This window comes from Rhipicephalus microplus, chromosome 2 (genome assembly GCF_043290135.1).
Source record: "Rhipicephalus microplus isolate Deutch F79 chromosome 2, USDA_Rmic, whole genome shotgun sequence".
NCBI lineage: Eukaryota > Metazoa > Arthropoda > Arachnida > Ixodida > Ixodidae > Rhipicephalus > Rhipicephalus microplus.
Window position 1 is genome coordinate 222637358 of NC_134701.1, and position 144179 is coordinate 222781536.

The 144179-nt window shown below is 44.5% G+C and overlaps 4 protein-coding genes across 5 annotated transcripts; 2 read left to right on the forward strand and 2 right to left on the reverse strand.

Annotated features, from left to right (window-relative positions):
• The first annotated feature begins 7314 nt into the window (after positions 1-7314).
• Positions 7315-54083, forward strand: LOC119169561 (acid-sensing ion channel 1C). The gene is made up of 13 exons (XM_037420601.2): positions 7315-7762; positions 21929-22164; positions 24191-24387; positions 25297-25457; positions 29771-29880; positions 31862-32022; positions 34584-34688; positions 38650-38773; positions 41459-41537; positions 42171-42222; positions 43166-43200; positions 43340-43412; positions 53075-54083. The coding sequence occupies exons 1-13, from the start codon at positions 7671-7673 to the stop codon at positions 53501-53503; spliced, it is 1854 nt and encodes a 617-aa protein (XP_037276498.2). The 5' UTR covers positions 7315-7670; the 3' UTR covers positions 53504-54083.
• A 2555-nt stretch (positions 54084-56638) lies between these two features.
• Positions 56639-63404, reverse strand: LOC119170401 (mucosa-associated lymphoid tissue lymphoma translocation protein 1 homolog). The gene has a single exon (XM_037421547.2). It carries the CDS (start codon positions 63302-63304, stop codon positions 61619-61621), a length of 1686 nt encoding a protein of 561 aa, XP_037277444.2. The 5' UTR covers positions 63305-63404; the 3' UTR covers positions 56639-61618.
• Positions 63405-63608: 204 nt separating this feature from the next.
• On the forward strand, positions 63609-78019 carry PolA2 (DNA polymerase alpha subunit B). The gene is made up of 17 exons (XM_037421544.2): positions 63609-63809; positions 63907-64037; positions 64118-64206; positions 65069-65123; positions 65237-65346; positions 66308-66593; positions 67261-67413; positions 68718-68780; positions 68931-68973; positions 70097-70215; positions 71307-71345; positions 71916-71989; positions 73350-73446; positions 73991-74097; positions 75691-75750; positions 76767-76893; positions 77797-78019. Exons 1-17 carry the CDS (start codon positions 63686-63688, stop codon positions 77947-77949), a joined length of 1830 nt encoding a protein of 609 aa, XP_037277441.2. The 5' UTR covers positions 63609-63685; the 3' UTR covers positions 77950-78019.
• A 935-nt stretch (positions 78020-78954) lies between these two features.
• On the reverse strand, positions 78955-107921 carry LOC119170400 (hexosaminidase D). 2 transcript variants are annotated; one of them, XM_037421545.2, is made up of 13 exons: positions 107786-107921; positions 107620-107674; positions 107339-107536; positions 107048-107126; positions 106869-106954; positions 106241-106424; positions 105215-105289; positions 103913-104108; positions 102482-102570; positions 92723-92801; positions 89599-89709; positions 84018-84104; positions 78955-82723 (listed from the first exon to the last, which is right to left on the reverse strand). In XM_037421545.2, exons 1-13 carry the CDS (start codon positions 107812-107814, stop codon positions 82549-82551), a joined length of 1443 nt encoding a protein of 480 aa, XP_037277442.2. In that variant the 5' UTR covers positions 107815-107921; the 3' UTR covers positions 78955-82548. The 2 variants fall into 2 exon arrangements, with proteins under 2 accessions (XP_037277442.2, XP_037277443.2); XM_037421546.2 differs by lacking the exon at positions 89599-89709.
• Between the last annotated feature and the right edge of the window lie 36258 nt (positions 107922-144179).

Genomic DNA, 144179 nt, shown 5'->3' on the forward strand with positions numbered 1-144179 from the left:
GCAGCGGATAGGCGTAGAGCATATATAGCAGCAAATAAGCTTCCATCACAGCGTGTCGTCGTTCTAATCGATGGATAGTTACGACGCTTTCTCGGTTGAAGTGAAACATGGGCTTCGACGGGATTTGGCAGTGAGGAGTGCGAACCCGTGTTGCATCGTGGTTGGGAAAATTTTGGTGTTGTTTGGGAGGCAATAATGGCCCCTTTGCACGCTCCTGCCTTACGCCCATGTTCAGACGTCACCGCAGTTGTGCTCGTTTCAGTAGTGTTGCAATGCTTTGTTTAATTTCCCTCTCGTGCGATACGGTTTCGTGGGATCTACTGTTGATGGTTCATCACGCTCTGGTTCTGCGTCTACGGCAGGCAGTTCGAGCGATGTTCCCGATTTCGTGGACGGCGAGCCTGCTGCGACTGCACCCAGCTTGTTCGTCTGTCCCTTTTTAGAGCGGTGAAAACGCGCTGATGCTGCGGCAGTCAACGTTACTAGATTCTTCTTTCAGTTTGCAAACTGCGCCACCCCAGGTGTCACCCTTCTATGCACCACCACGAGGGGGCGCACTCGTCGTTTTTTGACTGGTCTGACGAGGCTCACGGCGGTTAGGCGCACGCCACCGACCATGCCGGCGAAGCAAAACAGCAGGGGCTTCTTCGTAGCTTGCAAGTATAGTGCAAGTGTGTTCCGTGCCAATCGCTATCATTGTGTGTCTCAACGAGATCGACGACGCTCGCTCAGTTTGTGCTCCCACTGCTGCTTTCTGCGATATCATGGTGGCCATTGACGTTGTGTCTCACTTGCTGTCAGCTCCGTTGTGCTATCGTGCCGGTTGTTAGCTGCATAGCTCTCATGCGTCGTATGATGGTTTTTCGATGTTATAAAACAAGCCTCGCTGCTTTGTCACTGGTTGCTGAAGGGGCTACGACTCAACGAAATCGGCAACCGAAAAACAGGCATTTTTTCAAGCCACCCGTTGATGAGGTGGGTCTTCAACAGTGGCAACGAGCAATACCGAGATTGGATAAGGAACTATCAAGATTTTACGCTGTGTGTGACCTCCACGTCCAGGAGGACGATATCTTGAAGGACTACGTGCACAATGTTCACGGTGAAGTAGTTTTGATACCGCGTGAGCAAAAGTGACTTCCAGTTTGTTTGTAGTAGCGTTCAATAAATTGTGCTCAATAAGACTGCCTAACTCATTGTATTTTGCATTTTACAGCCTTATAAGGGACACGCATTTATTGAATTCGTGTGCTATCTTTCCTTGAAAGAAAAAAGAAAACGTTCGTATCGTAAATTTCAGTTATCTGGAACGAACAAGTTGTTCTAGGCTTTACACTTCCAATATCTCTGGCGGCATCAGATGAATGTGGTGTGTGCCTCATCATGTAACAATAACTAAGATCATACGATTACGAGGCACGTCGTGTTGAAGAGCTGTCAAAAATTTAGCCACCTCTGGTTTCTCTAACATGCACCTGAATTCAAGTGCATTGTCCTCCAGCATTTACCCTTAAGTTCACTGCAATGGTTTTTTTTTAATATATACGTTTGAATTTTAAAGAACAAGAACGCAATATGGCTAAATTAACACGGTGCCCACAAGATTTAGGAATCGTATTCGCATCTCCACCATGTGGCATCACATTTGCCGCACAACTGGTGCTTTATTTGCCCACTCGTAATAACCTTAGTGCATTATCACGGAAAATAACTCCCGCAACGCCAAATTAATGGCAAGAACTCCGTTTAACACTGTGCATAGGATTCATTACGTCGCGGCGACCGGTCAAATGACATCGGAAGCGCCACCCAGGGAGCGGCAAACGAAAGGAGCCGCGTTTCGCCGCCTCGTCCCAGCAGAGTTTGCAAACTGAAGAAGAATCTAGTAACGTTGGCGGCAGTATAGTCTGGTCGTAATGGCCGTAGCCGAGCAACTAGTAGGCTCGGTGCTCAGTCGCGGTTCGCGCCGTCCATTGAATTCGCGGGTTAAAAGAAGACACGTTTACATATGTTGCACTGTTAACCTCGACACGAGACGCAACTATTCGAGTAGAAAAGGTCGGCTCTACGTCGCTGTGAATCCATGTGGCATTTCGGAAAAAGCGACGTGATTACGTAAGTAAACATGGCAAACTTGGACATACCGTAACTCGAAAATACTCCTGTGATAAAGTGATCACTGTACTCACAGATCTTTTTAACGTCCTAAAACCCCTATATGATAATGACAGACGCCGTAGTTGAGGGCTTCGGAACTTTCGACTATCTGGAGTTCTTAAACGTGCGCCTAAATCTAAGCACACGGGTCCAAACATTTTCGCCTCCACCGAAAATGTGGCCGCCGCGGCAGGGATTCATTTCCGTGACCTGTCGGTCGGCAGCCGAGTGCCTTAGCAACTAGACCACCGAGGCAGGTATTATTCTGCATCCTAAAACGGCACAAATAGTCATGGTGAAGCGAGTAGCGCGACCGGAGACCAGATTTCGCCGCTGCAGTGCTCCCGATTACGCTTTCAGGCTGCTGCTTATGTTGACAAACATGGCGGTTCTTGGTCCTCTCGTTCCCGGATGTGATGTACGTGCAACGCAACGTTACTAGAATCTAGTAACGTTGCGTGCAATTCATGTATACAGGGAACCAAGCTCAAGTTTGCGGACCGACGACAACGCCGCGCCTGGCTCTGGCGGCGAACTCCGGGGAATTGAGGATAGGCGCGGGCGATTGCGTGCGTTTCGCCGAAGCGGGAGCGCGTGCGACACGCGCGGAACATGTTCGCGCCGTGGCGTCAGCTTGGTGCGCTGAAATGAGACGCTCGCTGTGCAAAGTTGCCTTTCCGCGATGGAAGAAGCGGCGCCACGAAAGCGTCGGCAAGGTCTGAAGTATTGTTGTGTTGTGGGCTGCCACAGCAATGCAGATAACACCAAGAGACGCTCTCCACGTGTAAAGCTGTATCGGTTCCCCGGCACGTCATGCCGGGGAAACGAGCTCAGCCGTGTTAGCGAAAAGTAGAGCAAGCCTGACACGAGAGCCGGGAAAAAAAGAGGCGAGCACTTCAACTTGACTTGCAGTGGTTAAAGCCCAGCTTGCTGCTTCGCGGTGAAGTCAGTGGGTTCTGCTCCCGCGGTACGGAGGACATGACTCTAAAACGTCTCGGACATTTTATTGCCATGGCCGTATTAGTTTAGTTTTTATTTTTAGCACACCGCAACAGTTTGTACATGATAGAAAACAGCTGTTACTTCCAGGTACCACATCAAAACATCAATTATATGATTTTCATAAACGTCATCGCAGCACATCGATAGAGTACGCGGCTTCATGTCAACAGAATAAGACAATTAGCTTGTTCGGCAATCTTACACGGCATTGTCAAAGACCTGAGAAATGCATTTCGCAGTGACTCGGGCATCCTCGTCTTCTTTCATCTGCTCCACATCATGAACGTGACTAACGAGCTTTCCTCCTTTTGTTAGATTCACTTCCCGGAAGTGCTTGTCCAGCTCAGACATCTTTATGAAGCCGCTCTGCAGGCGGTACATTGGGAGGTGACACAAACGCACCGCGCGTGATCTGCCCCAGCACGTAAGCCAGCGGCAGTGCATTTGCGAAAAGGAAAAACGCGCGATGTACATCCCCGATTTCTACACTTCTACCAGAGATGGCGCTGCCTGTCGAGAGACGAGCGTTGCTATGGCTTCCTGTACGACTGTCGCGTTGTCGCCGCGTCTTCAATTTTGCTGTTGGCTGCTGTGAAGGACTTGGCCCTTCTCAGCAGCCAACAGCAATCAACAACAACTCAACTCGTGACCATAGGAGTCGGCCAGGTGAAAAATTGGACGATTTTTCGCATACGTCGCCGTCCAAAGGACGAAGACCCCGTGGTATATGGGCAAGGCACAACGCCACAGAGCACTTCCAATATATCACGTGGTGCCGTCTCCCTTCTGCCGCAGTCTAAACAGTGGCAATTCGTAAAATATCTTACGCGCAGGCAATGCCATCTATCTTCTAAATCAGACAAACTGTATGTTTAAAAAGACTGTGTAACGATTTAGGGTGTGTGGTGCTCTATTACGGGAGTGCAGAAAGCCGTCCCAGTCCAATCACCCTGTGTTTAGAAAAAGTGCTTAACAATTTTAATTACTTCGTACTCAGCTATGGCAGAGCAGTGAGCCGTCTATAAAACTATGCGAGGAAAAGATCTCCACGAAGTTCGCGGCTGTGCACATGTGTTTAGAAGTGGTTAACGATTTACAGTACTTGGTACTGTACTACGGGTAATGCGTCATGCGCAGACGGGAGAGCTGAAAGCCGTCCCGTCTGCGCATGTCATCTTGACAACCTGTTTAGAAAAAATTATTGTCACGAACGTCAATAACACTCAACAAAACATTTTCTTCCTAGACATACAATAACGATGATGACAAGACAGACGTCATTTACATGAACATGGATATGAGATGACGTTGAAAGAACATGTACATTCGATGGTTCACACAAACACGTCCACAAATTCTGTTTAGAAAAAAATGTTTAACGATTTTGAGTACTTCGTACTCAACTATGGGAGAGCACTGAGCCGTCCCGCTAAAAGCAAGGAGGTATGTGTGTTTGGAAAAAAGCGGCGTCCAACCGTAGAATGGAGCGTTTCCCTCAGTCTTGTGTTTAGATATCGTTGTTAACGCTTTAGAGTGCTTGATACTCTACTATGGGAGAGCAAAAAGCCGCCCCGTGGGCTTCACTTAAATAGGCTGGCTGGAAATGGCGACTTTTATTTGGTTGCAAAGGCGTTGCACCAATGTTGCAACGTTTTTCAGCATCGTGAGTGGCCCTCTAAAGGGCGCACAGAGAAAATCATATTCGGCGTAAAATTATCGCAAAGCCTGAGTTATCCCGATCTCTGAACTTCTCCGTGTCGACTTTGCATGTTGTCCTGCAAAGGGCTTTTATTTCAACTAATGCTGAAATTTGCGTTAGCTGGTTTTTACTCGAATGCGTATACATAATACAGCGGGAAAAAACAAAGACCGAGAAAGATGCATACACTGGACTAGCGGTCGTCCTGTGCGCCCCTTTCTCAGTGCTTGTTTTATTCTAACACCGGTACAACAACAGGCGTCTATTGGTGCAAAACTTCATCTCAGCCCTGCCTCCCAACCCGCTGGACAAGCCTTTAGTTCTTCTTGGTCGAGTCAGAGGATGGATGGATGGATGAAAAACTTTATTGGGATCCTGAAGGATTCCACCCCCGTTTTATAGGAGTGTACGATAATGGGCTGCTCCCACCTAGGTACGGGGAGGCATAGCCTGAGGAGGATTTGAAAAATGCCTTGGTCCAAAGGAGAGCATCCGTCGCAATGAATGTAGAAAAAATGCAATTCAAGCAATGACGTGCTTCCCACAATGATCTGCTTTTCGTCCCAGGTTTTTCGCAAGTAACAGTGCTGGAATGCTACGTCAGCATCTTCTCTTTTCTGTGTGTGATAGGGAGAGAAAGAACTTTGTTTGCCCATAACGCGGAGCATTCCAAATGGTCGGGCCAGGGCTCCACTGGCCCTAGCCATCATCTCTACCCGTTGGACCAGCCAGCGCTGATCAACAATGGCCGAGCTGGACAGCAGCGCCTCCCATTGTTCCTCTGTGTTGTTCAAGTTGTGGTGTTCTTCATTGTGATGCGTACACTCCCACGTGATGTGAAACAGAGTTGGTGTGGCCCCACACCACGGACATATATCTTTGTATGCTGTGGGGTAAAAACATGCAACCTGTGTAAGTTCGTGTATGTGTTTGTTTGGATTCTGCGTAATGCCACCGATTCCATTGCTGTGAGTTTCTTATGCGGTGCTGGATACAGTTTTCTACTGTCCCTGTAATACTGAAGAATTGTACCAAAGTTAGGGTCTAGGGGCGTTGGATCCTCTATTGCAGTGTGCAGGGAAGCTCGGTAAATTGTGAAGCCTCAAGCCGCCTCATCCGCAAACTGGTTCCCGGTGACGCCCTCGTTCCCTGGCGCCCAGATAATGGTTTTGGTGTATTCATTTGGGAAGTCCTTATGAGGTTTGGTTAGAATTTGGAAGGCCTTCATACATATTCTACCTTTTTCGTAATTTATACATGCAACCTTTGAATCTGTGATTATTGTCATTGGGGCTTTTTGCTCCTGCCCTCCTTGATTGCCAGCGCAATCGCTATCTCCTCCGCTTCTGTGAGGCAAAACTTGTGACGTTTGCTTTTCGGTCTGTGACCACGGCCACCATGTTCTTAGCATTTGTCTGATATGGTGCAGCGTCAGTAAATCTCGCCGTATTCAAATATTTTGTCTTTGTGTAAGAGGAACAAATTGGAAATAAACATAGCTTTGACCATCGATCTTCCGCCGCCATTATTGTCAGAATCCTGCGAGGTCATACCCGACTAAACGGGTGAAGCAGACTTTGAGCCACCCTCCTCGGTGTATAAGTAAGTGGCTACCATACAGTGACCCCCTCCCCCTTGTCACGTAAGAGACCCCCTTTTACGTGACTAAGGGGGGGGGGCATTTTCAGCCGGTGCCCCCCCCCCCACTGGCTGTCAAAGTGCCCCCCTCCCACTGGCCCCCTGGGCGCAAAGTCAGCCTCTTACATTGACATAATAGGGAGTAGGGGCATTGTGACAAACCTTTGCCACCCCCCCCCCCCCGCTATTGCACACGCGTATAACTATTTTCGTCACATTTGTCTAATCTATCTTCTCTTTTACTTTGGAGCTGAGTCATGCTCCTGCTAGAGAGGCGAAATATGTGAACTGTCTCTGTTTACCGAGAACCACAGTGCATGGTGATAGCGTATTGAAGTCATCAAAGGTGTCTGTTCCTGCAGCGATTATAGGATGATGGTGCAGTGTCTATAGAAAGTGTCGGAGGGGTGTATGGAGGAGGGAAAGATTAAAAATAGACGAGAATAGAAAGAAGAGCTGTCGTTCTTTAGGTGAGTGCCCACACCACCGAGTGCTAGGTCTGAACATTTTTCTCCCCATCAGAGAAGTAGGCGAGCGTCAAGTGGCCCTGGGATCCGAACCCAGCAAGTCCTGGATTGTATATGCGGACACTCTACCACTTCATCACCGCTGCGGTCAGGTTTACGCGTGTGAAACTGCCGTGTATTCTGCACGCCCATAATAAGTGACGTTGCTTTAAAATGCTTGTCGTCATCGCACGTTATAGCTATAGAAACAACTGTCGTCTCAAGGCGGAGAAATACGCAATGCGTGCCAGTCCCGCACACTGCAATGCCTACCAGTGCGGTTGCGTTTTTGATCTGGTGTGTCGTGTGTTCGGAAGACGCTATGAACTTCAAGGGAAATGAGCCGGAGAAGAAACCTCGGGCAGCAATGAAGGCGCGAAATCTATAAAGCCGCAGCAACCCCTTTGCTTCCGGCGGCCGCCTGCAGGGTCAGATCAATGAAGGCTGCGTTTCAAACCTGTATGCGCAGTAAATGTTTATACGCTCTTTTTATATTGATCGGCCGCAATCGCGCATTCGGCCACGCCTTCTGCGCGACTGCTTAGGCACGTTCCATCGAGCGGCCTTTTGCTGTGGACGTGGATTTCTCGGTCACACGCGTAGGCTGGCCAGCCGAACGACAGCAGCGGGAGGTGATGGTCTAGGTTTGAATCCTGTGCTCTCGGAGGATGATGGCTTACCCCGGCACGCAAGCGGATTGGTACTATGATGGCGCTGTGCGCCCTCGCCGGGGTATCCACGATGTCTGGGCGTCGCAGAGGTAAAGAACAGCTCACAATCCTCGTAAATTGCCGTGGAAGTCAGCCTGCTTTTCATATTTATTTCGCACTTCGGTATCATCGTTGTTTGACGTACACCTTGTGCGTTAATCATAGGCGTATGTGCGGGGAGGGGGGGGGGGCGATTTCTTAGTCACATAGAAGCAGTGGCGTTGCCATGACATCCTTCAAAGACACTCGACCACATCTGCCTGCCCGTCTCACAACTCGCATCAATCAAGGCGATACCCCCCTCCTCCCCCCCCCCAAAATCACAGCATATCCACGGAGTGCATGATGATGAGTGGGGAAAAGTGCCCGTCAGTCCGTCCGTGCTTCTGTCCGTCCGTTCGTTCTTGCTTCCGTCCGTCCGTGCATCCGTCTGTGTGTCCGTCCGCACGTCCGTCCATGCATCCGTCTGTCCGTACGTCCGTCCGTATGTTCATCCATGCGTTCGTCCGTGCGCCCGTGCATCTGTCTGTCAGTCCATCCGTGCGCCTATCCACCGTCCGTCCATCTAGTGAACACTCTAAGTACCGCCATCTCGTATCTTTTCATCATATATTCATCATATAGAAGTACCCCCATGCAGACGACATTCCAAGGACTAAATGAGAGGTGGCACGACCGGAATAGAGGAGTGGCACGCGCGCCTCTCATATGGGCTGCACTTCGTGTCTAGTTCCCTCACCGCCGCTAGTTCACGGCTCTGCGGCCCAACACTCGCTGAACCTTGCTAAAACCAAGGAGGTTACGCCCAGCGAGTTTAACGTGGCATCCTTTTCTAGTCAGATAGTGCTCAAAGTGCGTCCTTCTGTTACTAATTTTTTTTTAGTAAGCATCAAATTCAAGGCAAGCTTTATTGGAGATTAGGTCACCGATACTCGTCTCGGTTGGTTATTTCATCAGAAACAACTACATACATACATCGCGGACGCACGTCTATAGAGTGGACCCGCGGGTTAAGGAGTTTCGTCCCTAAAAAAAAAAAAAATTCTGCCTACGTCCATTCTTAAAGAGGTGCAGGGGAGCGTGAAATCTGCCCTATACTTTGACTTAGTAACAGTGGCGCTGCGATGAACCTTGCCCCCTCTGAAGAGGAACATTGCGCACACCTATAGGTGTTAATCAATTTGAGCAAGTTGGTAAGGTGAAATCAGGACAATGGGCGTTACGGTTCGAGGACAAGGTCGCTTATGCGTGCGTTGTTTTCAAATGCGGAGCATTTTACAGACGGTTTCAAGATTTCAAGCGTTATGCCTTCCACCCCCCCCCCCCAAAAAAAAAAAACTTCCGGTCACCATTTACCAGCTCGTAACGATGAAACTGAAAGGACATTTTCACGTTCTTCAAAGGTAATGAAAGCCTTTTATTAGTTTCTCGGATAAAGAGAACGTGCGCAATGTTCAATGCAATCTCTTGTAGTTTTTTTATGTAGCTCAGAAAAACATTTATTTGAATGTATTTTTCTAAATGAGGAAAGGAAAGCGTAGATAATCAGTGGGCTATTTTCTAACGCACTTCTTGCCCACCATTGCTGATAAGGCACATAGGTGGACGAAACCGGATGTAATAAAGGTTGCTATCCGGCGTCGACGGTGTCGTCCACACGCCCACTGCACACTCTCGCTATGGTGGCTAGAAGGGCCGTACTCTCGCGTCTCGTGCCAACTGTCGTTCGCCCCCGCTCTCTTGCCTCGCGAAGCCGACGCAGGCAGCGTCTGCAAGTAAAAACCGACTGCTCGCTCTGCACAACCGTTCACTGACTGGCCACCCCGTATAACTGAACCGTGCGTTTGGTATTCAGTAAAGGGCGTGTTTACGCTTCCCTTGACGCTTTGCTTGACTCGAGTAGATGCCAAGGAAGCAACGGTACCTTCAACCAGTATAGTGGGCACCAATCCAACATCAGCGTCCCACAACTCGTTGAAGGCAATGCTTCTCCTTCGTTCAATAAGTAAGAATAAGAAAGAAGAAATGACAATTAAACATTCGCAAACATTCACGCGATACCCCCGCCGCTCTGCGACGCCTTTAGTCTAGTTCCGCCCCACGGGAAGATGCGGGCAGTTTTTTTTTCTACAGTATGATTCTATACAGTTTGGCAATTCATTCGCACGCATCTCGATTTTACCAGTAAACTGAAACTGGAAGTTCGTCGGTGGTCTCTGCTAACAGCTGTCGTCAAGCTCCATTATAGCTGCGTGCATATTCACAGACACCCAGTGAAGACCAATGGGATTGCCGCTTTCGCTCAGCTACTACAACGGTTTAGTTGTGCAACGCCTATCACTTGTCTGCAGAGTGAACAGGTGAAGGACAGTGTGGTCGGGCACTTCTCCTGCGTGCACAGAGATCTTTACATGCAGCCCTCACTCATAGTTCTGAGTGAAGACGTGTGCGAGGTGCGGCAGCAGGCTTACCTGTGATTGAAGGTTATGCGGTGAAGTCAGCTTTCTACAAGGCCGACTAAGCCTTGCGTACGTGCCGAGAAGCACCGGTTGTAACATTGCAATTACGCAGTTGCAAAAACATATCCACTTTGTTATACATACATCGATAAGCGTAAAAAACTTCCACTTGTTTTCGATAATGATACGCATCGTTGCATATGATGGCTGAACAACAAAACACTCGTTGGCCCTGGAACTTTTGCAATAGTAACAATAATAAGAACGACCAAATGAACGATTGATTGATATGTGGGGTTTAACGTCCCAAAACCACCATATGATTATGAGAGACGCCGTAGTGGAGGGCTCCGGAAATTTCGACCACCTGGGGTTCTTTAACGTGCGCCCAAATCTGAGCACACGGGCCTACAACATTTCCGCCTCCATCGGAAATGCAGCCGCCGCAGCCGGTATACGAACCCGCGACCTGCGGGTCAGCAGACGAGTACCTTAGCCACTAGACCACCGCGGCGGGGCACGACCAAATGAACGAAACAAACTAGAAGCTTTTCAATGTATAGCACTTACGGACTGAAATTCAACTACTTCCACTTATTTTTTTCTATAGCGACTTCAATGAGCAGCTGCGTGTGGTAACCATGCCATGTTTCGGCAAATCTGGTACTGAAGAGAATGCTTGTTTTATAGAATGCACAAGTTTCCTAACAAATATTACGTCTATATGGCAGGAACTGTTGACGCGTTCTCGCGTCTACAATTTTCTCGCGTTCTCTCCGTGAGTGCTGTACATTTGAGCGACTAATTCGTTGACAATGACCACGCACGCTTCCTTTTCTGTATTTATGTAACCGGACCGTCATACGTTCAACCAACGCCTCACGCAACCGTGCCTGAATGTCTGGTAACCTTCCCGATTACATTGGAAACTTTCGATAAGATTACGCGCACAACGTGAACATTAGAATTTATTATGAAACTTATGCGGTCACCAACGATAACGCTGGAATTTTTGATACAACGTGCACAATTGCCGAAGCTCGTTACGGCTTATCAGAACTTTCCTTGCTTGTCGGTTTTCGCATCACTTTACTGGTCCTACTTGTGTCCAGCTTCGTCTGCTGGACACAAGTAGGACCAGTAAATTTAATTAGGTATTTCATTTTTGCCAGAATCATTCGAACTTTCCATCACGCACGCACGCACACACACATGCACATACATACATACATACATACATACATACATACATACATACATACATACATACATACATACATACATACATACATACATACATACATACATACATACATACATACATACATACATACATACATACATACATACATACATACATACATACAATAAAAAAGTTCAGCAGATCCCAGGTACCTAGGAATCGACCTTGTGCGAAACATGTGGAGGGAAGGAGACTGTTGTACTTTTTTTATTGAGTGACAGAGCATGAAATGACGCTAAATATAAGCACGCATGTTGCACGTACAGACACATGTTGAAGAGTGGCAGATGTTTGTACAACCAGTTCTTTGCAATTGAGAAACAATGCCAACTGGAACATGCGTATTAGGAACACCAGAAGTTGATACGAAGCGCTGGTGGTCGCGAGGATGCTGGCCCTCGACACTGCTACATAAATTAACTTCAGCGCATGGCAACAAACCACAATTGACGTTAACCTGACGTGACGGCTGTATCAAATCAGTACATATGTAATGTTGACAAAATTGGGAAGGCAGCTCTGCAACCACTATTGACGTTTCATGAAGATTACCGTCTGTCCGAAAAGTAGTTCCGAAACCTGGCGTAGCTCTGTAGTAAAATACTTCATTGCCACGTAGAATTCTTGGGTTCAATTCCAGCTGGGACCCTGACATTTATTCTTTGCATACGTCGGGTTGACCCTACTGATGTCGGGTATTTCTTAAGGCTCGCGCGTCAGAATTGTCCATGTGTGTTCTCGTCGTTCCTGGCATACTGTCACCTGTGGCACATACCCGCATACCAGTGGCACATGCCCGCCCATAGGTATGTGCCCCTGTCTGGCGGAAAGTGTTTGACGACGTACGCGACGACATTGTGGCATTATTCATGTCTTGACCAGCGCGTGATATTCGGCAAGCCATCTTACCCTCCCATGCTAATTTTGGTTCACGCCAAGTTAAGGGGGTGGCCACGAGAGCACCCAAACCTAAGCGGATAGATAGATAGATAGATAGATAGATAGATAGATAGATAGATAGATAGATAGATAGATAGATAGATAGATAGATAGATAGATAGATAGATAGATAGATAGATAGATAGATAGATAGATAGATAGATAGATAGATAGATAGATAGATAGATAGATAGATAGATAGATAGATAGATAGATAGATAGATAGATAGATAGGCTCAAAGTCACCGAATGTCGCTAAGAAATGCTTCGCATTTAAAACGAAAATTTTGTCTTGATAAAGGTCAGGCCCTGACCGAAACGTTGACGTAATGAAGTTTCCTTGAAGTGCCACCCCTCATACTATATATATACATATACAAATACAAGATGTTTTTCAGCCATACAGACATTTCCTTTCTATATATATATATATATTATAATGAGGCGTTTTAGAGTGGCACTCTTTTATAAAACAGGAGAGCGGTCACGACACGTCAAGCGGTAATGGCGGAACTAGCCTGAGTCCCCAGTTAACCAAACGTCGTCTTCTTCACCGACTGAGTCATACCCCCTGCCTTTCTGAGTAGCCTCATCTTCTTCACTCCATTTTCCTCCCCTCCGGAAAAGAGCCATCCTGGCGACTCATGGGCAGGAGACAATAGAGGGATCGTAATACGGTTTTAGGCGGTCTATGTGGACGGTCTCACGTCCACGGCGTCGTTGATCATGGGGCTGCTCCAGCGGCTCCACGATGTAATTGACGGGTGAAGTTTGTTTAACCACACGGTAAGGTCCGTCATACTTGTACATCAGTTTCGTTGAGAGACCAGGGCTGGTTGAAGGGATGCGAAGCCAGACAAGGTCATCTGATGCATAAGAAGCCGGAGGCGTCGGGCTATCGCGGTGGTGTTTCTGGCGTTGCTGTTCAGTACTTGTGAAGGAACGGGCAAGCTGACGACACTCTTCCGCGTATTTAGCAGCCTGTGACATCGTCGTCGACTCAGCAACATCTGGGTGGTAAGGAAGGATGGTGTCTAGCGTGCAAGAGGGCTCGCGACCATAAAGGAGGAAATATGGAGAGAAACCAGTGGTTGTCTGGACAGCAGTATTATGCGCGTAGGTTACAAAAGGGAGAATACTGTCCCAATTGGTGTGATCGGTTGCGACGTACATTGACAGCATATCTCCTAATGTACGGTTGAATCGTTCTGTAATGCCATTAGTTTGAGGATGATACGCGGTGGTGGTGCGATGAATGACTTGGCATTCTTTGAGAAGCGATTCAACAGCGTCCGACAAAAACACACGGCCTCGGTCACTCAAGAGTTCACGCGGTGCACCGTGACGTAAAATGATCTGATGCAGTATGAAACGACCGACGTCACTGGCTGACGCAGAAGAGAGTGGTGAAGTTTCTGCGTAGCGTGTAAGGTGATCGATAGCGACGATTACCCAGCGATTTCCAGCCGGTGTAATCGGAAGAGGTCCATACAGATCAATACCAACACGGTCAAACGGTCGAGCAGGACAAGGTAAGGGTTGTAGTGGAGCTGGAGAACTTGGAGTGGGATTCTTCCGGCGTTGACAAGCGAGACAGGAACGCACGTAGCGACGAACGAAGCGATACATTCCACGCCAGTAGTAGCGGTGGGACAGGCGGGTGTAGGTTTTTAACACTCCCGCATGGGCGCATTGTGGGTCGGCGTGAAAGGAGGCGCATATGTCTGAGCGGAGACGTCTGGGAATGACTAGGAGCCATTGGCGTCCTTCGGAGAGATAATTCCGTCTGTATAGCAAACCATCTCTGATAACGAAGTGTTGTATTTGACGGCGCATACCTCTAGGTATATTTTGCGAGGGAGTTCGACTCAACAAGTTAATAAGTGAAGCGATCCAAGGATCTTTTCGTTGCTCCTGTAGCATGTCGCTGACACTAAGTGCAGACACGCCGGGGGCAGGCGAAGACGGTGACTTGTCACTACATCGTAGAGGTGATCGGGACAAAGCGTCTGCGTCGGAATGTTTTCGGCCAGATCGGTAAACGACGTGGATGTCGTACTCTTGTAGCCGAAGCGCCCAACGGGCGAGCCGGCTGGTGGGATCTTTTAACGATGAGAGCCAACATAATGCATGATGATCAGTAACGACGCTGAATGGGCGCCCGTAAAGATAGGGTCGAAACTTGCCTATGGCCCATATGATGGCTAGACACTCTTTTTCGGTGACTGAATAGTTGGCTTCTGCTTTTGTGAGTGCACGGCTGGCGTAAGAGACGACGTACTCATCAAATCCAGGTTTACGCTGGGCGAGCACAGCACCGAGGCCAACTCCGCTAGCATCCGTGTGTATTTCCGTCGGGGCAAGAGGATCAAAATGTCGCAGTATAGGAGGTGACGTAAGAAGGTGGCGGAGTGTGGCAAACGCATCATCACAAGCTGACGACCAACTGGGAAGGTCGTTGTTGCCGGCAAGAAGGTCAGTCAAGGGCGATATGATGGAGGCGAAGTTGCGAATAAAACGTCGAAAATAAGAACATAAACCGAGGAAGCTGCGAAGTTCTTTTAAGGTCTTCGGCTTAGGAAATTCGGCAACGGCACGGAGTTTCGTCGGATCCGGAAGAATGCCATCTCTAGATACAACATGGCCCAAAATTAGGAGTTTTCGAGCGCCGAAGCAGCACTTCTTCAAGTTGAGCTGTAGACCGGCGGCGGCGAGGCAAGTAAGCACTGTCTCGAGTCGCTGAAGATGCGTTGAAAAGTCGCTTGAAAATATCACGACATCGTCTAAATAACACAGACATGTCTGCCATTTTAGGCCACGGAGGATGTTGTCGATCATGCGCTCGAAAGTGGCAGGCGCATTGCAGAGCCCGAATGGCATGACGTTAAATTCGTATAAGCCATCAGGTGTAACAAAAGCCGTCTTGGGGCGATCAGCCTCAGCCATGGGAACCTGCCAATAACCTGAACGCAGATCTAGTGACGAGAAGAACTCCGCGCCTTGTAAGCAGTCAAGGGCATCGTCTATGCGAGGTAGCGGGTAAACATCTTTGCGCGTGATCTTATTCAACCGGCGGTAGTCGACGCAGAATCTTATTGAGCCATCCTTTTTCTTGACTAGAACAACTGGGGAGGCCCACGGGCTGTTAGAGGGCTCAATAACACCTCGCTTCAACATGTCAACTTGTTCCGCGATTATGCGACGCTCAGATGCGGATACCCGATACGGACGCTGACGTAAAGGAGCGTGAAGGCCAGTGTCGATTTCGTGAGATACTGTGGAAGCACGGCCCAAAGTCAATTGCTGGTGGTCGAAGCTGGCGCGGAAGCGCTCGAGGAGGGCGATGATGTCGGTGCGCTGCTGAGCCGTAAGGTTGGTGTCGATGCAGCGCGAAATTGCGTCGGTGAATGATGGGGAAGAGGATGACGTGCAACAATCAACAGCGTCAATAGGTAGCGTAGTCGGGGGGTCAGGAACTACACGTGCAGTCGAGGGATCAATGTCATCTGCAAAGCCCAGGCACTCTCCGCACAGTAACTTGGAAGGCGAGGGAAACGGATTTGAAACATAAATTGCACTTGATCCGTCGAGAACATTCAGAACGGCGAAAGGAATCAGGAAGCACTTGCGGCGAACAGCGGTTTCAGAAGGCGTAAAAAGAACAGTTGAGCTACTAGAGACGTCACAAGAAAGCGGAACTAGGGCGGACGAGAACGGGGGTATTGAAGTGTCGGCGGCAACGAAAACTTTTGCAGGTGAAAGGGACGAGTCGAGTGAAGCAGCGTCGCATAACGGCGCGAATTCCACTTCGGCGCGAGCACAGTCGATGACGGCATGATGAGTGCAGAGAAAGTCCCAGCCCAATATAATGTCATGGGAACACTGCGGGAGCACTACAAACTCGACGACATAAATATTGTCAGCAATAACGACACGTGCTGTGCATGCAGCAAAAGGGCGAATTCGTTGCTCGCTCGCAGTGCTCAAAACAAAGTTGCGAAGAGGCATTGTGACTTTTTTTAGTCGACGGCAAAGTTTTTCAGTCATTACACACACTGCGGCGCCAGTATCAACCAATGCAAAAACAGGTATACCTTCAACGGAGACAGCAACGACGTTGGACGGCGAAAAACAAGGTCTTGTGGAGTTCGAAAGATCCGCAGTTCTTGCCCCCGGAACTGCGGCTCCTAGTTTTCCTCAGGGACAGGGCGAGGTCGACGTAGCATAGGGGAAAGGGAACGGCGTCGGGGTGAAGGCGACCGGTGTCTATTGAAGTTCCGGCGAGGTGAAAATGTGTCCATGGTGGCAGTGTCGTCATATACAGCAGGCCCCGATCGTGCTGGGAAATCGTAATTGTTGGGCCTGACGTCACCACGCAGGAAAAACTCGCGCCGTCGACAAAATCGTGCCACGTGACCCGCAATTCCACAGGCGAAGCATATGGGGCGGTTGTCTTGAGTGCGCCAAGGGTTCTGAGAGCGTGGAGGTGGTTGTCGGGAGAAAGGACGGGCAGTCTGGTACATAGGCTCCGTCGGTACGACAAAGGGGTGCGTGGACGTAGGCGTTCGCGACAAAGAAACGTGGCCGTTCGTGACAGGCGGACGTCGGGTTCCGTTCAGTGCTTCGGCATAGGTCAATGGAGCAGCCACCGGTGGTGCGTGAGCTGTTGGTAGCGCCTCGGACACTTGCTCCTGGACTACTCGCTGTATTGATGGCGCTAAAGTAGATTGGGCACCTTCGGAGGTATAAGGCACGAGGGACAACTGGCGTGCGACCTCCTCTCGTACAAATTGCTTGATCTCGAGAAGCAAAGTGGTGTGGTCTACAGCAGTGCCAGCCGACGTTAAAGCGGAGATTGTTGCACATGGCGTGGTGGCTCGACGAGTGGTGTCACGCTGTTTCCAGAGCTCATCATAGCTCTGACAAAGTTGGACCACTTCCGCTACCGTTTGCGGGCTTTTGGCGACAAGCATCTGAAATGCGTCGTCGGTCACGCCTTTCAAGATGTGTTTGATTTTCTCGGCTTCTGTCATGGCAGAGTTGACACGCCGGCAAAGGTCGACCACATCTTCGATATAGCTGGTGTAATTCTCACCATTCTGCTGAGCCCTAGTACGCAAGCGCTGTTCGGCCCGTAGTTTGCGAAGCGCTGGACGGCCAAACAAGTCCGCAAACGCCGTTCGGAAGGCCGACCAGGTGGGGAGGTCTCTCTCGTGATTACGGTACCACAGACTGGCGACGTCGGTCAAATAAAATTGGACGACAGTAAGCTTGTGCGCATCGTCCCACTTGTTGTGCTTGCTCACCCGGTCGTATTCATCGAGCCAGTCTTCCACGTCTTTGTCATCGGTTCCACTGAAGGTAGGCGGATCGCGTTGCCGAAAGGAGCCGAGACAGACAGGAGCTGCAGTAGTTGGAGCCGAGGCGGCCGCCTGCTGATCTTCATCCGTGGACATCGTAGCAACTGGAGGCAACGTACGGTTTCGCAGTTCCAGGATTAGGCGTTACCCAGCACCTCCACCAATTATAATGAGGCGTTTTAGAGTGGCACTCTTTTATAAAACAGGAGAGCGGTCACGACACGTCAAGCGGTAATGGCGGAACTAGCCTGAGTCCCCAGTTAACCAAACGTCGTCTTCTTCACCGACTGAGTCATACCCCCTGCCTTTCTGAGTAGCCTCATCTTCTTCACTACAATATATATATATATATATATATATATATATATATATATATATATATATATATATATATATATATATATATATATATATATATATATATATATATATATATATATATATATAACTCTACGAGATTGAAGTAATTAGAAGATTATACGAATAGGACTAGGATGGATCACATTCGGGAAGCATTCTTAAATCACGCATGGTAATCTGCCACAAAACATCAAAAGGAAGGTTGCACCTTGTCGGTACGTACCTACGGAGCAGAATCCGGGAGGCTTACAAAGAGGGTTCAGCTTAACTTGAGGACGACACCGCGAGCAATGAAAAGGAAAATGATAGGTATGACCTTAAGAGACAAGAAGAGAGCAGAGTCGGTCAGGGAACAAACCTGGTTTAAGGATATCATAGTTGAAATCAAGAAGAAAAGGACATGGGTCAGGCACGTAGGCAGAATAAGGAGGGTAAGTGACTGGATTCCCAGAAAAGGCAAACGCACGAAGGGGAGACAGAAAGTTTGGTGGGTCGGTGAGATTAAGAAATCCGCGGGTATAACGTGGCAGCAGAAAGCACAAGACCGGACTGATTGGCCAATCATGGAAGAGGCCTTTGCCCTGCAGTGGGCGTAGTCAGGCTGCTGCTGCTGCTGCTGCTGCTGCTGCTGCTGCTGCTGCTGCTGCTGATGATGATGATGATGGTGGTGGTGGTGGTGCAAACGTGCGTACGTGCGCGCGCGCGCGCGCGCGTGTGTGTGTGTGTGTGTGTGTGTGTGTGTGTGTGTGTGTGTGTGTGTGTGTTGCACATGGCTGTGTAGAGAACATATTGAGCTCGTACAGAGATGAGGAAGCCGTGGAATAACTTACAAGAAGCAAACGAAGTCATTGTGATAAAGTTATGGAAACGCACATGGATTCCTCTGTAGCATCACTTATTCACTTGCGGGTCTTTGCTTCCTCCAGCAGCTTCACCTTATAGCTTCTAATATTGCTTCAATGAAGGAAAGTTCACCCACTGTCGGCTGTAAATCACACTAAGAACCATAATAGAAGTGCTTGGTAACCGTAAGAAAAAAGAAAAGAAAGAAGTTGTTTGACCGAGTCGTGGATGAAAAATTATGTTTCAGAACCAAAACACAATTTTTCATCGTGCCACTGGTAGTATGTTATTTTTTTTACTTTTTCCTATTGTATGACCAGTTTTATTCATTATACTTTATTGTTTTTGGCCAGGTGAGCTTCCCTAGGAAAACTTAGCACTGAAGTGAAACATCTGGGTTCTTGCACTAAACCCCTTTTTATTTTTGTGAACAAATGTTTCGTCACTTCATAAAGTCACAGTGTGACTCTCCTTTCAATGCGCTGCATGTTTTTGTTATTATTTATGCACCTTCTGTATCGAAGTTCGTAGGCGACTCGTCGAATGCTGGATTCTGTAGGGATAGGAATAGTCGATCGAGGCTTGTCATTTGTCAAGTAGCAGAGGATCGGGGGTCTGATGTTTAGCTGGCAATCGATTATGATGATGCTTCCATTCAGAAATACAGACAAGTTTATTCGCTTCCCTGTAGGTGTTCTAGCAAGATGAAAACAGCTGGGCAGGATTATGTAAGTTTGTCAGGCGTCTTTCGCTGGCATTGCGCACACAAATTCAATTTGAGTCTTGTCAGCATATGTGGACACGTTCTCTAAATTTGCCTATATACGTATTCGTTATGGTGTAAACGGTTTTTCTTCACTTTATGTATTCTTTACTGCGGTGCGACTGTTCACGAATTTTAGCGATAGCAGTGGCACGTACAAAATTCTTAATCTCAGCTTTTATTACTGAATCAAGGAATTTCTCTGTTTCGACTGTGTACAGATATTTTTTCTCATTATGATATTTATCTGGACTTTCTAACATGTCTTATCAGTTTCAAAACTGATCTCGATTACTGTAATCTATTTCAACGAAGCAAGGCGGTTCTCGCGGAATCATAAATGCTGATTGTACTCGAGGATATTTTTAATTGTTTTTGTTATCGTGGCCAGACGCAAGAGGACGTACATGTAAGACATTTAAACTATTTGTTCACCCCTTGCTTGTGTGGACGAGGCGCACATTACACGAACAATGACCTGCCGTATAGATGGTTTCAATGTTGAAAGCGTTGTACCCCCCCAAAAAACTTCTGGTCACCTCATTTACCAGCTCCTCACGTCAAAACTTGAAGCCCGTTTTACAGTTCTTTTCAAGAGTAAGGAAATTCTCTCTTTCGTTTTCATATAAAAGGAACGTGCGTAGCTACAATAGAAACTTTCATAATTTTTATGTAGCTCAAAAGAACATTTATTTAAGTATATTTTGCAAAAAAAGGAAGAAAGCTGTTGGAAATAAGCGGGATATTTTTAAAGACTTTTATTGTCCACCGATATTGTTCAGGCTCATTGGTGTGCAAAGCTCAAATTCATCAAGTCCCAAGGCCACTCCTACGGCACGGCTTTAAGCTCTCCCATAGTAGAGTACCCTGTACTCTAAATCGTTACCCCCTTTTTCTAATCCCCCCCCCCCCCCCCGAGCCTGTGCTTGTAAACATTGAAAGGGCTCAGTGGATAAGGTTCTGTTTTCAAGTAATGTGTCGGTTTTATTCCCGGCCATAGCGGCTGTGTGTAATTTGGAGTTGGCGAACTGCAGAAACACCCGCGTCCTTGTATTTAGGTGCATGTTGCATAACCTTGCGAAAGGCTATCTAAATTACTCCAGAGCCTTCCACTATATGGCGTTTCTCAATATCATACCGCACGCAATTTTGAAGCGCTAAGTCCGGAAATTTACTTTGATATAGATTTTTTTTTGAGGCATAACATCTTGTGTTTATATGTGGATTCGATGCGTTCTGTGAGCCCAGTGTTGCGTGTGAGGTGAAGCAGCGTCTTGTACCTTGTGTTGCCATGTATTCAGTGGTCATAGCTGGTCTTGTCACTGTATAGCGAAGGCTAGATTGCAGTAGCAAACAGGAGTGTTCAGATTGCAACTTTGTGCATGTACTTTCATCACTGAAACAAAACAGTGTGAACACGTATCACACTGTGGTACCGCGACTAATGTCTCGTTAGTTTCCATGAAATGCTTCGCATTTCGAAACACACACACACACACACACACACTCACACACACACACACACACACACACACACACACACACACACACACACACACACACGCACGCACGCACGCACACACACGCGCACACACACACACACACACACACACACACACACACACACACACACACACACACACACACACACACACACACACACACACACACACACACACACACACACACACATGGAGTCCTTGGACTTTTTTGAGAGCCCTGGCTTGCCATGGGCAAGAGTCTTCTAAAGGAGTCACGTCAACTTTCTTCGGCGGTCATATACTCTCTTCTAAGGGTCGTCACAAGAGAGTTAACGTGCCTTTTTAAACATTCATATAGACTATTTTCAATAGCATATCGGGTGCCGCCATCTTGGACTGTGTCAGTGTATTCTTGTTTTTGTATATCGTGACGTTTAATGTAATGAAATACTGTATTCATCAACCCTACTGTTTTCATGCGCATGCGTCTACTGCAACACTGTTAATTCAGTTGTTGCAGATGCAAAACACAAAGTTTAACAGCCCGATATGGCGGCACTCAAACCTGTCCGTAAAATAGTCTACTCCGAAAGAAATCACTCATACTATTCTTTTGTTAGCGTGTACTATTACGACAATTACTACTGCTACTACAAATAATAATAATAATAATAATAATAATAATAATAATAATAATAATAATAATAATAATAATAATAATAATAATAATAATAACGGTTATGATAATGGCGAATTAAACGACAGCAGCCAGGTCCAAGCGGCGGCCCTGGAACGCCGACGGCGCCTCTTGCTGCGGTTCCGGCTGGCCGCGCGCCTGTGTCGTCTCAAGGCTCAAGAGAAGAAGCCCCTGGAGAAGCTGAAGGAGCTGTTTGCCGAGTCCACCACGGGGATCGACCGGCTGGTGGTCATCGAGAACCGATGTCGCTTCTGGATATTCTGCACCGTGTACGTCGTCTTCTTCGTCGTCACCGTCATCAGCATCGGTGAGCCGCCTGCTCAATTCACCGGCACGCGTGCGGTTACCGAGCGCACGTGCCTCGAACTAAGGGCAGCTGCGTTCTCATTGGTCGCTTGCGCACGATGTGAGCGAGCGAGTGTAATAACTATGGGACGCCCGTCGAGAACGCGAACTGGTCGCGCAACCCGCTAGTCCCACGTGTGTATTGGCAGGTCTAGTCCACCGTCCCGGACTCGTTCGCTGGATTTCGTGCTGACCGGTTGTGCCCTCGCGATCTCCGACAACAGAGCAGCTCTGGCCGACTGGCTCGGTCTATGCCATCTCCCGACGCTGACAAGAGCTCTCGCCGAGTGGTGCCCCGTCCTCGGACCCCTGCGACCGTGTCCATCTTTCCTATCTTCTCCTCACTTCCATATGTGGCTGTCCCTACGCCATGCTCTATCCTTTCTCATCTCTCTATCTCTATACCTTTCAATCCTTCTTTTCCTTACCCCCATTCCTCGAGAGCTACTGTTGATGTGTCGCACTATGATGCAGACATCTGCAGTTACGGGGCTCACTTTTGTCTTCGTTTCACTTAAGAATCACATCTCTCTTGTCCACCGTCCCGGTCGCAGGCACGCCGTACAGCTCAGATTTACTTGTGCAGAGCGAGTTTATAACTTCCAAAGTGCACATATATACTAAAATTGGAACGGTACAGAAACGATTAGCATGACCCCCTATGCCAATGCCAAAATGAATGCCCCCCCCCCATCTTTTTTTTTCTTTTCCCTCTCTTCCAACTTTCTCATCTTTCTTGTCCCCTTCCCTAATCTCCCAGTGTAGGGTAGATGACCGGATGTCTTTCTGGTTAACCTCCCTGCCTTCTCCCTTTTGTTGCTTCCTCCTCCAAATGCGAAGAAATGTCTGGTGAACACGCGTCACATTGCGATTTGTCTTTCATACAATGTGGACAACACCCGTGGCTTGGCTTGTGTATTCCATTGGACAATGCTGCATGGTCAAAAACTAAGCTGAACTAGTTGAACTAGTTATTACTGGCTCTATGCAATGTGGTTTCATGGGCATCTGTTAGGACGGGACACACCCAGGACTAGAGAAGGCGACGCCGAAGCGTAATATGCGCCGATAAAACGATGTCACTGCAGAATCTGCTCTCCGAAGCTCAGCAGCGCGAAGTTAAGTACTACCCTTCTGAATAACTGTATGAGACTGTCGAGGCAAAATACGGAGCTAAACCATATAAAATCTGCTTTCGTGAAACGACTGTCAGACGTTTGTGAAGAACTTAAGTAACGAGTACGTTTTATAACGACAAGAAAAAGTACTAAATAGAAATACTAAGAAGCGAAAAATATGGCGCTAATCAATCATAGACCAATTAGCTCACGACATATTTCTTTCATAAGTCTTCTTCAGTATTCATTTCCCTGTCATGCTCTCGTGTATGGTCTAAAATGCAGCGAACTTGCTCAGCAGCAAATTCTATAACAGAGGCTCAGGCAGGTCACTGCACTGTAATTGGCTAGTTCCTTTTCGAGAATACTCTACTCAAGCTATCAATTTATGATCTTCGTTTGCCCAGTTGCTTCATTCAGCCTTCGAAGCAGATGTGCTGCAAAACATCCGTAAATTAGCATTGGCATGTTTACCTACGGGAAACAATTCGTTTTATGACGTTTTGCTAAACGTCAGAAATAACCATCGCGCCTGCACTGTCAGAAAAAAACAAGTGGAGAGGGAGTACTTAGCCTTTTTGGCCGCGTATATATCTCACACGTGTACCACTCTTTATAAAGAGGCATGTTTGTTCTATTTTGGAGAGACCATGAATGCATGACTCTTCAAAAGAGAGTTCACGTATCTATTCAAAGAGAGTTGTATATGTGAGATTCATAGAAAAAGGGCAAGAAAGAGCCTAAGGACTCTTTTTTTTTTCATTGTTTTTGAGTGTAAATGCTGAGAATTTCTTGTCGCTGTAAGCACGTTCCGGCTAAGGTGACTGCAAAAAATGTCTAATTCTCAACTGGCCGTGTGTTGTATTACAGGAAAAACGCTTCAGAACCATTTCGAATACCGCGACATCGTATCAATATCAATGACCGAAGGCAACAGCCTTCAACTGCCCGCTGTCACGTTCTGCAACCTGAACCCTCTCAGGAAATCTGCTGTATGCTCGCCGAACACGCTGGACGTGATCAACGGTACCATAAGGAACATCCTCTGTGACCAAAGTGATCCCATGGTAAATGTGAATATATATATATAGTTTCTCAAACAAGGCACTGTTCGAAGCACTGATTCGATTACCTCGACATCCATTCTGTTTTTTTGGTTTTTTTTTCATAGACGCGTATAAAAAATGGCTGGCCTGCTTCACTTGCTTCTAATATGTATTTCAACTTCCCAACTCATGCGGTCTATTCAATCGGAATTTTTTTATGAAATTGACGGCTCTTTAGCTCACGTGATAACGCGCATTTAAAGACGCCCTGCAGCACTTTAACGAGGAATGATTGAACGGCTTCATTAAAGAAGTTTATTAGGAGCGAAGCTCCTTAGGCCCGACGCTGTCAAAGCTCCCTGCGTCGGGCAAGCGCGCCGAGCAAAACTAGCAGCGGGAGCGCTGGCAGGGCGGCATGTGGCGCATGGCACAAAAGGCGAGAAGAAAAACAAGCGCTAAACTGCTTGTTTTCTCGCCTTCCGCTTTCCTGTCTACTGTGTGCATGCTGAAATGTTTCCAAGAATGTCCTCAAACTAACTTACCCAACTTTCCATATTATCTCATTATCCATCAAGCTATATATACTTTACACTATGCGTAAGAGAAAGAAATGTATAACTGTCCTCATTTCTCAAATGTAAAGCGTCTAGAGCAAACTGTCTTTATTTATAGTCAATTCTAAGATGAAGAAAACGAGTTGTTGCGTTCCACGCACTAGTCGCAGCTTACCTTTCTGGTCACGCGAAACGACGGAATGAAAAGCTTGAACAGCTCCGTTGTTAAAAAAATAATTGCAAGAGTGTGAGTGGCTATGGTTATTCGCGGTTACTTTTCGAAGCTGTTTTCTCTATATATCTGTTGCCTTCGCCTGTCTACATACGTGATCTCACATGCACGGCTTGTTTACTCGTTCCATGCGCCTCACTGCAGGACATCAACATGGTACACAACTTCACGACAGAGGAGTTGTACCCGTTTCTGAACGTCGCGCGGAAGTACAACAACAGTCAGACACTGCTCGCTCTTGGACACACCAAGCAGAGGATGGTCCTGAACTGCACCGTCAAGGGAGAGAGCTGCCTCGATGACAGGTACGATCAGTCACATGGTGAACGGGGCATTTGATTTTGTCGCTTGCTCCATCATGCTTCACATGGAAATACGGATACGTTGAACTTTATTACCAAGGGTCTTGAGAGAAAGGCAGGCCGTCCTAACGAAGCATGTCCGGCCTGTCCTGGGCCACGTGTGAATAAATAGGCCTAGCAACCGCCGCATCGTGAGCCCTCTGGACTGCCCGAATATGAGGGAATAGGCCCGAGCTCCGTTGATCTGAGGACCAGTTCTTGTTGATTTTATTTGGGCCCCGAAATGACGGACATCGCCAGAGCACGTGATCTAGATCGCAAAACTCGCTGCAGTCTGGGCTGATGGGGTCAAAGGTCACAGTCTGGGCTGATGAAGGGATGAACGATGTCGAGAAATGCTAGGTTAAGATGACTTTTTTTGGAGCATGCGGAGCGTGGATGCTTGTGCTCCGTTAAACTTTTTATGCTGGAGGGCATAGTTCTGCTGAGCTTGTTAAGAAAGTGTGAAATACCGCGAACTGTTGTGTTAAAATCGCCAGAAATGTGCAGGTATATTGAGCACGTGCGGTGCCGCGTTGATAAAACCACAAAATAATGAATTATCAAAGCGCTCATAAACATCATGTGAGTGGAATGTTGCAATAAAATTTTGTGTTTTATGCATTTGCCTGAGAATACTTTAAGGTGAGAGCCATATTCTCCTTCTCAGTCTATTCTGATACACCTTCTCCCTCCCTGAAAAATTTCGTCTCTCAATTTCGCTCTGGCTCCGGGATCCGAAGCTTAGGAAGCTTCCTGCACCTCACGTGCCCCGCCGCGGTGGTCTAGTGGCTAAGGTACTCGGCTGCTGACCCGCAGGTCGCGGGTTCAAATCTCGGCTGCGGCGGCTGCATTTCCGATGGAGGCGGAAATGTCGTAGGCCCGTGTGCTCAGATTTGGGTGCACGGTAAAGAACCCCAGGTGGTCGAAATTTCCGGAGCCCTCCACTACGGCGTCTCTCATAATCATATGGTGGTTTTGGGACGTTAAACCCTACAAATCAATCAATCAATCCTGCACCTCACGTAGGTTTGCATTGCCTCCGAGGTCGGCGCATCTTTGATTGAGCGACGATGATATATAATGACATCGGGAAGTTGGCCGGTCTGTAGCGTCATAATGACGTCATATGGTGACGCCATCACAAAATGACGATTTTTCGCGTCGCTTGGGTTGACGCCACCATTAGTAACTTTTTTCGTTTGATGCGACACCAAAAGCTTTCGACTTAGTACAAACGCCAAATACTCAAATTTTAAACCAAAGTAGCATCTGCCGCGCTAGTCATGAGCATCGCCATTGTGACAACGCCGTGCAGCGTTAATATTGGCCGTCAAATTGCGGGTTCGAACCGGGACAAGGCGGCAACGTGGGTCGATTTCGTGGCATATGGTGATTTCAGTGCCCTAATTCACCGCCCCTTTTGCGGTGTACACGGGCTTATGACGCCGATAGAGATATGTACGCGTGGTAGATGCGCAACGCGCACATCGTGCGGGTGCGATTAGTGGCGCAAGAGATTGACGACGTGACAACTCAGAAGTTTGACGATGTAGGCCCCATGGCCAGGTCGTTTGTGCGCCACAGCTGGTCAATGCGGAAAAGCAGCGAAATCGCATTAGGCGACGCTCGGCGACCGAGGTTAAGCGATTGCGACACCTGATGATGAACGCAGCTCCCCTTTGCGCTGGTCGAGTGCCAGCACGTGTCCCGAAGGTTCACGTTGATGAAACCTCTGTAGTGACCATGATCGGAATGCCGAAAGCATTCATTCTATGTAATTACATTCGTGTCTACCGTCGTCATCGACTATCACGCGTAACCCACCTATATTGCCCCAATTGTTAGCTGTCGGTCGGAATAGAGTAGTATGCAGGGCAGTAGATTGTTAGAGCAGCGCTGCTTGCAACGATAGCGGCAGCGATGAAACGATAGAGCACGTTCTCTGTCACTGCCCTCGTTACAGCGTGCAAAGACGGCAGCTAGCTGCTGCGTTGGCTCGCTTTGACAACAGACCCTTGTGAGAACAGTCAGTGCTTGAAAGGCGACATAATCTGTATTCGCACAGAAAATCAGTGAAGGCCTTATTAAACTTTTTGCGTGGTAGTGGCCTATTGAATAGGCTATAGCACCCCAGCTCTTTTTTTTTTTCGCGCGTCTATTTCGCTCTTCGCTTTCGTTCCCATCTTTATTCTCCATTCTCCCTTCCCTTAGTGCAGGGTAGCAAACCGGATGCTCCAATTTCTGGTTAACCTTCCTGCCTTTCCCTCCTGTTATTGTCTCTCTCTATATATATACAGCCAGTAGAAGCAAAAAAAAAAAACGCACTGCCGATTCCGGCCAATGGTTGACTATAACCAACAAGCCGTGCTCGTTGAAAGATGAATGCCTCGCACATCGAAACGCTTGGTTTCCATCTTCAAAGACACTCTCCTTTTGACGAAGACGTTATGCAGTGTAGCGCCCTTTGTAAGACGGCGCGTTGAAAGTGTATATTGAAGCTAAATTATAATAATAAAATCTTCCGTGGGAGCGGCAGGCTTGTCAAAAGATAAGTTTGCATCCGTGCAACACAGCGTCCCGCAGTGCTCTCATCGGAATCTGTCAAAGTTTTTTGAAATTATCTTCAAGATTTTTGGCATCACATAAGGAACACGCTCTACAAAAGGCGCGCTTTTGATACCAGCTTCTTTGAACTCGGCTTCCTCTCCATGCGAAAGCATATATGCGCTTTCCAAGCAGTCGTTTGTTCAACTGATACTGAGAATTCCGTCTCTTCAAGGAAAATTTGTGACTTTCAACGGTACCGACTACTCTGTTTCCTTCTGCCGAGTCTTCAAGTGAAACATCACGGCTCTGCATAGGCATGCAGCGTGGGGACACGTATTCCAGCGAACGGCGTTCTTCATGACTCTGCCCACCCCACACGCATCTGTGCGTGTCAGGTGGTGTTCATGAGAAAGAGATACGGGTATATACAAATAAAGAAAAGAATTGAGTCGCTAAGAAGAATGTGCAGATTGACATCATTTGAAAAACGCACCGACTGCCACCCCGTCGACGGTCTATGTAGTTGAAGCTCGAATATCAACTTTTGAGCGCTGAACGGCACCACAAAGTTTTTTTTTTTTTTATGGCGTTCGGAACATGCCATTCTGCGTGCCTTGCATGCAGCTCGACTATTAGGTCGGCCACACGCATTGCTAGCGGTGGGAGAGACGGTGGTATTCTAGCGTCCATGCAGTTGAAAGAATTCCGGGTTTAGAGAAGTCCCTCTTTAAGCTATATAGCACCGACATGTTTGGCTCTATTTTGTGTGTGTGGGTGTATTCTGCTTTTCAGCGTCTATCGCGAAAAACTCCAGTGATTGCAGTTGCTTATTTGAAGCATGCCCGTCTTAAACTCAGCCATGGAAGTGAATTTGGTTATAAAATTGGTAGAAACGTAAAAAGAGACCACCTTTTGCGCTTTACACGAGAAATAGAACCTTGTAAATAATTGCATCATCTACCAACTATATTGCTAGAGTGCAGTTGCACTACGCAACTTCAACGAATCTACGGCCCTTAGGCAATAGTGTTCTCCGTGGGAAAATTCTGAACATAAAGCATGGCGAAGTGATACCCTAAACGATAAGTGCACGTGTCAGAGGCGTGTGAAGTCCTGATTTTTTTCTTATAACAATCAGAATAGATAATATGGAAGGCAACTCAGTGTGCACTTATAACTTATTAGGCTGACTTGATGTTGCTTGATGTAATATTTACCTCTGCTGCTTTGCCGCTGTTGTCTCTTGTTGAATAAGACAGCTTTACGTAACACAATACTTCAGACTTCCAGTGAAACGGCGGCAAAGCTGTACTCGGGAGTTAGAGAGCCTGTATTCTCTGCAGCTGTGCGGACCAAGAAAAAAGCAATACTGAAGATCGAGGGGTAGATATAAGCATGAGGTTTGGATTTGAAATGCACTTTGAAAATAAGAGAATGAATGCAGACTCTTTTTTATGCATTATGGAAGTTGTACCTCCTTTGAACGCACAAGTCTATATATACTTATTAGTTATTTTAAATACAATAGCAAAACGCAATAATTTTCTCTGAAATTTAACACTGTTTTGTTGATTTTGATAGCTTGCGAGATTGAAGCGTTATATAAGACTCGCGGGACGCCTTCTCCTGACGGATGGGTTTTGTAATTCCTTGTATAAACATTGTTTTTTTTTTTTAAATTTTGGTTGAAGCACAGAATCTCGCCTCTGGCACCCTTTTTCTTGTAGCATGTACGAAACAAGCACGAACCCCACCTTCGGACTGTGCTACTGCATCTTCTGCTCAAACTTTAACGCCTCGAAGATCTCCTACCAAGCGAGCAACTTGCCTGTTGATGGTGAGTGAAAACTATCCTGGTACGATACCATACCGAGATGCCTGTATAATTAGAGAAGAAAGCGGCAAGTCTAAAAGTGAACGCCATTACGGAATATGTGTAACATCCTGCATAGGTCGGCAAAAAAAGTTTAAGAGCTCACTCACACTAACTCGTGGAACGTGCCTAGCCCTTAGGGCCCGCTCCTACTTGCGCTCACGGATATTTTCCTCAGCAAGACTCACTCGAACTCAGACTCAGCAAAATATTGCTGTTTGAACTCACTCAAACTCAAACTCACGGCTATATCTGAGTTGAGTGGGGCGACCCATGAGCCCGTTAGCGGACTATTACCTGTTTCGTACAAGGTGTCAATGCTTTTTAACACTGATGCCTCACATTATCAGTGCTCGAATGGGTGCTTTCGATCTCGTATCTTTAAATATGAGCTACCAGGGGTTGATATCTACTAAGGGCGTTTTTAATAAAGTGATTACTCACATGAAATGTTTTTCATAAGGCATTCGTGTGGAAGAAAAAAAAAAGGGGGGGGGGGGGGGCGGGAGTGGTCAAGAAACTACCCTCGTCCGTAACTCACGCATCAGTTCAATTGATATTGAGCCGGTGTATGAATTCGCTACTGCATTCATGTGGGAACAGACATATTTGATATAAACGTAAGCCGACAGAAATAAGGGTGAGGGTAATGCTGAAGTTGGGCAGATAGGACAAGAGGTCGGCAAAACAATGTGAACCTCGCTCGGAATCACCCATACCTCGCCCTTATGGAATCACTCAAGCTCGCACTCATCAAAGTTTTCTTTAACCATACTCACTCGTACTCAGACTCACTGAAATTCTTCTCTATCGTAGTCTCTGAGACTCAACAAATTATTACTCACCCGGACTCACTGAGAGTCAGATTCACGCTATATTCCAGTCTCGGTGAGCCTGAGTGAATCGGCTCATGAGTGATTTGGCCGACCTATATAAATCAGATGTGCATGTTGTACTCGCTGTCGACGCTCACCGGAAAGTAAACAATCAATGACCGCACCTCCAAATCTGTATCGAAATTTACGAGTGTTCGTTCGGAAACGCTCTTTGCTATACTGGCGGGCTGGTTTCACAAATAATATTTACACCATCAGGATTGGATGAAATTTTACAGCCGAGCTTTCAAGCTTTTCTTGATGCCCGTGGGTCAGCAAAAAAAAAAAAAGCCCACTTAGGATTATGAACAGACACGCCCACAAAATGTGCACCTGTTTGTCCGGCGTGGGATGCAATAACTTTGATAGACGAGACAACGAGCACAGAAAGAAAAAAATAAATAGTGAAAAGGAAAGGGAGAAAAAGAACTGTGGACAGAAAGAAAGGGAAGGAAGAGAGAAAAAGATAAAAGGCACAGTAACGAATACAGGAATAGATAGAAAGAGAATTCGAGAGTAAGAAAAGGAAAAAAGAGCGAAAATTATAGAAAGGGAAATAAATACACATAGAGAGAAAGAGATATAATGAAACCGGCATTCACCCACAGTAGCAGCTTTTTCGTGTATGAATACAACCGGTGAGCGAAGCTCCTTAGAAATGGTACGCAAACGACTGTGCGCCTGATCTCGCTGCTGGCTTTTGTGAACGGACTAAGGTGGGGAGTGGTTGGGGAGAGTGTTTGCTGTGCTCGGTGGCGAGAACGACGGTAGCGAGCCGTCTGCCGGGAGCGCGCACCTGTTGTTTTGTTCGGCGCACTTGCCCGGCGCAAGGAGCCTCGACGGCGACGGCTGAGTGCGAGCCTAAGGAGCTTCGCTCCTAAACAAAAACAAAAAAAACATGGGCAGCGTGTTTGACGCCACTGCAATATACCAATAAAATTAAGTTCCAAAAATTTCGCGAAATAAAATGAGCCATATGAAATGCTCGTATTAGAACGCATATCATAAGTGGCCTCGTGAACACAGAGCTGACGCCATGGCACTGCAGGGTCTTTCAACGTTCTGCTCAGGTTTGACTCTGGTTCTGGACATCGAGAGAGAAGAGTACCTGCGCTCGAGCAGTGAGATGGGCATGATCGTAATGGTGCACAGACGTGGCGTAAGTCCCGACCCCAACGAAGACGGCATGTACTTGTCACCACTCATGACCACCTACATCGGCATCGAAATGGTGAGCTTTGTGTACAGCAGTCGCTGGTAGAGACATACTCTATATGCTACCTTTAGGTAACTTGTATACAGTAACTTTAGTTGTTAGGTGATCATAGTGCCACCTGCATAACATGAGAAATTAATAAACACTAATTAAGAATCTGGTAAATAAAATTGGAGAAGTTCTGCATATTGTTGCGACGCGCACCTCCGACGACGTTACGAAGGGCGCCTCGAAATCTCACCCCTGCAACCACTGTTTCGAAAGACGACGACGCCAACACGGTCCCGAAGGCGCCACTGCTTCGAATTCCACCGGGAAGGTCACCAGCCGTTTGGTAGCGTAGGTTTCTCAGCTCGCGACTGCTTCTGCGCAGAGCTGATTGACGAGCGGACGAGACAACGGTGAGTTAAACAAGGTTTATGTACAGCATATATACAGAGGCATTACAAATTCGGCACTGGGGCCGACAGAGACGCGAAGAGCCGAGCTCTTCTCTCTAACACATAGCTCTACAATGGGTCCGCTGTAAAAAGGGGGGGTCTCTTCGACGCGCCGCAGGGCTTCTTTTATATGCACCGGGTCCAACCAGAATGTCCAACCAGAAGCGCCGCTGGTCGCGAGGTCAGAATCCTCCAATGAGGTCGCCGGTGGGCCGCGTCCTTCTTTCTCATCGAATCTGGAGAGGCTGCGCTGCAGGTGGCTGCACCCAAGGACGAGTGACGTCGCCGCGCATTGCGTCAGTCGCCTCCCAGACAGGAAGATGCCAGTTGTTTACTCGGCGGGCTCGCTGGCTGCGCTGACTCACTGCACGTGCACGCCAGAGAGGCGCCGCGCATGTTTACGCCGTTGAGTTGTTCGTGTCAGGCGGGCTGGCCTTGACACAGATGGCGTTTTTCAGAGGCACGGACGTTCGCTGTTGACTCGCAGGCATAACAATATATATAGGACACATAGAAAACATGCACGTGATAAACTTGCTAAACAAAATATGGCAAACGTAGTCTTATGCCTCAGTCACACAGGGAACTTTATGCACACTATAGGTGCCTCCTCGTTGCTACTCGAACGGGTGTCGATTTCAAAATCACTGATTGGTGGAGTATCGAAGCAAAAATAATTCGTGAAGTTGCATTAGCAGCGGCCCCCGATTCCTCAGTGCTTTCAATGAGTACTTGCAAACAATGTTGACGGTGTTGACGATGATTGGGGTAGGGAGGAATACCTGGCTACACGTGCTCACCTGGCAGAAGAAATGTCAGCTGAAACTGGCGTCACTGTTTGGTGTGGTCAAATCATCAAATGGGGCCCTTTCGGAACGTGAGCACGTGGCGATTCCGCCAGTGATGTAGTACATTAGTGGACTTGGCACCCGTTTTGAATCGCGCTTTATACTGTTAATACCAATCAATATTACAGATATTAATTCTTCCTTGCAGTTATCAGCAGCGAATCGTTACTAAGGGGTTGATAACTACATATGGATGCATAAAAAGTGACATGCGTATTGCTGATGTCGCTGTCTCTGTAATTGTGAGCACATATGATTACGTTACGCGACCATAAACTTGTAGTCGAGCCCCGAGCTTGCATCATTGCTCGACAGGCAATGCATATGAGAAACAATAAATTAGGATAGTAGTGCTGGTCGTTCTTGCACGGATAATACTGATAATAATCAGGCTGTTTACCTGGGCTCTAATCTTATATAGGTGCCGGGCGTTTGATTTCATTAGTTTACTGATGCCAGATAACGGAAAATTGGAGAATCGTTATGATAAATGATTACACTGAAATGTACTTCGGTGACGTTGGAAAGCGCACGGTGGTAAAAATTGAAGCGTTGCGTATTACAATAGCTTGACGATGTATGAGGGCGATACTTGGATGGCGGCTTTCAGACTTCTACGCGGCGTATATTGTAGTTTGGCCGGCACATTACTGCGGTGTCCCAATTTTCGCGATTTCGCATGCTGTTTAGAAGGTGTCGGAAGGCTAAACAAATCAAGTGTGCCGAAGAAAGCACGGTTCTTACTAGGGCGAACGCAGATGCAGGTGCATCATCGTTCGCAGAAAAATTGTCACATGACGTGGGACGTTTGCACTCTCGAACACTCTGTATTTCCGGAAATATTTTTTGTTCACAAATTAAAAGTAGGGGAGCATGGTAGTCTGAGGTATAAAAAGGCTCACATTTCATTTGGGCCAACTTTAGTCACTGAGTTACAAGCCCATCACGCGTGCCATTAAAAAGTATTAAGTTTATGTTACCAATTGCTCACTGCTGATATATACATATATATATCGTATGCTGACTTCTTTTCATCTTCTTGGTCATTTATACTGTCGAGAATACGACCTTTTTCACAATCCTTCCTTGTGTTGCACTATAGCGCCTGTGACTGGATAGCCTTAGATGGTCGTTAAAATACCAATTCATGCGAATCCAGAATACCAAATACCCATTCAACTGGATAGATTGTCGTCAAAATGCCATTCAGAGACGCGAAATGCGCAGTGATGTCTCTATCTGTATAGTTGCACGCTGCCGACATACACGACATTCTTCATGGATGCAGAGGATGATGGAGCGTCTTCCTGCCCCGTACAAAGACCGTTGCGTCACCATGTGGCCTCCGATTTGGCAGAAGTACGTCGCACCAGACCAGACCTACTTCCAGCAGGTCAGTACACCACAATTTTGTTATCGTTATTATAGACACCAATAAGTCTAACCGTACCGGGTAACTATCTGGCACAGACGCGCAAACGTTCTGCCGCTGTATGGTGGAAGCTGGAATGGCGGAGGTGCCGCATAAAAAAGTTCTTGCTGTCTGAATTTATCGTATGAAGAAAGAAGTTCGCATTGCAGTTGGAATTATAGTTGTACGCGAGGTTAGAACAATATACCATGCGCTCGACCGCTGTGCATACAACATGCCTATGTATTGGAGTGGTTCCACTCTGATAAATATATGATTTCGCAGATAAATCTTTTCGCATCTTATTGCAGATAATGAAGTGGTCGTTGTGGCAATGATACAGTCTTGAGATTATTCACTGAACGGACGCAACTGCGTTAGTTTTCCGAACTATTCTGCAGAAGTGTAATCGACTGGTTTGTTTGATGTTTCCTAGCGCAAAGAAGAATCACGAAAAAAGAAAAAAACACCCGTGGTGATTATTTTTCTAAAATACTTTGTCATAAGAACCACAGGAAAAGGGGCAGATGTCGCTGAGAAATGGTGATACAATTACTTGAAATGAAATGAGCTTTATTTGTACCAGGCTCTTTGTAACTGAGCCCTAAGGTTGGTGGCCTCCTCAGTCCAGGTAGCGTCACCAGCAAAGCCTCCCACTAGTCTTCGAATGCTTCCTTTCGATAAGTTTCTTTCCCTTCGTTTGCGTTTGCACTTGACGGTGATGACGGTGGTATGCCCGGATTGTTGCGACACTCCAGCACCATGTGGTGCAAAGTGTTGCACTTGTCTGGAGGGCGAAACTTGCAGTCCCGCCGGAAGCCCCCTGGATACATTGCGTGCATCAATGTTCCGTGCGGGTAAGTTCCGGCTTGTAGTCTTTTTAATATCACTGCTTGTTCCCTACTCAGACTCTTGTGTGTCAGCGGGTACCACGTCCTCTGCTTCCTGTAGTGTGCCAAAATGTCTGCGTACTTCTTCGCTATGCGCTCATGCTCTTCGTGACAGCCGTCGGTATACGTGTTCCCAGCGTGTCAGAGATGGCTCGGCGTGCATGATTTCGAGCCGCAGTGTGCGCCGCCTGGTTCCCCGCGAGAGACTCATGTCCCGGTGTCCAAAGGATGGTTGTTTTGTCAATCTTGGTGCTTTTTAGTACGTGTAGTGCTGCCTTTCCGATCCTTCTGTGTATGTATCTTCTGCACGACTCTTGCGAATCTGTTATCACGGTAGCCCGCGTCTTCTTGCATGTAGCGATGGCCAGGGCTATGCCCAGCTCTTCCGCTGTACTCGCGCCCTTCGCACGTATGGATGCTGCTCTCAATCCTTTGCCGCTCTCGTCGATCATGCTTATAACAAAACGGTCATTTGTAAGGTAAGCCGCTGCGTCTGTGTATCTCACATTTTCTTCATTGCTGTTGGTGCGTTGTAGTATCTGCTTGAGCAGTTTTATCCTGTCTTATCTTCTTCCTTTGTCGTATTCGGGGAGCATGTTCCTTGGTGTATGGCTTATGTGTAATTTGTTTCTGATCTCGTACGGAATACGCTAAGGGACGTGCATGTCATCCTCGATGTGGTAATCCAAATCTTGGAGTAAGGCTCTACCCGTATTCGTCAGCTGCAGTTTCCCCAGCTGGTTGACATGGGGTGCTTCCGTGAGCTCTTCTCATGTTTGGCGCACTCCCATTTTGAGCTACTTTTCCGCTGATGCGGAGGCGACAGGCCCATGGCAATCTCGTGGACTTTACTGATAAGAGTGTTAATTTTAATCCTCTGGCTATTCTTCCTATCTACATACGGGGTCCCAAACGTGATTATGCTTGTGACTAACGCCTGGATCATTTTCGGGCAGTCTTCTTCTTTCAGTCTATGGCTTTTGCTTGTCACCCTTTTGATCAAGTGGTTTTATCAAGTTTTACCACTAGGACTGAGTCCAGCACTTAAGCTTAGGGTGCTGGTTGGTTCATAACGAAGGGGAACGAATCTAGCAATATTGGGACGTCGATGTATAGACGTAGGTGTGTTTGCTTGATAGATGGCTTGCACTGACGTCACGGAAATCGTCATGTTGGTTCACTGCATTGTAAGACGCGAAAATCGTGACGTCATGTTTTTTTATGTTATCAGTTCTTTCGTTATTTGCAGGCAGAAGCCAATGAAATTCGGGCCACATCGTTATCATAACCATAGCAGGTCAAGCGCGATGTGATCATGCTGCCTGTATGTCATCAACGCCGCCATGTTTGTGAACCAGTGCGTTATAGAGCTCCGACCGCGAAGTCACGTGCAAGCTATCTTTACGCTGTTTGTTCCCGTTGGACATTTCACCATCGTTGAAATTATAACTCTCAAAGCCGCTGTTTTATAACTTCGTCAAAGATCGCGAAAGTACTTTGCATCACCGCTGTTTGATAAGTATAGCGTCAACGTCAGAATCACGGTGTCAGAATTCATCTCCACCAGTCATTGTGGTCTAGTGACATGGTGCCTTCACTGCTGACCCGCAGGTCACGGGATCGAGACCCGACCACGACTGCCGCATTTTTGATAAAGGCGAAGATGTTCGAGGTCCCTGTATACTTATAGGTGCGCGTTAAAGAACCCCAGGTATCAAAATTTCCGAGCCCTCCTCTACGACCTCTCTCGTTGTGATATAGTTGATATTGTGGCGTTAAACCCCATTAGAATTCATATCGCTTAGGTGTTGTATACAGATGTTTATGAGCGCAAATGCAGTAGTATACGTCATGGCCTAAATCGTGGCTAAGGACTTGAGAACAGGTAAATAAGTTGCTTGTATCACCACAACATTCATGATCATGTTGTTATGACGGTGAAACACTAATCAGTGCCAAAAACGCGAGTTCGGGATTGGTCGACCCTAATTGTGGCCGGAAGGATAAGCTTCCCTCAAGCGATAATAATAAGCCGCCGCAGCGGTTCAACTGTTACGGTGATTCGCTGCTAATTCGAAGGTCGCGTAGGTCTGATCCCGGACATGGCGGCTACATTCTGGAGGAGGCAAAATTCTATACCTGTGAATCCTAGATTTAGGAGCACGTCAAGAAACCACAGGTGGTCGAAATGTCCGTATTCTTTACGTTGTGCCTCATAACAATATAGCAGTTTTGGTGCATGAGATGTCAGACATATTTACTTTAAGTGATAATATTCGTCCTCCGTGGTCTTAACCGGGGCCACGGATCAAGTTTGTGATCTATTAATGCATCTATTACATTTCAGAGTAAACTCTGTAGCCCGCTTTGTAAATAGCAGCAGCATTTGCGAAGCTCACTGTTTGACGAGATCATGGCTCCACCGCCTTTGTTTTTCATAGGAATAGCATCAATGCTCCAAGAAAGCTTGGCGTCGCGTAACGTTTCACAGCAACCGCGAGCGTCACACAGCGCAATACATACGCCTGGCACTTTGTGACACTTTCATAAGTGACAGTTTTTCCGGTGACGACGAACACTGCCGAAAAGTATAATTAATTCTAACGATGTTATGGAATGCAGGTTATGCGAACAAAAAGGAAACGTGAATTAGCAGATGATTATGTGTGACACGTGCCATTTGCCGGGTATATCACACGACCATCGGCACATTGATTACAAATTCTGCCTCATCATAGATGTATGGCAATGACTGTTTATAATTAACACTTCCGTAACGGTAAATAGACGCGGTACCAACTACTTCACTTAATTATGCATTTGTGTATTCCTTGTTTTTCTATTTACTTCCGTAGAAGCTCCTACTGTTTTTTTATCACATTCTTGGATTTCACGTGCAGTTTGTTGTCTCATCAGTGTCTTGTGCCTCACAATTCTACGCTAAAGCCGGGTATTCAGCCTGGCAGTACTCTTCAAATGGATCAATAAAATTGCTTCGACCATCGATCGCTTTGAGTGGCTGTATTTACTTACTACTATTTCTTGCTTCCTAGATGTGCTTCTCGGTTTGCTCGCAAGTTCTCATCCTTAAAAAATGCCAGTGCATGAGCGAGGAACTTCCGCAAGTTCGCAATGTGACGGGCGCGGCCAACATCATGTGCAGGAACGACGATCATCGTAAGTGCGTTCATCGCTATTGGTGCGCTTCCGATTGTGGTGTTCCTATACACTCAGCTTCGCCAATACTGTCAGCCGCGTTTAAAATGTCGGCTCGCGTTTATACGAACGTCTACTTCCTCCCACATACTTCAAATCACTATCATTGATGCGCAAGCTCAGTATTTATTGACCATGCATGGTACTTGCAGAAAGAATGGAACGAACTATTTCACGGGAAGTTGATAAATATATATCATGTGTCATCTCTTTCAAAAAGAAAAAGAGATTTTTTACTTGTACTTGTTTTTTTACTTGTATTATACTTTACAAATAGCAAAGTACAATTCCGTATTCCCGAAAATGCCACTCTTATCGCGAGATGGCGTTTGTTGGTAAGTGAGCGGACGCGCGAAATGAATGTGCGAATGGAGACACCACCTTGACGTTCCCGCACCAAATACCGTGGCGTAGAAAATTTTGACGGCGTCTGCTCGGCTCCTAAGTAGTTTCTCGTCGCTAAAAGTGAAGTGCACTCGACCGCAAAAGTTTACGGAACGTGCGAGCGCGTGCCGAAAAGCCCTTTCGCGACACTTTCGCTATACGTCAGCGGGGGTTGACAGCACCGCAGCGTCCGAACAGCATCTAACCCTTAATCTGTGGCCTGTCTCTTTTCTGACTGGGTACAAATAATTTTCACCTCTCACTTTTTTAACTCGACGTGCTTTTTGACATATGAGCGTCTACGTACTTTTTCCTCGAGAGCCATCATGAGCATTATTGTTATCAGTCGCGATCTTTATCACAAGGTTACTCTGTTCGAGGCACGCCGTGATAGCCTTTATCCTGCTATCAAAGGAGAAATGTGACGGTCATACTGCAGATAAACGCTTCGCGTGAATACTGCGAGCTAACAATGAGCTAGGTGGCAGTAGAAAATCGAAAAACCAATAAATGACAGGGAGACCCGTTTCCGGCCTACAGCACTGCGGTCGACCGTAGATTGCGCACTTCTAAGTGGCCCGGAGAGCCAGTTTGGCGCATGCACTCGCGTGATCCGCAAACTTTTTTTGTTCACTGTGCAAGGTCACATGTGGGTGCCATATACCTAACGTACGAAGTTTCAGAAGGTTTCATCGATCCAACGTCGGCAAAATACGAAAATTGCGTGTTAAAATAGGTGACGTTATGCGTGGAGTTCTCTGCGCGATACCTTGAATTGCTCCCCCGATAATGAACTTTTGGTGGTGATACTTGCGACAATAGAGTTCTCAGAGTACAGTTTATCAATCTAACCCTAGTCATTGTTTCGCTTTATTGTCTCTTTAATGAAATGTTTTTGCTAGATTGTGACCTCTATCATCGCACTTGTGACCGTGCACTCAAACTTCCTTTTGCATCAGCAGCGCCAGAACGCATGGCGTATATAGTGATAGAAAGTACCGAAACTGGGCCGACACGGTCACATTATCTGTGGCGTCGTATTTACCATCAATACGCGAGAGTGTTCGTTCTCTGGGACTTTAAGAGCGCTCGTGCTTCATGCGGTGCACAATGAACCATAAAGCGCGTTTTCGTCTCGTGATACCTTACCAGACAGCCCTGTTGAAGGCTTGTAAGAACATCTATTTTCGTTGTTTATTCTCGGTAAAACATCCCCGACCATCCGAATTTCGGGGTGGCCAGGGCCCCTAAGGTGTTCCCTTAAGTCTGTGCCGCGTGGTACGTATCTTTTTGCCGCATTCTTCGTTTGGCGACATGCGTCATCTGTCTGGCTTATCGCGTGCATTGCTGTTTGCAGTTCGTATACGTTCCCTTATTCACTTTTAGGGGACCGGTGTTTTACACGATTAGTGTTGCGGATAAGCTTTTCGTTGACGCCCACGAAAATTGCGCGGAACCCCAGCCACATACAGTCCCGCTGTAAGAGTCATAACTATTAGTCACTAATTCAGGATACTAATGATTCTAAATATTCGGATGTGCACAACACCGGTAAAACATAGCGGGTATTGCCGTGCAATATGTGTCAGCTTTTGCAAGGAAGTGTGCCACGCACATAGTTATTATTCTAATTATCTTACGCTGCGTCAGATATAGTGGCCGAGGTTGAGCAGTTTCGCGCGGCTTATCGAGAGCAGTGCATGCGCATGCCCAAGAAGCAGCGACGTCACACGGTCCACAGCTGGCGTGCCGGAGAAGGCCTGGAAGCTCCTAGAGTGACGTCCATCCGTCCATTCGTGCGTCCGTAGATCACGCTACGTATATCCTGGCATATCCGAGCTAAGCCACTGCTAATTGTTTTCGTTTGTTTGCTATTTAGCTATCTGCACTATCCGACCATTGAAAGGCCTGGATAATCAATGCTGCATATCGTTGCGCCGATATCGCCATATTCGTACTCAAGAGTCTCGCACGGGTGTATTGTACTGAGCCGCTCGTTGGTATCAGTACTGATATGGCTTACCTACATATCCCGTTGAAACGCACGAAAAGCGTCTCGTGCGATCCGATTTTGAGAACGAAAGTGCTTTGATGTATTCACCTAAGTGCATAGAAAATTTATACAAATGCAAAAATACGTCGATACTATACGTATTTGTATTGTTGCTTTGTTTTTCTTCGTTTCTGATTGTAGCACCGTTTCTGAATTCAGCACCTCTGATTAGCGCCTTCTGAACGTCTCACCATCTTCTTTTCTGATAGGTAGAATATGCTCCGAAGAAATTTTGGCGGACACATCTTACAGAAGCCTCAAGAAATGCGACTGCCCTTTGAAGTGCAGGTTATTTGAATCACTTTACATCTATTTGTTCCCCGTTATTTTGTACTTATCGTCGTTACTTTCACCAAGCTTTTTGTTCCGAGTGGCGTTAGCTTTTCTTGCGTGGTTTTCTAAAAATAATTCATTGACTACAATACGCACAAAAATGCATTTCACACTGCTTTTAAAACTTTTTTCACAGTTACACTTGGGAAATATATATATATATATATATATATATATATATATATATATATATATATATATATATATATATTTACTAACTTTGCCAAAGAGAGGGAGGTCAGTGCAATGTAAACAATCGACTAAGCCTTGCATACTCTTAAGCTACAATTTCTTAAGAGGCTATAAGTTTCAAGCATCGCACTTGTTTATTCATTATATTGACAACGCGCCTTTTTCTTACGCTATTTGTATAAGGTGTCATTTATCACTTTGTATCATGTATCAATATAAACAAACTTGTTTGTAAAGCACTGCTCTGATCACTGCAACTGTTCCTTTCCTCGTGCTTTCTCGACGCGTTATGACCTGCCACATTTTATCATCGTTGACCCATTGGGGCGTTGCCGTCCAAACGCCAACTTTCATCAACGTCTAATTTTATTTTTATTCATTCTGTCTTTTATACAGTCAAGAAATTTACAAGACGTCCATATCACGGACGGGATGGGCACAGAGTCTCGTAAGTTTTACTTTCGAAAGCATCACAAATGTTCATACTTTTAAGAAAATTTTTACGGCAGAAATGCACTTTTTTCAGAAAGTGAGATAATTGGTTAAATTAGCCACGCGTAACTCAAAATGAAGCCAAAGGTAAAAAAATAGTCACGTTTCCCAAGCCTCCACCAATAGTGTAACCGTTGAGCTTAGACACAACTTCATATACAATGTATTTAATAGTATATATATAGTTCAACGCCCCAGTACCACGGCATGCATAAAGCGTTTTAAAACAGCGAAAGAATAACCAGTCGTCGCACAATGCGAATAGCGTAACGAGTGGGTCGTCCAATGGTCCAACCCATTACAAAAACTTGTTCTTGTTCAGCTACTAACTGTGGCACGTACCCACTTCAGGCGTGATTCCTCATCGTCGTCAGCCACTGCATGAACAATTGGCACAGAATTCCTTGCGAGTGTTCCAGATCAGCTCTACATAGCGGGCCCGGTTTTTGGTGGGCGAGCTGAGAATGCGGAAAGCGGACTCTTGGACTCGTCCTCGCGCGAAATTCAAAATTGCGGTTTACGAGTCGGGGAAGGACGCACCGGGCATCAACGTGTGTGAGGGCAAGCGCGATCGCCGCTTCTTCCGAGGATTCCGGGTTGGATGCAGGGAGAGGGCGAAGTGTTGCGGTGGGTGCGCGGTCAATTATTGCAACTGCTGCGTCGTCGCCCGTGCAAGCGGCATCCACCAGTGTGTGAAATCCGAAAATGATCACTCTATTGTATTTTTTTAAACTGTGTCACTCATAACAAGCCAGTTCCGTGTAAACGTTATAGCTCTCATAAATATACGATATTTTTTCTACGGCAAAGTTCTCCTGTAGTGGTTTTTTTTTTCTGCAGAAAGAAAAATAAAAACAAGGGGAAGAGAATCATGACTGCTTTACTTTTTGACATTTCAGCGGTCTGGAGAGGGCAAAAACAGTTTACAAAACAGGTACGGATGAAACGTTGCTTTTGCATGCAATAATTCAAGCAAATTTCTACTTGAAGAAACTTTCACTCTTTGGAGTCGCTCTATTCTGCAGAGTGTGTAGATGACATCGTTTTTCTTTCTATTTCCTATTTCTTCGCAGAGCTCTGGTCAAAGCTGTTATCTACTTCGAGTCAATCATCGTGGAGAAGATCACACAAGTTCCTGAGCTCAGCGTAAGTATACGGAGGCAAGATCAGATAGTGAAAACGAAATCCACGAGCTTCTTGCGTACGCTTCGGTGCAGCACGTGTTACATTTCTAAACAAAAGCAGCACCACATTCTCACCATTTGTTCGCGGTATCTTTGTTGCGTTCGTGTTGCGTAAATGATCTACAGTGGTTTTCATTAATGATGGAAGTATGGAATAGATAAAATGCGTAATTCTAGAATGTATACACGACCCTTGCGATTCTCCTCTCTCAGAAACCGTCGCTGTGCAGCTGTTTGCAGTACTATCAGCGTCAAATGAAACCCGAACAGCGACAAGCCTTTGCGATAGTGTAGTGCGTGGCGCCCAGTTATCACGATTGACAAGCGCGCATCCTGTTCGGCAGCTTTGCGCATATGCAGTGCGTGCCTGTTCGTAGTGATAAGTGGACGATACGCACTATACCATCGGTACGCACTATATCATCGCCGCTGTTCGGGTCTCATTTGAAGCTAATAGTACATGCCGTTAACACGTAGACAATATGGACGGCGATGACTAACCTGTTTCCAGATCACTAAACATGATCTATTTTGTTTTGTTTTAACTGATGAGGATAACTGTCGACGCTCTGAATTTTTAAGCGCTAGCGAGTCATCACACATTATCTGTTATACACTCCGTAACAGTATATATATATATATTGCTACGATACTGAGGATGCGCGTGGAAGAAGAGGAGAACGAGGTTGGCACGAGCGGTGATCGGCCAGATCCCTGGACTCTCGCATTGATCATCTCCTGTAAATAAAGGCATCCATCGCACCGTAACAAGATTGGTGGAAGGTGCGGGATACAGCGGAGCGATCCAAGGCCAACGATCACGGAAGCGCTACCTCAAGAACTACGCCGAAGCCGCCGACTGGCTGGTCTACCACCGCTCTCTATGGATCCGATTGCTGACGGCGACACCACGCACTCTTCGTCTGGCGCTGCGTGGCCCCGGCACATGGTACCCCGAAGCTTCTCAGGGAGGGTCGGAGAAGACGTCGACGAATGGCTGAAACACTTCAACCGTGTGAGTAAATACAACTGTTGGGATGCAGCCTCCCGGTTGTCCAACGTCGGATTGTTTCTTCAAGGGACGGCGTTGGTGTGGTTTGAAAACCACGAAGAAACAATAATGACCTGGGAAGCGTTTGAGAAAGAAATAGCGAGCTGCTTCGGGGACCCATTGATGAAGAAGAAGCGCGCTGAGGAAACTTTGATGCAGCGTGCTCAAGTCCCCGGTGAAACATGCACAACGTACATTGAAGAGATCCTGAAATTGTGCAAGTCTGTAGACCCACGCATGAAAGAAGATGACAAGGTAGGGCATCTTCTCAAAGGGGTTGCTGAGGATGTCTACAATTTCCTCATCGGCAAGGACACCTTGGCGTCTGTAGCGGACGTAATACAACACTGCCGCACGTTTGAGACACTGAAGGCTAGGCGCATCACTCCCAAATTTGGTAGACTTGCCAACGTCACCACCGTTGCAAGTGTCGACGTCCCTCCAACATCCCCCTGTGATCTTGCCTCAATGATCAGGCAAATCGTACGCGAAGAACTTGGACGACGTGATGCTGTCAACCCGCGGAGAGCACCTGCTATCAACACCTCCCCGCCATACGACGCAATGTGTGCTGTCGTTGATGCCACGCTATATGATGTGCCCCAATCAAGAGCACCAGCGCCCCCACCCGACAACTTACATCATCGCCGTGGTTTCCAGAACGCCTCCCGCCAACCGCCTACAATGGTGTCTTCGTGGGACCATCATGGGCACATGGCGCCTCGTGGAAGGTTTGGCGACGTGCGTGAGGCCCCTGTGTGCTATAACTGCGGTTTCCTTGGACATGTGGCTCGATTCTGTGGTCAAAGGCGTCGCCCCCAGCAACGCTACTACGAGGGATCATCACCTTCTTCTCGACAAAACCGCTGGCGCGGTGGTATGCGTTCAATGCTGGACGCGTACGTTGGGGACGGCTTCCAGCAAACGACCCACAGTGATACACATGTAGGACGCAATTTCCATCGGAATTTACGCAACGACTCGCCTTCCTCCGTGCGAAGCTTGACGCCCCCCACAACACGCCGGTTCCGTTCCCCATCTCCTGGTCGACGCGTCACCTCCCCGCCTCCGGGAAACTAGGTGGTGCGGCCAATGGAGGTGAGGTCGCCGAACATTTGTCACTACATCCGCCTATGCCTCCACCCGTTTTTATGACTCAAAATAGGGTCCCCGTGCTTATTGATGGACTTCCTACGATGGCGTTGATAGATACTGGAGCAGCTGTTTCAGTGATGAGTCTTAACTTCAAATTGCGGCTAGGACATAAAGTGATGTTTCGCTGGGACAGTTGTGCATCATTTCGTGCAGTGAGCGGGGAGACATTGTGCCCGATCGGTGTGTGTGTTGTTAGTGTCACTTTGGGTGACAAGGTCTTCGAGGCTGAATTCGCCGTCCTGACCAGCTCCACCCATGACATCATCTTGGGCATCGATTTTCTACGCGAGTGCGGGGCTACTGTAGATTGCGGTGCTGGCGAGATTATGCTATCGGCATTTACTGACGATCCTAGGTGCTGTCAAGGATCTATCACCGTCATTGAGGATGTTGTCTTGCCGCCCAACTCGATGAAGACCGTACGCATTGACGCTTCTGCCTCGGACGCCGGAAAGTTTGATGTTCTTGTGGAGCCCATTCCTCTTAATTGCGCCAAGAAAAATGTGCTCATTCCACATTGTGTTCTGTCGATCAGTGATAGGCGATCGGCCTTATGGGTGTCGAACTATTCAAATGAACCTGTTATGCTACCCGGCGGAATGCGACTCGCCCGCTTCGAACAAAATGCGACCAGTTTTATTGCATCTTTAAGTGACGAGAGAGTAGATCCTATTTGTGCAACGTACCATACAGAAGCCAACTTTCTGAGTATGGTAAACAAGTCGCTATCATCAGAAAAACGTCAAGCTTTGGTCGAAGTCCTTGCGAAGCACGCTACTATATTTGACTTTGCGCAGAAAGAAGAGCAAATAAGTGTACCCGAGTGGCGTACTCGCCATGGGATTGACACAGGATCCGCTCACCCTATCCGGCAGAAACCATACCGTGTCTCATCTGCGGAGCGCAAGGTCATTACTCAACAGGTAGAAGAGATGTTAAAGAAAAGGGTTATTCAAGAGTCGTGTAGTCCTTGGGCTGCCCCTGTGATTCTTGTCCGAAAGAAGGATGGTACATGGCGATTCTGCGTGGATTACAGACGGCTCAACTCTGTTACTAAAAAGGATGTCTACCCGCTTCCCAGGATTGATGATGTCATCGATTGTTTACATTCGGCATCGTACTTCTCATCCGTGGATTTGAGATCTGGTTATTGGCAAATACCCATGCACCCGAATGACAAAGAGAAAACGGCCTTCATAACCCCAGATGGTCTATTTGAATTCAATGTAATGCCGTTTGGCCTATGCAACGCTCCAGCCACGTTTGAGCGCTTCATGGACTGTGTGTTACGTGGACTAAAGTGGGAAGTTTGTCTTTGCTACCTGGATGACATTATAATATTTGGCCGTACATTCGATGAACACACCCATCGTCTAGACATTGTTCTCACCTGCCTTGAGAGAGCTAAGCTCACCCTGAACTCTAAGAAGTGTCACTTTGGCAGCCGTGAGACTCTCGTTCTCGGTCACCTGGTGGACAAGCATGGCGTTCGACCCGACCCCCAGAAAGTCGCAGCAGTCAGCAGCTTCAAACAACCTCAGTCGGTACGAGAGTTGCGAAGCTTTTGGGTCTATGCTCGTACTTCCGTCGCTTCGTGCCCAGGTTCGCCGACCTCGCTTACCCTTTGACGTCCCTACTCAACAAGAACGCACCTTTTCTGTGGTCAGCGGAATGCGAGTCGTCTTTTTCGCAACTCAAGTTTGCTCTTACGTCAGGGCCCGTACTTCGCCACAATGACCCATCTGCTGCCACAGAAGTTCATACCGACGCCAGTGGTGTAGGTATTGGCGCCGTCTTGGTACAACGCCATGGAGCTGCTGAACACGTCGTTGCCTATGCCAGTCGCTGTTTAAGTAAGCCGGAGCGAAACTATACTGTCACAGAGCAGGAATGTCTCGCGGTCATATTCGCCGTGCACAAGTTTCGCCCTTATATCTATGGACGCCGATTCTCGATTGTCACGGACCACCATTCTTTATGTTGGCTCACTGCATGGACTACGGGACCCATCTGGTCGTCTTGCTCGTTGGGCATTACGATTGCAAGAACACGACTTTGAAGTCTGCTACAAGAGCGGTCGTCGTCATGCCGACGCTGATTGCCTTTCACGACTTCCCCTTCCGACAACCGAGTGTGACGCTGACAACTTTGATGAATATTTGGCTGTAGTGGATACTCCGTTCCCCGACCTAACAACTTTTCGAGCAGAGCAACGCAATGACAACAGTCTCGCTTCTTTCTTTATTTCCGGAACGAACGGTCAACGTGGTTTCGTCGTAAAGGATGGCGTTCTTTACAAAAAGAATTATTCCGGCGTAGGCCCTCGCCTACTTCTACTTGTGCCTATAAGTCTTCGACAACACGTACTTCGAGCAATGCACGACGACCCAACATCTGGCCATATGGGTTTTTCTAGGACATTTTATCGCACGCAAGAACGCTTCTTCTGGCCGAAGATGCGTAAAAGTGTGACTGCATACGTTGCGAGCTGTGAGCAATGTCAACGCCACAAGCGTCCTACAACTCCGCCAGCCGGACTACTTCATCCCATAGCACCCCCGAGTTCACCATTTGACGTCGTAGGTGTCGACCTGCTCGGCCCTTTTCCGCGATCAACGAACGGCAACCGATGGATTATTGTGAGCGTTGACCACCTCACACGTTACGCCGAAACTGCGGCGATTCCTGCGGCAACGGCCACTCAAGTTTCACAGTTCATGCTGTCACACGTTATATTACGCCATGGATCCCCCCGTGTCATCATCAGTGATCACGGGCGGCAATTTGTTGCCGATGTAGTTGAAGACCTCCTTCGTCTTGCTTCATGCCATTTTCGTCACACTACCCCGTATCACCCGCAGGCTAATGGTTTGACGGAACGAACAAATAGGACTCTCGTCAACATGATTTCCATGTATGTTGATTCTGGACACAAAACATGGGACGCGATTTTGCCATTTATAACTTTCGCCTACAACACTGCACAGCACGAAACAACGAGATACAGTCCATTTTATCTGCTCTACGCACGCCAACCCCGCACAGCTCTTGACACTATTCTTCCTTTTTCCGAGACTGATCAACCTACTCTCGCCGAAACCATTTGCCGCGCAGAAGAGGCCCGGCGCATCGCCTGTCTTCGAACTTTCGTCTCACAGAAACGCTCCAAAAACCGTTGCGACAGAAGTCACCGGCACGTATGGTTTGAGAAAGGGGATTTGGTGTGGCTTTGGACGCCGCTTCGCAAGCGCGGCCTCTGCCAAAAGTTTCTGGCCAACTACACCGGTCCGTTTGTTGTCTTGGAACGTCTAAGCGATGTCACATACGTGATATCTCAGCTGTTGTCAACTGGCCGCCGCTCAAGCAAGACCAACATCGTTCATGTTGCCCGTTTAAAACGCTATCATCATCGCAACGAAGCCTAACTCGCCCGGTGGGCATCGTCTGCAAAGGGGGAATTGCTACGATACTGAGGATGCGCGTGGAAGAAGAGGAGAACGAGGTTGGCACGAGCGGTGATCGGCCAGATCCCTGGACTCTCGCATTGATCATCTCCTGTAAATAAAGGCATCCATCGCACCGTAACAATATATATATATATATATATATATATATATATATATATATATATATATATATATATATATATATATATATATATATATATATATATGCGCGGAATACTAACCAACCCCTATACATAGCCTTCATAGATTACTGGAAGGCGTCGAGACATCACAGTATAATGCAGGCACTACGGAATCAAGGCATTGAAGAACCATACATGAACATACTTGAAGAAATCTACAGTGGATTGACAGCCACCACAGTTCTTCATAAAGAAAGCAACCAAATTCCAATAAAGAAGGTTGCAAGGCAGGGAGACACGATCGCTGCTATGCTATCTACCGCGTTTTTACAGGAGGTTTTCAGGACCCTAGACTGGGAAAAGTTAGGGATAAGAGTTAATTTAGAGTGTCTTAGTAACCTGCGGTTTGCCGATGGATTGCCTTGATGAGTAACTCAGGCGACGAATTACAGCTCAAGATTACTGAACTGGACAAGGAAAGTAGGAAAGTAGGCCTGGAAATGTATGTGCACAAAACTAAAGTAATGTGCGACAGTCTCGGCAGAAAAAAGCACTTTGCGATAGGTGGAAAAACACTGGAAGTTGTAAAGTAACATATCTAATTAGGAAAGGTAGTAACCTCGGAGCTGCATCTTGCCAGCACTTACCTTTGGAGCGGAAACCTGGAGGCTTACAAAGAGAGCTCTGCTTAAATTGTGGACGACGCAGCGAGTGATGGAAAGAAAAATGACAGGTGTAACCTTAAGAGACAAAGAGGGAGCAGAGTGGGTAAGGGAACAAACAGTGGTTAAGGATATCATAGCTGAAATCAAAAAGAAGAAATGGAGATGGGCCAGGCACGTAGCACGTAGGCAGGATAACCACCGGTCAACTCATTAGATTCCTAGAGAAGGAAAACGCACGAAGGGGAGACAGAAAGTTAGGTGAACCGATGAGATTAAAAAGTTCGCGGGTATAACATGGCAGCAAAAAGCACAATACCGGGTTGATTGGTAGATCATGGGAGAGGCCTTCGCCCTGCAATGGGCGTAACTAGGCTGATGATGATGATTATAGTGATGATGATATACTCTTGTAAATTGTTTGCTCTTTCGTAAGCAAGCTAAACACGACAGGTACTGCATCTTTGAAGTATATCTCGAAAATCACACTGTTTACTAATTCTACTTCGGGAATTCCTCCTCCTTTTTAACTCGTAATAATTAAGAAATGTTATGCGTTACTTTTTCGTGAACGGGTAATCTATAATGCACTCCAAGCTGTGGGCTCGTCACTGACGGTCATTTACTCGTAGATCACTGCCCCGGAATATCTCGCTAGCTCAGACAAATATCACCCATTAAACCACGTCTCAACTGTTCGATTAGTTGACCTATCTGATAGACTAGACGCGCTTAATTGTCCTCCATTCCATTAGCGTTGTCTCCCGAATAGCTCTCTGAGCCGCCAGACAACCCCGTTGTTTCTCGCGCAAACTTTGCCTAATAGCCAGATAGTGTTGGAGACCAACGGCCCGGATCATCCGCGACTGTCGGCACAATTAATTTTCCACGCGGTCTGACGTGTGACCCGCTGAAAAGGCGCTCTGTAGCATCGCCTATCTTAATTCGAGGAAGTTCAGTTTAAGCCCACTTGATGACAGCCGTCTTGCCGTGGTGTGAAAGGCTAGGTTTGCATCTGAGCCGCACTGTTTCCGGCACTAATTGTGCCTTTCTTTCTTTCTTTATTGGTTCAAGTTCTTATTAGTACATGAAAATACACAGCACTTGTTAGACCCATAGCCACTGGCTAGTAAAGGGTCTAATAAAATATACATTTAAAGGAACAGGTTGTTCACACAAAGCAGCTATTAAATGTACGCCTTTTAATGGCTGATTTTTAATTCGGTGTTTTGCGTTCCTTTACATTAGATAAACGAAAGCAAAACATCGAATCTGTGCGCACGGCTAGTTTTCAAGCGTATGAGTGTATATAATTGTCTTGTTGCGTTAGTTCAGTTTTTACCAATACAAAGCGATAACGCTAACAGCTTAAAGATAGCTGCGAGTAAACGCATCCACAAGATAATTGCGAAGGCTCTAACACGGAAAGTTTGTCCCATAAACTCGCACCTATACTACACTGGACGGAATACAAGGCATCAACTGTTCACGCCGAGTTCATGACGCCCTTCACGACACTGTCTCGCCTTCATTCTAAGCAATTTCTATGCCGTATTACGGCTGTGAGGCGAGCTTGCGTTATCTCGTGTAAGGGAGAAGAGATGCGGAGGTCATCCACCGCCTTCCTTGATTTCACTCTTGGAACTTCTTGCATCTGCGGCATTTTGTTTGATCAAGCAGTTCCAGAGACAGACGCGACCTAACCAACGACGAGCTTTCGCTTCGTCGGGGATGTCAGGCCGAGAACGAACAAATTGGCCATGTGCTCGCGTGACGAACCGCCTGTGCCGATGAGCTCATTAGGGAGACACGCGTCGCGAGGTCGCTGACACCAGCGCGGTCGGCGGCACGTATGAGAGCCGTCATACCGTTTTGACGATTTCGTATCGCAGTGCTAACAGAGACGAAGAAAGAACATGCCCGGACATGCGCATACTCACTGTTGAAACGTTATGGAAAGATGTGTAATAAAAAAAGTACAGCTCCAAGTGCATATCACCTGAATTGACAACACGATATATGTAACGGTCGTAGTGGAGGATCCGAACATTTCGACCGTCTCGTGTTCTATCGCACAACACACGGGCCTCTACCATTTCGATTCCATCGAAATGTGCCCGCCGTGGCCGGGATCGAACCCCCGACCATCTGCGGGTCAACAGCCGAGCACTGTTCCACCGAGGCGGACAGAGTGAGTCTTGTCGATCCAGGTGATTTGCACTTGACGCTGTACTTTTGTATTACGCATTTTTCTTTTCAATACTGTTTGGGTAGTGAATATGCGTTTGTACGTGCACATATTTCATCTCTGTTAGCGCCGAGCTACCAAATCGTCAAAATGGAAGCACGCCAGTTCGCCCACATGTACGCGCCATGGTAGAAGCGGTTCTCGAAACTGAAACCAAGCGTTTATCCAGCACTCGACTAACTGTCGATTCTGGCCAGCAGGCTACTGAAGTGAGTGGTAAACATCTTGTGTTTTTTTTTTTCTGCCGTCGATCTGTTCGAAAGGGTCTAGTCCAAGCTGAAGACGCTGATTTTGCAACCTCAGCTGTTTCTTAACAGAGCAGTGAAACTTCGAGATAGCGCTGTGACGCTCTCGGAAGAATATAATCCTCGCGGATTGGGCGGTTGGATTTTCAGATCGATATTCTGCTAGCCGAGATGCAAGTACCTGCCACGAGATTGGCAGCGTGATTGTTTAGCGAGAAGGTAGACCAACGTTCGAAAATCGCGCGAATGATCGCGGCTGAGGTACAATTACGCGCGCTCGGGGACGTAGTTTAATTTATTATATGGATTTGGCCCAAAGGGCTTGTTAAGGAGGCCCGCCCACTTTCGAATGCTCGTGGAGCTTCGAAACTTTTAGAGATATATCAAGGCGCGAAGGACGCGTCCTGGTGCAATGAAACTTGAAAAGCACGCTCATTTTACGCACAAATGAATTAGCCTAATATGTGATGCTGAAAGGTGGATGCGTGTGTTCCAGGCGGCTATAGTCGAGGGATTACATGACAGATTGTAAGTGTCTTCTGTACCTACGGATGCGAGCGTGAACTAAGACTCGCTAAAATGCTTCGCCAGAGACGTGCTGTCGGTGTATACCAATTCGTTGTCTCACTTTTTCGCAAACGCTGTCTGATTGTTTCGATTGTTCTCACGTGCAGGATGCGACCACGCTGAGCAACGTGGGGGGTTTTATGGGCATGTACTTGGGCCTCTCTTTTCTGGTCATCTTCGAGATTTTGGAGATATTCGTGCGCTGGCTCATCTACCTGTACCAAAGGCGGCGCGCGGTGGTCGCACCGCAGCCAACTCAGCCCACGGCGAGCTTGGCGGCGTGGCAGAGGCATGCAAACAAGGCCATTCAGGCATCCAAAGACGACAAGGGCTGGAGTAAGCAGCGCACCATTTGGGACATATTGAAGGACCCCGGTGTGAACACCGGCGGACTCGTGGCCCTCAGAAGACCGTCTGGTGCGCCTCAGTACGGCTACTTCGACTCGTCTGACTGGAAGAGCGCCGCCGACGAGGTGTTCGGGCCGTTCAACCCACTCTTCCTTCATCGAAGTTTCAGGCCCAGGGCGTTCTACTAGCTATCTTGGAGCCTAGCACGTTTTCATTGCGTTTATTGTTTCAAGGGAGTGCTATATAGCTATGCATTTGGCACGTGCGTATAAACCCTTCCTGGGCACCGCCATAACTCGATCAGGGCAGCGTTGAACAGGCGTGACCAACCTAAAATGAACTGCCTAGGCTGTGACGTCAGCCCTTGTGCTCCCGCGCAGCACAGTGGCGGCATTTTCGCTCCTCTCTGAAAATGTCTATACAAGTGGTGGTTGCTTAGACAGCCTGTAGCTTCTAATGTTCGCTTGCTTTTTTTTATTAATTTTTGAAAGGTTCTTGACATTTTAATAAATTTGCCTGTGTTTGTATGTTCGACTGAATTTCAGTCAAACCTTGCATGCCTTTGGAAATTGTGCATTAATTAGATGGCTCTTAAAAGTTTCAAGTCATGTAAATAAAACTGGCAGTGGGTGTACTAAGAAGGCAAGCCTTTTGAAATGTATTTGTCGATTTCTAAAGATTTCATTCGATTTTAATAAAGTTGTTGTGGATGCACTGCTGCCAAAATAACATGAGCCTATGACGCTAATAATGAAACCTTGGAAAGTATATCCCGTTTGTAAATGAATTATCCCGTCGTAATAAATTAAAGTGTGAATAATAATAATAATAATAATAATAATAATAATATCATTTTTAAATTATTATTATTATTATTATTATTATTATTATTACTATTATTATTATTATTATTATTATTATTATTATTATTATTATTATTGGAGTATCTCCATACCTTTTGTTAATTGTTTCTAGTTCAATGCACATGATTTGCCAATTCCTCACAGAGAAACTTTAAAAGTCAAACTTCCTGATCATGCATTTGTTTCACCGCAATAAATGCCCAAACGTTTTTTTTTTTTAAGCAAAAGTCGCCTCTCCGTTGAAATATTATTTGTTTCGACACCATCTCTATCATCTATGTTAATGCATAACTCCAGTCTGGCGCCACACCAAAAATTTGTTCTCTGCGAGAAGCTGGGACAAGAAGTTGGCTTCTGAGTAAGACAGACCGCGAGAAAATATTTTTGGCCATTTCTGACTGCTTTGCAGCTAAATATACGCGTATCCGGACCGTCAAAGGCATGACGTCACACAAAAGTTGAGCCTTATCATAGGTGATAAGGGCCTAAACTTTTTCGACTGCTTTTCGACGTATACTGCGGGGAAGCAAATGCATCAGGGAAATATTTAGCTCGGAAGGTCCTTCGCGCCAAGGTGTGACGTCAGACAATAGTTGAGCCTTATCATAGGTGATAAGGACCTAAACTTTTTCGACTGCTTTTCGACGTATACTGCGGGGAAGCAAATGCATCAGGGAAATATTTAGCTCGGAAGGTCCTTCGCGCCAAGGTGTGACGTCAGACAATAGTTGAGCCTTATCATAGGTGATAAGGACCTAAACTTTTTCGACTGCTTTTCGACGTATACTGCGGGGAAGCAAACGCATCAGGGAAATATTTAGCTCGGAAGGTACTTCGCGCCAATGTGTGACGTCAGACAAAACTTGAGCCTTATCATAGGTGATAAGGGCCTAAACTTTTTCGACTGCTTTTCGACGTATACTGCGGGGAAGCAAACGCATCATGGGACCATTTAGCTCGGAAGGTCATTCGCGCCAAGGTGTGACGTCAGACAAAAGTTGAGCCTTATCATAGGTGATAAGGACCTAAACTTTTTCGACTGCTTTTAGACGTATACTGCGGGGAAGCAAATGCATTAGGGAAATATTTAGCTCGGAAGGTCCTTCGCGCCAAGGTGTGACGTCAGACAATAGTTGAGCCTTATCATAGGTGATAAGGACCTAAACTTTTTCGACTGCTTTTCGACGTATACTACGGGGAAGCAAACGCATCAGGGAAATATTTAGCTCGGAAGGTCCTTCGCGCCAAGGTGTGACGTCAGACAATAGTTGAGCCTTATCATAGGTGATAAGGACCTAAACTTTTTCGACTGCTTTTCGACGTATACTGCGGGGAAGCAAACGCATCAGGGAAATATTTAGCTCGGAAGGTACTTCGCGCCAATGTGTGACATCAGACAAAACTTGAGCCTTATCATAGGTGATAAGGGCCTAAACTTTTTCGACTGCTTTTCGACGTATACTGCGGGGAAGCAAATGCATCAGGGAAATATTTAGCTCGGAAGGTCCTTCGCGCCAAGGTGTGTGTCAGACAAAAGTTGTGCCTTATCATAGGTGATAAGGGCCTAAACTTTTTCGACTGCTTTTAGACGTATACTGCGGGGAAGCAAATGCATTAGGGAAATATTTAGCTCGGAAGGTCCTTCGCGCCAAGGTGTGACGTCAGACAATAGTTGAGCCTTATCATAGGTGATAAGGACCTAAACTTTTTCGACTGCTTTTCGACGTATACTACGGGGAAGCAAACGCATCAGGGAAATATTTAGCTCGGAAGGTAGTTCGCGCCAATGTGTGACGTCAGACAAAAGTTGAGCCTTATCATAGGTGATAAGGACCTAAACTTTTTCCACTGCTTTTCGACGTATACTGTGGGAAAGCAAACGCATCACGGAAATATTTAGCTCGGAAGGTTTTTCGCGCCAAGGTGTGACGTCAGACAAAAGTTGAGGCTTATCATAGGTGATAAAGGCCTACACTTTTTAGACTGCTTTTCAGTGTATTTCTATTGATACCGAGGGCCACTTATCGAACTTGGCGAGGCATCGAAAGCTTTCGCCTTAATAGTACTCCATTCTTGGCGGCAATGACTCGCATCAATTTCGTGCGAGTTGGCAGAAGCATTTTACTAATTGTTGCTCATACTAATTTTTAATAATTGTAAGACTGCAATATTAATTTATGCCACACCTTAATATTCATTGTCTCATACAACCCTTCGCTTAACCTGTTATATCCCACCAATATGCATGTTTACCGTTCTTACTATGGTGTTAACACAACTTGCACTGAAGTTTAACAGGGTAGTCTAAAAGACAGCAAAAAGTGTGACTACGTACTCGTTACACATACACACAAACAAACAAAAATTAAAGTTTCCCCACTTACTGGCAGCTGGAATGAGAAATTTAGCAGATCCCACGTACCTTGGTAATCAATGTTATGTGGAGCATGCAGAGGGAAGCTGTACTGCAATTTGTTTATTGAGCAAAAAGGTGATAAAATGATGCTAGAAATATGTACAAATGTTGTAAGCACAGACATATGTTGAACACTAAAGAGTCGCACATGTTTAGTATAACCAGTTTTTCACAGTTGTATAATAATGCTAATAACAATGTGGGTATTAGCAACACCAGAAGCGGTAAGCTGATATGTAGCACTAGTGCTCATGAGGATGGTAGACCTGGACCTTCTTGATGCAGTGAAGCACTAGGGCTTCGTTTTCGTTGAGTCGTTGCCACTTCACGATTGTGAAAGGATCAAAGCTCTGTACACCCGTCTTATGCTTGGAAGAAGAGCATGGGTGACATATGGTTCGGCAGCTTGCAGTAATGCTTGAAAGCTACTCACACTGTGCTCGAGGCTAGGTCATTATACCAACATGAAGGATCACAGTGGAAGCTATGGAGTGCAGTATGAGGTCCAGTATGGCACTCATATAACCGATGCTGGCACCAGGCTTTGCAACGAAGGCAGGAGTTGAGATGTCCAGAATCATACATAATCATGCAAAATGCAGATGCACATTCTCAAAACTACTATTCATTTTGTCAGAGTTCAACTAGGAACCCTGTCCTGTCTTCCTATGCGTGCATGTATTCGTGGTCACATAATACTACACAAAACTAAACTACAAAATCATGCAATCTTATATACACCACTAGGTGGAGAGAAAGAAATCTAGAAGAGAGCAGTTTTTGTAAAGTAAAACACAAAAACATAGTCAATGTACTTCATTAAACCAGCAGGCAGGTGCGAGGAGATTGCTGCGAGTGGCCAAAGCCAAAAAAAGCAAACACTGAGGAAATGTTGAAAAGCTAAGAGACACAGATCAAAATAAACAGTAATTAGTCTTGGATTGGCCTACTGTAATTATCAGTATGCAAAACTGGTGCCATAGAAAGTTTTGTCGCATGCCAACACCGTTCTTTCGATATCGGTGAGCATGCTTGGCACTATAAAAGCTTGCCAGAGCGAAAAGGGCTTAAAAAGTTTCATTTGCTAAGAATGCAACATCTATTTCTTTGTATCATTATTGCAAGCACAATAAATGTACTGCCTAGAAAATTAAGGCAGCTTGCACTAGTAGTGGCAAGCCTGATAGAAATGCAGAGCAGGGCAGCCCTCTTTGTTGCTATTTGGTTTTCTCTTTGTTTTGTTCTCTCTTTTTTCTATTTCTATTCTTTCATCATCAAGGCACTCAAAGAACGAGAGGAAGAAGGTCTCTATTTGGCACAAGTGCATACTCCATGTGGTTCATGCTGCTGTAGCCAAGCTACGACAGCATCCACTTACTTAGCTCCCCAAAGTGATCTGCACTTTATAAAGAACCCAATAAAATGTGTGCAAGGTGTCCTCTCAACAAGAGATTGCAATGACACAAACTGCATGACTATTTATGGTAGAACCAGAATTTCAATTAAAATTTTTCAGTTCAATTGTGATGTTATGCATAGGAAATACAAACAAGCATTTTCCTAGGCTGGTAAATGCATGCAGTCAACCACACACCTTCATGGTTAGTTCTTTTCATGTCAGATATATGACCTATCATGTGTTGCTTGCAAAAAAAAAAAAAAAAAAAAAAACGGGGCACCCTTAAGCTTCGCCTTTAAGAGTTTTCGTGATAGCAATATTCTGCACCTAGTGCGTACTTCAACCACTAGGTGCATACTTTATATTGTATAATGTTGCTCGAGAAGTTTAAGGTGTGAATTACAACAATGTAATTGATAAAGTTAAAAGTGTTGAAAGTGACTTGTGTCGTTGAGGCTTTTAGTTGTGATTGCATTCTGTGTAATGGGTAGCGTCCTTTAAAACCACAAGCAATTATGAGCATAAAATGGTTTCAATCCTGCTATGCACCCACTACTGATCTTAAAGGAATATGCAGTAATCTGTGTGCCTTATGTAATAGGGGGGCAGGCTTTGAACAAAGAACTCGTTAGGATAACTACACATTCTGATGCCCGATGGCAATGTATGCTTGTGCCACGCAATATTACTGTGATATTACACATTATATTGTGAGGCCTGTATACAGGACGCGCGTGTTTGCAAAACAGGAGTTACTTTCACTACATTGCAATGCAGTGGAAGTCATTTTCACACAATTTTCAAGCAGAGATGCTGCCGAGTGGTAGAACATCTGCTTGCCACTTAAACGGCCTGGGTTTAATCTTCATTCGAACTTGGAATCACATTTATTTTTTTGCATCTTTCTCGATCTTTCGCTCACAACTAATGCTGCAGACACCGTTGCCGGAATTTCTTCGAAACGAGCTCTTTAGCCCTATTGCATTATTAATTAAACTTGCAAGACACAATTTCATTTAGCTCCTTACCCAATAGGCGAGGGGTCTCAAACTCATTTTAGCTAGCGGGCGGTAGCGATGGAAATTTAATCCTGCGAAGGCCAGAACAGTGGAGAAGGCAACGCAGGGAGGTGGGAGGAGTTTGTACAAATTGTCATCTCATGTTGCCATTTAAAAGGCCCTTCCTGCATATTAAATATGAAATATTTCTGGGGGGGGGGGGGACATGGTGTTTGTATTCCATATTGGTACTGATCTCAATCTCCAAAATGATGAAAATCTAAACCCCGATTTTGACATGACGATAGTTATAGCGCGGAAACAAAACGACGACACAGAGACAAGAAGGACACGAAAGACACGAGCGCTCGTGTCTTTCGTGTCCTTCTTGTCTCTGTGTCGTCGTTTTGTTCTTGCGCTATAACTATCGTCATGTCATTCCAACTAGCCCAAGCTGTCACACCCGATTTTGAGTTTCGTTCCATGGTTATATATCAAAACGTGGTGACCACAGGGATGCCTAACAAAAAAAAATGCCTAAGACCAGCCATGCCTGTGTAGCTTATGAACAATCCTCATATAAAATATTCATATGACCATGTTCGGGCCACGTGCTGCTAAATAGTTGTCTGTGGGCCACATTTGAGGCCTCTGCAATAGGCTATGGCCATCCCTCTCCCACCCAACCCACACACCTATTAGCTCAGTCACATGCACTTATACTAAGAGCTTTCAGTTAGTTTTGTCATTGTGCCAACGGACATGCTTCCATCTATTATAGATGGTCAAGGGCGGCTCGTAGCACAACATAAAAGGAAAATGTAAAATATAAGCAGCACTGAGAGCAACTTAGCTTTGTCATGTCCGTTATATAAAACAAAGCCCGTCGTAAGTTATTTTTAGTTTAACCAGATGGCAGAACCAGCGTATGGATTCTTGGCATTCACATGTTATTTCGGGCATGATCATGGCGCACATCAGTGGCCACAGAAGTACGCTCAGGCACAGCGCCTAAATAGTCTAATACCCCTGTCACACGGGCACTTAAAAGTCTTTTAAGTAAGCGGTCTTTTTCCGAAAAGGAGTTCCTGACAGCAGACACACGGCACAGAGCGAACTCACTTTCAGAAGCGGTCTTTTTCGTAAACGGCGTTCGTCGATCTCTTTTACGGCTCCGAATGAGTAGCCTCGAAACCAGTAGGCGCCAGCAATTTTCGAGTGGTGGGAAAAAAAGAGCTAATGCTTATTTTTCTGTCACCAAAACTCTTTGTAAAAACAAATTTCATATCCTGCAGAAGGTGTAATGAACTCTTTTAATGGTTATTTCCTTTTCTACTCTCGTAAGCAGCTACAACGCATCGGATATATCACGTGGTGACGCTACGTCTTGCGCTGCTTTATCCTCTTCTTGGCGGCTTTTGGAGCTTCTGCCTCGCTTTCCAGAGCAAGAAGGCAGGCCGTGAGGCTTGCGATCCTCGCTTTTTCTCCCGTACGGTCGCCCATAACATGTCGAGAGCAGCGAAAAACAAATACGGTAAATAAAAGCACGGTGGTGCCAGACGGACTTGTGCCCGTCGCTAGTTATGGGAATGCTTCCTTATCTAGTGCAAAAAACTTTCACATTGGTGTTTCTTCATCTCTTACTCTTAAATTTATTTGAAGAAACGAGCAGTGCAACAAGTCTTTAATTTGTACATCGTGATACATCGTTTAATTTTCATTGCTTCTCTTTTAACTGTTAGCGCCACGATTTCGCTAGCGTCTTCGAACGAAAACACTAAAAGGAGATCGTTGCTGCCGTGTGTCTGCGCCGCAAACACCTCTTTGTTAAAAGTCCTTCAACTTCGTAAAAGACCGCTTACTTAAAAGACTTTTTGCGCGCCCGTGTGACACAGGTATAAGAGTAGGGCAAGTATTTCTTTATGCTAAAAGGAGAAATAATTCTCAAACAAAGCCCAGGCGAATACAACGTTTTTCTAGTAACTGAGATGCCTTGTGAAAGCTTGTCAACAGTTTCCGATTACTCATTTACTGCATTTTCAGAGCAGTTGTGTGAGGCAATGGAATTTTTAGTGAAAAATAGTATGGCCTCCCTAAAGATATTCAGGTTCTAGAAAACTCGTGGATACAAGCAGCAATTCTTGACTTGCATACTTTATAAATGCTCCTGCACGGAAACTGAGCTTCCAGGCACTTCGTTAGGGCGTTTAACAAAATTGTTTATCATAAGGGGAGAAGTGTGTGGGCAGCAACTCAGAATGTGATAGGAATACCAAACAATAACCCTGTTGTCTCCTTGACATAAGTTAATTGCATTCCAACAAATAACAACTTTAACATGCCTAACTATACGCCTCACTTGAATAATATTGCTAGCATTGGCAAGTGTCTTGTGGTCAGTTTCTTTATAAGAATAAGTTGTTTTATAAGTAAGGACCATAATGAAAAGTGATATAAGTACATTTTGGCAATACAACAATGTTTACCAGCATTCATGAACTGTTATGTGGATACAGCAAGAACACACAGAAAAAACAAGTTTCCCCAACTGCACAAGATTCATAAGTTCTAGGAACAGATGACTATGACTTCCCTTGTTTCTGAGTTAAGCCATATTGTAAGAAATATCAGTCAATACAGATAACGCTATCACGAAAACGCCAAGCAGAAACCAGAGGCCAGCCACAGTTAATGTTCCTGTGGTACAGGGTGCGTCCCAAGTCTAGATCCCTTAAAACAACATTGAAGCACACCTGTGATGTCACACTCTGCAAGTTACAGACAGTGACAACAGAACTGGAGTGACGCAGCACAGTGCCACCATGGCATTCCACTGCTCGCAAATCTACATGGACGTTCGGAATATGAGGCACGACAGACGCAACGACTACCATGCTGTTGCAAAAAACTTCTTTTTCGCACGAAAACTCAACGTGTAAGGTGTGTTCAGTGACACCAACCTGAAACTTCCTGTTTTGTGGTAGACGGCTAATGTGCAACCAAAGACGTTTGTTTTCGTAGTACAATGGACTGTCTATAATGGGATCACTAAGGGAGTGATCACCCGGGATGTCATACTTAACCACAGGCACTTGCATGCTGGCAAGCTTGTGCCTTTCAAAATCCTTTAGGCTTCGGAGGATCACCTCGTGAACACTGGTCGTCTCGCCTACATGTTTACTGAAGTGCTCCATAAAGAGGCCGTTCGGATGGCCATCCACTTCGACGGCTGAAGTGCACGGAGACGTTGCGTAAACGACGATTGTGCTTCTCCTAATGTGTTGCGGTCTGGCCCCATTGATCCGCAAAGTCGATCCGACAGCGGACGAGCTCGGCAGCTCCCGGGTGTCTCTACAAGCGTCCAATATGATCAGGTTGAGGCTGCAAGGAGCGGCTCTTATTTCTTCCACAATCTCCTGGAAACAGACGCAATCGTCGGCGGGTGCGTTGTCGTCGCAATCTACCGGCTGAATGTAGTCCCGGCCGTCTTCTTTGAATCCGTGGCCCGCGTAGTAGAAAACACTGTACGAGCCAGGTTTGAGAAATTGCCGGAATATTCCAAGTGCGTACGCGATGTCACCTTTGCGCAGGTTCTTGAACGCTATAATGCGGAACTCTAGCGCCGCAAGCGCCTTGCCCAGGCTTTCCGCGTCGTTTTCGGTGAGGGGTAGCGTGTCACCACACGAGTAAGCCGAGTTGCTAATAATCAACGCGACCTTGTCGGTCGCGGAAAGAGGCGCTGACTCCGCTGAACCACTGTTGCACGAAGCGGGCAACTTGACGGTGACTTTACACGGATTTGAGAACTTTTCCGAGCCCCGTACGCTCCAGGCGCGGCAAGTGTAAATTCCAGAATGCGCCGGAGTCGGGTTGCGGATTTCGAGGACAGGGCTCGTGTAGACCGACTCGTCGCAGAAGAGTGGCTGGCCGTCGCGAAACCATTGGTAATTCGGCGGCGGAAAGGACGAGGCACGGCACGTCAGTCGCAGCACCGCGTCGGTTCGAGATTCCAGCTGGAGACGCGGTTGCGGATGCTCTCGTATCACCACAGGCTCGTCGGGCTTCAAGAGGAGCAAGGCGTCGAACGCCTGGACAAGTTCGAGCCACTTTACGAGCTCGCCGAGTGAGACAAAACTGTTCTGCAAAGCGAGCACCAGATCATCGGCAGAACACGGCGAGAAGGTAGCGCTTAGGTGGGTGTCCGGAATAACCGACCGTAAGCTTCTCCACAGTTCATTGGGGCTTAATGCCCGTATTAACTGGTATGCTAAAGGTTTGTTCAACGATAATACATCACTCAGCAGAGCTGACATAGCTAGCAATATTCATTAAACTGACTGTTTTAAGTTCACCACAAGGCCGGCCTGTGCAAGATCAGCGCGCTAATCGACTTGGCTTGTCTTGCTTGTCACTTGTGGCTCTGTGGTTTGTCTAAAAATGCCTGCGAAATGCTGTAACTGCTTTACTGATATAAACGTCAGATTTACCAGTGTATTCAACTAACGAAGCACACTACTGCATATACTTTTATTTCTAAATGACTCAGAATAATGACCCTTAGAACCTCAGAAAACTGCTGATAGCTGGTGGTCGTTCCAACCCATGGAGTTTCTATGAACAGCGACACTATTCGCGGGAAAAAGCATTGTGTAGGTTTCGTTTTTAGGCGCGCTTTGGTAACCCGTGCGGACACAATGTCTGTGGACAATTTTGGAAGCTCGTCGGGGAATGGTGGCTCTGGAGACAACAAGGAAGTCTTCTTGGATGAATTGGGAGTGTTTGGGGTGGAGGAAATCACTCCCAGTTGCCTATCGAAGCGTGAGAATGCTCAGTCCTTTCCTTCGCGTTCTTTTGCGAACCTTCCAAGATGCGGAAACTTGGTTTCTTGATTCTGTGACGCGCTTTTTTCATGCAGTGAGCGAGTTATGTCTCGTTTACGAGTCGGCACCCGAGATGATCGCATCATCATGGATTGCTTTCAGCATTAAGAAGGGCATCCACGTCGGCGATATGACCGTGGCACTGCTAGATCAAATGGAACAGGAGGTAAGCACCGAATTTGAGATCGCCTTTGCTAATCGCGTTGCTCATTTACGCATTTTATCGCACGTTGTACCTCATGCTAGGTTTTAGCCAAGGACAACTCAAAATATTCTGCTAAGACGCCGGTTTCGAGAAAAACTGTGCCGAGGATATTCACTGCCAACTCAAACAGGTACGTATGTGTAGATAAACATTCAAGCCGTCCAGTGACGTTTACAGCAAAGACACTGCTTTTCACTGATCAACATGGAGCGACTACATAAGTTGAAATCAACACTCTTTTCTATTAAATTTTGGGCGTGAAGCTACGTTTGCAGCCACAACTTAATTTAACAATTCATTAACTACAAGTAAGCGTTCGCACATATTTCTTCTATACGCATTGGCACTAGAGCAAGAGCAGCACTAATGCCTTATGAAATTATGTAGCATACAGTCCAGGCAAGTTTAGCTGCCATTTCATGGCTAGATGCATTGCTAACATGCAGCTAAACTATTCACCCCTAAAAAGCTTAGATTTGTGACACATTCTGTTGTCTTTGACTATTTGCATTAGTAATTGTGCCCGAATTACGGGAAGCATGACGTAATGTTGCAACTGTATTCTCATGTTGTGGTTCAGCATGTAGTGTTTCACTGCTGCACATTTAGTCACATCAGCTGTGTTATCAAGCATGCTTGAGGATTATTTGCTTAGATTTTGGTGCACGTTAAGGAACCCCAGGTGGTCGATATTTCCAGAGTCCTTCACTGCGACGTCTCATATAGTCATATCGTGGTTTTGGGATGTTAAACTTTATCAATTAATATTGTGTTATTGAGCAAGAATAATTAGCCTTTGCTGCGAATTTGGCTCCAGTTAAAGTACCTGAATATGGTCACTATTGCACCATACACCTTCACCACAGGATATTGCACAGGCTTTAAATTTTAACCTTTGTCATTCACATTACTTCTTGTTTGTTTATCTCACAGCAGGGAAGTGGATTGCAATCATAAATGCCTTATTACATTTCGATCGTTTTCTTTTTCAGTAATAATTATGATACCGGTGATCAAATACTGGAAAGCTATGGTGCCAGCAAAGAGGTACGGAGGACTACTCTTTCTTTATTATTAGAGCATGTTGTTTCCCCAAATGATTATGTGGACAATTTCAATAGAATTGAACCCTTATCAATTTCTATAATTCTTTATTCTAGAGCTTGAAGAAGCACCAAAGAACTCCTGAAGTGCCTGTTAGTAAGCGCTTCGCGTCGTCCAGTGGGAGCCCCTCCGTTGTCTTCTCACCTGCATCTTTCTCTCCAAAATGGTGAAGCACTGACTGAGATCTTACAGATATCAAAAGGCCGCCTTGTAAGGCTAAAAGAGCCAATAGACGAAAATGTGTCAGCTTTGACAGGAAACGGTGTTATTATAACGCTAAAAAATGACTCTTACTATAAAGAAAGGCTCAGTAAGCAGGAAAATATACCAAAGTCAAAGACACATCGCAATGACACCATGAAGCTCCCTCACCAGTTCAGCTCAACGCTACAACCTTTTATAATGTCTTCTCTGTCCCTCTGAACTTCTTTATCAACAAAGGATGACTGCAGTGTTTTCTATAGAAGCCAAAGAGTGAACATATCAGATGGTACTAAGAACATACACTGAGCCACTGTTTAAAATAAGGAACTTTCATGTTCGTTTTGTCTTTTGATAATCACCCTGTTGGTGTAAAATTGGAGCCAAACATTATTTTGAAGGATTATTGGAACTAGATTATTGCTGGTGCCAACACTGACTTAAATGCAAGAGTGGTGATATTCGGTGTTTAAGGCCCTAAGCAAAAGCTTTATATGAGTTTTACATATGCAGTGCAGCACATACATGCTGCCCAAGAATGTAAACAACACAGTGGTTTTTAGCTGGAGATTTTATTTTATATATAGCAAAATATGAGAGAAAAAAAGCTGCGGTTAAGCAATAGAGGGAAGTAAGACAAAATAATACTGTATTTGTACATTTGCACTTATTGTTCTGTTATTGTGTATGTAATTGATGTTCTAGATATTTACAAAAGTTTGATCTTCGGCTCATTTTGAGCACAACGTACTCCACCTTTACTGAAAATAGGATAGCTAGACCAGAGAAGCGATTTTATTGGGAATGAAGAAAAGGTCATTTACGAAGCATACAGCCCAGATTTTTCTTCATTTTTTTTTTCATATAATTGCAACCTTAGCATTTGTGAATGCTTCACTCAGCTAATGTATCTCTCTCTGTTTCAGTATAAACCAGTCTGTAAAGTACTCATCACGTTCTACGTCGGGTGGTGTAGTTGCACACCTAAATAACCACGAAAAACCCGTGTGGGCATGTAGCAATGACCTCGATGTGCAAGTCTGTCTAGCCTACGCTGGCTCTGTTTGCAAGCCTGATGTCATGTACATGTTCGAAAAGATGAAGGACAAAGCTGGGTGCCTATGGGACTCTGCCAGTGACCTGGCAGAGTACTACCAGAAGGAAGAGATGGATGAGAAAGAAGCCTTTGAAAACATTTCTGAACTCATTCTGGTGAGCTGCACTCTATTCTATTTGCTCTATTCTATACTATTCTATTTTGTCTGCTCTATTTCTATTATTCTATTTGGTTTTGTAGGTTTGATAGTTGAAGCATGCTATTGCAAAGATGTGTCCACGCTACCAAAATAAACACAAGTAAAAGTCGGCATACCGCGTCAGCACTAGAAACAAGCAACTAAATGTAGATGAGATTACATTTAGTTGCTTGTTTCTAGTGCTTCTAGTGACCTAAGCAGTGGCAGCGGCCGCAGTAGTGAAATCTAGATGGGCACCTAATGCATGGCAACCATATGAACAAAGTGGATTACGCAAACAATATACTTTGCCACTTAATTAAGAGGGATTGTGAGAACTATACATGGCAGCACCTGGTATAAATTGCCTAGATTCATACAAGGGCTGCACGTCTTCAGACCACACGCACAAAAAAAGTGTGGCTTTACTCAAACATATATATTTTGTTCTTTCTTCTTTTCCTTGTGAGCAGGTCTTTTCCACTCCTCTTAGGTAAAAGAATGTTTCACCTTCAGGTAGGGATGCTGCATGCTGGGAACATGTGTGGGAAACTTCAATTAACCAATATTACTTGCCTAGGCCTTTTACGCTTGACGAGTTTTTCATTGCAGCAGTGCATATCTTTCATTTTTTGACTCTGCAGGAGGACAGTTTTGTCACAGGAAGAGTACTGTGCGATAGCTGTGGAAAGATGAATGCAAGTTCGCTGATCCTCGAAGGTAGTGAGACCAGCAACGGTCAGTCCGTCAAGCTGGACGTTTCCAAGTTGAAGCAGTACTCGCTATTTCCTGGTCAGGTAGTTCAACGTTCTCTTGCGTTCTCTTGAATAGTTGTCAGTATAGTTGTCAGTAGTTGTTTGTGTGCCCGTTTGTTAGAAAGCGAGGTTAGGGGCATCTATTTTTACCGCTCTTGTGGACGGTTCAGCAATGGATGGCTGTAGCTCTAGGTGTGTAGACCATTTTAAGCCATAATAAACTTTTGCAAACCTAACATAAGAGAATGTGCCCTGCAGGTTTTCTTGCCGGAATTACCTTGCTTCAGTAAGGTTTTTATGGCTCCTTGAAAATCCTTGATACTTACAATTTTTCATACTCTAAAGTATTATTGCTCTTAGGTCCTTTAGATGTATTGACATCAGTATAACAAAGCCCCCCCCCCCCTCCCCAATATTAAGTGTAGACTGGGGGCAGGGGTGTACACGCATTCATAAACACACAATCGAAATCCTGAAATCTTGGCTGCATCTATGCCTTTTGAATGCAGACACAGTCTTTAAGTTGCCTAGAAAAACTGTTGCATGAGTGGTTAAGGGTGATGAAAACAATTGGCATTATGATAGAGTGCTGAATTAATAAGCTTTGACAAAGCTTTGCATCTCTAGAATCCATCTCTAGAATCCCTTTCAATGTTGACGTAGAATTGCCTGTGAGAAATGGTGATTCTCTATGATCATTACTACAGACAAGGTACAGCAGTACAGTCTGTGGATAGCATTTACATAAACACAGAAGTTCAAAGCAGTCCTATCCAGGATGAAGTCAGTCACACTAGTAGCAATAGTCACCTGCTGCTTCACTTTCTTGGATGCAATGTTTGCTGCTGAGCATGATGATGTGGTTTCAACGTTTGGCCACTGCTGTCATGTGCTAATGGAGGTGGAATCCAAAGAAGATGTACTTTGATTTGGGGGCGCGATCGAGCGAGGCACTAGCTGTATTCATTCTGAATCTCTCAGCGACTGTTATCTTTTGGTGCAGAACAATAGATGGCACTCTTTTTTTTACGCACTGTCCCTTCAACTTTTTTTCTACCTAGATTTTCAGTGTTTGTTTAACAATAGTGTTTGTCTTCACTTCAATGTGCGCCTTTTTTTATTGTGCCATGTTTTATTTCTGAAGAAAAACCAGCTAATCACTGCTTTCTCATAATGAAACACTAAGCATGCAAGTACAGACATTGGTGAAACAGTTCAAAGAATCGAAATGGAGGTAATAAAGGGCAGGACTAGTTCGGAGACTCCTTTAATATCTTTCTAGATTTCATGATCACTTGCAAAACGTGAAATGGTGCGTAGCATTTATTTTCGTCATACTGCTGCAGGTTATTGTTGGCAAGGGAACCAATCCAACTCAGAAAACCCTCATTCTAAAGGAGTTGTTTGATGTAAGTATTTGCCTCCATAACCATATATACAGTGCATATGTCACTTCTCCGATAAGAATTTGAGATCTAGCATGTTTGACAGCCAGCCGTGTTTTTGCGTGACTAATATGATGATTGCCAAGCCTTCCCTTTTTTTTTTGTCTTTTTCAGGTCAAAATGTTGCCACTTTCCAACCAGTCACCAACTCTGAAAGGTAAGCTACTAGCTTCCCATGCCTTGTAGCTGTCATGATTTCTTTTGTGGGATTACTACTGTGGTTTTACTAAACCATTTAGAACACTTAAGATTGGATGTTTGCCCCCTGTTTTCTCTGCTAGAATGATTGTTTTAAGACTGAAGTAGCACATTAAAGTAATGATGTTGTCTTTGAATTGAGGCTTTATTTATTTATAGTGTTTCATAAAAGCATTTTTATGTGCCTGTTTCATTTTCTTTGATTAATACAGAGAATGAAATTTCTGGAAACACGCTCTTGTCACCAGTTCTTAAAAGGAAAATAGGTGGCCTTACTTATGGTCAAGATTATCATGTACACTGGCATAGACTGAGTGACTAAGACATGTTCGTGAATCTGTAAAGAGGTGCCCTCTCTGAAAAAAATTCTTTTGGAAAATTGATATTGGAAACACAAAAGCAGGAGACTACACTATATTTGTGGACATGCAGCTAAATGGTGTAGAAAATTTAAAGTGACCTTGCAACACTTTTCAAGGTCACCATCGAATGGCTTCATTAACAGAATTTATGGCCTCACGTATTGGCTGCCACAAAACTTTTTAGAATCCGCCAAGTATGAGCGAAGTCAAGAAGATTTGTTTGCTTTCTCTCTTCTCTCATCCTGACAAGCATGCTGGAAGCTAAGCGGGAGCGGGGAGGGGTGTCTAGGGGGAAAGAAGTCATGCAACATGTGCATCATGACATGGAGCGCTTTTTTTTTTCTTGAAATACGCAATAAATGTAATTGCACGTGGGCAAACAGTGGTCTCCCACAATGGCCACAGTAGCTATGCAGCGGACCATGCTCAAACCAGCCAATGACCGTGGATTTGGGCAGCTGGTGCGGTCATTTAGGTACGTGGCATCGTTTGTATGAAGAAGAACGAACCATTTCCAGCCGACTCGGAAAATTAGTAATTGTAAATTCTAGGCTAAATGCTGTGCTGTAACGATTGGCTCACATGTTACAACCCTCGACTGCCGATCAACAGTGCTTTCTGACTATGCTGAAAAAGTGTGGCAGGGCCCGTTTAACTGTACTGGTTAATTGTTTTACTTTAAGAAGAATGATGTCCGTGATCGATGCAACGTGATTTCAGGACCTCTGCATTTGGTGATTGCCGCCGGACCATACACGACGTCTGACACCCTCAGCTTTGAGCCGTTGGCCGACTTCACATCCTACATCATCAAGCATCAGCCTCACGTTTGCATTATGGTGCGCAGCTGAATGTTGATGGCCTCCTTGCTTTTTCAAGAATACCGATTCTACTTACATATGCCTAGATCCTGTTAAAGAAACATAACAGGGTTAAGAATACTTCATGCTTTCATCTAATCAATATATCTATGAATCAAAGCCAGAAACGTTGAAGGGAGTGAGGAGTTGTAATCATATGTACCACGTGTTGTTTAGATGCACAGACAGTGTATATAGTACAAACATACTTAAAATAAAGGCCAATGGCATTACCTTGGAGCATTTGCAATTGCGTAATCTTGGTCCTATCATCTGCGTTGTGCAGGCATTAAGCTGCTACCATGTAATAATAAATTTAGTAATCAAGACCAAGAGAACCAGAATATATGTTTCACTTTTTCTCTGTGCTTGGTTTTAATTACAAGCTATAAAACCATAAGCGTGACCTATTTTGTAGTTAGAATATAGAAAGTATTTCAATTTATTTGAATCCCTCTCTGGCATGCAATCCCCAAACCCACTATTACTTTGAATAGCTGACATTAAGTCAGCTAGTGCACTCACACTCAATACAACAGCTACAAGCTTATGACAGCACAGTGGCAAAGATCTCACTGCCTCAGCTAAGTTTAGTGCTTATCGGCTGATGTTGCATGCATTGGGCATTGGGATTTATAAAGTTGCACCATACCTAAAAACAGCCACTGCACTCTTTAATATTGCAGTTAGCAGTAGTACCTAGTAGGGTAGTATTTTACTTCAAATCTAGTGGTAGTACTTTAAATAGTGGGAAAAGTGCCAGGTGTTTCTCTAAAAAAACTTGTCCTGTGGAGATAACTTGGAAGCAGCATGTTTTGTGCTCATCACTGCTTGTTCAGTAAAAATGTCTGTCTAATAAAACAGCTTACGTTTGTTTATTTTCAATATAGGCGTATAAGAATAGAGTGCACACAAAAGAATAATGCGAAAGAACGTCCTGTTGTAAAGCGAGGATGCAATGTGTTTGTAATGTTCTCGTTAAAATTGGTCGTTTTTACAGCTGGCAGTTCTGAGATGAAGTTAATGTCCAGTTTTTGCTATAAGACGACTATAATCTTTTTAATTTTCAGATGGGACCATTTGTGGACAGCCGCCACGAGTTGATTCAGGTTTGTACATATAAGTAGCGAGCTTTAATACTGCGTACAGAGTGTAGTGTTCTTATGGCATTGTGTACACAAGGTTGTCACATTTTGAATAGAGGGCCCATGCAGAACTTCTGCTAAGTGCTGCATCTTCACGTATGCCATCCCAGACTCCATATCTCAGCACTAAATCTGGTAATGACTCTACTACCTTGCAACATAGTGCTGTGCCCTTTAGTTCTGAAAACCTACATGCCTAGCTAAGTTTCTTGAAAAGCAAAATTAAAATTATATGTTCACCAAAAGATTGAGTGAGCAACGTTTTCCTCATTGCATGCTATGTTCTCACCTTATTTTTTTTTTTTGCTACCATTTTGAGCTAAAAAGGTTGGATTAATAGACGAGTCTGCCAGTTGAGTGCATGCTAAATAATGTGCTGTGACTCAAATATTTTGTAGTTAACACAGCTATATGTTTCGATGATGCCCCCCCCCCCCCTTCCTTCATATGTGTGTTGACAATAATTACGCATGTTTTTTGTCATTATGAAGTCATACAACAGTTCTCATGGCAAGATGTCTTGTTTATTTTCAGAAAGGAAACTTGCCCGATACGTATGAAACAATATTCCAAAACCAAATTGATGCACTGGCTAATGCATTACAAAAGTAAGTTGTTTCACTTAACAAAAACACAGACCAGCCTTGTCACTGGGCCACAAGACACTGCTTTGAGCTGGCCATTGCAGCTCCTTTCAAAACTCTGTGTGCTTCTGTAAAAACCTCGTACTTTATAGACAAGGAATAGAGCTAAAGGTTTCAGCTTTCAGAATTGTATGTTTTCCCAATTCAAAATTAATGCTCTGGTGCTTACTCAATGTTGACCATAATGTATCTGCTTTGTTCTACAGGAATGGCCTTTTTTTCCTTTCAATGTTTTATGGAGTATTTTTGCAGGACTTTATGCACCTCTTGATTAGTTAATGTAGTGTCCCACTACCAAAAATGCTAAAGCGGTATAGACTTTTCACCGGTTCTTATGGGTCCAGGTGTAGTTATTATAATGCAACACTAACAAAAATGGAGTAAAGAACTCTCAGAACAAGTGCCTAGTTGCAACTAAAGTTGTATCAAACAAAACAAACACCTAAATGGAACATACCAGGCCCAGTTGCACAGTCGGCAGTGTTGAGTTGAGGCAACCTAAACAAACCATCAAAACTGTTACCAATGTCACTTAGGCAATTTTTATTGCGACCTGGGGCAATCTCGATTAGGCTCGATCTGGATCAGGTGCTGTTATTATGCAGTCACTTTTAATTGCAATCAGGCCTGATCAGGGTTAAGATTATCGGGATCTGCACATTGAGATCAATGTCCTAGCAACTAATTGAATTTGACCTTGTCTGTACCTAACCTGATCTGGATTAGTTTGAACAGTGTTGCAGCGATAGTTGTTAACTACGATCAAGAAATCTGAACTGGATCGACCCCATGATCAAAAGTGCCCATGTGATATAGGTATCGAAAACTACAAAAAATACACTCAAGAGTGTAATAGTATAGTACATGTCGAGATTATGCTTCCTTAGTTTCCCAAAATGGTTGGAAATGACTTAAACATCTGAAATGTAAAATTGTTCCAGATTTTATGTGAACATATGTACAACATCTAAAAACCAACTGCACTTGTCAATGTCTTACTGGCATTTTAAGTATAGTTCGGTGACATCATCTAGATGTTACTGTCTCGTGGTACTGCCATACCAATCAGGCTTCCATATATGTATTGTTGCTTTTTATTGCATGTTGTGATGATATAAAGAAGTATAGAAAAAATAAGCTGTGAGGGTGATTAGTTTGGTACAGTCTGCTCATTATTCAAACGTAGAAAAAATAAGATGCAGGTGATTGATTTGGTACAGTGTTAGCTGATCATTCGTGCTTGTGATCACGTGATGCCATGTTTGCCAGACAAGCACTGCGGTGCTGTTCATGGTTACCATGTTTTCTTTTCTTTAATTTACAGGACGAGAACACAAGTGGTGTTGGTGCCGTCTAATCAGGACGTACACCACGACTACGTCTTCCCAACACCACCATTCAGACTTGGAAAGAAATATGAGGTGCGTGCATTCCTCCAAGCATGTTGAAAGCTGCTGCAGTTGAATCTCAATATAACATACACGGATACATATAAGCCATAGTTCTATGTAGCAAAGTAAGTCTTGCCTCGAGTCTTAGCTTGATTGGTAAAGCAGAGCACATGTCATGCGAAGGTTGTGTATTCAATTGCCACCAATGACCTGTTCTCTTTTCTTTCAATTTTCAGAAAACTGTCTTTCCCATAACGTTTGTGACTTCATTGCCTGTTAATCTGGTGTGTATTTATGATTATATAAAAAAATGGACCCTTTTTATTTTTTGAAAGAAAAAAATGGAGGGGCCCTCAATGGAATCTTCGATAGTATTGCTTGACAGCGTGCCTACTTGATATTCAGTGCCGGCATTGGGACTAGTCTTTCTAGCATAAATAGCCTTCAAGTGCAGATTTATAGTATAAAGTGGGTCATGCATTGGTATTTCTGAGATTATTCTACCAGAGTTCACCATAAAAATATATATTTGCTGTGCTACTATCACTGCTGCATAGTATTTGCTTGATTGCAGAAGATCACCTGTGCCCCTGACCCCTGCCTTCTTGACATCGGTGGATACATTGTTGGGGCTACCAGTGTAGATGTACTGATGCATTTGGGAAGGGAGGAGATATCCTTGTGAGTTCTAGCTTCTTTTTTTTTTTTTTTACTGCAAAACTGTTATGCTCGAAGTTTGTCTGTGTTGTAGAAAGAGAACTGTTATAGCTTGCCTTTGCCAAGTCACGCCAAATCAAGCTTAGGTGAGCCTAGTTAAGCTGAAGTAATAGTAGCCAAGCCTAATTTTCAGGTATAGTTGAGCATGGTAACTTATATTTAACTAAGCATAGTTAAGCTAATTAAGGCATTACTTAATTTGCCAAAATTAAGTAGAATTGAATTCTTCGTGTGCCTATTGAGGTCGAGCTTGGGAAATGTTACCAAGTCATGTCAAATTAAGACTAATTTAATTAGTGTTAACTAACTAGCTAATTGAAGCCAAGGTCGGGCTTTGAAATGCGAGTTACTCGTGACTAAGCCCAGATGCTTGCTAGTTTAATTAGGTGATTAGGCTCCTGGAATCATGTTAATTCTGTGCTCCTTCATAGCAGCTAATCGATACTGCTTGATAAGCTAGTGGCCAAAGCATGGTTTACTAGAGAGATCACATGAGCACTTCATGCAGTCGTTTGTAAATACACATATTAATTGGCCTAGCAACAGTTAGCAATACTTTGAGAAGCATAGTGAAAAGCATAGCCAAGCAAGGATCAGCTAGGCGCCCAGCCACTCTACTCTGACCCAGCTTTGCAGCTTAGTGGGAGCTGTGCCAAGTTTATATTTTTAGCTGAATGTTAGAACAGCCGAGATTTAATATTTGTTTACGAGGTAGTAGAGAAGAAATATTTGGGAGTGTGCAGACAATTTGCTACATCATGAATTATATATACCGCTGTGTCCCTCGGGCAACATTTGTTTCTTGGCACGATCTGGCAGCTGCAAGATGCGACAGACCCGTAGGCATAAACGCCCCCAAAAGGTTTTGACTTCCGTCATCACATGCGCTGTTCTGCCTGCTGATTTGCGTTGTCGCATATTGCGAGCTGGTGCATGATTTTTATTTTATATTCTTGATATCTGCCACTTGAGAAACCTTTGTCAGATGCCGCTACAACTTCAGTGTGGACTTCCCAAATGGTACTTTTGCTGTGAAAAGCAAAGGCATAAAAAGAGCTTTGCCACGCAAAGAGAATGGAGCTGGTGCAAACTTAGTTTGAGTGACTATATTTCCACCCTATTTACATGTTTACTGTGTCATTGCTGCTCTATTATTCTATTTGCATTCTGTATTCAGCAATGTCCAGTTGCCCAGCTCAGCTCTTGGTGTTGTTGCTCAAAAGAAAGTTTTGTACTGGCATCTGTTTCTACATGCTTGTGGGAAGCTGTGGGACTTGCCATAGTTGGTTGCACATATTTGCGGTAAAAAAAGATAGAAAAGTGCATATATTTTTTTACAGGCTTGGCTTTGTGGCAATGCGGATTGTAAAACTGCATTTGAAAGCAAAATATACATTATCTTGAGCTGCAATATGCTTTTTTTTATTATTTGGTGGTGCAGGCCACTGTAGGTTACTTCCATAGGTGAAGTATATGGTACAGGAAGGTTCGGCATTCATGCTTATATATTATGGTAGACTAATATGGCAAATTGCCTGGGTTCTGTCTCTATTCCAGCTCTCCAAAGCTGTCCGACAGACTGTCTCGTCTTGCAAAGCACATCCTGTCTCAGCAGAGGTAAGCACGTTGAAACGAGGCACGTTTAAGGAATCCACTAATTGAATACGCATGTGCTGTGTTTTACAGCTCTCTCACATGATGTTGATGATTAGCGTTAATGATTCTAACGGATACCAACTGTGGGGGCAGTTAGAATCTTAAGCGTGGTTGTTCGAGATCCTTACTTTTGCAGTTTTTAAAGCAGAATTGAAAATAGAAATTTGAGAAGCAGTTTTACCAGCAATGTAAATCTGTGAAGTGAATCTCTGGTATTATGCATTCTGATATTGCTCACAGGTTAAAAATTATGATTGCACTTTGAATCATATGCCAGAATATGATGTGACCTTTAAATTTCTATAATAGATGCAGCAGTATAAGTGGTCAAATTATAAAGAAATCTTGCCACTTTTATAGTACCTGCCAGTCTAATCCGACTGCAAAGTTGTATGCTATTGATATTTTAGAAAAGTTTAGAGGGGTACAATTTTTACACAACTTTACACTGTACTATATTACTATGTTATTTTCTTGTTTTATTCAATCACACAATGATTTCGTGTCTTGCAGCATATAATAAACATCAGGAGTAACTGAGAGCTCGTTGCTTTAGATGCTAAGAATGTGATGCCACATTTATAAATGTTGAGTGCAAATTTGAAAGCTTTGAATGTTTGGGTGCTACCTCATGGCTGCAGCTAAACGCAAGGGGTACGGCGGTCCTTGTGAAAAGAAACTTTTTTTTTTCTTTAATACAATGCACAAACCATGTAAAGAATAAATTTCATTTATAGTTCTTTTGCCAGCATCAAAACTGATTATTTGACCATTTTTTAGAGGTTTGCACATTGTCTCATGTCACAGGTCTGCTTTATCAGGCACTTCCATTTTTTATTCTCTAAGCCCGTTTTTTTTACGTGCTCGACTGTAATCCCTTCCTTATGTTGTTCTTCGCAAACTGGTACACGTCTTGATGATGTGACATAAGATACTTTCTTCGATTCACGGAGGCCCCGACTTTTCTTTTTGTGCAGTTTCTACCCGCTCTATCCGCCCTCCGAGGATGTAAACGTTGATCTCTCTCATCTCGACGATAGTGGTCGTCTGACCGTGACTCCGCACTTGTTAGTGTTGCCATCTGATCTCAGAGGGTTCGCCAAGGCAAGTATAAAAATACTGTTGACATTACTTTGCCATCATTTTGAAACCTGTGTAGACTCATTACTAATTTGCAGCACATAGAAGGCTGAGCTAGTTGGCAAGTGTACATTTAGAAAAAATAGGGCGTCTAAACACAGACACAAGAAAGGAGGTCAAGACACCACAAATAGCACTTGTGGTGTCTCGACATATTTTTTATGTCTGTGTTTGCACAGCCCTACTTTCATAATGAATTGCAGCACATATAGGGCAAATTTCGCTCATTTTTGGCTAGATAATTTTAGGCAGAGATAACTACTATATAAGCAATTGAGTCAAACTGTAGAATAAAATGTCCTGAAGTTATGAACGGCAAGATCCGGAGTGACGCCTAAGCTGCAAAAGATAACCCCTGGCAGCAGCACTGCCCTTTTCAAGTAGCGCGGTATATTACCAGCCCTTGATAGATCGAAAGACGAAGAGCTTCATGAGCAGCTTGCCTTAGCATTTCCCTGTTCACTTGCCCTACCAACCAAGTTGAGCACTGTGCATTAACAGCTTGCAGAACTTTCGTTTGACAGCGAGTGGGACCGTTTGCTCGATGGTTTTGAAAGCACTGAAGCAAACGTGGGTCTTTTGTTTCAAGTGAGTGTTACTGACGAACAGAGAACACTTAAAACCCAGAATCTTAGTAAAGTTGGACCCCTTTATGAGAGACATACACCAGGAAGCAATTCTCACCTTTTATACGAGGGGCCTCTTATAAGCAGGGTGCCACACACGCATTGTCTTATTCACTCCTTTTTTAGGGTAGGCGTCACACTGGTGTCTCTTGTACCCATTCATCTCTTACACGAGTGTGGCGCGTAAAGGGGTTCCACCGTAATAGTTTCAATCCTCGTTTTGTACTATGCCGCTATGCAGGACGTGGATGGTTGCATCTGCGTGAACCCAGAGCATCTGACAAAAGGCGTCGTCGGAGGATGTTTTGCCCGTGTTGTGGTGAACCCTATAGACCAAGAGATGTACACTGGAAGTATGGCCGCCAAGACAATAGTTGAAGTAATTCGGATATGAAAAAAAAGTGGGGGGAGGGACTGCCATTTCTTTTTTTTTATAAATATATATTTTCGTATGAAACCAGTAAGCATCCTTTGAACATTTGGTAGCTGGCTTACTCAAAGCTATCTTTCTCCACACAGACACACACTATTAAATTCAGAGGAGTTTTTTTTTTATGTCATTTGCATAGACTGCACAAACATGTCCATGCATGAGGAACAAGTGGATAAACTATTATTCATGCTAAAGCATTCAAAGAGTCCATTGCTTTAAGAAGCCTGGTGTTGGTACCCCATGGTGTTTGCCCTACAAAGTGTTCTCACCATGCATCAGTGGAATACTAGATTGTATTAAAATCATGAGATAAACTCAGTCCTGCTATGGTTAAATAGATAGCAAATATATCTAAAGGCGCTAAGTTCCTCGCGTTGATGCTTACGCAAGGATACTAGCTGCCTAGTCTTATCTCTAGCTTTTTTTTTAATTTTGAGAAAGACTAATAATGATCTTTTAGAGGTCTTGTCTTCTGGGCATAGAGATTTTTTATTGAGGAGATTGTTAACAGAAGCAAATGCCAAATGACATACTGCAAAGCTGCAATGTGTTGCATGTTGAGTTATATTGAGTGACCTAGCACAAGAACCTGTATCAAATGCTGAGTTGCTTCAAAGTGAGTAAAGGAAAGAAGTGGAAATTATAAGGGCTTATCTTTCTTTGTTACATTTACTGCTAATAAAATCCCCTATACCTTCCTTGGCAGTGGTGTCTATTAGTTCCCATTATTATTCAAAGCAAACAGCACTTTTTGTTTTATTACAAAGCCTTTCCTCTATCGATATGTTAGCACTTAATTGAAACTGTGCAATAACTTGCAAGTTAGGTGTTCTTTTGAAACTTTATTTCTATTGGTTGTTTAAAATAGTGTCAAAGTAAATATGTATCTATGGAAGTTGAAGGACCAAGAAACAGCTTGCAACTTACCTACAAGATATGGTGCATAAAAACATCACAGACACATGCTTGTAGTATTGTAGCACTTTTATATATCTGCAGTTCTTCACATGCTGAGATCGTTCTCTTATAGAGCAAAAATCACAGTGTGCATGTAAAAATGACCGCCAATCGGTATCACGATAAGTAAGCATTGGCTTGTCATTCTCCCGATGAGCTTGCAGGAAAAAAATAGGATCACTAAAGGAAACATTTAAAAAATGGCACACTTTTTGGCTAGCATCAGCGAGATTTGAAATGCAGTTCTATTGGCAGTCCAAGTGACGATTTTTTTTAACCAAGCAACATATCTTACTGCTACCTTCACCAGTCCAATCTCGACACCACCGTTTCGGTTATGGTGATGTCCAGGCTTTTTGCCTACCCTGTGGAATGTCAATTTTTGCACACACACAGCATACAAGGTGGCTCCTTCGCCTTGCATTCCGATTTACATTCACACAAGCGCCTGTATAAAACACACAGGCTGCACATTTGTTAGTTTTTGCAAACTACACACGTATACACACACTCGTTATGCAAGAGGCCTCTGCTAAAATATACAAACACATTTGCATACTTATTGCTAATAAGAACGCACAGAAAATAAGATATGCATTTCTCCATTTGGAATTATGTTTTGTTGCATCCATTAATTGGGACTCCATTATCGTGCATCGGAAAGAAAGTTCATGCATAAGACTGAAAATGGCAGTGTTGCGTTTGCAGTGCACTTAAGACGTACCCATAAATGAGATGTATGCTTGACAACTACTACACGAAAAAATAAAAGAAACCGTGATATCACCACATACTGGAGCCTAAAAACCGCAGTGTAAATGACAAAATTTCACTTTTTTCTCTTCTACAATACATACAATGTTGCCATACGTCTGATAAGAGATCTTTGATTCGCACAATGCAACATAAACTGTTTTTTTCAGTGCTTGTGATTCTAGGATGTTATGCACTCAGTCTTTCACAACAGTGGGTGCTGCAACTTGAAGGGCTGTGCTTGTATCTTCTACGCCTGCCTTAAAGAGGTATAACTACAGTTCGCTTCATCCAGTCAGCGACATTAATGCGCCCACAGCTTTCAGTGATAATATATCGAACACGCCTTGAACACGCCCAACGAGCATGGGGCTGCAGTGGCACTAAAGCACCCCTATGCAGGATAATCTTGGATGCAACCACAAGTTGTAAGCTGCTGTCTAGGGAGTAGTTCTGCTGTCTAGGGAGAAATGAAACCTTCGCAGTGGACAAGCTCAAACAGAGCTGTTCTGCAACCATGTCTCAAGGAAATTATATTCACTGCCAAAGTAGACACTGTTGCCCTTTGCCTCAGCTATTGTCTGCAAGCGATGTACTTTTTGGCACTCTCCTAGGTGCTGGAGACAAAGAAGCTCGTTAGGTCTGTTCACGTGAAAAGCCTCACTTTATTTCTTTTTTTGTTTCCTTCTATTCATTTTGCTTTATGGTGCATGCAGGCTTTAGTACATACTTTGAAGACACAGTCGCCACTAAGTGATCTACGTGCCACGCTTACTTGTTTTCTATGCTCAGACCTGGTGAGGAAATCTTTAAGGCAAAGAATAACTTTTGAGTGAAGTCTCATTTCTCTATTGAAATACTATGAGCTCGATGCTACTAAGTGATCTACGTGCCACGCTTACTTGTTTTCTATGCTCAGACCTGGTGAGGAAATCTTTAAGGCAAAGAATAACTTTTGAGTGAAGTCTCATTTCTCTATTGAAATACTATGAGCTCGATGCTACTAAAAATTCAACAGTTTCTGCAAACTTTTAAGAACTGCATAAAGGCAGGTGTGTTTTAGATTTGTTTTCTTCTTTTTATATTGCTTATGATAGATGCCTTCATTTTCTTACAAAAGATTTACAAACTGACAAAAGAAAGGTAATTTTCGCAACTTGATCACATGATATTGCAGGCTGTGCGTACTTACTCATTTGCGGCTACAACGAGCACAGAGCTTTTTGTATGACACGCAAATCTGGACCGTTCCATAGCAGAGCCTGCTTCCACGCAACAGTTATCCTGGAATGACACTAAGTGCATAACAGAGCCACTTATTCAATAAAACTGCATTGTGTTCACATTGCCACACAACACCAAAAGCTACAAATAAACTCACAGCTGCAACAGACTTCCATGCAAATCAACACAATAAGCAGCAGCACAAGCAAATAAAAGGCGAAGAAAAGGCGAGAAAAGAAGCACGAAAGACCGACACAGAAGATTGCTGGTAGCCAGGCGTATATTAGGTGAAGTGTAAAGATATACTGAACTCTGTTCGTAGCAGCATATTATCCACTTCACTGATCCTGCTACACAATATATATATATAATCGTAAAGACAGATAAAATAAAGAGCAAAAATTTGACACACACAATGGCAGTGTTTTGCTCACGAGCAGGCGATAAGAATGCGGCATGCAACCAAAGCATTCCAAGTCTAAAAAGCATTGCTTACATATAGAGAATGCAATAGTATATTTACCGTAAGTAATACACATGCACATTATCATTCTTCAGTATCAACGCCATTTGCCCTATCCACAGATTCAATTTTTCCAGAAAACTCTTCAGTGCATGCGTGCGTTTAATAAACCTTCAGGGTGAACTCTGGCAGTTTAGACATGTTCTTTGAGTGCATTATCGCAAAAATTTGTGCATTATCGCAAAAAAAACGCCGAGCTTGCCTTAATAGCTCTAGCAAAGCAACATTAGCGAGCTTTAGTGCTGCATATGGAATGTTGTTATGAAAACTACATGAGCAGTGCTAAAACTCTCTATTGTCGCTATTAGAATTGGTTCGTTTTTATGATGCACCTCAAATTTCGTGTTACATTTGCATGCAGACTGGAATACCCCCAAACATTAGTTAGCTAGTATACACGGCCATAGTCTTTTAGAATCATGCATTTCCAATGAGTTTCATTGTCGCATCAGCTCTGTCATGCAGCATGTCACCATTGTCGATGCATCTGCAGTGTGTTAAGAGATGTGCTTTGAGTGCACCACCAATAATACTGCCACATATGCTTACATTGCTAAGCCGACTGAAAACCTTGCCATTATAACACCATATAGAGAAGAGTATAACAATAGTAATTTACAAAATGTCAGGCCATCAGCATGGATCCTTGACCTACCCTGAAAAACTTCAGAAAAAAATGCAGAAGAGTTTTCAGAAAAATGGTTGCCATTTTTTTTTTCTAGAAACTAGAATAAGTTCTTTAAGTAGAAGAAAACACTAAAAAAAAACTTACCATGACGAGTTTTCAGGAGAATACAGGAAGTGAAGTCACACGCATACACTATTAAAATTCTTTAGTCCCAGTCTGCTTAAAGCTAAACGAACAGGTCTCTCTGTTCACTGTTAATCATTTTACGTCATAAGAACATTTCACAATTCCACAAGACAAAGGAACGAATATTATATCTGCTTACGGTTCCAACAACGATGACCACAAAATAGACGACAAAGCTGTCCATCAGTTTAGTGACTAAGACATACTGTTTTCAGGTAATATTAAAGAAAAGTAATATTACGATAACGCAAATAAACACATGTTCGGTGCCTACAATTGTGTCTGTAAATCACATAGGCACATTAACGGCTATTTGCAAGTCTGCATCGCTGACCAGTTTCTTCAGCTTCTCGCGATATGGGCTGATATAAGTAGAGAGCCACTCTTCGACCGTGCTTTGGTAGTAGATGTCAGAGAGCTCCTTCGTAATGTCTCGATACAAAGACTCGATGTTCACCAGAAGCCTGCAAATGCACACATTAAAAAAAGGTACTCGAAGCATTGGAAACTGCTCAACGCTATCACGACACATCATTATTTAAAAGATATCTTGAAGGGACATTAAAATGCCATGATAAATCAGTTGACAAATATTTCTTTGAGAACTCTATCATTTTTTGCAACCACAGTTTAACCATTAGAAGAAAAAAGTAAAAACCACAATTTCATTTTTGAATCCCTCGCCAACACTCCAGAACCTCAAGTTAACTTCCATTTTGCAGATTTCTGTTTTTTCCCACTTTCGTCACGCTAGATCAGGAAAATTCGCTCACGCTTGCACACTTGTCATGCTCAGTCTCTGAAACTTCCTGAACACAATTTCACTCATTTTTACCAATGAATAATTATGCAGGTCTTAGCAGACTCCGTCAAGATCTATAACGTCATGGCATGGCAAGTTGGTACAAAAGCTTCGTGCATTTTAATGAATGCTTTAGGGCTCGCCAAGAGTGTTACAATAGAGAAATTTGTGCTACATGTAATGGTATTGTGGAAGGGTTATTTACAAGTACAACTGCCTTAAACACTATTTTGGTGTTCGTTCATGCACACTCGGGATGTTGGTCGACGATGTTAAGCGCAAATCTTGGTAACGCATGATTGGATAAAAGTAATTTATGCGACTACATTCCATCACCTTTTGAATTATTCATTACATACAAATTTTTATTGCTATGGATCGTGCTTTCAACCCTGACTGCAGCAATATGTTGATCGACATGGTCTAGTACTGTTCATATTGGTCAGTTTTGCAGTGAGGGTTTTCGCTGACTGTTTAATTATTTACTTGGCAAAATATGGTAAGTCTATGTTGTTTATCCATCTTAGCTACTATGACCACAACAAGAGTTCAAAAGGAAATCTTGTTAAATAAGGCTTCCTGTCCTGAAAGCGTAAAGATAGAATGCTATGAACAGAATTCTGGATACCACGCTGCAGCAAACCAAGCACACAATTTTCACTTTCTCTGCAGAAGTACATACTTACCAACAAGGTTCTAAAAATACCTTTTTTTAAGCAGTATAAATTACATGAAGAAAGGAAGTGACTGGTACATTTCACCAACAAAGTTCTAAAAATACCTTTTCTTTTTAAGCAGTATAAATTACACGAAGAAAAGAAGCGATACTTTTTCTTTTCAAGTATAAATTACATGAAGAAAAGTAATTACTGGTACATTTCACCAACAATGTTCTAAAAATACCTTTTCTTTTTAAGCAGTATAAATTACATATTTCAAAACAGGGCCATACATACTTTCGAGCTGTGTTGACAAACTGGTCAACATGAAGTGGGTTCGTCCTGTTGTGAGCCACTAGAAACTCATGGAATCCACCTTGCACGCTAGATATAAAAGAACAATAAATAAATTAATAAAGAAGAAATATAAGCCACACTTCACATTTGGATTACTATGTTGACACAACATCATAGGTAAACAAGATATTGTGAGAGCAGCAAATCAGCGACCCTTGTATGTCATCTCGACGTATCATAATTATCATTTTTCCAACTTCCTCATCTGTATATATCATTATCATTGCAGAACAGTTCGAGTTCGACTCAAATAAAGCGGTTCCTCATAAGTGGAAAAGGTGCTGGGGGGCATTCGAAGGAGTAGAAGAACTTTGCATGCAATATAAAATAGTGCGGCAGTAAGAGTCTACGCGTTGGTGCCACACAAGTATGGATTAGCTACCAGATCTTAGCCAACTAAGAGCTGTCATGGTTAAAACACTTCCATAGCCAAAAGACGGTGTAGAGATGTCATGGCTGGGCAGAGGACAGCAAGAAATAACATCAGTGTCTGGGTGGTTGTCTCTGGTTCTATAGGCGACATCAAAATCGTATTCCTGCAAGCGAAGCACCAAGCTACCAAGGTGAGTAAATGAATTTTTTAGTGACAATAGCCAGCACAGTTCATTGTGGTAAGTAACAACTGTAAGGTAACGGCGGTGGAGATGGGGGCAAAATTTTCGTACTGCCAGCACAACACCTACGCACACCTGCTCGGTTATAGAGGAATTTTTCTCTGCGACAGTGAGAGCACAGCTGAAAATATCATTAGTAAGAAGTACCGCTCCAACACATTGTGCTGGAATTAGTCTGAAAAGATGATCCCGTGACAAGGCCAGACATGTGAACTATTATTGGTGTGCAAGTGCGGATGACTTGCCATGACAATGTGACATAAAACATATACGAGCCTGTTCAAACTGAATATCAGTGTTTTAAAAGCAGATCCTGTATCCCCTGCAGCTTTTGTAATCCTTACTTTTGTCATGTAATACTGCTGTAATTGCGCTATCGTCGTGGTGAGCTCATGCATGCTTGAGGCAAGATACAGGAGAATGGCTCCTGTTAATAGTGGAAATGAAATTCTGCACTGGTGGCCAAAGGCAACATTGTAAGCATAGTAATATACAGTAATACCTCATGAACTCAAACTCACATATCTCGAAAAATCGGCTAAGTTGTGAATTTTTCGCAGCACCGAATGTTTTACTATACGTTCCATGTATATTTTTCCCTTTATCTCAAAGTATTTTTGTGTCAGATTGCAGATAACTCGAAATCTTGACTGGGAGTGGAAAAAAATTCCGCCGCTTGACCATTTCACGGAATTCATGCGATGCTGCCACGCTTAAAGTCTGTCGATTTTTTCTTATTTAGCCGTGCCTGCCAGTACGTCGATGCTTTCCGCGAACTCCAAGTGCAGGAAGTCTCAGCCCAGCGACGTATCGACTTTGTCAAGCGACCCTGTGGCATGTCATGTGACACATGCGCTGAGCAAGGAGACCCTCCGCCGACACTTGGCATAGTTTGTCTCATTTGCTTTGTGCATCGCACAGGATTTTTCCCGAAATGTGATTTCCAATAATCTGCACAAACCACGCGGTACAGATTTTTCGCTGACTGTGAGTGCAGTGCTTGTGATTTTCCCTGAGGTGTGATTTCCGTTCATTTGCACAAACAGAGCGGTACGGATTTTTCGCTGACTTTGAGGAGCAACAACTCAGCGTGAGTGCAGCAAGCATGGCATCAAAGCAGTGCAAGTCGCTAACCCTAGAAGAAGAGGTTGCCTTAATTAAGGAAGCGGATAAAGGCGGCCAAACGAATTTGAGCATCGCACAGGAATTCAGCATCCCTTTGTCTACGCTTCCGATGGTGCTGAAAAACAAGCAGAAGGTGCTCAATGAATTTCGGCAGAGCTTCTCCAGCCAGTGGAAGCGGCTTCGAGGGTCAAAGAGACGTTAAAACGGCGCTGATGATACGGCTGCGAAATGCCAGAGGGGCCAACCTTCCCATCACTACAGCAATAATGGCCCCGCCGCGGTGGTCTAGTGGCTAAGGTACTCTGCTGCTGACCCGCAGCTCGCGGGTTCAAATCCCGGCTGCGGCGGCTGCATTTTCGATGGAGGCAGAAATGTTGTAGGCCCGTGTACTCGGATTTGGGTGCACGTTAAAGAACCCCAGGTGGTCGAAATTTCCGGAGCCCTCCACTACGGCGTCTCCCATAATCATATGGTGGTTTTGGGACGTTAAACCCAACAAATCAATCAATCAACTAGAGCAATAATGATAGAGAAGGCAGACGCTCTGGCCTTGCAAATGGGGCACACAGACTTCAGTCGCGGTAGCGACTGGCTTGACCGCTTCAAAACAAAAGGAACAGTGTAGTGTCCAAGTCCGTGCATGGTGAGAGCGCCACTGTCGAAGCAGCAACTGCAGACAATTGGCGCAGCAGCCGACTCGCAGAGTCCAGAAGACCAGAACAAGCCTGGCCCACGTCAGGCGACAAGAAGAAGCTCTGTGTCCAGGTGGGAGCCCGCTGGGACCTTGATGCAGGAGCTCTGCTGGCTGCCACTCCCGCACCCTGGCCACCTTCTTCACACGGTCCCGACTCAGCCACAACTGCCTGGCTTCACTGTTCTTCTCCTGTGGCTCTCCTAAATCTCCGTGGAGGCACGTTATTGGCTTAAAATGTTAACGCCCACACGTGCCGCAAGCGAGCATCATCTTCATCGTCCTCTTTGGTTCAGGCTGATGGCGTGGCGCACTTTTCAAACGCGCACAATCACATCACAGCAACACCGCAAAAGATCTGGAAATGTATCTAATGGCCTGTGCTTGACCGGTTTGTTTACGTCTTCCACTTCCGCAGTCCAAGTTACAACTCCAAACAGCTAGTACAGTGCAGTTGAACCCTTTTCAAAGAGACATGCATCTGGAAGCAATTCTTGCCTTTTATGTAAGGTGTGTCTTATAAGCAGAGTACCGTGTATGTATTTTCTTATCAGGCTCTATTTTGATGTAGGTATGTAGATGTCTCTTATACCTATTAGTCTCTTACATCAGCGTCTCTCACAAGGGGGTTCGGCTGTAGTTTTGACAGCACCATAAGTGAAATTGTGTTTTTTTTCTGGGTTACAAAAATGAAACATTGAAATTTAGAGCAGTATTGTGCCATAATGCTTTGTGTTAATCATAGTGATTTCACTTGTGCAACTTTTGAAAAGTTGAAACAAGCGTATGGGGAACATTGTTTATGGAGAGCACAGGTTTTTTGCTGGCACAAATAATTTCTGGAAGGCCTAGAAAACGTTGAAGACAAACCTCACTCAGAGAGACATTGCAGACAAGTGCATGCTTAGTCATGAAAATCCGCCGTGGCACACGGCCCTTTCCATCAGTGAAGTTTTCACCTCGCAACAAATTACTGTTGTTCCTCCACTTTCCTATTCACCTGATTTGAGTTCTTGTAACTTTTTTCTTTTCTCAAAATTGAAACATGACCTAAAAAGACGTCATTTCAGAACCCTGGAGAACATTCACAAGATTGTGACTGACCGCTTAAAAGCTTTATGAGTTGAAGACTTACAGTGGTTCTACCAAGAATGGGAACAGCTGTGCCAGTGTATACCTGTCCAAGGAAACTACTTTAAAGGGAATAGCGTGGTCTCAAAAAACTGAAAACTTTGGCCAGTACTAACTTAGCCTAATTACTTTTCCAACACGCACCGTACATATGCATTTGAAACGGTGCTTTGTTCAGTTAAAATCACTCAGAGCCAAAGAAGACACAGCAATGCAGAAAAGGTAAGGCCACCATTGCTGTGTCTACATTAAGTAGTTTTATTAGGTATGTATTAGAAACTAGTTCAATGCCACTTGTTGCTTTGTTTAGACAAAGTATGAATGAATGTTCAGAAAAACCACCTTAATTATAGGTCACTGGGATCATGACAAATCTTTGAATCAAGCGGGGTTTTGAATTAACAGAACATACAAAAAGTGAGATGCAAGAAACTTAAAATATTCAACGTAATCAAGGCCGGCCGTTTGCTGTGCCGGCTTTTCACGGCTCCACGGGTTATGTTCTCCAGCAATACCAGGTCACAATTTCGCCACAAACAAGGGCGAATGCTGGGCTTCGCTGCTGCCATAGCGGAAAAAAAAAAATCTTCTGCAACGCACTAGTGACACGCTGACAATTTTATTTTTCTAGCTGCAAGTATCAACGTTGGCGTGCTTTAGCAGCCACTCATTAGTATCGCTATTTAGTTCATTAGTTCAGCAGCCACTCATTAAATCAGGATCAGTAATTGGCACACTGCACCCAAAGTTCTTGAATTCACCGAAATGGTGCTGACCACCGCTTCAAATGATCCACTCAAACTTACATTGCAAAATACCGGACTGCAGAAGTACTGCAAATTAAGTAGGATTTCGAAATAACAGAGTTCGAGTTGATGAGCATCATCATACTATCAGCATGAAATGAAACATGAACAGCGGAACGTGCAGCCCAAGCATTAGTATCGGTATAGTGCGCATTGTCCATCATCACCAATGACAGGTGTGCACATTCGGTTTGGCAGCACTGCGCACAATGCTGTGTTATTGATTCCATTCTAGTTCTGACCTGTTGCTGATAGGGGCCAGGGTGGGCGTGCAGGCACTTCTGGTTGCTTCACCTGTAATTTTATTTCATTTCTGTTCCCTTCGCTTAAAACATCAAAACTAGAATAGAGGCGAAAATATTGGACTCTAGGAGAATCGTGCAGTGCTGCCAGACTGGATGTGCACAGCGGACCTGTCTAAAGTGATTACTGAAGGTGCGCACTACACCTTCAGTGATGCTTACGGCACGTGCTCGGCTGCTTGTGTTTCATTTCGTTTGACGCCTATTGTAGCTAGTATACTCAATAGACATTTCTAGCCCCCTCTAGGGAACACATATTTGAATCCATTTTTTGAACTCTTCATATTAATGAAACTTTGGGATCCCATTTATAGTGTTTATTTGTTTGCATTACGCCACAGGCCCCAGAAGAGCACCGAGTAAGAGGGGGTTACGGAAAAATGACAATAAGTGAAGCATAAAAGGAAATAAAACTGACACTGCATCTAATCTCTACAGAGTGTGTCCACAAACTCGGTATTTTTGATGAGTGGCCCAGATCCATGAAGCATATTACAGTAGTGGCCATATAAACATGTGAAAGGTCTGCTGACTACATATGAACGATACTGTTTACAATGTCGCGCAAAGTAGGCATCTTCACAGTTGCAGCACTGTTTTTTGAAAGAAACACGCTAGCAGGAGGTTTTCGTTTTGCAACTGTTAGTCTTCCACACCTACTCTCACAAATGTCATAGAAAATCAGCTTTCGTGCAGACACTTGAAGCACATAGGTAGGCTGGGTAAAGTGGCTAGTTTTGCTGAGAAGATGACAGAAGGGCACGTGAACGTAATGAGAGCCGATAGCAAGCACTGCACCCACTAGTGAAAAGATACCATTAATCAAAAGCTGACGAGTGTGGAACAATTCACCTTGGGTTTAGAAGCACTTGTTCCAATTCTGCAATCACATTGCTTAAGTGCAACACGGATACGTGCAACTTTCCCCCGGGGAAATTTGGAACAGGTGGCACTGCCTGTGGTCTGAAAATAAAACAGGGCACATTACAGCACAATGTCGGGTTACTTTATAGACTATAAAAATAACGGTCGTTATGTAATCAACCTACTTTTCAACTATTATTGTTGTCATACTACAAAAATGCGACACAGCGTCCTCTTTCACAAAAGCGCATTCTAAAGGCATGTGAACCAAATCATTAGCCTTCTGACTAAGTCCGTCCTGTCAAAACTTGCAGTGTATCCAAATCGGCAGCAAATACATAATGCACAATAAAAAGCAGAAATGGAATGACCTACGAAGAGCAGCACAGGCTGATGTATGTTACGTCCACGTAGTAAGTCGCGACCATGAGTTACTGTTAAGTGACTTTTCAGGGCAGCGGCAGTCTCTTGAAATATGGGCAGAATGTGCTTGAAGCTAGTGCTTGAGGCTCCAACTTTTCACACTCAAATACATATTTTGTACATGGAGGATGTAAAGTGTAAAAATATTTGTGAAACAGGGATATGGTCGAACCTCAACACAACAAACCTCATCTTGATGAAATCTACGATATAGTGAGTCATTTTCATTTTTCAGTCTCAAATCCATTGAAGAGTGTGTTTTTTTTGGGGTGTGTGCATGACTTACTGAGGCAACGTGATGCTGCTGTTTCAATTTAGTGAGATTGCCACACATATCAGCACCTGGCCTCTTTATGACCATTCGAAAAAAACGATAGTGAAGTAGACAGTGGTCGATACAGAATATATTTCCTTCAGGTAACACCTTCTAAAGAAATATCGATGGTGGGCAAGAAAAAATGCCATTTAGTCAACACGATTGAGCATACCACTACAGTACCAACTCTTGTATAGAAGCTTAATCATGCTCCTTCGCTCGCACTAAGGGCCGACATAGCTAGGGTGTTTTTTGGCTGCAAGCAGGGTTGCTACTGACTTTCACTGAGAGTGAAATTTGCCAAACGACGAGTGAAAGGTCGCCAAAGTCGCTATTTTTTTTCAACCTTGGCCAAAAAAGTCACCACTCCAGATATGTGTGGCGTGCCTAGTAATAAAAATTGCTAATTACCGTCCACAACCCCCAAATTATATTGACGTTTTTCGATGCCAGTCACATCACCCGCTTCACCATGGGACCACTGAGAAAAGGCATGCATGTACCAGCAGCGTCCCTCAATGCTAGTGCCTCATAACAAAATTTGTAATGGTTTCAGCTGTAGCAAATACAGAGGGAAGCAGTCGCTACAACAAGAACAGGACGGCGGCCGCAGCCTTCTTGCATATTTAGAGAATTTCACTGTAGTGTAATCATGTGAATGATAATCGAACAACTTAATTACAAAACAACGGAAATAAACACGAAAGTACAGCATGACTATCGCAATGTCCGCACAATGCTTTCTGCATGGTAATGCTTACGTTACACACTCACCTCAGTGCAGTTTTTGAAGGCTGCCCAATGAAACCTACCTCTTGGGAATACTAAACGCTGGGCGAGTTAGTAATTCATAACTACATAACATAACTACATAACTACAGTTGCGGAGGCTTTTTATATACACAAGTACGGCGACACGTGTGTTGCGAGGCCTTCGGTGACTTTTCACCAACTAGAGATAGATTATCCCACTGCTAGCCTCTAATCTTTCACGTCATATTTTTTTGCCAGGTATATATTTGTATCCTTCAATAAATTTCCAGTTGCTAGTCTGCGCTTGTGTGTGTGCCTTCTCTGTTTCTTGTCGATTTTTCATGCAGTTTTGTAGTTATGAGCTACCTCTCGGCCAGCCCGAGAAGTCTGTTAATTGAAAATTTAAACTCTGCATGGAGAATTAGGAGATACTACAACAGTGAAGAATTCGACAAGCTATTCAGGACAGTTTGGAGCTGTGGTCGGAACATGCAGCCCAACCATCGCCTGGCCACATCGGAAGAGAAACTTTGATTAAGTTTAGAGCTCTTAAAGCACCTAAAAAACATTTATAACACCACCACCTCGCGGCAGGCGAAGCAGTTGGCTGAGCTAAATTTTGCTGGGAGGTTGCTGTCAGGAGCACCAGTGTGCCAGTGCCTCCAAGATTTACGTGAATTGATGAGATACACTTAATAAATAGGACAGACATACTGAATCGTGCGTAAAGTACACCTTCTACTGGGGGGTCTAAAACTACAAAAAATAGAAAAAATGCGGCCACCCAATCGTTTTAAAGACACTTAGTACAGAATGCATAACTCAGTCGTGACCTGAGCTGAAAATCACCAAATATTTGCCATGTCGCAATTCATAAGTTTTGGTCGCCAGGGGCTTCTCAAATTTGCCAAATTTGGCAAAAAGTAGCCACCAGTGGCAACCCTGGCTGCAAGGGCAGTCGATCAATGATCATGAATGTTGTGTGATGTCTATAGAGATGTGATCGTAAATGTGCAAAGATGTGATAGCAGCACGTATGCACTAGTAATGGCATATCCACACAATGAATGGCTCTAGGGAAATCTTTTCTACGGAAAGCACTGCATTGGCACGATTCTAATGCATACTGTCTTTCACTAAATGTCGCCCACAAAAAGACTTGCGTATTAAAATCGAGCTCATAAGTGAATTTGTTATCAAATTATCAAGACGAAAGCCTCAAATGCCTCATGTAATGCAAAAATTGACTGTCAGAGTCGGTTGTTTCAGTGCCAACATTAGTGATGCAAAAAAAAATTTTCATCACATGATGTCATCATATCTTATCACAGATCAAAATTTTTCAACAAAGATGATATGATCACGGAGGCAGTGCAATACCAGGTACGGAGAAGTTTCAGTGGGGAGGGGGGGGGCAGGGGGGCATAGATTCATATATTGATTGAGAAGGAAAGGTAGAAGATAGCTTTCACCTTTGTGTTGTCTTAGGCAAATGCATAAGAGACCCTGATCATTTTAATGTCTTTCTTCAATTTTCCTCATGCAAAATTCAGTGTACCAAGCTTCCAATGTAACATGAGTACTTTACTTCAAAGATTACTGGGAAGATAAAAGGCAAACCTTGGAAAGACCTCCATCTCGATGTTGCCAAAGTAGCCAATGGATTGTGACACCTCAGTAAGAGCTTCAGAGGTCAGGCCTGGAACAAAAGGAAAAACTGAGCTTAGAGGCTGCTGGTACAGAGTATATATTGGATGTCCCAACTACCTGCAGCCAGGGGTTAAAATATACAATGTTAGGGGCAGGCGAGCGAAATCAGTTACGTATCTCTGACAGCCACCTAGCCCACTACAGACAATTTTTCACTTTGTAATTTTTTATTTTTTACTAAGGATTATTTAGATCAATAGCTAAATATTGACTTTAGGCAAGAAATAGGATTTGCAATGTTTGAAAGCATCTTCAGAAGCCCCCACTGCATTATCTGTGACAAAGAAAGTCTCATGTATGTCATCTTTTCCAAGCTGCAAAGAAAGCCTATGGAAAGAAAGGGGAAGGGGGGAATGCACTATCACATTGGTGCACCAGGAACGTGGTGCACCAAATGTGATAGTGCATGTGATACCTGTCAGCCAAACGAGAATGCGTGGGTGTGGAGCCCTAGTCATTGATGAGGACTTTCTACTTTACTCCTGATTTTTTACCACTAGAAACTTCTCCTTCTCAATGTACAGCTGCAGATGATGTTTCTTTCTTCGCACTACTGACAGACACAGGTTTCAGGTATGCAATATAGAAGCGAGGTAGCCTTTTTGAGCATGCACAATAGCTTTTCTTTGTTATGGATTTTCTTAATGAAAGGGGCGCATTACAATTTCCACTTTGCTGGAAACAGGTTTGATCAGGCACGAACCGTAATCAGGCACAAAATGAGCCTGTGCAGACTGGCTGAAATTCTTTCCGTCACTACTTTGAGGTAGTGATGTCACTACATCTGCCATTGATGGAAGGCTGTTGCTAGTGCCAAAACGTGGTTTCTGTTTCGCACTCAATCGACTAGCTTTGCAAAGCATGGCTTGTGAATGCCTTAGTGCTGTGCAATCCGCATGTTAAATTCATTGATATCACCCGAGAAACAACAAAATATAAAGTTATCCAGGCTCGGGGCAACATTACGTGTTACTTCACCCGCTTCACTAGGCGACAGCTAGCAGCACGGTTTTGTTTTTGGCCCTGTCTTGCACTGAATTTTAATGCAAAAGCTTTGCTTTGTCAGGTTTGTGAAAGTGTGCTTTTGTCCAGCATCTGCAAAAGCCATGCGCGACAAAGATTTGACCTTACTCGCTGGAACTGACACGAGCGTCAACAACTGCCGCAGAAACCACTCGCAACCACGAAGTGGGAGAGAGAAATCCTCAACCAGAGCACAGCCTTGTCTAGCAGTTGGGCAGTTGGGCTTCCACAGACGGCAGAGGAGGAGGAGGGTTCGAGGAAATAGCATTGTTTTCTGCTTACATGTAATGTGCTGTGAACACTAGTTTGGTTGTACCGAATCATGCAAATGAATACAACTCGGCTTCCACATTGGTTCATTTTTTGTAAGACAACTGGGGAACACCACTTTGCAGCACTCCTCTGGTACTTTACCAACATCGCCAAAACAAACACTTTAATGTCCCCTTTTATCAAAAATCTCAAGGATCTTTAGCACCTTTTCTTCAGTAGTTTTGCTTGGAAGCATCTGAAGAATGATCTACTAGATTCGTACTAAAACATAATTTTCGTAGTAATAAGCAGCAATCAGCACAACTCAGCAAATAGCAATGGGCTTCATAAAATCACATTGAGCATATAAGAAAGTGAACGGTCTTTCATTTGCCTTCATTTCCATATCTTTCGATACGCTTTCCTTTTCACTGCATACTTCTTTAGGAGGCATATGCTTACTATGCCATTACCGTGCACCATGTTAGCACTCGTACATGAAAACAGTATTCATTATACTACTTATCATTCGCCCTGCACTTTGTTTTTGGCTGTACACAAGTGTCACTGCATGCACAATGCAAGATGTGCTGTGTGAGATAAAAGCCGCTGACTGTGCGCGACAGGGAAGCGAGACTACGAGAGAGAGAGTGCACATATGAATGTATTGCAAAGTGGTGCTCATTATGCGAATTGGAATCGGCTAGTCTAATAGAAAAAATAAAGAAACTTTTGCACACACAACTCTTTCAAAGTCACAAGTGAAGGCACAAGAAAAGGTTACTTAGGTGTGGCTGCATCAGAAGACATAGCTAAGCAGAATTTTTGGCTTCCTGGTACAGTTGAACTCCGCTACAGTGAACGCTGCTTCAACAAAATTTTCGCTACAACGAAAAATTCATGATTTCCCGTCAACAGTCCATAGGAGTCAATGCATAAATACTGCCGCCACAACAAACACTTTTTTTTCTATCGTCCCGCTTCAACAAAATCTTATGTTGCAATTCCAGGCTCAGATACTTATTGCTATGCAGTAAACCCAATCTTTAACATTTCGATGCATTTTCAGAGCCTGAAAATGCATCAACGGAGTCTAAAACTATAGTGTACTAGAATATGGGGTAGTGTGTTCAGGCACCGTCTCTCGTCATGCATCGCGTGAAGCGGCGTACGTGAACAAAAAAAAAAACGGTTCTCAAGGTGGCGCTGCCGTAGCATGGGCTGGCAGGATTGTCAGCTCCGTGCCGCTCTGTCTTCCCGGGTGCTGTTCAGTGACCTGTTGCTTGTGTTCGCGCCCCCTTAACGAAAGTTTTTTTGGCAATGTTTTTGCTGGCCACGTGACAGTGAGGCAATGCCGAGTCATCGGCGGCAAGGACACTGCTTTGCACGTAGGTGTGAAACAGGGTATACCATTGGAAAAAAGGTGAGCAGCCGTTGCTTTTCGCTGCACCTAAAGACGAAGCATGGAGGAAGGTTTTGGTAATATAATCTACATTGAAAGGATGGGACCTTAACCGAAAGCTGCTCTGTATGTGAGCTACACTTCGACCCTTCATGTGTTATAGAAGACTACGTGCTCATTATAAACGGCGAAGAAGTTCGCGTATTACGTAGGAGACCAGAGCTCATGCCGGACGGCGTGCCGATGTTACTGTCCAACGCTCTAGGCTACTTATTAAAGAAAGCGCCGCATCCAAGACCTTCGAGAAAGCAGAAGAACACGTCGGTCGAATCTATCATCTCCAAGAAAACTGCAGCACCCTGTATTTAGGGTGAGCCACTGATTCACGTTCATCAACAGACCTTCCCGCTGACTATGAACTTGAGGTGGCGAACACTACAGGGAGCGCAGCTTCGCTGGAATGCTTACTCAAGCTTTATTTACCTTTAATTTATATGAGCTCGATCACACCGCATTTCGTGTCAAACCGCATTTACGTGCTACCATGACTTAATTTTTTCGTGAAGGGTGTCAACCAGTCTTCAGAGGCAAAACGAAAAAAGCTGCATGCGAAAATCAGTCGGCGTTCATAAAAATGCCGCCGTGATGAAGTGGTCGTGAACTGGTAATTCCACGGAATGGTGACGAATTTTATCAGTGTTACTGCTCACTGCAGTATGCGCGCTCGTAAATAAAGGGTTTCTTCTTACAGTCTGACAGAGGTGCCAAGTGGTTTTCCTTTGACTATACAGTGCAATATCCTGGCCACAGCAGCAGTATTTCGGCGGGCGCGTAATCGTTTAACGAACCAAGATTGTCAAAATTATTCTCTAGTCTTCAGCTACGGCGTGCCTCTCCATCAAGTGGCAGTTTTGTCACCTTAGCCACATAATTACAATTACATGATGCAACAATCGACAAGAACGGTGCCGCACGTGTAACGAAGGAAGTCGAAGCTGTCGCAGTGTGCAGACTACGACTCGATATAGCAGTAATATAACAAGAAACTTTCGGGTTTATAGATGCTACTTTGATACCTCAATCTTCCTGATTTTTTATTCCCTCACCAACCGAGCTTTAAAAACTGCACGCAGTTTCCCCAGGGATGACTGCTTCGCCCTCGTTTGTTAATACCTGCATTCGGACCGTCCATTGCAGCTTTGACATTTCGTTTTGTTTTAAATGCAGTACAAGCACACTCATTCAGAAAGCTTTTCGCAGACGTGTCAGCAATTGAACACAAGACTATTAAGCACGACTTATGCAAGCGCATGTCACGGGATCGAATCCCGGCTGCGGCGGCTGCATTTTCGATGGAGGCGCAAATACTGAGGTGCATGTACTAGATTAAGGTGCACGTTAAAGCACCCCAGGGGGTCGAATTTCCGGCGCACTCCTCTACAGCATCTCTCATAATCATATGGTGGTTTTGGGACCTTAAACCTCTGCTATTACTAATATCAAAGCACAGAAGTGCATAAGGGGCGATGCGTGAGGTGACAGCCCACGCTAAGGTGGTGCCATCTGGTGGCTGTCGGTACTAACTGCGGCAGCCCTGAACACACTACCCCATATTTTTGTACACTATACTAAAACACACATTGGCACCACCAGAAACTGCCGCTATACCTCCGCTAGAGTGTACTAGAATAAGGGGAGTGCCCGGATCGAGCTCCGAAAATTGAAGCCCAAACAGGGTCAATCCGCTTGTGGCACTGCAATCTAGTCTTCAATGTATCGTCGTTTTAGAAGCCGTGCGCAGCTCCACCGAAGTGGTCGAGAGGGAGAATGCTCGCTTCCCACTCAAACGACCCAGGTTCGAATTGCAGCTGTGGACGATGAATTTTCTTTTTTTCTAATTTTACTTGCACAGCTGTATTGGTTAGCTTTTTTTAAAACCTAGCTTCACTTGCCACATATTGCTACAAAATATCACGCAAAATACGAAGTAAAGAAAAAAAACTTGACACCGAGCGCATTTTCTTTGCAGCGCCACCGCAAGGGATATAACAAAAACTTTAAAGCATGGCTTCCGAGATTTTGGCGAATAAGAGAGACGGTGCGATTTCACTTGCCTGCGATGAAAGCACACCGTCATATTTCACGTGATATTTCGTAGCAATATGTAGCAACTGAAGCCAGATTAAAAAAAAAAAGCCAACCAATACAGCTGTGCAAGCAAAATTAAGAAAAAAGAAAATCCATTGTCCACAGCTCCGATACGAACCTGGGTTTTTTGAGTGTGAAGCGAGCATTCTACCCCTCAACAACTTTGGTGGAGGTGCGCTTTTAAAACGACAACACATTGCAGACTACCGATCACAGCACACTAGCGGATTGACCCTGTTAGGGCTTCACTTTTAATGCAATGGTGCTGCGGCCGTTCCGGGCACTCCCCTTGTTCTAGTACACTCTACCTCCGCTGTTCAGCAAGCACTTGGCGCCGCCATTGCTCGATAGTGATGGAAATGAGACTGCCCTGCTTTTGTTTTGCCACTGGCTTACTTTTGAGCCGCAAATGATTCCAAGCTGAAGCTCAGTTCACGGTTTCCTTCTCGCAGCTGCTGGGTGCAACGCAAGGAGGATTAAAAAAAATTGCTGCGGGGAAATTATAGCCTAGGAGTGAAGCCGTGCCTCAGGCAAGATGGCGGCTGCAGTGGCCATCGTACTAGGGGCAAGATAAAGTATTACCGTTCAGCGATTAAGAATGGAGAGTTTCCCTCGCACCCCCAACGAGTGTAATGTGGAAACTTTTTCGGGTCACATAGTGCTCCAAGTGCACCTTAGTGTTACTACAGGTTTTCCCTCTCACTTTAATCCATGTGCCAGCTTAAATAACCTGCACGCCATTGAAATAATCTCAGTGCCGAGCTATTTAATCCTTGTGCTAAACATTTATTCCAAGCGCCAACATATTTAATCCAAGTGCCAACTCACTCAGGCCGCGTGCCATTGAGTTTAATCCAAGTGCCACTGTGTTTAATCCAATTGTCAATGACATTAATTCAGGTGCCAGTCAGTTTAATCCACGCACAAAAACCAGAATACGGGGTGTAAAAATGGCAGTGCAATTGAAATGCAGTTCCTACAGTATAAAAGACAATAGTCGGAAGGTAGAATCAGTCATTATTATTTGTATTTGCCGATAGTATTCTTGAAAAAAATCACTGTAGTTCGCTTAAGCCATGTTTGCAGTGCTTATACTTTGCTATGTGCAAGTTTGTATAGTGAGTGCTTGGCCCAGGTGAAATAATATTAATGAAAACAAAAAAAAAAACGCAGGAACATATTGCTGAATATTTTACAGTGCAATGAAATTCAGTATTTGTCACTGAAGCTCATAATTGGCTTTGGTACACACTACAACATTACATGACCAGGACAGGTCATGTAATGCGACAGACACACTATGTTTATTGGAGTGCCGGAACGCATACTAAGAGATTAAAAGCATGGTCGCGGGCAGTGATGGGTCAAAGACAGCTACGTAATCAAGAAATTAGGAAGCCTTCGCACGGCACGCACTGTGAATTAGAGAATTCCAATATGTTTTTTTTCCTGTAGTGAACATAAAACGTAAACCGATCATTCTGATGTGGCAATAGAAGTTTTATTTTACATTATTGTATGCTCTTATATTTTTATTCAAACAAAGTTAAATGTCTCCAACGATACGAACAGTACTAATTGTTTGTTTAGCTTGTTAGTTTTGTGACATACTTGACGAATGCGATGAAACTAACACAGAGGAAACAAAATGATAATAACACGCAACTGACTTTGGGCCTAGCTTTCGTTTTTTGTGTACGTGTTTTTTTGCGCGGCATTATGCCTCTCATCGCACATTGGAAGCTTGCGGATTCAGTGCAATCACTAAATTATTTGTTCTGTCCCCCCTCTCTATCTCTACACACACACACACGCACGCGCGTGCGTGAGTGTGTGTGTGTACACATACATACATATACATATACAGGAAAACAAGAGTGATTACTATTAATTATTCAAGAAATGCAACATAGGCACAGGTTAGTGTATTAAAACAGAACTGTCTCATATGGCTCAAAGACGGATGTTCACAAGTCATCTTCATGCAAAGCGGCAAGCACGAAAGAGAAATTGTGCCGATCAAAGGCCGCGGAGTCCACGCGCTGTGTTTTTTGCATGGAGTGGCGAGCCGCATCCAGCAGCAAAGAACGCCTGTGCTCATTTTTCGTCATGTCTTGCGGTGTCACTAAAAATAAATTACGACGTTCGCTCAGGTAGGCCTTCACGTGTGACTTGAATTTCGAGAAGGCTTCTTCTATAGGGTTAAAGAAGGGAGTTTTCGCTGGCAGGCACTTAATAGAGTGCATGGAGTTACGTAGCCAAAGCCGCCTGTTCTGCTCGAGCGTGAGCAGGTGCATTATCAAAAAGGAATACAGCTTTGGTATTTGGCTCATCACGTTTTACGCGGGCCGAAACATCACTGTGGAAGTGATTAAAAACAACTCAATGAACTTTGTCCACCACAGCCCAGTGAATAACTCCATTTGCGGACATGCATGCTATAATGTTCAAGTTCACTCCCTTTGTCGTTGTGGTCATGTGCACAGCTGGTTGTCCTTTAGCTGCCCTGCCGAAGTTCCTGGAACGCCAGATATTGAAGTTAGTCTCATCCAAATAGAAGCGGCAAACACGCGGTCCATCAGACTGCAGCCATTGGGCGTACAGCATGCGGCTGTGCTTGATATCGTCACAGTTGCGATCTGTGAGCCTCTGCGTCACTAGCTTCATCGAGTAGCAGTGGGCATCCAGCAAGCGGTCGACTGTGCTTACACTGATTGTTACTCCTGGCATTTCTTTCTACAGAGCCTCCTTTATTTGCTTCAATGTAAATGTACAGTTTTCGTCAACAATTCGTCTCAAAGTACTCAGGACGTCATCTCCAAACCTCCTTTTTGAACCTCCACCATGCTTTGATGTTTCTCTGTCGGTAGCGGCAATCGATCTTGCTGTTTTAATGTTGATACCTAGAGCGTCAGCCAGTTGCTTTAAGTCACCGCACACTTGTAAACGTCCACAATCCTAGCCCTGTCGACCACCGATACTCTGCTGTTTTTTCGACGAGGTTCGTCGGGGTTCTTGAAATGTGGTCCTCGTTTGCGTCCAGCCATGACTTCAAGCAAAGCTCTCTCTTCGTCTGCAAATGTTTCCGTATGAAAACACACGTTTCAAGTAAACACGCTTCAGCTACACTAAGCGTCGTCTATTACAAGAAAACCAGAGTATCTACTTTGACGCTTTTATAACAACTTATTTCCACATGAACCCGATTAAATGCAAGTTTGGTATTTTTAAGTGGTTATTTCTGATTTCAAGAACGAATGAATATCATCTGTCGGTTACTGTTCTCCCTGGGCTGAGCAGACGACTGCGGTAGCCTCAGCGCATAGGTAGGCAAATGCCGTCTGCTCAGCAGACGACATGAATCTATGCATATGCGATGGTGTAGATGGTTAACCGGAATGAAGCAGTAGCAATGCAATAAAGACTAACATGGACTCTAAGAGCAAATACATTTAAGTACCCATAAATGCAATTACTACTGACTGTTTTTTTTTATTTTGAAGCTATGACACCAAAACGTTAAGGGGAAGTCGCACTGCGCACTTCATTTCATGAGCACTACCATGTATAGCCGAGGGAAAAGTTCTTGCTGTGACGCCATGTTTACGTTATTCTGACATTTATACTATATATAGTGGCTAACTGTGTGTTTCTAGCGCATGGATTAAACTGACTGGCACCTGAACTAAAGTCATTGGAAATTGGATTAAATACGGTGGCACTTGGATTAAACTTAATGGCACGCGGCCTGAGTGAGTTGGCGCTTGGATTAAATATGTTGGCGCTTGGATTAAATGTTTGGCACATGGATTAAGTAGCTCGGCGCTCAGATTATTTGAATGGCATGCAGATTATTTTGGATGGCACTTGGATTAAAGCGAGAGAGAAAACCTGTAGTTTTCCTTAATGAGCCTTTGACTGGAGGTAAGGTAGTTGCAAAATTCAGTCACCCATACTCGTTTTTGTGCGTTATCTCGTAAAGAACAACAGTCTTTTAATACAGAACTAACGTAGAATTAGCACTAAGATATCAAAACCACTTGATCTCTAAGGGCACTATCAGAAAAGAGCATGTTTCCGCCATCTTGGCAGTGGCAAAAGATGGCTTCACTTCTGCTGGCAAGGCATTGCGGGAGCTTCCACTCCAGCAATTTTTTTAAATCCTCCTTGGTGTAACCGCGGCATGATGCCTTTTCCGATTCCGATGCTTATCATTATGTTCGTGCTTGGCCAGTGTGGTAACTAATCAGAGTGGCTGTTCGTCCGCATTATCAAAAAAATCAACTAGCTGCGAGTGATACATGATAAGAATGGCATAGAATAATGCAAATGTCGCCGCTCCATGATACCCTACCTCCATCTTGACGTTGCCGGATACTTTTGACGGCGGACAGCTGCTGGTGTTAACGTGTTAATGCAACTGTTTGGTTCGTTCATGAAAGCGGTCTTAGGCGTTGTTTCAGCGTGCTTTACACCATGGCCTCGCTATGCATGGGTGAGAATCACGTCGTGACGCTGCTGAGAAAGAATAGGAAGTACCAAACATATTTTCATTTTTGAAAATAAACGTTCCTTTGTTTTGCTAGCTCAGACCAGCAATATCTTTTTTTTATTTCACTGCAACGAAATTTCCACTTCAACGAAATTTTTTTCGTGCCCCGTCAGTTTCGATGTAGCAAGTTAGACTGTATGTGCTGCTTCTCTGTGGTGGTCAGATGTAAAAAAAAGTTTTTCATAGAAATTCTCGCTTGCATGTAGGAAGTTCAAAGACTGTATGCAAATAAAGTTAGAAAATATTCCAATTTCTCAGAGTTTTTTGTGATAGTAAGCACACATTCACTTGCCTGTTCTTGCCATGATTGTCTTTAGGCACATTGCCAAGCAAGGAATGGCCACAGGTAATAGCTCGCAGAGGACAGTGAAGTGGTCAAACCTGAAAGCAGAGATAGGAAAATAAACGTAATGCTGAATTATAACAGACCGTGCTTGCACCGGCATGGGATGACCTCAATTTTTCGCAAATAAAGGAATTGAATGGAAAGACTTTATTTTTGTGTAGCAGGCAAAGCTTTTGTTCAATAAGTTGTTTTGTGATCAGGTAAAATACAAGGCACCAAAACATTGCCTTAACACTTCTGAAATATTTTCTGAAAGGGGCCCCTACAGAACTTTTCCAAATAACCATTTAGTGACCTGGCTGCCACAGTTCATTGTCTCGCAAGTCTATAACCACAAAAATCTTTTGAGCATGTGAAGTGCAAATGTGGTTACAGAAAGTTGTCACACCCTTTAGCCACTGTCTCTCTTTTTATGCCCCAAAGAGTGCACTGAAAACTACAGTAGACTCCTAAACGAAACCTGAAAGGACCAGGAAACAGTGTCTAAGAGGAGTTTGGTTTACTGAGAGATAAACAGGGGTATAATCAAGTACGAAACCAAACATATTAGTGGCAGTCGTTCCATTTAAGCAGCGATTTCATTTAAGAGAGTTTCGCATAATAGAAGTCTACTGTACATGGGGAATGACAAAGGGGCAAGAATCTAAACAGCAGCACGTTGCAAGTTCGAGCACTTTCTTTCCTTTTGTTCTTTGAACTTGTCAGGTCACTTTCAGCATGATCATGAGTGCGCTATTGTAATTCCTAAAGTGTAATTTTAGCACTAGACAGCGGCACAGGGCCCTGTAGTGGCCACAGTGAAAATGCAGCGCACGGATATTCAACAGAGCCAATGGTCGTGTCCCTCCACCTAGTCGGGCCAGTGTATCACAGAATTTTCTGTGAGAAGAGTTAGCAACTTCTAACTGTTATTGGAAATCAGTTCTGCGGAATCTCGCAAGGTGATTAAAGTGTGAAAAAAGGGAAATTGACTACTTATTATGACTTTTTTGTAGCACAAGGCCACAAGGAATGAATTTTCTTGTGGCTCTGTGCCGCAAACTAGTGGTTGTCGATTTCTTTTTTTTTTTGTGAATTTCTATCTGTCTCCGAAATGTAACTGTGGATTGCTTGCCAAGTGTAGCGCTATAATATCTGGGTCACATGTTTAAGGAAGCCTCGACTACCAATCGGCACACTTTTCTCACAAAGCTCATGAAGCCTTGCAGGGCCTGTACTCTCTTTCTTGCAGGGGTAAAATGATTTATCACTAACTGCCTCTGGAAGAAGGCACAAACCCATCGCTTCATGTGGCCTGGTTGGGGGAGATGTTTGTCGCAGAATGGAAGCTGAAAGAGAATGAGCTGAACTGCAAACGCTTTGACATAGGCCCCTTACCGCTGCCAACCAGTGAGGGCTATGCCCCTGAAGGATGTCCCATGTTGCATGTTATCCATGAGGACCTTATTCCAGGCTTCATGGTTGCTGATATGGAAGGACGTAGGCGTCAACATCTGATTTATCTTTGTAGCCCCCTTGAAGGCACTGCCAATCCATAAATTTGGGAATATGGAAAGGTACTTGTCCCACATACCTGGATGATGCAAATCACAATGTACCAGTTAAGTGCGACACTGGCATATGCAGGGTGCAAAATTAAGACCATGACAGAGATGTGCACAGGACGTACCTTACCTCACTCAGTGATCAAACATTTACAAACACCTGGTTAGCCAGAATTTCTGTTCTAGTGACATGCAGGAGAGTTGAAACAACAGATCGTGTATGGTTTTTGGTTGTCTGATAGTCAGCCACTGGCTAATAGCAACAGCTTGAAACCTGAAGCGTTCCAGTGTAGTGACACATTATGATGTAAAGGTCTGCTACGAGCAGACTTGAAGGCGAGTAAAAAATTAACAAATAGACTATTGTGGCATGAGGAGTTCCCTTGATGCTGTCGCCACAGTTCCTGGTGTTCTCAAAGTGCCGAGAAAAAGGCAGTGCCAATCATCATGCGAGAAATTTCGGACAGTGACCTCAGGTGACAGGAACCTGCAAAATCCTTTTTAAGGCCTTAGATCAACATAATAATGGCATGGCATAAAATTTTTAATTATGAAGGACAAGCCAAGGGAAAAAATCTATAAACAGTGGTGAGCTCGAGTCGACATTTCAAAAAGTAGGCTTGTCTTCTTCGAGGTTGGATTATCAGTTCAAGCACATCAGCCCTTTTTAGGGATTTTTTTTTCCCCTTGTAAGCTTCCACCTTTGTCTTCCTGCAGTTGTTGGAACTAAAGTACATGTTATTAATGAAGCACAAGACAAGCATAGCTTGTGTACAATAATGTAATTAACCTGAACTTGGCAGTATTCACTTTATCAATGGTTTTAGGAATAGCCAAATCTCACAAAAGTAATTCTGAAGATGTCGAAAATTAGCTAAACCCAAAGAGATAGCAGTGTTGAAAGAGCTAAATCAGAGCTGGCAATCGTACACGGCATAAATTTAGAAAGCACAAAGACGCATTTCATTAGAAGAGGGCAGCAATGACAGCACAAGAACAGCATCAGTACAGCTTGCAAGATTGAGGAGATTCATCACCCTAGTTATTGTGAATGAATGTGAGGCCACACATGATGCTTGGGTGTTTTCATCCAGATGAGGCCACTACACAATATGGGAGCGCACTTCAGACTTACTTTGCTTGAGCCGGAATTCTGACTGAGGGAAGTAATGCCAAACCATGGGCTCCACAAGGTGATGCAGTCCTGCACCTGAGAGAGGACAAACGAAAATAAAAATTGCTTCTCCAATGCATAATTCATTCCTACGGTTTAGTTATGACAAATATGCTCCACCTTGTATGCAGAATTGCTCGTTCTTTATCGAGAAAGCTTTCCCCAACAGGAGAGCATAGACTATGAGCTGTGATTGAATCACTTTCAAGTTTTCGTGCCCCAGACTTTGTCTGTATCACTGGATCTCAAAGAAATCTAAACTAAGAAAGAAGTAGTGTTGTGTCATTTATACACACCCAACTTTAAGGCTTTATTATTAACCAGTGTTACATGGTATGAAGAAAAAAAGCAAGTAAACAGGGCAAAATAAACATTAGCAGTTCTTGACATCTCTCGCTGCACTGTGATGAACTGAAACTATACATGATGCAGTGATAATATGTGCAGGATAGCATAATATCGCAGTTTATTTTTGTACAAACAGATTTTCGAGAAAAAACAGCTCCCAAAAACTCGCTGACATTTTTTATATTGCAACAAAAAAAATTATTTGATCGATATGTGGGGTTTAACGTACCAAAACTAGCATAATATTATGAGAGACGCCGTAGTTGAGGGCTCTGGAAATTTCAACCCCCTGGTGTTCTTTGACGTACGCCCAAATCTGAGCACACAGGCCTACAGCATTTTTGCCTTTGTGTCATTCTAAACACAGTATCACTAGCATTGGCAGAATGAAGAAGGGGAGGTGAAGTTTCCCTCCCCGAAATTCTTCAATTTTGCAGAAGCGTATGCAGAAGCACGCTTGCAAACACGTGCACGACAACACAAAAGATAAAGGGCAGTTGAATTACCCCCCTAAAAAATTTCTGGCCACACCCTTGCCCTGTAGGCATCATGAAGATTCACAGCAGCTGCCATATCACCGTACCATCTGCTCCCAATTACTGCTGCCACACAATTATGTTGAGGAAAACAGGCACATACCAGTGATTATTTGTGGGTCCATGTCACGCATCATGTCGTCCCAAACAATGAACTTCAGCATAGGGTACTTCTTGTGCAGTGTGCCCACAATTCTTGACAAGTAGTCCACGTACAGGTGGTCTTTGCCCCACTGCTTGTCCACCATGACTGTGCGACACCTCTCACACTGGCCCAGGTGCCACACCTTGAAGCAAAGAAGCTATGTATGTACGACCAAAAGGTGACCTACATTCTTCTAGTACCCAGATGTTTAGTACCAACCCACAATATCAACGCCTTGTCACTAGTCAGAAGTGGTGAAACTTAAAGCTATGACCTTATGCATATAAGTTCTTGGTGTAAAAACACAAAGTATGACCCAGTGTGTCACGTTAATGGAGATAAGGCTTTGTGTGCTAATTATTTCCTTGCCCAACTGTCATGAGCAATGGAGCATCATAATATAATCAATTCATTAAATAGCTGTTAATTTTACCATTTAGAAAATGCAATCTGACAAAGCTAAATGAGGAATTTTTTGAGGTGAACTGCAAAATGCATTTAATTGGATTAGACAGGTCCGTTACAAAGACTTGCTTACCGACTATTTACAATTAACTATTGAGCAATGAGGCAGTTAGTTACCTACCTCATCAGCGCCTAAGTGAAACCACTGGGAATCTGAATGAAGCTGCATCACTTGCGTCACCATTTCCTCGATTAAGGAAGACGACTCTGAAATGGTAAAAGGAATTCATGACGTACGAGTGCACATCGATGAGGTTGACACGACGCATAGCACAATATATGCCTGTTTCAATTACTCACTTGGGTGAGACGGGCAGAGAACGTTCGGGTACCGAGCAACTTCTCTGAACTCGAAGAACTTGGGTCGCTTCAGGACGAACTGGAATAACGAGCGGCGTATCAAGATGACAGCATCAGTGTTATATTTAAAAGAGGCTACAGGGCTAGTAGAAGTAAAAGGGGTTGATGGCCTCTTGGTTTAATTTGAGAAAACTTTATTGCTTCGTGGCTACACTTTCAAGGCACGCAGAATGGAAAGCAGATGGTACGAGTTTAGGAGAAGTCAATTCTGAAATGCGTGCGAATGCATACCTCTAAATGCCCGAACGTCTGCACCAGGGGTACGACTACTAGACTCGAAAGCTTGGCCATCTGTATAATCTGCATAACGCAATCTTGGGAATACGCCTCCGGATGCTTGAGGTCAGCGAGGTCCCCAGTGTAAGGAAAAGTGTCCTCATATTCAATCAAAACTCCAGTTGCCCCGATTCTTGCGATAAGTGGCAGTAGCTGTGAAGCGAGAACACGCAAACGACGCATTGAATTAGAAGCACGAGAGACTGGTTCAGAAATATTTGAAAAGTGAGGCTTACCTGCTCGTAATAGGAAACTTTGAAGGCGGCTCCCTTAAGATCGAGGTGAACGAACCTGCAACAGATTGTCAATAAGAATGACGCTCAAGCGGCGATAACAAGCGCGTACGATTACTGAATAAAAATGTGGGAGAGCATCTGTAAGCGGAAATGCGTAATGGCCTACCGGTGGAAAAATGTTTTACATTCGTCCATTTTCGTTAATTCTAGTATACATCAAAGGCGCCGTAATCGAAGAAGCGAAAGAACACAGCCTAGGCAGGCTACTGTTTGTAAACAACAGCAGCCCGAACGCAGACAAGCTTGGCTTGCTTTGGCTTTGTCTCGACAAACTAAAACTGCACATCAAGAACAAAAAAAAAAGCTACGCAATAGCTATTTGAAATTATAATAGTATCAAATAAACTATATTGTGAGAGAGTGAAATAACCATCTCGCTGTTAATAATCTTCATACTTGCGCAGAGCGCGAAAGTCAAGTTGCGCTGTCGCCATCAGATGGAATGCACATGGTTCTTTCTGTCATGGTTTGTCACAGACTGGTTTCACTATAGTGTACTAGAATATGTACCCTATAGTTTCGCGAACAGACTTCTGTTTACTTATAAGGCAGCATACCGTAAAAGCCCGCAGCCTGATGCAGTCAAATCGCAAGTTCGTGAGAAATAGAGACGGGCTATCATTCGCAGTGGGGACATTGGATAAATAATTTAAAACTCCTTTTAATGTGCTAGTGTGCTGTTTTTGCACAAATGTCACGTTTTCTACTGCCTTCGATAACAATCCAAATTTGATACAAATGTTTATGGCTCAAAAGAGGCGGGAAAAAATAGAAAAAGAAGCATATATAGACGGGCTAGACGTGGAGGGGGGTCTGGAAGGCTACATAAGGGCGAGAATTCCTGTTAAATACTTCTGAACTGAAAAAATCCGGCCGATCTAACGCACTATAGGAATCGATGTAACGCAAAGCAATTAGCGAGGAGCTACATACACAACATTGTTGGTCTTTGAAGTTAATCAAGGCATTAAAGACATCGCATGTCGTTCCCTATCACATGTTTTCTGTGCCTGCATGCATGCATGCATGTTGGGTATACGCTTCGGAATTCATGTCGTATATGACATGCACACCATAATTTTCATGTTGCGACCTGTCATTTATGTTCGTCATGATGTCCCGCCTATCTTTCCCTGGATTTGTTGTCTTTTGTATTCATTTGGTTGTGCCCAACATACGAACGATAAACTTTAACGCCTCCTCTCCTTTCGTTCAGTCATTCATGTGGTTTAGAGGAAGGCAGCATTCGGCGACTCAGTATGAGAGAGCCACACTACATGCGCCAATTCATACGAAATAGTTTTCCAAACAATACCCAGAGTCGGGAAATTCGTTCCATGATTTAATTTGAAAACCAGCAAAGAAACCAACGTGCACAAGAAAGGCAGCCGTACAAAGTTTATTTATTTATTTATTTATTTATTTATTTATTTATTTATTTATTTATTTATTTATTTATTTATTTATTTATTTATTTATTACATACTGCCAATGTCATTGGAGATTATTGCAGAAGAAGCACAACTTAAAAAAATATCAAAGCAGAATTCATGAAACATAACAAGTCTTCTATTTTGCTAATGACAATGTAATAATCAATATAACAATCACATGTGCAAATGATCTATATAAAACTGCGGCACCAAACTTTAAAACACTGATACATAATAACACATCAATATAGTTACTATCAGGTTATCCAATCAGTCACACGTGCATACGCTGAACTATACTTTGCGATGGTAGTTAGTGGAATGTGGGTAGAAGTACTAAGGGTAAAACCAATGGTTAAAGAAAGGTGCAAAATGTTTCTAGTTCTATGTTTGTGTGTCAAGTAAGTATTTTTCTAGTGATGGAAAAGTGGTTACTGAGTAGGTATTGGTAATAGTGGAAGGTAAGTTGTTCCGCTGCCTTATGGCTAACGAGAAGAAGTATTTAAAACAATTAGTAATAAAGCAATAGTCATTTAGGTTGTGTGAATGCTTTAACTTAGTTATTCTTGTGTCTGCAACAGAGACGTATTTAGAGCTGTTATTATTTGGCTTGTTATGAATTAGTAGATGAAGCAATTTTAATCGTGGCAGCGTAGCGCGGTTTTCAATTGTGAGCAATCCGGCCAACTTGATTAAAGCACTGAGAATATCTGTGAGGTGATATATTTATTAAAAAATCAATCTAATTGCTTTTATTTGTACTCCTCCCATAATGAATATTAATTTACTGGTTGATGGAAACCATGCTGGAGCTGCATATTCCAACACTGATCTAACGAGTGAATTATAAGCTAGTAATTTAGTCTCACGGGGTGCTTTATGAAGGCGTCGTTTGAGAAATAAGAGCCGCTTAAGTGCCGCTTAGGTAATATTATTGATATGGTAATCCCATCTAAGGTCAGAGATTGCTGTTATTCCAAGGTATTCGTGCTGCGAAACCACTGTTACTGTGTCATCATTTATGGTGTAAGGAAACCTATATATGTTTGTTTTTATAAATTGTTTTTATTGCATTATTTAAATGGATATGGTCAACTGGAGAAATAACTTCTTTGTTGAGTATACAGTCGTCAGCAAAAAAAGTGCCGCCATATCCACGAAGTGAATGATTATGAGTGGGCGAAGCTCTGGAGGAAAACTTGGTAAACCATGAATCTTCCGTACATTTTGCCTACTCGATTTTATTACAATGCTCCCCCTAGCGTACGTCGCCGCACTAAATCGAACGATTGCCTTCCACCAATGACACGTGCCATATGTGACATCAATCCTATTTTATAACATCTAGCATCTTTCATCATCAACTACAAGTACCGCCACTAGTTTATAACATCTTGCATCTTTTCATCATCAGCTACAAGTCCCGCCATCTAGTGAGCACTGAAAGAACTAAACGAGAGGTAGCTACATGCAGGAGATGGTGCCGACATCTAGTGAACACTGCAAGAACTAAACGAGAGGAGGCGACATGGATGGATGCTATGAGCGTCCCCTTTATAACGGGGTGGTGACAAGTATGCCACCAGGCTCGACAAAAAAAAAAAAAAAAACACCTTTTTTTTTATGTTGGCCTAATGCCTCTACTTCGATAAATTCTATCTTAATGGAAAAAAAGGTAAATTTTCAGCTTAAGTTCTCTGCCATTTACGGCACACTGTCCATATTTTATTTTTCCAATATTTATTTTTGTCCTTTCTCTCTAATTTTCTGCCACCAATACTCTAACCGTCTCTTACTTATTTCAATCGCGGGTGTGTTCAGCTTTCCATTGTTGTCCCTAAAACCCAAGGCTTCCTGTAGGCTCGTGCCCAAACGTACACCTGGGTGGATATCTCCACATTCAATCAAAACATGCTCCGCCGTTTCCTTATCTTTCCCGCAGCATGTGCATTGTTCTTCTTCTTTACTGAATCTTGCTTTATAACTACACGTTCTAAGGCAACCCGATCTCGCTTCAAACAGTAAAGCGCTTCCCCTTGAATTATCGTAAAATGCCTCCCTCCTTATTTAATTTTTGCCCTTTCGGTAGTTACTCAAAGCCGGTTTTTTCTCCATAGCTGCCATCCAGTAAATCCTCTCCGCCTCCCTGACTTTTCCCTTAACGCTCTTTGTTGACATATGGCTCACAATACCAGCCGTATATTTACTAGTGAGTCTTCTAGTTCTTTTTCTCCACTGTGTGTCCACGCTCTTCCTATACAAATAACGGAACACCTTCTCTGCCCATCTACTCTCCTTCATATTTCTTAGCCTTTCTTCGAACCTTATTTTGCTCTGCGCTTCCCTCGCCTCAAAACCTGCCCACCCCATATCGCCCTTTACAGCCTCGTTTGTCGTCTTCCCGTGAGCACCCAACGCGAGGCGTCCCACAGTCCTTTGATTTACATCCATTCCCGATTGCACCTCTGCCCTCATGCACACCACTGAGTTCCCAAAAGTAAGCCCTGGAACCATTACACCCTTCCACAGACCTCGAAGCACCTCATACCTATTGTATCCCCACAACGCTCTGTGCTTCATTATTGCCGCATTCCTCTTTCCTTTTGCTGCCGAGGCTTTTTCCTGTACCTCCATGTATCTATCACTCTCATTTACCCATACTCCAAGGTACTTGTATTCACTTACCCTCGGTATTTCTTGGCCTTGTATGGACACCGTCGGATCACAGGGATCATTGAATACCATCAATCCACACTTCGTTACACTGAATCCTAGTCCAAGAGCTTCACCTTCCCTTCCGCATATATTCGCCAGCTGCTGTATATCATCTCGACTGTCCGCAAATAAGACGATATCGTCCGCATAAAATAAACCTGGAAGCTTCTGCTCAATCATCATGCCGCCCTGTTTGTGTGACAGATTAAAACCAATGTTGCTACCTTCTAGCGCTTTTTCCATACTCACCATGTACAGCATGAATAACAGCGGGGACAAAGGACATCCCTGTCTCAGACCCCTGCTAACCTCAACGTTCTCTTTGCTACGCATTCCTTCCCACTCTATGCAAACTGTATTTTCTCGGTATATCTCCCTCAAAAGCTGTATACAGTCGTCGCCCATGCCCATTCCTTTCAATATATCCCACAAAATTTCCTGATTAACGTTGTCGTATGCCCCAGTGATGTCTAGAAAAGCCACGTACAAGGGCCTATTCTCTATTTTAGATATTTCTATACACTGAGTGAGAACAAACAGGTTATCGTCTAACCGCCTGTCGACTCTAAATCCGTTCTGAAGTTCTCCCAAAATATCGTTATGTTCGGCCCATGTTTCTATTTTAATTTTTACTGCTTGCATCGCCAACCTGTATAGTACCGATGTAATGGTTAGTGGTCTATACGAGCGAATCTTGTCCTTTTCTCCCTTGCCTTTATAGATTAAGTTCATTCTACTTTGTCGCCAACTGTCCGGTATTTGTCCGTCCTTTAAGCTTTTTTCTACTGCTTTTAACAATGCTTCTTTAGTGTTATGTCCTAGTTCGTTAATGAGGCTAACGGGAATCCCATCTAAACCCGCGGCAGTGCGCTTTGGAATTTTTCCTTCGGCCTTTTTCCAGTTGAAATTATCAAGTACTAGCTCTTCCTCTGTTTCTTTCTCCGCCACACTTTTACTCACCGGGGAGATCCCCTGGACGCTCTTTTGAAACGAATCAGCTGTTACCTTTTGGATGTAACCTAGCGCTTCGTACCCTTCCAATTGATTTCCTCCTTCATCTAGAATATGTTGTTGCGTTGTGACAGACTTCCTACCTAGCGCCTTTATGTGGCTCCAAAAAATCCTAGGCGCGGCCTCCTTTTTTTTCGTGTATCTCTGTCATCCAGCGTTCACTTTCACCTTTAATTTTTGCCTCTACCAATTTCTGTACAAGGGATTTTTTCTCTAAATATATTTCCCATATTTTTTTGACTTCGTCCTGCGGCCGCTTCTCCTTTTTTTGCCTTTCTATGCTCCCGTGATGCTTCGCGTCGCTTCTCGATCGCCTCCCAGATTTCCTTGTTCCGCCAACTTTTTGGCTTCCTTTTTCCTTTCCAGCAAACAGTTTTCTTCTCTTTCCCTATCTCCTTCGTCATTAGATGTAACAGCTCACTATACTCCCAGTCCTTGCCTGGTATTTCGCCTACTTTTTCCTCGACTCTTGCGGCTATATTTATTATTTGTTTGTCATTTAAATACGAGCTGCCAGACTGTGATTCCATGCTCATATTTTCAGTTTCGTATCCCATTTGTAATGTTATTCGTTTATGATCACTACCCAAGCTGTTAATGCCTTCATCGTCTATCCTCATTTCTGTCAGTTTGTGGTAAATTCCTTCAGTCATGAGACAATAAACAATACTTGATTGCTTGTTTCTGACTTCCCATGTGATCTGGCCGTCACATTTAGGCCTTGTGTTAACTATCTCCAGACTATGTTGCTCGCAAAGATCTATTAATAACTTCCCATTGGTGTCTGAATATCCGTCAAGGTCATGTATGTGGGCATTCATGTCCCCTAGAAGGATGATTTCGGCCCCATTACCAAATTCCTTAATATCCGCACTCATGCAATCCACTATCTCCTGATTCTTTTCTCTGCAGTTATTCCCCGTCCACAAGTAGGCTACCCCTAGCCACGTTTCCTTTCCACCTACTGTGCCCAGAACCCAGAGGTGCTCTGAACACGTCTGTTTCACTCTAACCCATTTGGCTCCGCGGTGAATTAGCATTCCTACACCCCCACCTTTCCTTTCCGATATGGTCCTGTTACACCCTCCCCAACCTAAATTTTTAATATGTGGTGGCTCTTCCAAGTCTCTAAGGTGTGTTTCTGTAACCGCATACACGCCTATCTGTTCTTTGTTTAACTGCTCCTCAATCTCTAACCATTTTGCCTTCTTTCTGCCACCCTGCATGTTTATCCCCTTCAGGCGCGAATTAAATCTGACGTAGCGAAAAAAAAATTTTGTTCAGATTATGAATACATAACGCTATTAAAGAAGGAATCCACAAGAAATTCAGAAAAAAATTCATTGGTTCAATTTTTCAATGGCGTCCACATATGTGGACATTGCGCCTCAAAGCAGTCATATTGTCACGTGACCGTTACCCAAGCGCGCGCACGAAGACGCAGGGAAAGGAAGACGACGAAGGTGCGCCATGGCTTGTGCGTGGGTTTTTCGCCATACTGCCTGTTGTATAGGCTCTAGTAAATACATATTTTACATCTCGCTTTCCTTGTTGCAATACCCATGAACGGTGGAGAAGAAGAAAACAAACGCTTTTATTTCGGAGGCTCGCAAATAATCATTGCAGGAACACTGCTTAGGAAGTCTTTTCCGCAAAAATAATCAGAAAGAGTCTATTTGGTATGAAACAAATAAAAACAGTCGTTCTGAGATGTCAGACAAAGGAAAATGTTGCATTTCCTGCAGCGGACACGGCTTTTGGATGTGCATTCCTCTCTCCGGCAGCGTTGTGCGTTAGCCATGTTTACTTGCTGCGGCCAATGATTAATCCCATCATAGCGAACAGTGCTGACTGGTAGTGGTGAAGCATTGGGTACCTTCTTTTTCACTGTTCGGGAGTTGTCATTGCTCGGACGTCCACGCTTCTTTTGTGGCTTATTGCTGTTCAGCAGGCAATTCGCGACGTCTGTTTGGAACGCCATCATGTCCAGTGTCTCTTTTCTTAGTAGCCCTGCTTTATTGGCATCCCTTAAGTATTCAAGCCAACTGTTGGAGAGCGCAAAAGATGCAAAATGGGAAATCACTCTCACAGGCCACTTTTTCGTTCGCGTCCGCATTGGGTAGAGGGACATGATGAAGTCTAGTTTGTCTACTCCACCCATGTATTTGTTGTAGTCCAGGACTACCTCTGGACAGTCAATGTCAACGTGGACCTTTTGGGATTCGCTCCATCTTCTCACGGTGCCAATATTTCCAACTCCAAGGTGGGTAGAAGCCATGTTGACGGTCCCGTTGTCTTGCCAACGAACAAGGACAACTTCGTCGTTCTGGGAAACCCGCTCATCATAGCTTCCCCGTCCTTCTTTCTTCATTTCCTTGTCTGTTTTCATGACGCATCCTGCCAAGCGGTTTCCCCTAATTGTGCCACTAGCCAAAATGCCGATCTTTTTTAACTCAAGAAAGAGCTTCACGGACGTAAAATAATTGTCCATGTAGCACTTGATGTTCTGTGCCTTCGGGAGGCTTTCAACAAGGCGCATTACGACGGAGCCACCAAGGCCAAGATGTGCATGTTCTTTGCTCACTCCCGTTCCCTTCCCTTGGTAAAACTCAAAGTCATGTGCAAGACCGTCAAAACTGCAGCGTACAAAAACCTTCATGCCTTCTGGGTTCGGTTTTCCTTTCACAAATTGCTTTGCAGCAATGCGTCCTGTGAACGGCACCATCTGTTCATCGATGCTATTCTGTTCCAAGGGAACAAGCTGTAAGCAGCGGCTTCTGACAGCTTCTAGCAACGGCCTAACTTTCCAAAATTTGTCTTGGCTGTTCGGGTCCCGTTCTTCATTAGCGTCGCTTATGTGGAGAGCGCCTCTGATTTTGAAGAATCGCTTCACGCCCATCGAATCGGCTATTGCGGGAATCCTCGTTGCAGTTTGCCAATACATTCTGACGCGTGGGTATTTCAGAACACCCATCAGCATGAGCATTCCAAAAAATATTTTGATCTCTTCTTTTGTAGTGGCTAATACGGCACCGTCTCTTTGCAGGACATACCTGTTTGTGAATTCAGCAAGGTCTTCAAATATCTGTTCGGTGAAATACTTGCTAAAATACACAAGTGGCTGCTGGCATGTCGAGGCTACTTCAGGATTGTAGTGGCAGTCAACATCACTTGGAGCAAAATCTTTCTTCACCCATTTGAACTCAGCCTTCGTAGATGCCGCAGGTGCGTTCGAGCTGACCGTGGCGTCTGGTCGTGCAGGCAGTGCAGCTGTGGTCGTGGATGCGGTCACCTGACCATTGGCAGGCTGAAACAAACAGCGTAAATTAGGGTCAAAGTACCTTTAGACAGTTTGGTGCCATATGTTTCCCGAGAACACAAAATAATGTCTCACAATCTCGAGCAAACTTACTATGTTTTCTTCATTTTCTGCTTCCAATTCGTCATCTGAAAAGTCGCCATCTGAGATATCTCCATTTGATATTCTCATGAGGATTTCTTCTGCTGTCGCATCATCAACTTTCTGACGTTTTGAAGCATGATCTTCAAGTCCTGGAGACAAAAAATCACACATAACCATCATATCTGCGCACACGGTGCGAAATGGCTGCCCTGCAACAAAGGCAGCACTAAGGCGCAATGTCCACGATCGTGGACGCGGTATTTTACGCACCCTTTTTGACGTTATAAATAGTTTCTAGTTGCAAAAGTCTTGTTTATTGGCATGAGGTATCTCTTAGCTCTTACTGACAAGTGCATAATTTCATGCCACCTCGAATGAAACATAGCAAGGGCTTGAAAAGTGAGAGCCACTTACGTGCGCCGCCGTAAAACGTGGAGGCGTCCATCTTTGAGAGTTGTTTTTGTAGTTATTTTGTGTCAGCTGCGGCAGATGGCGCCACGGGTCGCTGCAGCAACATGTAGTGATAGAGAGAGCACTGGTTGCGCGCGAGATTCAAAGTAAATTTCGAGATATTGAGCTGTGAAGTTGGCGTCCACAAATGTGGACGCTGCGCCTGAAGGGGTTATGTAACTAATTGCAACACGCGCCTTTTTCCTTTTTCTTTTACCTTTTTTTTTGTTTTTCGCAATTCTACCTGTCAAAGCGTCCTCCTGGTTGTTTTCCCTGTTACGAGCTACCCCGGACTCCGAAGGGCCGGGGTAGGAGACGGTACTGCCATCTAGTCCTGCCACATACAGGAGACGGTACTGCCATCTAGTGGACACTGCAAGAACTAAACGAGAGGTGGCTACATACAGGGGACGCACAGCCCACGCCTTAAGGAGCTTCGCCCCTAAAAGTATTATGTTTACAGGGATGCCAGTAGGTAAATCATTGATAAATATGAGAAAAAGTGCAGGAGCCAAAACGCTACCCTGGGGGACTATGAAGGTGACATGAGTGAGTTTAGATCTGGTGCGGTTAATCTGTACAAATTGCGTTTGGTTAGTTGTCCGGTTAGTTGGTCTGGTTAGTCCCGTTTTGTGCTGTCCCCTTCTTTTTTTTATTTTCTGTAGATTCTCTACTGGTTACAACGCTCAACGAAAGTTGCAAAACGAGCTCTTTGGTATATGGCATAATTTTGATAGCCGGTAGCGCATAGAAACAGGACACAACGAAGGTAACGAACACACACACACAAACACATCCGTGTGTCAATACTGTGTGTCAGCCCTGTGCGTGTTTCTTCGTTGCCTATCTCGAGTCTTGTTTATTTGCGCTACCATAATTATCATAAGTATGTCACCTTCAACGCGATGCGCCACCATCAGTTGAATCGCGTAAAATCGTGCAGTGAAAAACAACTCTTGCGCCGGTTTTTCCCTGCGCTCATGAAGAGATGACAGGGACGCAAACGGGGAGAGAGAGGAGAGCACCCCGCCTCTCCCAGATCCCAACTGCAGAGCTTTCAACAGCACCGCGCGACCACCAACAGGCTGGCATGCCAGCAGCACAAGCGGTATAATTTTACAAAAGTAGGCATATGCACACAGTAGCTAGTTGGGAACCATATTACCCCTTGGTCTATTTCATTTGCTTTTATTTCCCATGTGCGTGTGGCTGCTTCACACAACGGCGTCATGACACGAGCTATCAAGCTCTTTTAGAACCCGTTGCGGTAAAAGTCAGAAGGAATCACATGACCATCATCCTTCATGTTAGGATTTCATTTGCTGTGTGATTCCAGCAGGCGAAGCAAGGAAATGACATATCGTGCGAGGTTTTAAGGAAAGAAGTCTAAATTTAAGGGCTCGTTCACTTTGTTAGACACAATATTATTGAGAACTAACAGACAACGATGCCAAAAAATGTATATGGTATATTATTAGTAGTAATTGCAATGTAAATTTGAGGAAAGAAAAGTGAACGAAAAGATAACTTGCCACCGGCAGGCTCCAAACGTGCGAACCTGCTAACGAGGGAGTAAGAGAAAGGCGCGTGGTTTCGTGGTCAGGTGCATGGCTGAGTCCGCGTCGAAGCGTATATACGCTTTCTTTCAATGAGCACTTTCCCGCATAGCGTATCAGATCTGCGAGTTCACGCACGATAAAACAACGCCGCAATTAAGGCGCCAATCTATTTTCGAGTTGGTGGGTTTTTTACGTAAATAACAGGTTTTGCACGCTTTCAGTATATGACTGTTGGTGACGTAGTGCACGATTATAAGTGTCCATTGCCGACAACCAAAGAGCAGGTGGTGTTTTTGTTTTTTTTCATCCTCTCCGCCCGTGCACGAACTTAGAAGGACGACAGATGCTTACACTGTGGTCACCGCCGCATTGAGTAAGCTCGGGTGTTTTTCCAGTGAACCGGTTTAAGATGTTTACTAATGTCTCCCAATACACCTTTAGCAAAACGACGTTATTTCGTTTATTGTTTTACCTCGCGCACAGGAATATGCCTCATGCGCAGATCCTTCGACATCGCATATAACGCATGCGTTAATAGCTCGCGTAAACGGCGCTTTTTATTTCCTTACCGTTGCGAAATGAGTTCAAGCTAAGCGAAGGAATTCGCAACTGGAGTAGTTGTTGCAAACACACGTCAGTTCATGTTGCTTGATGCCTCAAACCTACTGCATTTTCCTACAAGCGCTGTTGCACTCTCGACGTGGACAAACAGATCAGCCCATGGCAAACCTGATGCCTAAAGATGGTCGAAAAAAAAAACACACACTCGTCGTCCTCGTCATCTTCTTTTGTGTGCGTGTTTTTTAGGGGCAAGCTATGCAGTCAGTATTTCACCAACTAGGACGAGAAAAAGTTTTTCTCAAGCCTAAAGCGGAGTACAGGGTGTCAACGCCCTTCATCGTGCCTTTACATAAAAGAATTAAGGAAGGGGTCGAAAAGTGTGACCCCCCAGTCCCACCCCCCTCCCAACACAGACACACACACACACACACACACACACACACTCTCTCTCTCTCTCTCTCTCTCTCTCTCTCTCTCTCTCAAAGAATAAATAAGGGTCATTTGACTCTTTTCTGCGAGTTCCGATTTGCCACGTAAGTGTATCCCTTTAAAGAGCCAGGTCACGTGAACTCTTTTTGGAGAATATTATTCTCTCATATAAAATTAATCTGCAGAAAACCAAAGTAAAGTACAACAGCCTCAGAAGAAAACACCACTTCGAGAAAGACAGCAATGCACTTGAAATTTTAAAAGAGTACGTATACTTAGGACAGGTAGTAACCACGTCGCTGAACCACAAGACTGAAGTAAATAGAAAAAAAAAAGAATGATGCGGAGCACATTCAGGAAGCACTCAAATCATGACCGGTGGATTGCCACTATCCCTCAAGAAGAAGGTATATAACAGCTGCATCTTGCCGGTACTGACCTACGGCGCAAAAAGCGAGATACATTCAAAGAGGGTCCAGCCCTAATGGAGGACAACGCAGTGAGCGATGGAAAGGAAAATGATAGGTGTAACGTTAAGGGACAAGAAGAGAGCAGGGTGAGTCAGGGAACAAATCGGGGTTAAGGATATTTTAGTTGCAATCAAGAAGAAGAAATGGACACGAGTTGGACACATAGCGCGTAGGCGGGATAACCGCTAATAACTAATAACTGACTGGATTCCAATAGAGGGCAAGTGGGTGAAGGGGAGATAGAAAGTAATGTGGGCAGATGAGATTAACAAGCTTGCGGGTATAAAGTGGTAGCAGCAAGCACAGGACCGAGTTGACTGGCGGAACATTGGAGAGGCCTTTGTCCTCCAGTGGACGTAGTCAGGCTGACGGTGAGTATAATGCGATAAGCCGAAATTCCCCAGAAAGAGTGACAGGATGATAGTAGCATTTTTATTTTTCCCAGAACACGCACAAAAAAAAGGGGGAACCAGTGCTAAGACTGGTAAATCAATTTGTTTTCCCTTTAGTTTCTTTGAGTCGCGAAACTTGTGGAGCCTACTCAGACAGACTCCCTCGTGAAGTATTTTTTGCACTTCGGACTCACCCAGACTCACTACGACTCAGAGTGGCGGTTCGGTCTGAGTTTGTTCAAGTGAGTCGACTCATGAGTCCGCCAGCCTACAATTAGTTTTTTTTTTCTCCAATGATGTCAATACTCCTGAACACCAATATCTCAGGTAATTGGTGCTCGTCTTGGCGCAGTTTGATATATAGTACCTTCTAATAGCAGTTGTAAGTGTTCGCAAACCGGTAAGGTCATTTTGCTTGAAAAAAAAATCACACTGACTGCATAGTATGTATTTATGAAGAACTTCTCTACAAAAGCTAGGAGAGGAGGTAAAAACACTCCCTAAGCAATTCGCACCTCTGATCCATGAATATTGAAATGGTGTATGAACGACACTGCTTTAGAATACGCGTCAGTAGACAAAATTATTGTAGTGATTCTATAAGTAAAGGTGATAGCAACTCTGAAGATGAGCTGACAGGACCATCAGGTCAGCAAAAGAAAGTGGAGATCCCTCATACTCACCCAAGAAATATATATTACCCTTTGAACTCACTCGGACTCAGACTGACCAAAATATTGCTCACCCGGACTCCCAGCTTGATCTGAGTCTGAGCGAGTCCAAGGGAATTGACTTAGGAGTGAATTTGCCGACTTATGTGTGCCTGTGACAAAATGGACAAAAAGTATTCACAGCCCCGTATAAGACACGGATATAATGCAACAAGAGTCACAGTTCTGGCACAACGCCGAAGAAATGAATGCGATAGCAAGGCTCCGGACTGTTATACAAAGTAAGGCTAAAATTTAGGAACCATACGGAAATGTAGTGAACACGGCCAAATGTGCGTTGAGCTGCAGTGCTTCTCGCATGCGCAGCAGCACGTTCCTGCTATGTCGCGACACGTATACGCGCGCCCGCCATGCTTCAGCGCCACTAGCACACCGTTGAAGCTGTTCCGCAGGCGTTCGTGCAGCACGCGTGGCCATCACAAAGGCCAAACTACGAACTACATGTAGCGCCGGTTTCACGGCCAATCCCACGGGGGATCGGCTATGAAACCGGCGGTTAATATAAAGGAATGGTTTTTTTTTTTTACTTTTGAAAAGACCACTCAATTTTGATATATATATATATATATATATATATATATATATATAGCTCACCGTTAGTAATAAAGACAGCATAAGTGGCGTGGCCTTTTTGGTTAACGCCGTGCGCTGAGGAGCGTTGTCACTGGTTCAAATCCCGGGTGGGCTCCTTGAATATTTTGCTTCTAATAATTTTTCTTCATACTTTTTATACATACATACATACATACATACATACATACATACATACATACATACATACATACATACATACATACATACACACATACACACACATATACATACATACATACATACATACATACATACATACATACATACATACATACATACATACATACATACATACATACATACATACATACATACATACATATCCGGGACCCGACGGTGAGGGCAAAAATTGGCTGAGTGTGTCCATTTAATTTCTGTCGCAATAAGTCCAGAAGCTGTACGCTCAGCGCTATGTAATGTAATGTCCCCACCTATATATGAAAAGGCGTACATCTTTCAGAGCAGAGTGTTTCAAATAGGAGATGGGAGTATTAACTAGTCTGCAGTTGAGAAAAACAATAGACGTAGCATTGAAGAAAAGAAGCTGGGAGGGAGGTTGATAGAACCATACTCGTTAAGAGTGTGTGAAAATTCAATACATAAATGATTTTATGAAGGTAGAACAAGAAATCTAAATTTTCAGACTTATATTTAATAGACCCTTGCATAAAGCTAAGCATTCAATTAGAGTTAAGAGAAAATAGGAGATTTAAAACATTCGTCTACTGCCTACGGCTTGGTAGAGCATTTACGCGACACTTCCTGCACAGGATAAAACGCTCACCTTGTACAGAGTGCTCCAGCGGTCACCCTGACGAAGATGTACGTCACCTGCTTTTGGAGTTCCAGAAATATGAGACACAAAGAAAAGTACTACGAACAAGTTTGCAACGTTTAGATAGGAGGCCTTTCACAGTGACAAAATATTGGGTCCATGGCCCTCTGCAGGTCTTCAGAAAAGAGCGCTTGTCGCCTTCAAGAGGTTTCTTGAAGAATCAAATATTTTATGGAAATATTGACCTACCGTATGGAGTTTCGCCTCCACGATAAAGAAAATGTGTAATATTTAGATAGCTTGTTTCATGTGTGTAATCATTTTACTCAGTGTGGACTCACCTTCTGAGACGAAACTGTGTACACATGAATCTATAAGGCGTATCTGAACTATCATGTGATGAGAATGGACCTTGTGTGGGGAACATATGAACCTATTAGCCGTATGTGAGCTGACCTGTGCCGTTTAGCTATTGTGTATTTTCACATAGTATGTTGTACAGTCTGGTATTTTGTGCCTTTATTGTTTACCTTGCGGCGTATCTTGTCTACCAAGAGAACAGGAGTAGTCGGTGCCACCGTAATGACACCAACCTCTCTTATTTCATCATTTTCATAAAAAAAAAAGTCCTAAAAGTTTGACACTCTCGTAAAACAGGTAGGTGGAAGCTTTATATGCGTGTTTTTTTTTTGGGGGGGGGGGGTTGTAGTTTAGCGAGCTACCCAGTACGTAAGACAACACACGCACCTGGGTAATAGCTACGTACACTTGTTGGTGGATATACGGTGGTGTTAATAACGAGCAGTTTCTGATTCCTTTGCAATCCGTGAAAAGCTTTTCGCAGCTTTCTTGTCAGGTACTTCACATGCTGTGACACTCAATTTGATCGATTTTTTTATAGGTATACCCCTACAATGATATGCATACTGTATGAGGTCTTTCTCCAAGGCAACTTCAAGCACAAACGTAGCTGTGTGGGAGTACACTTCAGTGTCACGCGAAATGCCTAGTTTGAATTCCGGCTCGAACTGTCAAGGCTATATGGAGTAAAAAAATATATAGGTATAAATATAACGATAACCAGTATTCTGGGCAACAGGTGAAATAATGTCTAATCATTAAATGAAAAATGGTGATGTGGTTACTCTTTGCCACCAAGTTTTTAAAGGTTGCACGATAAAAACAATCTTTATAACTAAGCACATGTTAAGCACTCTGTGTAGCATGTCACACCAGCAAAATTTGCTGGATGGGCGCTGTTAGACACAGCTCTACAAGTAACTAAGCCCAAGCTGCTCACAAACAGTGCATGGTCTCCATAGATGGTGCTTCTGCATTTGTAAACAAGTAAAGGTGTGTGTTTATAGTAGGAAACATCACTGAATAATCTGTGCGAGTGATTTTATAGAAGGGAGGTGATTTTGTGCGCTCTCACCTGCAGGTAGTTGCCCACACCTTTATGTATCTAACCCAGTGGCGATTACTACTGTAGTCACTCTTCAGGCCCCTTAGGGCTTCTACGTAAATTATGTGGGAACGAATAAATGACTCTTGTTTTCAGCTACTGCACCAAACTTGCTGGATTTGCTTGTTAAAACGAAAACAAATTAAGGACTCGTAAATGTAAGAAGCCTCCTTTCTTTGAATATCTATTTTGTTTATATTTATGAGAATCATTGAAGGTTTCTAAATTTTAAGAAACAGAAACGCTAAGTTTAAAAAAAAAACATAACGCTTCTATAAACCTTAACTGCCAAAAAGTTGCACTGACAGCACGCAAAATGTTGGACTGCACTCATCCGCGGGAGCAAGGTCCTGTAGCGAGATGGCGGCGTAGACGGCGGTATGTTTTGAGCCTACCATTTATAAATGGGTCGGTAGCCTGTCAGCCATCAAGCTAAATCTTTAATTTTGTCCGATGCCTTGCTCACCTCCTGTCCTATTATTATAATTATTATTATTATTATTATTATTATTATTATTATTATTATTATTATTATTATTATTATTATTATTATTATTATTATTATTATTATTATTATTATTATTGTTGTTGTTGTTGTTGTTGTTGTTGTTGTTGTTGTTGTTGTTGTTGTTGTTGTTGTTGTTGTTGTTGTTGTTGTTGTTACTTTAGTGACGAAAGTCTAGCAGCTCTGCCACGCTGCAGCTTGTGTTTTCACTCTGGGCTTCTTCTATTCGAGCCATCGCCGACCGTTCACCCTTAGCCTATTCTATATCTACGTCTAATTCAGTTTACTATAGTTAGAGGAACCAGATTTAAAGATTGACATGTCGATCTAGTTCAAAATTAAAGTGCTGCAACGTTCACAGAAAGCTGACGAGCTGTAATTGTTAGAATTATAGCTCGTCATAGTGAATGCGGCTGGATAATGAAACATTCTTCACCCTCCTCCCATGAGCACTTACGAGTATGAACGCATACGAACTAGATTAAGTTTCAATTACGATGAAAAATGGACTAAACATATTACAAACACACAAAAATCCCTCGACTGATTGAGCCCTCAACTGTTTATATAGTAAAAAAAAAAGTTTGCGTAACATTGTAAGCGTAAGACTGCTGCATCTCCACCTAGTTTTCGCATTACGAAGTAGGCCTACGTGAACCTATAAGAGATATTTTCTAAAAAAAAAAAAACCAACGACAAGAATAAAACGCGAATGACATAAGTGGGAAATATTTATAAAAAATACCACTCTTCAGCCGTCATAACCTTATAGTGTTTTTATAAACGTACTGCCATGGCAAACGTTTATCACTCGTGACGGTAACAACAACAAAAAAAGAAACAAAAAGAAACTGGCGCGAAAACAGCCAGATACTTTCGATACGTCATGATATATTACGAGAAAGAGCACCAAGAGAAGGCATCAATCATTGAAACACTTAAATATTTTGTGTCTTCTAATCATCTACACTCGAATTTTTTAGAGATATTTATTAGAGACACCTCTGAAGCATTTCTAAAAAATCGCAAGCGATAACGGCACTAATTCTAGCGGAAGGATGTTCGCGATGCCGGATGAAAGACCGTGAAAAGTTATCCGAAGTTCCTTTTTTTTCTTTCCTTCTTTCTTTCTTTCTTTCTTTCTTTCTTTCTTTCTTTCTTTCTTTCTTTCTATATTTCTTTCTTTCCTCCCTTCTTTCTTTCTTTCTTTCTTTCTTTCTTTCTTTCTTTCTTTCTTTCTTTCAGCGTACTGGTGATCTGAATGCCCCCTTCCGAACAAACAGCTTATTTTCATTACGTTTCACACCATTACTACTTTTCTCCTTCTAGCTTCAAGGTCACAGGCTAACCCGATGACATCACCACCGTCATATTAGAACAACGCCTTCAATTGCTGCTGCATTTGACTCGAAGTCTTGCTTCGATGTTTACTTACCCTCCACTTTTGTCAAGACACAAGCATAATCTACCTTGAGAAAAGGAAAAAAGAAAGAGAGAAAATAAACATATTCACGCACTTGCACTATCACACAACACACAGGAGCAGAGCAACTGCGGATTTCCTCTTCATGCTATTTTTACGTTTAATTATCTTTCCTGTCACAACCGGTATAGAGTTACATTTGGAAAACAAGGAAACAACGCATAGCATGAATTGCTCCTTCTGCTTTCTTTGTTCTTGTCTTTTTAAATTTTTTTAACAAAAAGCTGGCCTTCAAATCATGAGACATTGCTACGTGTCATGGACACATTATAAGGCAGAAAAACAAGTACTCAAAATCGAAATTAAATATAAAAAAGCAAGCAGCAAGAAACCAAAGGTACATCATTGGAGCTTCGCTGCCGTCATTTGGCAGCGTACTGCGCGAAAAAAATAAAACTTACGCGTTGTTGTTTTTAGTGTTAAGTGGTACATATGATCGCGTCCAAACTCCTTCGCAAGGTCACTTCGCCGTTTTTTTTTTCTTTGTTTAGCACTACTTCATACAAAACTCTCAGGGCAACTCCTATATGCCACCATGGCAGCATATATGTGTTGCACATTATGGCATATATATAAAGAAATGGCGAAGAGAAAGTTTTGACAGATCCCACGCATGCATTGTGGTGATTCATTTTATGCGCAGCAGTCAGCGAGTAAAAGTTTTTGTTTTTGTTGCCCTTCACATGTGGCTCATACCCACTGTGGGGGATCGGCCAATAACTGAGTGGTGTTATAAGTACTATTCTATTTTAAAGTAAGGAAACTTACAAATTTAAACGTTGCAAATTTTAGAATAAAATTTTGATTATCACTAATCTGAACTTACCATAAAGTTTTTTGTATTCGTAATAGATAATAACCTAGATCAAAACCTAGCTTAAAAAAACAAAAATAAAGGGAGAAGTTATGCGTATGTCGGCAAAGAATAATATAAGTTTGTTAGTCTTTTCGTTTCATTCGGATAATTGCGCACTGCCTCGCAAACTTTCGCACTGGCAAACCCAGAAATAGAGGCTCTAAAGGGCAGAATCATGGGCACGGATGAATTCATTTTAATAGCAAGTAAAGGATTTTCTATCTTGGATCCACGAGCTGTAGTAAATCATCTACATGTCAAAAAGTAATAATCCATAGTTTCTGGCTCGCCACAGAAAGCTCACCAGAGTAAAAGCCTATGTCAGGGTCTTTATCTTCTTTTCTACCTTTAAGCCGAGTTGCAAGATGCATGAATCAACGTATTCGTGTAATTTGAGTAGCTGCGCAGATATCGTGTGCACATGGTGGACATACAAGAAACGTCGATTACGCTGGCAGTAGCGCATGTTCGCACACCGCATCGGCGCTCACATTACAATAGAGGAATCAGCTTTATCAAAACTAGGTGTGCACTATTACACCTAAAGTGCTTCCGCCATGTACGCCATGTAAATTGTTTCTGCCATGTTGTTTGCTCTATGTACGCTATTGCCCACGTGTGCCTATGTAGGTCGAGCGACGCCTAACGTGCGGAGTCAGAGAGTCGAATATGTAATGTTTTTTTTTATTATTACATCAGTATAAAAGTGTACACTCAATACTACACCGGTATTTTTCACTCACCTTGAAGTCTGCCGACAGCGACACCAGTGTTTCAGAGACACGGCCTGCTTAGCGCTAGCACGTTGAGTTGTTTAAATGTCTAATTTATCCATTCCTGTGATGACACCGAGTGCAAATTTCTTGTGACGCATACCTGCTTTACATGGACTGAGGTACGCTGATATGCGCCACCCGCGTGGCTCAGGGAAAGTATTTCATGACGTACACAACACGCATATTAAGCTAGTGAAGTAATGACCTCTTAATCAAATTTGCCATGCATTATATGATGTCCTTTTAGGCCAATTTCGGTACATACCAAGTTAATAGATAACGGGAGCACACAAACATAGGTGGGTAGGTAGAAAGTGTCTTCGGTTTATTTAGAAATGCTTCCCAATTAGGAACAAGCATTGCGGCCACACGAAAGTTTTATTGCACACAGTGATATTCCACTGGATGACATAAATCAAACATCACCAACATGCTGTCAGTAGAAGGGTCTGCGAGGACTGTTTTTAGAAGACTAGTGCGCTCTCTATGGTTGGAGAAAAATCAACAGCGTTATGAAACTTAAGTCACATGAAGATGCTGTTTACGGGCGTTTCTATTATGAACTGAAGGCGTATTTTAGTTTACTTATTGATTCATTTGTTGAGGCCTAAACTCGCCTTCTGTTTTTATATAATGCCCCTTCAAGAGGTTGCTTTCAAACGCTTTATTAAAGGCTGCAGCAGGCAAAAGCCTGGAACACACTGGGCGTTGTAGACGTTATTGATAAAAATTAACTGCTGCTGGATTGCGTGGACGACTGGGATCGCCCTACGTCATCTCCTGACGCCGACGACCTTCCACGACAGTGTAGCTCTGACCGACTGGACTTGCTCTACGCCTTCTACTGACGCCGACAAGAGCTCTCGCAAGTGGTGCCCCGTGCTCGGACTCCTGTGACCGTGTTTTCATCTTTCCTATCTCTCCTATCCCCTCGATTTGTCGTCGCTCTCTCTGGGTTACCACCTCACGCCTCTTTCTCTTTTCTACACCTTTACTCCTACCCCTTTGATTCCTCCTCACCCCCATCCCTTGTGAGCTACTGTTGAGGTGTCGCTCACTGAAGCAGACAGTTACGGGGCTCACTTTTCTCTTCCTTTCTCTCTTAAGAGTCAACTTCAGATTAACTGCAAAAAATCGAGGGGAAACCGAATGTTGTCAGCCACAGGCAAAACGACAAGCCGTCAAGAGACATGCTAGCAATAGTTTTGCTTTAAAGTAAAGTTGAACGAGCCCGGCGCAAAATGTGGCGCAATATTACGTGATCAAGTCGACAGCACGCTGTTAAACACCGCCAATACCAATCAGGCCAGCAGGAGTAAAATAAGCTAGGCGAAGCAAGCATCGTGTTTCTGAATTGTATGCGGTGAATATTTCGCAACCAAACACTCTCGTGAAAGGGAAAAAAAAACTCAGAAGACGAAGTGTACTAAGTTGTTTGGTACATCGTTATCACTACAAAAGCTCAAAAGGAGGCGAAATACGCTCTTTCTGCGAAAATCAGCAGCCTACTTTAGTTTTGAGCGGTCAACAAGAGTGTTGATCTTTGTGGGGCACACTGGACCTATCTAAAAAGAAATTCCCTAAATCATCAAGTACCTTAAAGATTTAGAGTGAGTGAATGTAAGTAAAGCATATACTCCCCCCCCCCTCCTCCCTTGTTCCGTCTCTCGTTTCGGTATGCCCCGTTAACATAAGTTTCCGTTTGTTCACACAAGTAACTTGTGCCAGAAAACATCTTTGGACCCAGCTTGCACTTAACATCTCAATGAAACGCAGAATCGAGATCCAACAAAAGATGCGCGTACTAGAAAGCACTATTGGACCCAACTCGTACCCAACGTACACTAGCCAACGCACGATCACGACGGGCAAGGTACAAGTGCCATGAAACACCTTTGGACCACACTCCAACACAATAATGTAGGCGCAGGAATAAGACACTGCAAGGGTTACATATTCTACAAAACACCTCTACACCAACTATTGCCCAATATCCACAAGAGAGAATGCAGTATCAAGAAACAGCGCACGTTACACGTGTCAATAAACACCACTGGACCCAACTCGTACCAAACATCCACAAAAGTAAACGCAGGGTCTATACCCAAAGCAACGTGCTATAAAACACTTTTGCATCCAAATCGTATAAAATTCAGTGCAGGAAACACAGGATTGACATCCAGCACAGGGAACTCATGCTATGAAGCACATTTAGATCCCCCATCTACCTGAAATCCACTATGGGAACTTTAGGATGAAGACCCAAATCAAGGCACACGTTCCTATGGACAAAGCAATTTCAAAACACACGCCAAATCCGATGAACTGGCGTTGTTTTTAAACATCTTGTGTATTTATAAACAAAAACGGAAGTGTTCTACTGTCAGCAATATATAGTTTAGCTTGTTGTTTTCAAATTTTACAAACACCTAAGGCCTGTATATTGACAAAAAGCTAACTGCACTAGTTTGCTTATCTGGTATATTTTCACTCAGAATCATAATGAGATGATCTTGTATGTCCAATGTGTTCTGAAGCTCTTGTTGACAATACTGAGCTACATTTCGCTCAATGATGCCGGTGTTTCTCTGGCAAATGACGCGTATGATCTCCTCAACTAAACATTTAACGGCTGTCCGAAGATGAAATATTGTAGTAAATAGTAAACCGCATTGTTTCGAACGTACAAAAATGCCATGAATTTTGTTTATTATGTTTGTAGACTTGTCTGTGTAAGGCAAAATCGTTCACGCCATCCTGTCAGGATTATGCTCACGAAATTATACTTTTATGCTGAGCAGATTTCTCGAGCTAAAGACATTGAATTTGTCGAGGTGACCGGTTCACCAAAAACTGCTTTTTATGCATTTTTTATGCACCGACACGATTCGCCAGAACTACCGTGCCTAGAGTATACGTAAATATATCTAGGCACTGTACCACAACCTAGCCATATAAGGCTTCAGTGTAGAACTAGGCGTGTAGATTTACAAACATATCTCTGGGTGTTTTATTTGGAGTCATTGTTACAGGCTTCAGCTGAAGGAATAGGGCATATCCGGGAATTTCCCGCGAGCCAGGAAACATGCATTGAGGCACTTGCACTATGGACGTTTCTCGATTTGGCCACGGGTACGTGTCTTCCTGTCTGTATACGCAAGAAGAAAATGAAAAAGTGTCACCTGTCCCGCCAGCTCTATACGCGCGCCTGGCGCTGCAATAATTTGCGCAATACTTCGAATTACGTAGGTGCGAGTGGTGGTAGAGTCTGTCAAGTTTTCATAGGTGATGCCGGTTTCCCCAGGGGCTAAACAGAGGCTCTTCGCGGTCTGATAATTCAGTGAACTGTTTTAATTGCAGCGAATCTTGCCGGTAATCAATTCCAATTAAAGCAGTTTGCAGCGTCGACTGTACGAGTTCGGGCAGCCCTGAGCACTATCTTAGGGGATATACATTAGTCTTTGGACCAAAGATTGCGGATGCTTGGGCTTCACGACAGAATCCGTAAACAGTTCACTCGCTCGACTGGTGGGGTAACCGTGAGGGCAGTGCTGATGTCGGAATGCTTGGAAGATTCCGCCCGAGTAAAGGAGAGTATCATATTGTATATGTGAGACATGAATTAAAATTAGCCTCCGTTTTGTACACATTCGAGCAATCGGCGAATGTTGGACCTTAGAAGATCATCTTCCCTCGGGCGGACTGGAGATTGAGGCGGGTCTCTTAAACTGGACTGAGCGTACACTAACGGCCACTATAGAGTATAGTGTAGTGATTCAACTTTCCCGTTTCACTGTATTTCCCATTGAATAAAGTTTCTGAATCTATCGATGGATGCTTCAAGTTCGCCTCAGAGGACATCTTTACGCTTTTGTTGTATTTGCAAACGAGTTTGACGTCGTATATTTCCACCTGCTAACCCCAGTGACATTCACTTGCGCGTCCTCCAAATTGTTTCTTTAGCTCGTTGTGAAAGCATCATGAGAATAAAGGATATATCCGGTGATGTCGCTTCGGAAGTTCGAATTGGCATCTGATTAGTTTAGCTGGACGATAAAAAAATACTTATATGTAGCACCCACGTATACACATAAAATAACTACGAACATCGTATATATAGATCCTGTTTCAAAATGTAAAGAATGACACATGCGACACATAAGTTACTCCTTTCGTTATCAACATTTTGCGAGTATAGGTCTGCCAGCATTTCCGGGAAGCGCTAAAATCGTGTGGTTTTGCGTGCTTGGGCTATACGGCTTAGTTTTGAGCCGCGCATTCGCAGAAGATTGCGCGGCTCAAAACTCTTGATACCGGAGCTACGATTGATACCGGAGCTACGATTACCTGTATCAGCGAAGCAGTGCTGAAGGCACTTCACCCGCAAATAATAAGGAATTCATGCATCTCAGTTCAACAAGTCACATCATCTACCAAAACTTTGGGTCGCGTTAATCTAAAGGCACAGATAGGAAAAGTGACAAGAGAAATTCAGGCTCATGTTCTACAAGGCATGAAGAGCAACTTACTTCTTGGCTTGGACAGTGCTTGCCTCTTTAACTTGTCGCTGGACCTTGACGCCGTGACTCTACGCCAAGGGAAAGACATCCTCCGTTTTCGTACTCAAAATCACACCATGGCTAACATGGGCGCGTCTCTGCAAGGTGTTGAAGTTTGCGATGTACTACATCTAAATAAAACTCAACAGTTGGCATTGAAGCAGCTTATCCACAAGTACGATGACATTTTTTCCAAGTCACAGACAGACATTGGGTTCATCAATGGCGAAATGCATCGCATGCATCTCACCAACAATGTTCCCATTCGTAGAGCTCCCTATCAATGCTCAGAAACTGACAGCGCTGAAATGGACAGACAGATCAACGAGCTTCTCAAGCAAGGTGTCATACGACTATCTACCTCCCCGTACGCTGCGCCAGCACTTCTGGCAGAAAAAAAAGGGAAAGGACGCACGCGCTTCTGCATCGACTACCGCAATCTGAACGAATTGACGGTGCCTGATTATCAGCCCATCCCTCGCATCGATGACGTTCTCGATTCTCTGGGGAAATATACGTACTTCTCGACATTAGACATAACGTGAGGTTACTGGCACGTGAAGATTCACCCTGATGACATTCTGAAAACGGCGTTTGTCACACGTACTGGTCACTACGAGTGGCTCGTCATGCCTTTTGGTTTTCGGATTGCTTCGGCCACCTGCGAACGGGCTGTCAAATTCATATTGGCAAAACACCGTTTGCAGAACGTCCTGAATTACTTCGATGACATTGTTGTCTACTCTGACACGTTTCCAGACCATCTGAGATATCTGGAGGGCGTTTTGAAAGCTTTCAAAAGCGAAGGCGTCAAGCTGAAATTAAAGAAATGTCAATTCGCTCGAACCTCCATTGAGTACCTGTGACACAAGGTTTCGCATGGCACCGTCACTCCAAAGCAAAGCAACGTGGACGCAATCCTACGGTTTCCGACACCATCACGCCCTAAAGAGTTGCAGCGTTTTGTCGGCACTGTCAATGTTTACCGTCGATACATCGACCACTTCAGTCTATTCGCTCATCCACTGACGTTCCTACTCAGCAAAGACGCCACCTGGAACTGGGATTCGGAGTGTGATCTGGCTTTCACTCAGTTCAAGAAATGCGTGACAGAAGAGCCAATCCTTAACATCTACGATGCCACTAAGCCTTGTGTGCTATACTGCGATGCATCCAACAAAGGTATCGGCGCCGTCTTGAAGCAGTCCGATGATGAAGGTAGAGAACACCCAATTGCATACCATTCACGGAAGTTACTAAAACACGAAATTAGTTACGCCATCACAGAACTCGAATTTTTGGCAATTATTGCCGCCATTGATAAATGGCACTGCTATCTACACGGGAAACCTTTCACTGTGATCACAGATCAGGAAGCGTTGCAATGGCTTAAAAGCATCAAGAATCCCTGAGGCCGACTTTTCCGGTGGTCCTTGAAGCTCTCCATGTACGACGTGAACATCAAACACCAAAAGGGCATTGACAACATTGAAGCTGATGCACTATCTCGAAGCCCGGTAGCTCAACTCCTATCTGCAGAGCAACTGCGAGAGCATCACAACGACAAACCACCCGGAAAGCATACCATTGAGAACGGGCTGAGTATAGTGACACGCAGAGTAATACGAAAAGTTTATGTACCTTTTGTCCTCCGGTCTTCTCTCCTCCAAAAATCTCATGACGCTTTCGGTCATGTCGGGATAAAAAGACGTTGCGGCTTCTCTCTCCACAGTACTGTTGGCCCGACATCATCACCGACGTGAACGAGTACATACGCCACAGCGATACTTGCCAGCGCTGCAAGAAACCGAAGACCAAACGATTTGGTTCCTTGGAGTCTTTGCCACCAGCAGAACAGCCATTTGATCTTCTGGCCATGGACACTATCGGAGGTTTTAGCAACTACGGCTCATCCAAAAGATTTATTCACTTAGCCTTTGATCATGCCACCCATTATGTCTGGGCTTTCGCACACAAGAATGAGACTTGCGACGCGTACATCTCTTGCTTGAAGAGTATCTTCGCTGCTGGAAAGCCTCGGAAGTTCCTTTCCGACCACGGCACAGGATTCACTGCCGGCAAATTCAAGCAGTTCCTCAAGCACAACAATATTCATCAGCTTTTGACAAGCTCACAACGCCCGTAGTGTAATGGCCTAAACGAGCGCACTAATCAGACGATCGTTACTCGCCTTCAATGCAAGATCAACGACGAACCCCGAAAACCGTGGCCGCGTCTCCTCTCGAACGTTGTCGACGAGTACAATAGAACACCTCACGAAGTCACAGACTAGCCACCCTGCTTTCTTATGTATGGCGCACCATCATATCCCTATCTTCTTTCAGGCGTTACCGAAAATCTGCAGGAAGCTCGTACAAACGCAGTCCGCAATTCAGTAGCATATCACGAGGAAAACAAGATCATATATGACAAGAAGTTCTTTCCATTAGAGCTTCAAGTGGGAGACTTTGTTCTATATGAAACACCCTGGCACCCGAAATGCGGCAAACTCAGCGCAATCATGGAAGGACCCTATACGATCATACGCAAGATTTTGGCAGTTAACTACGAGATCAACCGCAGCCTGGCTCCACTCAGTCGCCAGACTGACATCATTCATGTCGGGAGAATTAAACGATATCATCCGCCCCTGCATCTACGTCTCTCTATGGGAAGGGGGGAAGCGTGTGACGAACCACACGAGAACGGTGTGGAGGAATGGTAGAGAAAGAGGAAGACGAAGACAGATGAATGGTTAATCGTACAGCCATCACGTCTCCTGCGTCACACACGCCCCCGCCGCGGTGGTCTAGTGGCTAAGGTACTCGGCTGCTGACCCGCTGCTCGGGGTATTGAATCCCGGCTGCGGCGGCTGCATTTCCGATGGAGGCGGAAAAGTAGGCCCGTGTGCTCAGATTTGGGTGCACGTTAAAGAACCCCAGGTGGTCGAAATTTCCGGAGCCCTCCACTACGGCGTCTCTCATAATCATACGGTGGTTTTGGGACGTTAAACTTCACATATCAATCGATAATGCGTCACACACACACACACACACACACACACACACGCATATATATATATATATATATATATATATATATATATATATATATATATATTGTGAAGAAAGAGCATCGTTGGCATGCAACATCGCCACCGCTTGGGTACTGGGTGCTGGGCTTCGCTCGCTCGGCTCGTGCTGATCATCGCCGGCATCTGCTTGACCGTTGCTCTTGCACGATCGTGTTTCATCGTAGGACCACCGTCGCAACAGTCGCCAATAAACCCTTTTTCAATTGGTGGAGGGTGCTGACATTCCCCGTCACCTGAACCTGGGTGCTGCCATTCGCCGTCGCCTGAACCTGGAGCTGCGCAACCAAACGCTACCTCCCACCATGGCTACCAACAACGCCCAACCTGGCTCTTCCACTCCATCCCCCAGCAACCCCGGCGTTCTTCGTTTGCGAGAGCCCAAGGTAGTAGTAGTAGTAGTAGTAGTATTTTTATTTACAGTAAGCCAGATACAGAGCTCACTGCAGGGGCAAAGGGCTAAAGGCGAACAGCCTGACAAAGGCCCTTGTCCCTCCGCAGTCCGTGACAGTGCAAGCTTAAACAATATATATATTCAATACATTAGTTTCAAGCAACCTGAAATTGTAAACACAAAATTCAAACATAAATAGCATAAGAAGTTTACATAACACATTTAAAAAATTAGAGGTCACTCTCGTTATAATTCACAACTAAACAATATCAATGAAACAACTCAAAAACAGACATAAGATGCATGTGGATACAATGAATTCCGCGGTATAAACTCGTATAATTGACATATAAGTTTATGAACAATTTAAGCATTTGTAGAGGCATGAGACTCCAATACGTAGTTTCGATAGTGTAGACCAGTGTTTATGAATAAGTTCTTTATTTGTTTCTTGAAAGTCGCACTACTAGCCCTAAAGTTCAATTGATCTGCAAGGGTATTTAAAACCTGAGGCACCTGGTAAGCAATACTTTGTTTTCCATACTTGGTTCTTGTTCTAGGAGCTCGCTTCTTTTGTTCTCGCATACTGTAGTGTGGTCTTTCGGTGCAACTTTCTTCATATAGCTTAGTCTTTTGTATTAACTGAAGTAATTTAAAATGATATAATTGATCAATTCTGAGTATCGAATGTTTAATGAATAGTGGAGCAGTGCGCAAGTCTTGTAGATTCCCCCTGTAATTTTCAAAGCAGCGCAATATTTTCTTTTGTATAGTTATTAACTTATGGTAATTCCCTTGTGATGTCGTTCCCCAGACTAACATCCCATAACTTACTTTAGAATGGAAGAGTGCATAGTACATACTTATTTTTAACCTCAATGGGATTAAGTGCATTGTTCTAAAAAAACAACCAACTATTCGCGCTTTAGCGGAACTGATGAGACCGACGTGAAAGACTGGTTCGCTAACTACAAACTGGTGAGCGCAAACAACAAGTTGGATGACGCGGACAAATTGACTAACGTCATCTTTTGCCTCACTGATGTGGCCGAAATGTGGTATAACAACCACAAAAACGACATTACGACGTGGTCCATCTTTAAAACGTTGTTTGCTGACGTTTTTGGCCGACCCGCAGCCCGCAAGTCCAGAGCCGAACAACGCTTGCGGACTCGCACACAAAAGCCAACGGAATCTTTCACCAGCTACATCGAAGACATTATTGGTCTTTGCAACCGTGTGAACACCACCATGCCCGAGTCGGAGAAGATTCAACACATCCTCAAAAGGATAAATGACGGTGCATATCAGCTGCTCCTGGCCCGTAATCCTGCCACCGTTGCGAAACTTGTCACTTTGTGTCAAAGTTTCGACGAGTTGAGCAAGCAGCGCGCCCTAACTCGGCCATTTTCCTCACACGCCGACTCGCTCTCCCGTCTCACTTCTGTTCCCGACCACTCACCAACCCTGCAAAAGATTAAAGACTTCGTGCGTTAAGAAGTAGCTCGGCAACTGTCGTTGATTCCCTTCACACAGCAGCCGCCATCCTCTCGTCTTCCCTCACCACTCCGCGACGTTATTGCTGAAGAGGTAGCTCAGGCTGTTCCCGTCGCTGCCCACCAGCAGCCTGTGGCCATGCCTGTTGCCCATGCGCCGGCTATGCAGCCCGTGGCCGCGCCTCTTACGTGTGCCCAGGTGGTACGCAGCAGACCCCGCCAGCAGCATTTGCCACACATGTCTTCAGTCGCTCCCCCCTCCGCCCCTTTTTCGACACCTTGGGCCACACCACGAGTCAGCAATTCCTGGCGCACTCCTGACAATCGACCGATCTGCTACACTTGCGGTACTCCAGGACACGTGGCACGATATTGTCGCCGTCGCTTCCAACCACTCCACGACGCTACTCGGCCGTTACCGTATGACCCACAGCCCATGCACATACCTGCTCCCTGTCCCTCACCGCAGTATGGATACACTAACCTTCCTGAGTCTCGGTCACCCCAGCCCTCACCTCAGACTCACTCTCCGTGCTCCCCGTCTCCTCGCAGGCGATCACTGTCCCCAATGCGTCCTAGACCCGCTTCCTCCAACCGGGAAAACTGAACGCCGCAGTTCCAGAGGCAAGAACTGCGCTGTCGTCGAAATGCTCAAGTCCTCGCACTTCACCAGCTAACGTCGTCGCTATATCTGTCGATGGTGTTTCTACCTTTGCCCTCGTCGACACAGGTGCTGCCGTTTCTGTTATAGCCGCCCAGCTCTGCCGCTCCCTACGCAAAGTGACCACGCCGCTCTCTGGACTATCGCTTCGTACAGCTAGCGCACAACAAGTTCGACCTCTCGGCACCTGTACGGCCTGCATATTCATCCAAAGCTTTATGTATGTTGTCGAGTTCATCGTCCTTTCGGTGTGCTCGCATGACGTTATCCTCGGGTGGGACTTTCTGTCAAATCATCATGCCATCATCGACTGCGCACGCGCTGAAGTTCAATTTTCGCACCTGTGTGAAGAACCTTTGCACGAAACCCTTGAGCGGTCGCCAAAACTTGTCGTGCGTGAGGACACTGAAATTCCGCCAGCCTCTCTTGCCGTTGTCCCGGTTTGCTGCGTTGACTATAACGATGCTACAGTAATGTTTATACCTTCCGACATTTTCATGAGCCGCACAGCCGTTTCCTTGCCTTTCGCTACACTCGACGTCACTGCGGGCCGAAGCAATATTTTCGTCCACAACCCCCTTTCTGCACCGCTTACGCTACTTGCCGGCGAATGTCGTGGTCGAGTGGAGTACCTCGATTCCTCTTTATTCCTGAACATGCCAGACGAATCGTGCAGTAGCGCCTCGACCGAACTTCATGCCCTTTCCCCACTGAATGCTCATCGAGTGACACCTTCTCGAGTTCCATCGCCGACACCTTAAGTGCCCATGAACGCGCCGAGATTCTTAATCTCCTCCAGCACTTCGAGAATTCATTCGACGTTTCTCAGCCGCAATTGGGTCGGACTTCCGCAGTGCACCTCTACATTGACACCGGTTTGCACCAGCCATTGCGTCAAAGACCGTACCGTGTCTCTGCTGCAGAACGTCACGTCATCAACGACCAGGTCGAAGAGATGCTACGCCGTCGCGTTATTCAACCATCGCACAGTCCTTGGGCATCTCCTGTCGTTCTATTTCGAAAGAAAGATGGATTGATTCGATTTTGCGTCGACTACCGGCGATTAAACAAGGTGACGCGCAAAGGCGTCTATCCATTACCGCGCATAGACGACGCCCTTGACGCCCCAAGGAGCCAAATTCTTCTCCTCCTTAGACTTACGATCTGGATACTGGCAGGTTCCTATGGCAGAAGCTGATCGCCAAAAAACTGCGTTCATTACACCAGATGGCCTGTACGAATTTAACGTTATGCCATTTGGTCTTTGTAATGCTCCTGCCACGTTTGAACGACTCATGGACAACACACTGCGTGGACTGAAGTGGTCTGTGTGTTTACATTGTCGTTTTCTCTCCCGATTTTCCTACGCATCTGATTCGGCTCCAACTGGTTCTGACGTGTTTAACCAACGCTGGGCTCCAACTGAACCTTAAAAAGTGCCGCTTCGCCGCGCGAGAGCTCTTCATCTTAGGGCACATCGTGTCCAAGCATGGTGTTCGACCCGACCCTGCAAAACTGCGAGCAGTCGCTGAGTTCCCGAAACCTACTACACTGAAAGAATTACGCAGTTTTGTCGGACTATGCTCATACTTCCGGCGCTTCGTGCGAAATTTTGCATCGATCATGTCACCACTGACCAACCTCTTACGCGGAGATGCAGACCTTTCATCCTGGTCTTCTGACTGCGACGTCGCGTTTGCCACGCTCCGTAGTCTGCTAACATCTCCTCCAATTCTTCGGCATTTCGACCCAACAGCTGCAACGGAAGTTCACACAGACGCTAGTGGGGTTGGTCTAGGCGCCGTTCTCGCCCAACGCAAGCCGGGCTACTCCGAATACGTCGTCGCTTATGCGAGTCGCACACTTACTAAAGCTGAGGCCAATTACAGCGTAACTGAAAAAGAGTGCTTGGCGCTAGTGCGGGCGCTTCACAAGTTCCGCCCTTATTTGTACGGTCGCCCATTCGACCTGGTAACGGACCACCATGCACTTTGTTGGCTCGCCACATTGAAAGACCCTTCTGGCTGCCTAGCTCGGTGGGCACTGCAAATCCAGGAGTACGACATTCGTGTCATCTATCGCAGCGGACGCAAGCATTCTGACGCCGACGCCCTGTCCCGTTCGCCTTTACCTCCCGACTCGGCCTGCGGAACCACTGGTACCAACTCCATTGCATCTCTCGACCTCGACTCCTTTACCAGCGAACAACACAAGGACCTGTGGATCGCTTCCCTTTTGAACTGTCTCTCCGGATCGTCAACCACTGCGGTACCACTATCTCTCCGACGTGATTGATTGATATGTGGGGTTTAACGTCCCAAAACCATTATATGATAATGAGAGACGCCGTAGTGGAGGGCTCCGGAAATTTAGACCACCTGGGGTTCTTTAACGTGCACCCAAATCTGAGCACACAGGCCTACAACATTTCCGCCTCTATCGGAAATGCAGCCGCCGCAGCCGGGATTCGAACCCGCGCCCTGCGGGTCAGCAGCCGAGTACCTTAGCCACTAGACCACCGCGGCGGGGCTATCTCTCCGACGTCAAGCTGCTCATTTCGCCATTCGTGATCGGCTGCTACACCGACGCAACTACGCCCCCGAAGGTCGTAAGTGGCTCTTGGTTGTCCCGCGCAGCTTGCGATCACAAATCTGCGCCTCCTTTCACGACGATCCCCAATGTGGTCATGCCGGAGTTTTCAAAACTTACGAACGCATTCGCCATCGCTTCTACTGGCGCGGAATGTATAATTTTGTTCGAAAATTCGTTATGGGCTGTCCTGACTGTCAACGCCGCAAATCACCGCCTTTCCACTCGTCCGGTGCGCTTCAACCACTTCCGGGCCCTGCCAAACCTTTCTATCGGATCGGAATTGATCTCTATGGCCCTCTACCGACAACATCAGATGAAAATCGGTGGATCATAGTCGCTGTGGACCATTTAACACACTACGCTGAGACCGCCGCCCTTCCAAGTGCCACGGCGCGGGACGTAGCATCATTCATCCTTCATCGCTTCATACTGCGACATGGTGCACCTCGAGAACTACTAAGTGACCGAGGTCAAGCCTTCCTATCAGAAGTCGTCACGTCTCTGCTTTCTGAATGCCATGTTGTTCATCGCAAGACAACGGCATACCACCCGCAGACTAACGGGCTCACGGAAAGACTTAACCGCACCCTTGGTGATATGCTCGCCATGTGTGTGACATCCGATCATACTAACTGGGATCGCATTCTTCCATTCATCACGTTCGCATATAACACCGCGGCACAGTCTACCACTGGGTTTTCACCTTTCTTTCTTCTTTATGGACGCGAACCATCCCACACCATCGATACTCTCCTTCCATACCGTCCTGACGCATCCGAATGCCCATCTGTGTCCGAAGCTGTCCGAAATGCGGAAGAGTGCCGTGAACTCGCACGCACCTTTACGTCACAAGAACAACAGCGCCAGAAAGAAAACAACGCCGACTCTTCACAAAGCCCCAGCTATTCCCCGGGATCACTTGTATGGCTGGCTGTTCCTTACCCAACCCCCGGCATTTCCTCAAAACTCGTTCCAAAGTACGAGGGCCCATACCGCGTTTTGGAGCAAACCTCGCCGGTGAATTTTCTCATCGAGCCACTTTCCCCATCTGACGACATGCGCCGGCGTGGACGTGACATCGTCCACGTCGCCCGCCTTAAGCCATATCATAGCCCTCTGCCTCCAGATTCTTAGATCGCCAGGATGGCTCTCTTTCGGCGGGGGCAAATTGTGAAGAAGAAAGAGCATCGTTGGCAAGCAACATCGCCACCGCTTGGGTACTGGGTGCTGGGCTTCGCTCGCTCGGCTCGTGCTGAACATCGCCGGCATCTGCTTGACCGTCGCTCTTGCACGATCGTGTTTCATCATAGGACCACCGTCAGAGAGAGAGAGAGAGAGAGAGAGAAAGACCAGTTGCCAGTCAAAGCTGGATGACTGGTCTTTCTAGAGCCTTTTTAAAACGCTCTTTGGACAACTTCTACTAGTAAACTTGCAGAGCATAAACTACGCCATATATAACCCAAATTTTTGTGAATTAAGGATGCATCGTAGCACCGACTATTCGTTCATTCGTCCATCAGAGAAGCGTGGTAATAAAGAAGTCATGCCTGTAAGGCATTGTGTGCACTTCGCTAATGCTGTGGTTGGTGACGATGGAGAATTATGGCTGCGCCTTTTGTAATAGTTTGGAAATATTCAACGACCCACTCGTTACTCAAACCGAGTTTTGTGACGCTATGGTTGCTAATTCACTCTTTTAAAACACTCAATTACACATGTTGACTTGATTCGTTCCCCGATATGACGCCTGTAGATGTTCTGTTTGCAACTGATTTCCACGCAGTGGCATGGCTCGGCGGTAAAATTCTCGACTGCCACGCAGAGTGTCAGCTTTTGGGTCCCATTCTCTTCGAGAGAGAGAGAGAGAGAGAGGAAACTTTATTAGAACTTGGCCGGCAGCTTGGTCTTGCATGGTGGCCTCAGATGGCGGCGCTGAGTCCCTGAACTCGGGCGGCATCTTCGGCCTGCCGGACAGCCCAGAGCTGGTCGTTGAGCTCCGAGCTTTTGAGCGCCGCCTCCCAGCGGCGGCGTCGCCGACGGAGAAGGTCCCCCGCGGCACCCGCAGACGGGACGGCGGCGGGAACGAGTGAGCTCGAGGCTTCCTGTTGCCTGGTATTGGCAGCCGCCATAGGCGCATCGCGAACGGCGGCCGTTTCTCGACCATTGTTATCGGCGCATTCCCAGAGCATGTGGCGCAGCGTTGCTCTGCGCCCGCATGCTTTACATAGATCGGTAATGTGTAAGTGCGGGTAGCAGTGGCGTAAGACGACCGGGCTGGGGTAAGAGTGGGTTTGTAGTAAGCGATAGCTTACGGCATCGTGTCTGTTTAATTTGTCATGCGGAGGCGGGAACTTTCGCCTTTCCAGTCTGTAGTGTTGCGTAATATCTCGGAACGTGATGAGACGATCACCCCACGACCATTGTGGTCTCTTCGACCATTGTATCTCTTCGAGATATTTTTATTTATTTAGTTTCTTTTATTTCGTCCGACAGTGGCGCTAGCAGCGGCAGACAAACACGGTGCCCAGGATAGCCGTTGTTGTGATTTTATAACAGCCTTCGCTGTAAAAGATCAGCCCCCTTGTTGTTTGGGCAGCAATGCAGACTGCATGGCTCCTGACAAAGCCGCCAAGAGCTGTTTTTTTTTTGTACCAGCCTTGTAAACATTGAAATGAAACATTAAATGGCCGCTGGCCAATTCTCGGTCTGTACGCTCAGAAGCCAATGAACAGAGCAAGCACTTCATCAGACCAAACGCGAACGGGGAAAATATCAAGTGCCCTTCACATAGGAAGATATACCCGTGAGTTTTGGGCATTTGCAAGGTTAACCTCCCTGCCTTTTCTTGCATCTTTATCTCTCTCTCTTTGCAAGGCCGCCTTTTAACGAGTATAGTCTATTGAGTCGATGGTAAAGTTTCTCTGCCGATGCCAGCGCCAGCCGTTCCCCTGCCGTAAAAAGCAAACTTAAGCAGCCTGCTACGACCCGTCCGTTCAGCTTGGTTCCCACGCGTTCGCGAATCTCGCACTGCACGTGGAAGTTCTCTCGTTTTGTGATGTCATGCCGATGGTGGGCGTCCTTCATTGCATTGCCGCGTTGTAAAACCGAAGGGTTCGATTACTCATAAAATGCTACTCATTACGAAATAGATGGGACCAAGAAAGCAAACAGGCATGGCCCACTCAATTGCGCTAAACAAGGTCAGAAAATTTCGTTCGATGCGCTAACAGTGTCAGGTCGAAGTTCAAGGGTCTAATGAAAATGAGTATCCGCATGAAGCATGGAACATAGCCAGAGTTTAGTCTCGGCTCACAACTCCACTGAGTTCCTCCACGTGTGCGCGTCTTGGTTGCGCCGGCAATGAAGCATAAATTGCTACAGCATGTTCAACTTGCGTCCTTTCTTCCGTATTAAAAATTTACGAAGCTATATACAACGTGGAGCGGAGCCAACTTACCCATTTCCAACCGTTAACGAAGCCGCTGATCGCAATCGCAAGCCATTGATGAGGAACTTGCAGCGATTTATATGAAAACCAAAGGAGATTGACGCAAAAGGAGCCCATCTGTCAGACGTTTTCGAGAAATGACCTTGTAATCCTTGGCGAATGAATGACCTACTATATATATATATATATATATATATATATATATATATATATATATATATATATATATATATATATATATATATATATATATATATATATATATATATATATATATATATATATATATATATATATATATATATATATATATATATATATATGGTATGTTTATTGTTCTGTTTCAACTTCAGCTATTGTAGGGATTGCGACATGCATGTGAATAAGAGTATATAATGTTGTTCAAATGATATAATGAATGAACTTAACTTAAAATTAGTTTGGCAGTCTTCTATGAAAATACAACTTTTGCGTCCGCTTCATTTTTCCCCCACATATATTGCAATACGATTACAACGACACAACACCATAAAGCTACAACAGCACAATCGACGTCCCCTATGTCGGCCGTGGCTTCATTATCGGTTGGTTTTAATTGAAGTTGTATCGAATGAAGAAATTAGCTTGAAGAAACAATCCTTTGAGAGATAT

What these genes read in the sequence shown, in the direction of transcription:
- LOC119169561 (XM_037420601.2), top strand. Translation starts at nt 7,671, where the DNA reads ATGATGGCTTACCCCGGCACGCAAGCGGATTGGTACTATGATGGCGCT. An exon ending in CCTACATCGGCATCGAAATG is followed by an intron (nt 32,023 to 34,583) that starts GTGAGCTTTGTG and finishes TCATGGATGCAG; the next exon opens with AGGATGATGGAGCGTCTTCC. An exon ending in GTGCAGGAACGACGATCATC is followed by an intron (nt 38,774 to 41,458) that starts GTAAGTGCGTTC and finishes CTTTTCTGATAG; the next exon opens with GTAGAATATGCTCCGAAGAA.
- LOC119170401 (XM_037421547.2), bottom strand. Translation starts at nt 63,304, where the DNA reads ATGTCAGCTCTGCTGAGTGATGTATTATCGTTGAACAAACCTTTAGCA.
- PolA2 (XM_037421544.2), top strand. Translation starts at nt 63,686, where the DNA reads ATGTCTGTGGACAATTTTGGAAGCTCGTCGGGGAATGGTGGCTCTGGA. An exon ending in TTCTAAAGGAGTTGTTTGAT is followed by an intron (nt 68,781 to 68,930) that starts GTAAGTATTTGC and finishes TGTCTTTTTCAG; the next exon opens with GTCAAAATGTTGCCACTTTC. An exon ending in ATCTCAGAGGGTTCGCCAAG is followed by an intron (nt 76,894 to 77,796) that starts GCAAGTATAAAA and finishes GCCGCTATGCAG; the next exon opens with GACGTGGATGGTTGCATCTG.
- LOC119170400 (XM_037421545.2), bottom strand. Translation starts at nt 107,814, where the DNA reads ATGGACGAATGTAAAACATTTTTCCACCG. An exon ending in AGAATTCCGGCTCAAGCAAA is followed by an intron (nt 104,109 to 105,214) that starts GTAAGTCTGAAG and finishes TGCATCATCCAG; the next exon opens with GTATGTGGGACAAGTACCTT. An exon ending in GCCCTCACTGGTTGGCAGCG is followed by an intron (nt 102,571 to 103,912) that starts GTAAGGGGCCTA and finishes CTCTGCTTTCAG; the next exon opens with GTTTGACCACTTCACTGTCC.